This window comes from Thunnus thynnus, chromosome 7, assembly GCF_963924715.1.
Source record: "Thunnus thynnus chromosome 7, fThuThy2.1, whole genome shotgun sequence".
In the NCBI taxonomy this organism is placed as follows: Eukaryota; Metazoa; Chordata; class Actinopteri; order Scombriformes; family Scombridae; genus Thunnus; species Thunnus thynnus.
Genome location: NC_089523.1, coordinates 24308641 through 24421099, shown reverse-complemented (window position 1 = coordinate 24421099; position 112459 = coordinate 24308641). Strand labels below are relative to the sequence as shown.

The following is a 112459-nucleotide window of genomic DNA, read 5'->3' as shown; positions in this document are numbered from 1 at the left end:
TCAGGTTAATCCAGGTAAAATTTTCAGATACAAAACTTAAAATATTTATCATCCCACCCACCAAAAGTGCTATCTACTGTTCATCCTTTATTGATATTTAACTCCCAAAAGTTTCTAATGTAATTACCATTATATATACACACTCAATGAGCACTTTATTAGGAACACATGTGCAATGTAATGCAATCCAATACAAAAGCTTTGTCATAAATTCTACTTTTATGAACCTTATGCAAGTGTTCCTAATATTTTTCATACCCAATTACCATACATGAGGGTGACAAAATATTAGGAACACTTTTCAATAGGAAAACTTTGGCATTTTGCCAAGTGCTTCTGAGTTGGCACAAGGGTTGTCTATGGAAATTGGTGTTTCAGTGACTTTTCACTCCTGACTAACAGGACATTGCATGAAGTCAACTTCTATGGACGACGTCAAAGAAGAGAACCATAGCTCACAAAATGGCACAAAACTGCAAGATTAAACTTTGCCAAAGAACATTACAAGAAGCCTGATGAACACTGGTGGCACATTCTTTGGTCAGATAAAAGCAAAATAAATTTGTTTGGAGCAGATGGGGCCCAGCATGTTTGGCGTAGACCTGGCCAGGACTACCACAGTAACGATGGTTACGATATTGTGACCCTAGTTCCATTAAGCACACACCCAGCCCTCTACTGGACTCTATGCGTAATATTCTCCTCCAATCAGACACACGCAATCACCCACTGAAGTTTGCATGTACGTAGCTGGCATATTAGGACATGCCTACCGATTCCATGTGTCCACACAGTATATAAGGCAGCGCCTCACTGCCTCTCTCATGCAGAAACCACCTCAGCGGATAGCATAGGAGTGGCAGGGTCCATAGGTAGAGGGCTCCGCCTCTGCTTACAGAACTAGGGTTACAATATCATAACCTTCATTCTATCTCTCACAGGCTCCACCCTCTACTGGACTCTATGGGTACAGTAGGCGGAACCCAATGAATGTTCGCCCTGCCGCGACATGTCATCAGACTGCCTCACTGAGCCCAACCAGCTCTAGGTCAGTTGCTGCAGCCCACCTAGTACTTTATAATCCCTGTCCTTTAAGCGGAGCAGTAGGGAGCCCAACCCAGCCCAGTAACATGAACATGAACTGGGTGAAAACATGGCCTAACCTTGCAGGGGTCACAGGTCAAACAAAAGATATTCTTCTTGAATCACAGGAGAATGGGGGGTGGAGGGGTCAGGTGCTTTGCCTGAAATGTCCCATCAACCACATCACAACGAAAGCTGTCTGTATGTAGCCTAACTGTTTATCTGAGTTTGCCACGTATCCTAACATTTGGCAAATTTAGTCATTGGCTGGGACAGTCTTAGCTGAGGCGTCTGGCAGTAGCAGTCGCGTCAATGGGGCACTGGATGAAGCGAATGATGGGAATGATGTCGCTCTCATCACAGCAGAGCAAGATGTCATACAGCCGAAAATGGTCCCACTGTTGCCGGCGTTGAAAAGGAAGTCCAGGGCAATAAATGCAGAGCGGTGGCTGCATCATGCCGTGAAGCAGAAGAGATGATGAAGCACGACAGGCAGGAACAAACTTGCTGGAGCTCCATCTGTGGACAGGTAAGATCATTGAGCAGATTCACCGTCGCTGAAGAGAGAAGGATGAGGGTGGCAGTGAGGCAATGACTTATATCAAAATAGATGGAATTGGCATGTCGTGATTGGCCAGCTACGTACATGCAAATTTCAGTGGGAGATTGTGTGCGTGTGATTGGAGGAGAGTATTACTTATAGAGTCCAGTAGAGGGCAAAGCCTGTGTGAGATAGAACTGCATAGTCCCGACCAAGAAACATGGAGGTTGGAGTGTGCTGCTTTAGAGCTGCATGTGTGCAAAAGGTGTTGGGGAGATGACATTCACAGATGAATGCAGGTTTGTATATCCAAATACTGATTGAAAAGATGACTCCCAGTCTCAAGAAGATTGGCAGGAGAGGAATTTTCCAATATGACAATGATCCCAAACACATTGCAAAAATCACACAAGAGTTTTTAAAGAAGAAAAAAGTGAAAACTCTGACCCGACTAAGTATGTCCCCTGACCTGAATCCAATAGAACACCTCTAGAGTACTTTAAAGAGGAAGGTAGAGCAACAAAATCCCTCTAGCAAAGAGCAGCTAAAAAGATCTGTGAAGAATAACAGAACATCTCTCCACAGATTTGTGCATGACTGGTATCATCCATGCCCAGGAGGATTGAATCTGTCATCAAATACAAAGATACAAAGGACATGCAAAATATTTAAAAAATTAAAGAATAGAGTCTCACTAATGAAGGATATGCCGACTATTATTGCAGTTCGTTGTTAAATATGTACCTTTCATTATAGTTTAATTGGTCAAACATACTGTTTTTCAAATGAATTGGCTTAGTACTTCTTGGGCATTGTCTAAGCACAAATAAAATCATATTAAATGGAAAGGATTTGTAATTACTTAACATTTTAGTGATATAACCAGGGTGTACTCAGTTTTGTTATATACTGTATATACGTGTCAGTTTGGATTAAAAAAAAGTGGAATAGATGCTCATAAATCCAAAGTTGCAGTTTATATTTTGCACAGAGTTGATGCTCTGTTTACAAGCAGGTATACTGTAGCACAATGCGCCTAATTCCAGGATAGCAAGCAAACAGTAGACAAGTACAAATATACAGTATTGACAGTCCTGATCTTTATGTTGACTGTCAACACGATTTAGCCCCATTCTCTCTCTCTGACCAGACTGGTAACATGTGTTCAACCAAATGGACTATAACTTCCATTTGAAGTGCAATGTCCATTACCCCCTCACTTTAACCCTGATCATGTTATGTGCCCATGTTGTTTATGTGTCTGAAGTTTATGTCAGATTTAACCAAAGTTGCTAAATCTTATTTTCAGCTTATTGGCTGCTGATATAAACTGATAGGTGGTTGAATATATCTTACTTACTGCACCTTTTGGAGAATCAATTGAAACAATACACTTTTAAATATCTACTGATGCTTTGTTAAGAGCCAACAATGAACTGCAGTGCAGTAATAAAGTGATAAACCTACATAATACCAATATACTGACACTTGAGTTTATTGACGGCATCATGTACAGCTCACAAACATAAACACTGACTTCTGCAATCACACCAGATTTGGACTAAACACCATTATAAACGCTGAGGGCCCCTGCCAAAACATTTTGCTCACAAACTGCACTGTACAAGATCTAGCCGGAACAAGTGAGGCAGCTCGCTTGTGGAAAATGACCACTCAGCAAAATCATCACAGTGCCAACAATCAATACGACAACTCGCCCTCCAAGCTGGAAAAGACTCAGTTCAGAGTCTGCAGTTGTTGGAAAATTTTTTTTTTTTTTTTTTCCAATTTCTACTTACTGCAAAGAGGTTTATCAAATGGTAACAGTTTTTTTTAACTAACATGTATTGTACAGTGTAACAGTTCATTTGATTGTTCACAGCTTGTAGCTTCAAGAATCCCCTGATCTGCTGCATTAAAGATTTTGAATTAATGAATAAATGAGTCAAAACAGTTGTCAAAATTCATCATACAAACTGATATTAATATACTGCGTAATAATTCACCATATTTACGCACCTGATATAAGTACTTAAAAGAAGAAAATTGTACATTAAATGTTAATTTCATTCTTTTGAAATAAAAACAACAGCCACCAAAAGGAACATGTGGCATTTAAACAAATTTACAAGTTAATAATTATTAACACAGTTTATATCACTGCTTAAAACAAGAAAATCATGTGGCATTACTTTGAGGATCCCTCTGTGTCAGTGTTGCAGGAGTTGGATCCGGCGCTCTCTCCTGGAGACAGCAAGGCCTGCAACAACCCCACTTAGTGGGTTTGCTCTGAAATATTAAAATACTCTTCCGTTACAATGGTATTTCACTCTCAAAGTCAATCACAAGTCTTGCGGATGAGCGGAAAATCATTTGCATGGTGAAGAAAAACCCTTTGATGACTGCACAGCAAGTCAAGAATGCTCCAGGATGTTGGTGTACATGTTTCCTTGTCAACAGTCAGGAGAGATCAGGACATTATGACCATAACCTCCAGTCCTCCACAGTAAGATTGGTTGATTTAGTGAAAGAGAGAAACATAAACAGATATTAATGCACAAATTGTGCATGGTGGAATACATAAATTAGGGAGTCTAAAACTAACCATGGACCAGAGTAAAGTTTTTTGTGATGGTGTCTTTGTTCTGTCTTGAAGCTAAATTTACAACCAAACAGGTGTATAACTGTAATACTACAAAGAGAGAGAGAATGCAGTTAGGATCATTTAAATGTATGCATCTCATGGGTCCTAATAACATTATAGAATAGAATTTGTGATTTCCTTTAACATTACAAATGTGTGTGTGTGTGTGTGTGTGTGTGTGCGTGTGTCTGTGTGTGCGCGTGTGGTCTTCTTTGGCACAAGCACAATGTACACAGAACTGACAGCCTACCACCAGCTTTAGCAACTGTCTACCCATAAACTGAAAACCATAAAGACAACCACATTTTGGTATAAGTTACTGGACAACTTCAAAGTGTTTGGCCAATTCTGTCTGAAACACTGTACCCATGTATTTTAGTTAGCTTGAGGTTTTAGGTTACATACTACTTGGATTACTGGCATTGACTTTACTCCAACCACTATTACTGAAATATGAAAAATTATGCTTTTGCCTGGGTTTTTGTTCCTGGTTCTTACTGTTTGCTGGTCAGTGGAACGTCACATGGAAGATTTTTTATTGTTGTACTCAGATGGAAAATGTTCTTTTTTCTATCATTCTTATGCTATACATCATTGACTTGACTGCCTGTTTGATTGTCTGGTAAACCACATCAATACTGTCTCTACATGTACTACACATTAGCTTCATTATTAACCCATTAGCCCCATCTCCCTACTGAAATGTGTTGCTAATGAGAAAAATAATGCTTCATGACGATAGCATGGAATTAATGTATCTCTGGAGGAATCATGCCTGAATCAAACATACTGGAACCAGACCAAACACATCAGATAAGGAGAGGATCATCCCAGAGATGTTTCTCGTTGAAGAAACATTGTATGATAAGTATAAAGCTCGGTCAGTTCATCTGACTGATGAAAACATTCTTAGGTGAGTGATCATTAATTCTGAATGTGGAAATGTATAAATTGTTAAAAGTGCAAATAGTCTCTTTAAAAGGGTTAATGAGGAAAGACAAGGTATTTTTTCTTGACAAAATTGGTGTTTGTCTCTCAATTGTTAAGCATTTATAGACAGTATGCTGCTCTTTAATCTGTATTTTAATCCTATTTAGATAATAACTGTGTATTTATTTTAAATTTCTCAGTATGTACAAAGGCCTCAAGTTATTTCTCTCTTTAACAGGTTTGCTCCAGTCCACGTGCACATGAAAAAATGCAGAATCTGACTGAATTTCCACTCAATGCAACATCCCACAAAAGCCTGTCTGTGATAATCAAAGTGTGTGTGGTTATCCCCTTCTTCTGCGTCTTCCTCTGCTGCATTGTCCTCATGCTTCACATCTTTGCATCTCACAGGCAGTTTCTGGACACCTCACGCTACATCCTGTTTGCCTACATGCTAGTCAATGACACCGTTCAGCTCCTGTCCTCTGTGTTGCTCTTCCTCTTTGTCATGGGCCAGGTAAAATTTGCCATTGTCTACTGTGTTCCTCTGCTGTTCATATCCACAGTCACTTTCCAGAACACACCCTTAATCCTGGCCACCATGTCACTGGAGCGATACGTTGCCATCATCTATCCTCTCCAGTGCCCGGCCACCTGGCGCTCAGACCGCATCTGGATCATTATACTGTCTCTGTGGCTCATCAGCTGTATCTCCCCTGTCATTGAGTACTCCATCGGGAAACGTTACCCTGCTGTGGATGCCTTCTCTACACCTGTGCTTTGTAAAAATGTCGTCATCAACTCATCTCCAATCCAGACATTAATCAGAGCAGCTGCGAGTGTGCTCTTCTTTGCAGTTGTGGCTGTCATCATCCTCTTCACATATGTGAGAATCCTGCTGGAAACCAGGAAGATGAGACAAGACCGAGTGTCTGTGAGCAAAGCCATGCACACTGTGCTGCTGCACGGCTTTCAGCTGTTGCTGTGCATGTTGGCTTACACTCTCCCCATCACTGAAAATCTCATAGTGCTGCATGCCAACTGGCTACCAGAAGACATCGCCTTTTTCAATTACTTCTGTTTCATCCTCATTCCACGCTTTCTCAGCCCGCTCATCTACGGTTTTCGGGATCAGAGTCTCAGGGTCTACATTGGGAAAACTTTCCTCTGCTGCACAAACAAGGTCAAATCACGTGTCAGAGGCAAACCGCAGGACTGCTTTTTAAACTGACTGATTTAGTTTTGACACAGCTCTTAAATAAAATATACAAATGACAAAAGATGTATTTGTCATGTTTAAAATATTTTCTTTATATACAAATACAACAAATGATTAAGTTTCATAATAATCTGAAGATTTACAAACTATAAAACATTTATAAATGCTGAAAAAAAAATCAAAAACTCTAAACAAGAATTTCTCATTAATTGAATAAAACTCTTTTAACCTCTGCTGCCCTCAGAGAGCAATCATAACCCCTTTCTTTTATTTACACATTGGCACCGTTTTTAGAGACAAGTTCAACAGTTTTATAGATCTACCTCAGTTAAATATAAACCAGGCCATGACCGTACATCTGACCCAGTATCATCAATAAGGAGAGAGTTAATTCAAGGTGCTCTACAGTAAACTACAGTAAAGTTTAGATTCAGTCTCCAATTCTGGCTGCAGTGCTGATCACACAAGATTTATGATGAACTGTGTGACTGAGTTGCAGGGAGGCTGACTCAAAATGCTTCTGGCCTCCTGCCACTTACCTTTATTAGGCTCTATATGTACAAATATTTAAAAGACAAAAACTCAGAAATCAGACAATCTGTGCTTTGTATTTCAAGCCCTACTTGCAGATAAGCATTGTAATATTTGGATGTAAATCATGTATGAATTGAATGTGTATACATATAGTTATCATATTTGATTTTTGTCAGACTGTGTTACAGGTCTCAATTAAAACAATCCTGTAAGGCGTTGTCACCCTTGGGGACCTGTAATGGGAAATTGCTGATCACTCAATAAACACACAAAGAGAGCATTGTCAGGTTATGAAATAATGTAATCAAATAATACAATCAGAAGTATAATGCATCATAGTTCTGGAGACAAAGATACATACCACCTAGCTATCTTTTCTTTGTCTGAAAGGTTTGCACTCAACCAGTCCCTTAAATACTCGTACAGAATTTAAGACATCTGTTTACTAACCTTATAGGTCAGCAACCAACCCTCAGATAGAAACATAAGTCAAAAGTTCAGCTAACCTAGGAACAGTCTTTCCTCACGACCATATATGACAGTACATAAGCATGCACCAAGTAGCATCACAAAACAACATTACTACTATATTAAATTAAGTACAAACCACACTATCCTCTAAAGCTTATCAGTTTTACACATAAACATCTACATAACTACAGTTTATCTTATCACTGGCTCAGGTAAGGGTATAACAGAATAAACTTAACTGTTAAACACACAACTGCCTCATCTTACACAGCAAAGAACTAAGTTTAGAATAGACATAGCACAGAGGAATTTAGATCATGTGTGAAACACGAACTAACACTAAACTGAACTTAAACACTATCTGAAACATGTATGATATATTCAAGATATCAAATGATAACGTATTATTCAGTTTTCTTTTACAGACCCAAATATTCAAATTATGTGTGAAAATGTGTACTTTCTTTGTCATAATTTAACTATGAATTTGAATAATACCATTTCTGTACAGTTTTTATATTTGCACATTCTATGACAGGGAAACTATACAGAACAGATATCAATATACTACATAATTATTCTTTTATTGTACTTTTTTATGCATGCATGTCATACACTTAGCTATAAAATGATGCATTTATTTGTTTTGGGGGAAAATAATAATTTTTAATAAGTTGTTCCCTATAAAGTCATTGTATACTGGTTTATTGTGTTATTTTCAAATCAAATTACTAATGCCACTATTTATTTTTATATTTAAGTAAGCTTATTTTGTGATGATAATAATTTAGCTTTTTTTTTTTTTTTTTTACTCAGCCCATCATTTTTGTTTTTTCTGATTTATATTAAGTGGCTGCTGTACCACTGTGTAATTTCCATTTGGGATTAATAAAGTACTCTATCTATCTTTTACTTTATCTATCTATCTACTACTGTTTAAATAGCACATATAATAGTATGAAATAACACTATATAGCGATAATTTACTGCTCTCTCTCTTTCTCAGTCAAATGCTGAAATATCTGAACTGTGCAGTTTTATTACTGCAGCTTGTTGTGCATAACATCAACCTGCAGGTGTCGCTACAACTCCAAACTCAATACCAATATGCACAAGTATTTGATTAAAGATTTAACATGAAATACACATAAGATTTAGCCTAATTTTTTTTTAAAAACTTTTTTTTTAAAGTAAATGAATGATGATACCGTGGTATAATCAATTTGCATGCAGCCAAGCACAAACTGAACGTGCAGCTGGTTTAATCACAAACTGGCGCTGGACACAAACTCAATAAACTTTTACGCAGCCTATTTTTGTGATTATTGAGCTAATAAAGCTGTCACGTGCGCGCAGTAATGTGAAAGTGCTGGTGCTTTGAATGCAGGCTGCAGGTCTGTCCCATGTCTCAGACCTGAAGGAGATCCCAGAGAGGACTGTAGAGGCACGTTTGTGAATCAGGGGAGAGCCAGGAGGCGCAAACCCTGAAGATCCTCAGTGCTGTTCAGTACACTGAGAGGAAACAGTCAGTAGCTGCTGGAGTAACGCCAGCTTTATTCTCTGTCTTGGAGATGAAGTGCATTGCATGTGTTTACATAAATTGGGGTCTCCTGGCTTCAGCTGTGATCCCCGTTTGTGTAGGTGAAATGTATACGTCGCTGCTGAACGTAAAGCAGGCGATCAGTGTTGAACGGAAGCTGATCAATTACTTGAGAACTTATATTGACCACGAGGTGGAGAGACTGGAGGACATCAAACGGTGAGTGACAGGCATGCAGAGATTTTGGATAAGAGATAGCATTCCTTGTCATTTGCATGCCAGAAGTGTAAATAATCAGTCTAGTAGTGAAAAAGCGCCAGAAACAGCTCTGTACCTCTCTGTAGGGAGACAGTCTATGGAGAAATAAAGGAAAAATCCACACTAATCCACAGCTTTGTTTTAGTTGGAGAAAAACTTGAATCTCTCCTAATAGCAGAGACACAAGACCGATCGGTGACAAATCCTGGAGTTGTTTCACAGACAGTGAATAATAATTGAACAAGCTTTTAGAAATGATGATGACAGCAGATGTGGAGGTTTTAACAGGATGTGGTCACATTTTCTGATTCACAGCTGGGAGTCCTGCATCCAAATCAAATAGTAAACCTCATTTGGATCTCATTTTTCTGACACAGAAATGACAAACATCATTAGCTCATATTTGACTTATACTGTCAAAACCTATTGGGATAATATTAACTAGAAGGAAAATGAAATGTTAGGTTTTACAGGCGGTACATTCCTCCGGTCAGAAACCCCCTTCATGACTGCACAGCAAGTCAAGAATGCTCTCCAGGATGTTGGTGTACATGTTTCCTTGTCAACAATCAGGAGAGATCAAGACATTATGACCATAACCTCCAGTCCTCCACAGTAAGATTGGTTGATTTAGTGAAAGAGAGAAACATGAACAGATATTAATGCACAAATTGCGCAAGGTGGAATACATAAATTAGGGAGTCTAAAACTAACCATGGACCAGAGTAAAGTTTTTTGTGATGGTGTCTTTGCTCTGTCTTGAAGCTAAATTTACAACCAAACAGGTGCATAACTGTAATACTACAAAGAGAGAGAGAATGCAGTCAGGATCATTTAAATGTATGCATCTCATGGGTCCTAATAACATTATAGAATAGAATTTGTGATTTCCTTTAACATTACAGATGTCTGTGTGTGTGTGTGTGTGTGTGTGTGTGTGTGTGTGTGTGTGTGTGTGTGCGCGTGTGGTCTTCTTTGGCACAAGCACAATGCACACAGAACTGACAGCCTACCACCAGCTTTAGTAACTGTCTACCCATAAACCACATTTTGGTATAAGTTACTGGACAACTTCAAAGTATTTGGCCAATTCTGTCTGAAAAACTGTACCCATGTATTTCAGTTAGCTTGAGGTTTTAGGTTACATACTACTTGGATTACTGGCATTGACTTTACTCCAACCACTATTACGGAAGTCTCACACTGAACAGTGAGTGAACTATGTAGTTTGCTTGATACCATTTTTATTTTGCCTCAACACTCTAACAATGAAATACGAATATAATGAAAATTTCTCACTTCCCACTTATAAAAGTGCAGGGGTCACACTAACTTGTAGGTTGTAGCTCCCGTCTTCACACAACTTGTACATGCCTAGATCCACACAGCTGAGCAGGACCATCAGTAACCACGTCAACCATGTGGAGGGAGAAGTTAAGGTCAAAACATACAGGATGCAATATGTTCATTCATTCATTGACATACCTACAGTAATATGACTAATAATGACAATAGTAGTAGTAGACATGGGACATGTGGATTGTCATTGATAATTTGATTATTGGATTATTGTAATCGATGCATCGTGTAAGCAGCATTTTAATGTTGCAGCTGGTCAAGCTGCAACTAGATTTAACTACTTCATACACTTTTCTTTGCTTTAATCGATAAAATGCATATATTATAACCACATAATTTTTTTGTGTGTATAATCTGAATATGCAAAGTAACTACCGGTAGCATCAAATAAAATTACTCAAGCCATGGTGCAAAGAATACACTGTGATTGTGCATGAATATGGGATTATTAGATGTTAGGAAAAAAATAAATATGAGAAATAAAGCTTTTGCCTGGGTTTTTGTTCCTGGTTCTTACTGTTTGCTGGTCAGTGGAACGTCACATGGAAGATTTTTCATTGTTGTACTCAGATGGAAAATGTTCTTTTTTGTATCATTCTTATGCTATACATCATTGACTTGACTGCCTGTTTGATTGTCTGGTAAACCACATCAATACTGTCTCTACATGTACTACACATTAGCTTCATTATTAACCCATTAGCCCCATCTCCCTACTGAAATGTGTTGCTAATGAGAAAAATAATGCTTCATGACGATAGCATGGAATTAATGTATCTCTGGAGGAATCATGCCTGAATCAAACATACTGGAACCAGACCAAACACATCAGATAAGGGGAGGATCATCCCAGAGATGTTTCTTGTTGAAACATTGTATGATAAGTATAAAGCTCGGTCAGTTCATCTGACTGATGAAAATATTCTTAGGTGAGTGATCATTAATTCTGAATGTGGAAATGTATAAATTGTTAAAAGTGCAAATAGTCTCTTTAAAAGGGTTAATGAGGAAAGACAAGGTATTTTTTCTTGACAAAATTGGTGTTTGTCTCTCAATTGTTAAGCATTTATAGACAGTATGCTGCTCTTTAATCTTTATTTTAATCCTATTTAGATAATAACTGTGTATTTATTTTAAATTTCTCAGTATGTACAAAGGCCTTTAAGTGATTTATCTCTTTAACAGGTTTGCTCCAGTCCACGTGCACATGAAAAAATGCAGAATCTGACTGAATTTCCACTCAATGCAGCATCCCACAAAAGCCTGTCTGTGATAATCAAAGTGTGTGTGGTTATCCCCTTCTTCTGCGTCTTCCTCTTCTTCATTGTCCTCATGCTTCACATCTTTGCATCTCACAGGCAGTTTCTGGACACCTCACGCTACATCCTGTTTGCCTACATGCTAGTCAATGACACCCTTCAGCTCCTGTCCTCTGTCTTGCTCTTCCTCTTTGTCATGGGCCAGGTAAAATTTGCCATTGTCTACTGTGTTCCTCTGCTGTTCATATCTACAGTCACTTTCCAGAACACACCCTTAATCCTGGCCACCATGTCACTGGAGCGATACGTTGCCATCATCTATCCTCTGCAGTGCCCGGCCACCTGGCACTCAGACCGCATCTGGATCATTATACTGTCTCTGTGGCTCATCAGCTGTATCTCCCCTGTCATTGACCACTCCATCGGGAAACATTACCCTGCTGTGGATGTCTTCTCTACCCCTGTGCTTTGTAAACCTGTCGTCATCAACTTATCTCCAATCCAGACATTAATCAAAGTTGCTGTGAGTGTGCTCTTCTTTGCAGTTGTGGCTGTCATCATCCTCTTCACATACATGAGAATCCTGTTGGAAACCAGGAAGATGAGACAAGACCGAGTGTCTGTGAGCAAAGCCATGCACACTGTGCTGCTGCATGGCTTTCAGCTGTTGCTGTGCATGTTGGCCTACACTCTCCCCATCACTGAAACTCTCATAGTGCTGCATGCCAACTGGCTACCAGAAGACATCGCCTTTTTCAATTACTTCTGTTTCATCCTCATTCCACGCTTTCTCAGCCCGCTCATCTACGGTTTTCGGGATCAGAGTCTCAGGGTCTACATTGGGAAAACTTTCCTCTGCTGCACAAACAAGGTCAAACCACGTGTCAGAGGCAAACCGCAGGACTGCTTTTTAAACTGACTGATTTAGTTTTGACACAGCTCTTAAATAAAATATACAAATGACAAAAGATGTATTTGTCATGTTTAAAATATTTTCTTTATATAGAAATACAACAAATGATTAAGTTTCATAATAATCTGAAGATTTACAAACTATAAAACATTTATAAATAAATATCTCAACCATAAGAAATAATTAAAACAATCCTGTAAGGCGTTGTCACCCTTGGGGACCCAAATATTCAAATTATGTGTGAAAATGTGTACTTTCTTTGTCATAATTTAACTATGAATTTGAATAATACCATTTCTGTGCAGTTTTTATATTTGCACTTTCTATGACAGGGAAACTATACAGAACAGATATCAATATACTACATAATTATTCTTTGATTGTACATTTTTATGCATGCATGTCATACACTTAGTTATAAAATGATGCATTTATTTGTTTTGGGGGAAAATAATAATTTTTAATAAGTTGTTCCCTATAATTTCATTGTATGCTGGTTTCTTGTGTTATTTTCCAACAAATCAAATTACTAATGCCACTATTTATTTTTATATTTAAGTTAGCTTATTTTGTGATAATAATTTAGCATCTTTTTTTTTTTTTTTTTTTACTCAGCCCATTTTTGTTCTTTCTGATTTATATTAAGTGGCTGCTGTACCACTGTGTAATTTCCATTTGGGATTAATAAAGTCTTTTACTTTATCTATCTATCTGTAAATACCATGTATTTTAGTTAGCTTGGGGTTTTAGGTTACATACTACTTGGATTACTGGCATTGACTTTACTCCAATCACTATTACTGAAGTCTCACACTGAACAGTGAGTGAACTATGTAGTTTGCTTGATACCATTTTTATTTTGTAACAACAAATAAATGTTTTTATAGAGATTGTCAGCATATAGCTGGTGCATGTTCTTTTTCCTTTACCTCAACACTCTAACAATGAAATACGAATATAATGAAAATTTCTCACTTCCCACTTATAAAAGTGCAGGGGTCACACTAAGTTGTAGGTTGTAGCTCCCGTCTTCACACAGCTTGTACACGCCTAGATCCACACAGCTGAGCAGGACCATCAATAACCACAGCAACCATGTGGAGGAAGAAGTTAAGGTCAAAATATACAGGATGAAATATTCAAGATTCAAGATTCAAGATTTTTATTTGTCAATTCTCTACATGTGCCAAACATACAGAAGAATCGAGAAAACGTTTCTCAGTATCCCATGGTGGCAACATTAAAGTAAGACAAGTAAGACAAAAAAGTGCACAACAAATAGACTTATACTAAAATAAAGACTATGCTATAATAATAAATAAAATAAAAAAATAAAATATATATTGTCCTGTAGTGCAAATAGTGCAGCAGCATGATATTGTGCAGTGGTAGTGCAAAAGACAGTCCGTTTCTGAAGGTCAGGGTTCAGAGTCCAGGGTGTCCAGGAGGGAGTGGGAGGGTGGGGAGAGAGTTCAGCTTCCCGACAGCCTGGTGTATGAAGCAGTTAGTGAGTCTGGTGGAGCGGGCACGGAGGCTTTGGTACCTTCTCCCTGATGGCAGGAGGCTGAACAGACTGTGTGCAGGGTGGCTGGCGTCGCACACAATCATGGTCGCTTTGCGGGTGAGATGGGTGTTATAAATGTCTTGCAGGAAGGGGAGTGGGGCACCAATGATCCTTCCAGCTGTGTTCACGATGCGCTGCAGGGTTTTCCAGTTCTGGATGGTGCAGCTCCCACCCCACACAGCGATACAGCTGGACAATATGCTCTCAATGGTGCCCCGGTAGAAAGTGCACATGATGGGAGGGGGAGCTCCCGCTTGCTTAAGTTTGTGGAGGAAGTAGAGGCGCCGCTGTGCTGTCTTCGCCAGTGATGCAGTGTTGGTGGTCCAGGATAGGTCCTCACTGATGTGCACCCCCAGGAATTTGGTGCTGCTCACTCTCTCACTCTCTCCACCATTGATGGTCAGTGGAGGGTGTTGAGTGTGGCCTCTCCGGAAGTCAACAACTATCTCTTTGTCTTGCTGACGTTTAGCAGGAGGTTGTTGTCTTTGCACCACGTGGTCAGAAGTTTGACCTCCTTCCTGTAGTGGGTCTCATCATCCTTGGTAATGAGACCCACCAGAGTTGTATCGTCCGCGAACTTCACCATGTGATTTGAGCTGCAGGTTGGTGTGCAGTCATGAGTCAGCAGGGTGAAGAGCAGGGGACTGAGCACACAGCCTTGGGGGGGCCCTGTGCTGAGTGTGATGCTGCTCGAGGTGTTGTTGCCGACTCGTACTGCTTGTGGCCTTTCACTAAGGAAGTCCAGCAACCAGTTGCAGAGGGAGGTGTTGAGCCCCAGCTGGTCCAGTTTACTGATTAGCTGTTGTGGGATTATGGTGTTTAATGCTGAACTGAAGTCTACGAACAGCATTCTCACATATGAGTCTTTTGTGTCCAGGTGGGTGAGGACTGGGTGGAGAGCAGAACAGATTGCATCCTCTGTGGACCGTTTGGCCCGGTATGCAAACTGGAAGGGGTCCAGGGTGGGGGTAGGATGGATTTAATATGTGACATGACTAACCGTTCAAAGCACTTCGTGATGATGGGGGTCAGTGCCACAGGGCGGTAGTCATTGAAGCTGGATGGAGCGGGTGTCTTTGGCACAGGTATGATGATGGTGGACTTCAAACATGATGGAACGGTAGCCTGCCTCAGCGAGGTATTAAATATATCTTTGAAGACATCTTTAAGCTCCTCTGCGCAGTCCTTCAGCACACGACCAGGGATGTTGTCTGGACCTGTTGACTTGCGTGTGTTGATGGCGAAGAGTGTCCTCTTCACGCTGGCAGCTGACAGGCACAGAGTCTGATCGTGGGAGGGGGGTGGAGTCTTCTGTGGGCGTGTGTTGTTTTGTGCTTCAAAACGTGCAAAGAAGCTGTTGAGGTTGTTGAGCAGAGAGATGTTGCTGTCGCAGAGCTGTGGTGCGGGTTTACAGTCTGTGATGGTCTGAATGCCCTGCCACAGGCTCTGTGTGTCTCTGCAGTCTTTAAATTGGCTGGTTATCTTGTTTGTGTATTCCTGTGTTGTTTTCCTGATGCCGCGGGACAGGTTGGCTCTTGCTGTTCTCAGGCCAGTTTCATCCCCAGCTCTGTAGGCGTTGTCTCTGGCCCTCAGCAGACGATGGACATCCCCTGTCAGCCATGGCCTCTGGTTAGCCCGAGTGATGATGGTTTTTGTGTGGGTCACATCATCGATGCACTTGCTGATATAAGAAGTAACAGTGTCTGTGTACTCCTCAATGTCTGTGAGGTTGTTGTGTGTGGCTGCCTGCTTAAACATTTCCCAGTCTGTTGTGTCAAAGCAGTCTTGGAGGGCAGAGGAGGCCCCCTCTGGCCACACCCGTACCTGCTTCTGAACCGGTTTGGTGACTTTCACTCTTGGACTGTATGCTGGTATTAGCATAACAGTGATGTGATCAGAGAGTCCGATGTGGGGCAGGGGTGAGGCCTTGTATGCCCCTTTGTGGGTAGTGTAGACCAGGTCCAAAATGTTGTCTCCTCTTGTTAGGAAATCAACATGCTGGTGAAGTTTTGGGAGGAAAGTCATGTTCATTCATTCATTGACATACCTACAGTAATATGACTAATAATGACAATAGTAGTAGTAGACATGGGACATGTGGATTGTCAGTGATAATTTGATTATTGGATTATTGTAATCGATGCATCGTGTAAGCAGCATTTTAATGTTGCAGCTGGTCAAGCTGCAACTAGATTTAACTACTTCATACACTTTTCTTTGCTTTAATCGATAAAATGCATATTTTATAACCACATCATTTTTTTGTGTGTATAATCTGAATATGCAAAGTAACTACCGGTAGCATCAAATAAAATTGCTCAAGCCATGGTGCAAAGAATACACTGTGATTGTGCATGAATATGGGATTATTAGATGTAAGAAAAAAAATAAATGTGAGAAATAAAGCTTTTGCCTGGGTTTTTGTTCCTGGTTCTTACTGTTTGCTGGTCAGTGGAAAAATTTTCATTTTTGTACTCAGATGGAAAATGTTCTTTTTTGTATCATTCTTATGCTATACATCATTGACTTGACTGCCTGTTTGATTGTCTGGTAAACCACATAAATAATGTCTCTACATGTACTACACATTAGCTTCATTATTAACCCATTAGCCCCATCTCCCTACTGAAATGTGTTGCTAATGAGAAAAATAATGCTTCATGACGATAGCATGGAATTAATGTATCTCTGGAGGAATCATGCCTGAATCAAACATACTGGAACCAGACCAAACACATCAGATAAGGGGAGGATCATCCCAGAGATGTTTCTCGTTGAAGAAACATTGTATGATAAGTATAAAGCTCGGTCAGTTCATCTGACTGATGAAAACATTCTTAGGTGAGTGATCATTAATTCTGAATGTGGAAATGTATAAATTGTTAAAAGTGCAAATAGTCTCTTTAAAAGGGTTAATGAGGAAAGACAAGGTATTTTTTCTTGACGAAATTGATGTTTGTCTCTCAATTGTTAAGCATTTATAGACAGTATGCTGCTCTTTAATCTTTATTTTAATCCTATTTAGATAATAACTGTGTATTTATTTTAAATTTCTCAGTATGTACAAAGGCCTTAAGTTATTTATCTCTTTAACAGGTTTGCTCCAGTCCACATGCACATGAAAAAATGCAGAATCTGACTGAATTTCCACTCAATGCAACATCCCACAAAAGCCTGTCTGTGATAATCAAAGTGTGCGTGGTTATCCCCTTCTTCTGCGTCTTCCTCTGCTGCATTGTCCTCATGCTTCACATCTTTGCATCTCACAGGCAGTTTCTGGACACCTCACGCTACATCCTGTTTGCCTACATGCTAGTCAATGACACCCTTCAGCTCCTGTCCTCTGTCTTGCTCTTCCTCTTTGTCATGGGCAAGGTAAAATTTGCCATTGTCTACTGTGTTCCTCTGCTGTTCATATCCACAGTCACTTTCCAGAACACATCCTTAATCCTGGCCACCATGTCACTGGAGCGATACGTTGCCATCTTCTATCCTCTCCAGTGCCCGGCCACCTGGCGCTCAGACCGCATCTGGATCATTATACTGTCTCTGTGGCTCATCAGCTGTATCTCCCCTGTCATTGATTACTCCATAGAGAAATGTGACCCTGCTGTGGATGCCTTCTCTACCCCTGTGCTTTGTAAACCTTTCGTCATCAACTCATGTCCAATCCAGACATTAATCAGAGCAGCTGCGAGTGTGCTCTTCTTTGCAGTTGTGGCTGTCATCATCCTCTTCACATACATGAGAATCCTGCTGGAAACCAGGAAGATGAGACAAGACCGAGTGTCTGTGAGCAAAGCCATGCACACTGTGCTGCTGCATGGCTTTCAGCTGTTGCTGTGCATGTTGGCCTACACTCTCCCCATCACTGAAACTCTTATAGTGCTGCATGCCAACTGGCTACCAGAAGACATCGCCTTTTTCAATTACTTCTGTTTCGTCCTCATTCCACGCTTTCTCAGCCCGCTCATCTACGGTTTTCGGGATCAGAGTCTCAGGGTCTACATTGGGAAAACTTTCCTCTGCTGCACAAACAAGGTCAAACCACGTGTCAGAGGCAAACCGCAGGACTGCTTTTTAAACTGACTGATTTAGTTTTGACACAGCTCTTAAATAAAATATACAAATGAAAAAAGACATATTTGTCATGTTTAAAATATTTTCTTTATATAGAAATACAACAAATGATTAAGTTTCATTGTAATCTGAAGATTTACAAACTATAAAACATTTATAAATGCTGAAAAAAAATCAAAACTCTAAACAAGAATTTCTCATTAATAGAATAAAACTCTTTTAACCTCTGCTGCCCTCAGAGAGCAATCATAACCCCTTTCTTTTATTTACACATTGGCACCGTTTTTAGAGACAAGTTCAACAGTTTTATAGATCTACCTCAGTTAAATATAAACCAGGCCATGACTGTACATCTGACCCAGTATCATCAATAAGGAGAGAGTTAATTCAAGGTGCTCTACAGTAAAGTTTAGATTCAGTCTCCAATTCTGGCTGCAGTGCTGATCACACAAGATTTATGATGAACTGTGTGACTGAGTTGCAGGGAGGCTGACTCAAAATGCTTCTGGCCTTCTGCCACTTACCTTTATTAGAGTCTATATGCACAAATATTTAAAAGACAAAAACTCAGAAATCAGACAATCTGTGCTTTGTATTTCAAGCCCTACTTGCAGATAAGCATTGTAATATTTGGATGTAAATCATGTATGAATTGAATGTGTATACATAAAGTTATCATATTTGATTTTTGTCAGACTGTGTTACAGGTCTCATAGGTTAAATATCTCAACCATAAGAAATAATTAAAACAATCCTGTAAGGCGTTGTCACCCTTGGGGACCCAAATATTCAAATTATGTGTGAAAATGTGTACTTTCTTTGTCATAATTTAACTATGAATTTGAATAATACCATTTCTGTACAGTTTTTATATTTGTACTTTCTATGACGGAAACTATACAGAACAGATACTCTATCTATCTTTTACTTTATCTATCTATCTACTACTGTTTAAATAGCACATATAATAATATGAAATAACACTGTATAGCGATAATTTACTGCTCTCTCTCTTTCTCAGTCAAATGCTGAAATATCTGAACTGTGCAGTTTTATTACTGCAGCTTGTTGTGCAGAGCATCAACCTGCAGGTGTCGCTACAACTCCAAACTCAACACCAATATGCACAAGTATTTGATTAAAGATTTAATATGAAATACACATAAGATTCAGCCTAATTTTAAAAAACAAAACATTTTTTTAAAGTAAATGAATGATGATACCGTGGTATAATCAATTTGCATGCAGCCAAGCACAAACTGAACGTGCAGCTGGTTTAATCACAAACTGGCGCTGGACACAAACTCAATAAACTTTTACGCAGCCTATTTTTGTGATTATTGAGCTAATAAAGCTGTCACGTGCGCGCGGTAATGTGAAAGTGCTTGTGCTTTGAATGCAGGCTGCAGGTCTGTCCCATGAACAGAAAGCTGATCTCAGACCTGAAGGAGATCCCAGAGAGGACTGTAGAGGCACGTTTGTGAATCAGGGGAGAGCCAGGAGGCGCAAACCCTGAAGATCCTCAGTGCTGTTCAGTACACTGAGAGGAAACAGTCAGTAGCTGCTGGAGTAACGCCAGCTTTATTCTCTGCCTTGGAGATGAAGTGCATTGCATGTGTTTACATAAATTGGGGTCTCCTGGCTTCAGCTGTGATCCCCGTTTCTGTAGGTGAAATGTATACGTCGCTGCTGAACGTAAAGCAGGCGATCAGTGTTGAACGGAAGCTGATCAATTACTTGAGAACTTATATTGACCACGAGGTGGAGAGACTGGAGGACATCAAACGGTGAGTGACAGGCATGCAGAGATTTTTGATAAGAGATAGCATTCCTTGTCATTTGCATGCCAGAAGTGTAAATAATCAGTCTAGTAGTGAAAAAGCGCCAGACACAGCTCTGTACCTCTCTGTAGGGAAACAGTCTATGGAGAAATAAAGGAAAAATCCACACTAATCCACAGCTTTGTTTTAGTTGGAGAAAAACTTGAATCTCTCCTAATAGCAGAGACAAAAGACCGATCGGTGACAAATCCTGGAGTTGTTTCACAGACAGTGAATAATAATGGAACAAGCTTTTAGAAATGATGATGACAGCACATGTGGAGGTTTTAACAGGATGTGGTCACATTTTCTGATTCACAGCTGGGAGTCCTGCATCCAAATCAAATAGTAAACCTCATTTGGATCTCATTTTTCTGACACAGAAATGACAAACATCATTAGCTCATATTTGACTTATACTGTCAAAACCTATTGGGATAATATTAACTAGAAGGAAAATGAAATGTTAGGTTTTACAGGCGGTACATTCCTCCGGTCAGAAACCTCAATTAAACTAGAATCAAGATGACTGAAGGGGAACAAATCTTGAAACTTTAATATAAATTGGTGGGTCACTCCCTACCAATTTATATTTATATGAGCCCTTTTGATCATGCAAGTTAAAACAGTAATTGATCAGCTTTTATTCATCTGCCCCGATATAATGATGATGATGATGATAGCGGCTTCCTGCAGGTTAGTCACAGTCTCTGTTCTTTCCCTACAGTTTTTATGCCAAAGTGTCTGACCTGCACGCTCAAGTTTACAAAGGTCCTGCAGCTGCGATGGCGAACCCGCTGGTGGCATTCACTCTGATCAAGCGCCTGCACTCAGAGTGGCTGAACGTCGTCTACAGCAACGAAGCCATGGAGAACACACAAGGTTGGCTTCTTTACAGACACATCTGGTGGTGATAACTAAGCGCCTTCCACCCACTTCTCTGCTGTCACCACCCAACCCCCGCCCCCCGTTCACCTTTTGGCCTTTCTGCTGTCCAGCCCTCAGGTCCAGTTACGAGGAGGAAGAGGCCGGTCTGCCCAAACTGGAAGACCTCCAGGGGGCCGCTAAGGGGCTGATGAGACTACAGGATGTGTATGCTCTCCAAGTTGCGAGTCTGGCAAGAGGTCGATTCCAGAGGGTCACTAATGGCAAACCTATTGATATCTGCATACCTGCAGTGTCTGTCCCACTATCTGGTGATGACTGCTTTTTGGTTGGAAAGGTACAGCATGCATGACTGCATGACTCCATTATATGGCAAAGAAGTGTGATGAGAGTGTTGAAAGAAGTCTGTCATCTTTCTGTAAAATAAGCTATGAGTGCTCATGTGAGGTAATGAAATGGAGAGATTTTTGGAGGATGCGGTGAAAATTTCCATCCCTGATTAACGTCTCATTCCAAAGGTCTGCAAAATAGTTTTAGTCCAAACCTGTCAGTCATTGTGTGGTGGGACAGTCAGCCTGGAAAAAGTGGAATTCTTCCCATTACGTGCCTGGGAACAATTTTAATATGAAGATGAATATAATATTATACAAATATGAAAGAAAGAAAAATAAAGATTTCCCCACAATAAGTTCCACTGTTTATGTACAGTGGTGATGTGTAAGGGCAGGGCACTGTGTGGGAGAGACATCCTCCTGTATGGAAAAGACATTATCTCATGCAGCAGAAGTCTAGAAGTGTTTGGAGCAAAAGAGCAGAGCTTGCCTTCACTTGTTCAGAGGCTGAGATTATCTGAGGCATTCTGTAAACAGAGATGCTTAGTTTAAGGGTGCTGTCAGCCTACACATGCTTTTATATGGCTGTTAAACTGTCCTTCAAAACAAACAGAACGTTGTAGCTGGTCAGTTGCTTTAGGAGAAAGTTAAAAAGATGTTTGAATTGTTGGAGGGAACCATCCTCTTACCGCTGATGCTTCATTTAGGCAATAAAAAGCTCTGCAGACTATTTTGTCTTTTTTCCTATTAAACTATTTTTAAAAATTCATTGGCTCTTTAGCCCATTGCCGTAGCTCACAAATTATGGGGTGTAATGTTGTGAACTGGTTGTAAACTCATGGCAGGGAAGATAAGTCGAAGTCAGTGTGTCTGATTAGTTGAGTTGAGCTTGTGTGTGTTTGTGTGCTGTCTGGAGGGATTGTGGCTGTAATCTGTGATGGGAGGAGCCCAATGCCACCTTGTCTCTACAGTATGTGGGTGCTGTCAGTCCTTTTCTCAACACCTACTTAATCAAGTCCTGCATGTCAGTTCCAAGCTGGGTTTGAGACCACGTTTGCAAGTCTGAGACAGAACAGTGTTCATAACTTTTTAAATGTATAAATAATGCTTAAGGTGTTTCTTAAGGATCAACAGACATGTCGCTCCATTCACTGAGATGGCTTGATATCAAATCTCAACATTGTGATGTACTGAAAGCTTACATCAAATGTTTGGTCAGATTTATAATCATGTTGACTTCTATGATCAGAAAGTTCTTGTACAGCTGCTTGTGTTTAAACATGTATTTATGGAGTTTAACTCATTTTGTTGAATAGAAACTGGGTTTTGGAAAAAAAAAATTTCCCCTTTATCATTTCCGAATGATACTGGGCCATCTGGACAGTCTATGTTTCATCAACTTTAGGAAAAGGTCAAATATGAATGGAAATAGTACTTTAGGGTGTTTTCAAACCGCTTGTGCGTTTTCTCCAGTCTGAGTCAGTGGATGAGTTGTTAAACTTGGTTCATTTTATTCCAAGCAAACCAAAATGCATCAGTAAAAGCAAGATGAGAACATTCTTTCCTCTCATTGGTCAAATGTGTGTGGTGAAGGAGTGAGAACGTAAACACAGAGAAATTCCTGCAGAAGCTCCTATGAGCCCAAATTGTACTTTGTTGTTAGTCCAGGTGTAATCTCTAAATTTGAAAATGCATGAAGGTGGACTAGACTGAGAAACAAAGCCAGATGTCAAAACCCCTAAATGGATGAGACTAAAGCAGCCATGATAGTCAATTAATTGATTAGCTCATCAAAAGAAAATTCATCTGCAACTATTTAGATAATAGATAGATAGTTTGAAGACGTCACTTTAGGCTCTGGAGAAACTGTGAGCGTCCATCAAGACTGACATTGTTATAGACTAAACTATTATTCAAGAAAATAATTTGGCAGATTAATAAATAAATAAAATAACCATTGCAGCCTCTAGATAAGACCAAGAAAAGTCAAAACGGGCAGAAGATCAAGGTGGTACTCAACCATTATGGCAATCCAGCTCACATTTAATCCTCTAGTAACAGAACACACCAGTGCATGCCAACACTTCGCTGCCATCTGAATGGATGGGATGGCTATCAGGGACAAATACCATTTAAACTGCCAAATATCAGTAATTAAAAGTAACCCAAGTGTCACTCTTCACAGGTGGCCTATGAGCAGGAAGACTATTACCACTCAGTGCAGTGGATGGAGGAGTCGGTGCGTCTCTTCAGGGGAACAAGAGGAGAGTGGAGCCCTGAGAATGAGGGGACTTTAGAGGACGCTCTGGATCACCTGGCTTTCTCTCACTTTAAAGTCAGTGAAAGACCTCGAGAAAAACAAGCACTTGTAAAATGTTTGATGAATAGCACTGCTCTAAATTCCTCTCATTGTTTCAGACAGGAAACGTCTCCTATGCTCTTAGTCTGTCTCAGGAGTTACTGCATCACGGTAATTTTTTTTTTTGTCTCTTTCATATATATACAACTCTCTTCACTGCTGGTACCTCATTAAGAAACATGTCCTGTAATGTATTATTATTCTACTTATGTGTTTCTTCTCAGATCCAATGAATGGAAGAGTTTTGCAGAATGTTGAGAAATACGAGAAGCTGCTGGTTACGATTCCACCCAAATCAATCAGGAGTGATGGGTTGAGGAGACCCACTTCCAATTATTTAAGGACCAGGGACACTTATGAGAGACTCTGCCAGACCCAAGGCTCTCAGGTATTTTCCACCATTAATCATTCTGTGCACGCACTGTGTATCAAGAAAATATCCGGGCAGGTTAATACGACCACTAGAGTAATCTTAATTGTATAATACTAACCACATGTGAACAAGAATGCTGCTTTTTCAATGCAAGTTTATTCCACCAGGCACATATAAACATTTTCAATTGTTTTTCAGTTTGGAAAAAGTTGTTATTTACAGTTTAGCCAACGGTAAGTTAAATGTAGAAAGAGGATGTTACATAAGCAGTTTCAGAGCAGAGCAGGAGTATATTCTTTCATTTAAATCATATTCAGTTAGTTCTCTTGTTTCAACCTGTATCCAAGAATTTTCCCAGAAACAAGTTTGTGATTGAACTTTTCTCTGCCTTGTCAAGACTTGTAAAACAATTTCAAAGTTGCATTTTCCTTTAAAGGGGACTTATCATGCTTCTTGGGTTTTTCTGTCATTTATATTCTGTCTATGTTAAACTTAGTTAATGTTCTAAAACTTGAGGTGAATGTATGTAAAAATGCCACCTTCAAGTCAAAAGCCTAGGCTTCAACCTGATCTCAATGCTCCGTTTGCAAAGTTACCTCTACTTCCCCATTAAACTGACATCAGATTGTTTACACATGCCCATAAATGGCCGTCTGTTCAGCAGTCCTTGCTGCTAAGATTGTCCTATGGCCTATTTGTCCACTCGCATATTTCAGATCAGATTCAGGCTTGAACATCTACAGATGTATTTGAGAAGTTTATAGTTTCTCCTGTAAAGTAAAAGGAAAAAGAAGCAAAATCAGACTACTTCTGTTTGCTTATGTAGCCTCTGGAACTAGCGGAAATCTGCTGAGAGGCAGCTTCTGGGATCTGGCCAATCAGAACAGAGTAGGCTCATTGGGAGGGGAGCCTTAAAGAGAGAGGAGCTAAAATGGCCTGTTTCAGACAGAGGCTGAACTGAGGGGCTGTATAAAGGGCCATTATAAGACAAATAAGGAGTTTTTTGAACTGTAAATAATGCAAATATATTCCAGTAAAGCCCCACAATAAAAAGACCTGGAAATATGCATGATACGTCCCCTTTAAGCTTACGTGGTGAGAGAAAAATTGTTTGTTGATGAAAAAGAAAAACAATTCTTGATTTGACCTTGTTAATTGACTTCAGAATCATGTTTCTTTCTAACAGCCAATGCATTTTAAAAACCCCAGACTATTCTGCGACTATTTCAACAATGGCAGTCCTGGGCTGCTACTGCAGCCAGTAAGACGTGAAGTACTGAGCCTGCAGCCTTATGTGGTTCTGTATCACGATTTCATCACTGACAAAGAGGCTGAAGATGTCAAGAGAGTCGCTCAGCCAGGAGTAAGTGCCAGCAGTGTGCATGTTTCTCATCACTTGTGGATAAACTACAAAACATTTGTCTCCAATATATCAGCTTTTGAGGAATTAAGACATAGAGCCACATCTTTACAATTAACACCAAGCATTTTTTTAGTTTATCCAATTAGATCATCCAATGGCTGTGCTATTTTTTTCCACATGGGACTCACAAAAACAGGAAGAGTTTAAGAGAGTCTGTTAAAGTTTATTGAAATCAACAAATACATGAACTGTAATGTTTTGCCGTTGCCATGTGAAAATCTGGTACCTCAAAGAAGTTACACAGTGTTTTTGTGATTCTAAAATTTAAGACTTAAGTCAATTATTTTGTTATCGACTGATAGGAGGGATATATTAGAAATATATTGTCTCTATGGCTTTTTAAGCAGAAACTACCCTATGTTGGTGTTGCCACTGCTCTATCACTGTTATACGTTTTCCTACACATTTCTATTTCTCTTTCAGCCTCCTGGACATCTTCCAAGTTGTTAGTTTTCCATTAGAGATAGAGATCATATTAGCAGCCTGTGACCATGACTTTAAAATTGTCTTTTCACTTGTAATGCAATCTTTAATAGGCATATTTGCAATTGCCTTTATAAACTAGTTCATCCTAGACGGCCTTCAAGATGGCTTACAGTTTGAATGCAAATGCTTGCAAGAACTGTGCATTCATAGGAAAACAGCAACTTATTTTGTCTGACCAATACTCACATTTTCATCAGTGTCACTGTTTCTAAAGTTTTCTTGCTCTTGGACAATGAGCAGTGTAGAGCTTTTTCTTTCACTGCAGAAAAACAAGTTCGCTTAATGAGATTTTGTTGTCAGTGTCCAGTGCGGCATTTAAATGTTTGAGAAGTTGTGAACAATGTTTTCCTCTGGGTCATTTAGTCTCTCTTGTTGCAACAAGCACACTGAAAAGGAAACTGATCTTGAAGTCAGGAGGCAACATTTAACTACAAGTGCATGACTCAAGATTGAATTTATGTTTATTTCATTAAGAGGAAGAGTGTTCATGATAAAAACATTTCCTGTAAATATGCATTATTACTTAGTTATCCAGTCTTGCTGTGGGGCTCTCTGGCTGCTGGAGTCTAAGCCAACCGTGTACCTTTTCCTGCTGGAAAGATCCTGGAAAGACCCTGTGGAGGAAGAGTTGGTCCGTTTCCCAGCCTTTAGTAAGGCTTTAAGGAATGAGGGATATATCACTCTGAAAACTTGGCTGAGTGCCTCAAAGTGTCTACATGATCCTGCTGAGCTCTACAGGCACACTCTCATATTGCATCAGTATCTATCCAACAGTAACTATCAATATTCTGCTCATCTAAATGAAAGCTACAGAGCATTGTCCTCAGAGCTTCTTACAGTACGCTGACTCAGTTCCTTTAGGAAATATTTGGTGGGCTAGCTCAATTGGTGCCCTATAGTTTCTGTGAGGTTTTGGCATTATTCAATGAGTTTTCCATCCTTTGCTCAGATGGAAACCCTTGTGCTTATTTCATCATTATGTCAGCTTGTGGGTTGATTGAAAACAGGCCCAGAGTACGGTATTAGTTTGGAGCAGTGAGCAGCATTCGTTAACCATGACCACGGTTTACACTTTGTTCTCTCTGGATCGCAGTTCCTTATTTGGACCGCCTGGGATCCAGCAAGAACACAGATCCGTTTGAGCAGAGAATAGGTTTTCTTGGTGATGAATTGATGGGTGAAATGATAAGTTCACTTAGTTTTATAGTATTTTCCTTCTTTTGAAATGGTTTGTGCCTGTAATGACATCATTTTGTGTAGTTTGATCTGCAAAATCCATCAGAAATATCACTTTACCAGATTTCTGCTTTAGAGCATTGTGCCAGTTTTTGTACCCACTGCAAACTGAAAAACACGTTTAAATCAAATGAACAGAACGCAGTGTGACGAATCTGCAGTTTAAATAAATCACAGAGGCTCAGTTTTAAGGGCGGTCCGAAACATCTGGACTTCCCCAGACTGCTTTCCAAACTCAGACTTCGAGGTAAACTTTGACATGCCTGTGTGTTGGTGAAGTCAGTGAAGGCACTTACGCACATTTTTGCATCCTTATTGATTTTCAGTCAAGAATTAACCTTCATTCACACACTCGTACCTCCTCTCCCCAAGACTGGGCACACAAGATGAAAAATGAATGCAATTCCATCATTGTGGCAGCTTTTGAAACTGTGTTTTTGCCAATTTTTGAATCTGCATTCTTGATTTTGCTCTTATCTGGTCTCGGTTTTGCATTTTTGAAATGCCACTGGGTCAAGTGTTCATGCTGTTAATCACATTTTGTCAGGGCTTGCAGCTGGACATCAAAGCTTGGCTGCTCTAACAATCACAATCACGAAATGTTTTGTTTTCTGTCTTTGCTCACAAGTTGAGAAGATCTGTTGTAGCAGCTGGAGAGAAACAAGCAACAGCAGAATATCGCATCAGCAAGAGGTGCTAAAGTTTATGACATGTTGTTTATTATCAGTCATTTAAATTGTACATCTTTCTGCAGTCAATTAAAATACATTTGTTGGAGCAGTAGAACAATTTATGGCATGTATCGGCTGTAATTTGTAAATAATAAACCACAAATAATTGCCAGTTTCTGTCCATAAAATAGAGAATGCTTATACTCAATCCAAATCAAAAGAGGAAAGTTAAATGCCTAAATGATTACCAGGATTTTGATAGATATGATTAACAATATGTCTTACTTCTAGTGCATGGCTGAATGTCTCAGCTCACTCCATTGTTGAGAAGCTGGACCAGAGGATCTCCATGCTCACAGGTCTGAATGTGAAGCATCCATATGGCGAGTACCTCCAAGTGGTGAATTATGGGATTGGTGGCCATTATGAACCTCACTTTGACCACGCTACCGTAAGTTACAGACTTGTTTATAGGTTCTAATACTTGATTAATGTATATTTTACATTTTTTATCCGTATACCAACTTTTTAATGTCTGTTTACATTTTCATGCAACCAGTCACCTTCGAGTCCTGTGTACAAGCTGAAAACCGGGAACCGAGTGGCAACCTTCATGATATATGTGAGTGAAGTATTCATCTAACCCTCTTATGACTCTCTATGGTCCAGATAGCTGCCAGAGCTTCTTGGGCAGATTCCTGTTGGCTGTCCCAAGTCTAAATTAAAAAAGAGGTCAAGCTTTTGCCACGAGTACTGCAAGACTTTGGAACAACCTGCCGTAAGAGCTCAGACAAGATCTGACCTTACCTCAGAAATACGCTTTTAAAATTTTAAATTATACTTTTATAGATATTCTGTCATGCAATAAACTTAAATCAGATGTCTCCAACCTCCATTATACAATTTACTTAAGTATTCCTGCCCTATTTCTTTGCTTTGTAACTGTGTTTTAAAAACATTTTATTGTTATCAAAATTAATCCACAGCGAAAGTTTGAATGAAAGTGGTTATAAAGGTTTTCGTGAGACTCTGAAAACAGTGTGGCAGACAGAAAGTGGCTTTTCATAACATGAGCGCATAAACACAAGACACAATTCTGAAGGAATGTCCTTTTCCACAGCTCAGCTCTGTCGAGGCAGGTGGGTCCACAGCCTTTATCTACGCCAACTTCAGTGTTCCTGTCGTGGAGGTAAACACACTGCGAATGTCTCAGATGAGCTAAAAGTAGCCTCTTTTTATCTGTATGTCATTTTTGCCTGAAACTAGAGAATTTTCAACTCACTCTGCACCTCACCCGCATTCTCTGGCGCAGCTGTCAAAATGCTAAAAGGTCAGATCATAGCAACAACAGCCATGAGATTTCTTACCACAATACTGCTATTGTATGGTTGAGCCTCTGTGGAGGTTGAGGCTGTTTTTGGATTGATGAATGAGCTGCTGTGGAAGTTTTACAGTACCAGGCCATCCCTGTGGTTTAACCTTTCTCATTTCATTTTACTGAGATCTCATTTCCTGTCTGGGCAGCAAGAAAATAACTGAACCTCATAAACTGATAGGATGACCAATAAAATAATATAACTGCAAGAGTGCTTGTTCTTGGCTCCTATTTCCTAATATTTGTCACATATGTTTAGTTAGAACACAGCTTTAATTGAGAAGTTTAGACCAAAAAACATTCTAACTTTTTTTTTTTTATCACAGAAAGCTGCCATCTTCTGGTGGAATCTCCATAGAAATGGTGAAGGGGATGTAGACACCCTGCATGCTGGCTGCCCTGTGCTTATTGGGGACAAATGGGGTAAGAGTCAGTATATTCAGTGTATGATGTAATTATGCTGCCAACAGAGCCAAAAAGTGATGTGAATATGGAAATATAGCAAATTACAGGAATTAGTCAGACTCCTTGCTGTCTGTTTTAAAACGTTAATCTTCTTGCATCATTATCATGGTCTGTCTCTCATAACAGTTATCCAGTGTTCAGCATTCATATTGTACAGGAGCCCATCTATGAGAGCTAGGGCACATCTGTGCTGCATTATGCATTTAGAGATGTTACAGAGTGCAGTTCAGACACCGAGCACTGATCTTGGGAGCTAAATGTCTGCTGCCTGTTGGCAGCTGAAATGTGTGTTAGTTAAACTAACAGAAGGATATTAATCACAAATAAGCTGCAGAAGCATTTCCTGTTTCATTAAACTGATTGTTATCAGAAATTAGATATTAAGGCTATAACATAAAAAATGTAGTTCTCAAGCTGAATTATTCAAAGGCTTAAAAGAAGCTCAAACAAGAATAATTTTAATTTGTACTGTTGTTTTTAGGCATCCTAGCAGCATGGCTCTAGGGCTGGCAATGTCGGTCTGTCGGTCAATCGGTCCACCACTTTGATCCAGACTGAAATATCTCAAGCAGCTATCAGATGAATTTCCATGAAATTTTGTACAGACATTCCATGTGTTCAGAATATGTATCCTATTGACCTGGGTGACCATCTGACATTCCCTTCAGTGCTAACGTGAGGTTGACGTAGTTGTTTTTAGTGAAATATCTCGACCATTATTGGATGGATTTCCATGGCATTTGGTGCAGATTTTGATGGTGCCCCAACAGTGAATCTTAATGACTTTGGTGATCCCCTGACTTTTCCTCTAGCGCCACCAACAGGTCAAATATTTCACTTATCTAATGAAGTATCTCAGCACACAGACATTCATAGTTCTCAGTATCCAGTGAGTGGGGATCCCTTGACTTTTCCTCTAGAACCACCATGAGGTTGACGTTTTATGGTTCGGAGTGAAAAGTCTCAACAACTGTTGGATGGATTGCCATGAAATTTGGCACATTATGTCCCCATCAGATTGAATTGTAATAACTTGATAATCTGACTTTTCTAATGCCATCATAAGGTCAAAATTTCAATTTTTTCAATAAAGTTCTGACCAATCACTTGCAAAACTGACATTCTCATCAACCTCAATTTAACTATGTGTTTTGAGCTAATTATCAAATCAAAGCATGCTAACATGCTAAACTAAGATGGTGAAAATGGTAAACATTATACCATCAATCATTTCTGTTATTAGCATTTAGCTCAAAACACCTCTGTTCCTACGCACAGCCTCACAGAGTTGCTAGTGTGTCTGTAGACTCTTAGTCTTGTTATGAAGCATATTTGAACTGTTTCCAAATGTCTGTATGTTTCAGTGGCAAACAAATGGATCCATGAGTACGGCCAAGAGTTCCAACATCGTTGCAGCCTGAATCCTGAAGAGTGAGAGGGGTGGAGCGTTAGCTGGGCCCCTTGGAGTACAAGAGCCAACCTCTACAATTGCAAGGCACACTTGCAGGCGGAGAGAAGGAGGCAGCCAGAAAGTGAGCACACAGGCAGGGGAGGTGAGAGCTGTTGAGGGGCAGCCTGCATCTGTGATTGGAGACCCGGGCCCCAGGGAGCCTGGAGCATGGAGCATACAGCTGACAGTGCTGCAGTGGACATGGATAGTGCAAAGCTGAGCTGCGTTTTGGAAGGTGGGGTGGAGGAGGAGTGGGGCAGTTGGCAATCAGCCCCAAGAGGCCAAATGCTCTCTTGCTCTTACTGGCCAGTTCCTGTGGATGGAGAGAGGCCTCTGCCTTTGCACACTGTGCTGGTTTCAGTTAACTGTGCAGGGCTGTTTGCCTCCTGCCCACAGTTTGCTTACAAACTGGCATCTTATGCAGCAGTTTTTCTACACAGGCCCTCTCAGGGTCTGTCAATATAAATGTTCAACACAGCTGAACTTTGTTCAGACTCTCAGAACTTTATTTAAAATGTGTGGATGCCAAAGTTTACAGAGATACCTAATGTGCCTGGCTGAGCCACAGTGAAATGTATATAAAATGATGGTCTGGAAAATAAAAATAAATGCTGCTTTTGGATTTGAATACTGATCAACATATGTGTGATAATGCTTCGATGAAGTGCTGAAATAAGCAAAGAACATGTGACGTTGTTGTACAGAGTGGAAAAATTATTTTGTGACTTTAAGAGTAATATCTGTGTTCAAGGGGTTAAAGAAACAATGTTCAATGTACTATTTACATGTTTTCCTGTTTGGTTGGTACACTGCAGATTATCTAAAGAGATTTTAGTGCAAGTTCTTCTGTAATTGTTCATCTCAGACCTCAGGAGTGCAGTTCATACTGGTGCTATGAGTCAAAGGAACGAGTCATTGTGAGTGTGGCTGTTTATACCCGGCTGACTGAACAATGTGGTCATCACTGTGGGAGACTGTTTCAATTTGGTTTGATGTAACTGACTGACGTAATGGAATAGATGAACTAGATCTGTCAGACGCTTATTGAGCTTCAGAGGCTAGCCCTCATTAATCATGCTCTGCACGCTAACTGATCTGGAACCCGTCTGCTTCATCTGATTCATGTCTGAACTCACACAACAAACTCTGTCTGCATACCACTCAGATATCTCAGATATCAGTGTCTAAGTAGGTCATAACCCATCTAAAAACCAAGTGAGGTGGGGCATGCACAGTATTAAAATTCACTTTTCTTTTTTTTGGGAATCCCTGCTGCTTGAGCAGCAGGAATTGGTGAGAATGAAAAATAAGGGACAGAGGGATAACACCTCACCTTGCCAAGAGTGATACTGTATACTATAAGTTTTTCTTTCCAGCTCACCAGAGTGTACACAAACACTCTCCATGCACTCTTACTCACAGAAAATATAAGAACAGGCCATATACTGGATACATGCTGCACATTCCTGGGTACACAGCAGGACTTGATTATTTTCCCTCGGAGTTGATGGATAGAACGGCTCTGCTTTGGCTGAAGCTCTTTCTACTAAGTTTCACTACAATATGAGGTTCATGTTATTAAAAACAGTGTTAAGTGTCTAATCAATTTAGATTAAAAGATTGGATACAATATTGTTTAATAAAAGGTTAATAACTACTGTGGTCATATTGATAGAAACACAAATTGTAGTTATGTATGTGTATAGTTATGTTTTATTTCCAATGCAAATCATCTGCAAATGTGTGTTTTCAGTTTGACCTGTGCAGTCTAATAAAAAACAAAATAAACTTCCTGGAAGGAACAGAGCTTTAAATAAATCTTTGCACTCTTCCTATACACCCTCAGTGGCCCTCTCTGTTACCATGATCACCACAACAAACATGGCTGCAGAGGGCTTTGTTGCTATGCAGGAGAGAGATTTCACCACCAACATGTTTGACGACTACCTAAAGCATATATGAGTGTACCTTAGGTCTACCTCAGCACACTGTCAAGTACATATAATATTTCTGCACACTGAAAGACAGACTTTTCAACATTTTGGGAACCTTCCCAACATATTTACAGCTAGCTGATGACTTATAGAGTCAGTAAATGTACAGAACTGACACTGACACTTAACAAACTACACAGCAACAGTAAAAGAGTAAAACAGAAATGAAACACAGGCTTAAGAAAGAGCAAATTACTACATAGTCCTATGGCACAGACTCTCCCAGTGACACATGACACTGAGGAATTTCATGAATTAATTTATTTTCATTTTCATTGAGTTACTGCCAGAAATTGTGGTTAAAGGAAAAATACATAACTTACAATAATCATACTAAATTTCTGAGATCATTTCATTTCATCAAACATTTCATTTCATGTTTTTTTTTGTTACTGAATATCAGTTTTTGAATCGAAAGAGAAGAAGTATGCTGGCATCTAATGCAATAAAAAAAAGTATGATCTGCTGTGAAGGATTCAGTCTTTGCTCTCAAAAAGCTTTACAAAAAGCTCCTCCACAGGGACTCCCAGAGCTCTTTGTTTTGTCTCAGAGGTCAGCAAGTAGTTCCTTACAGGCCTGCCGGATGCATAGTCGTTTCATTTAAGTATGAATGTCACGTAAATAAACTACAAACATATATTGAATACATGTAGTTGCATACAGATCAGTTAAACAAATGCATGGCAGCACTTTCAGAGAGTAAATAAACTACTAACCTTGGAAATCTTTGCTTTTATATACTGTAAGTTCTTGATGGAATCTTTTCTGGAGTCAATATCTTCCTACAAACATGTTTCTTTTATGTTCTTGTATAGACAATAGGACAATATGTATAAAATACACCCTGCATCTTAAAAATATTTCAAAGAATATACATAAAAATATCAGAGATAAAGAGAAGAGGTTCATCAATGACTGTTGCTGATAGAGGAGGAAACAGAGAGGGCGTATACAACAGTAACTCAATTTTCTTTGTGACCTCATCAAGGGCAGTTCGGTTCATATTAGAGGCAGAAAGCACTGAGGAGAGCTGAGAGTGCATCTTCTCCAGTCTCTCTTTCAGTTTCAGCTTTCAGTTCATGATCTTCAAATCTGCATTATGCTGCACCTTCTGGACATTCATTCTGTTCCAGTACCACGTTGTCCCTTTTCTGATCAGCCAGCTCCTTTGCTTTGACCTTTTTCATTGGGATCCTGTCAAAAACACAAAAATTAACCTATCCCATACCATACTGTACAGTACTGTCCCATACCATACTGACACATACCATACTGTACAGTATGGTATGTGTCAGTTTCTAAGACAAATGTTATGCAAGGCACAGTTAGAAACAAATATAAATGCAAAAGCTACAACAGTAAATTATGAAATATCTACACAACGTGACAACCTTTTTCTGAATGGAGTATTTAATCTTTTCCTTGACTTCAGTTTCCTCCTCGACTTTTGAGAGAACATCATTGAAACACTTGTCATCCTGCAAATAACCTGGCAGGTTCTTTTCCTTATGTTTCACCTCTATGCCTTTAAATTGTTTCTAAGAAAAAGCAATAAAAACTTGCCATGTGAAACAAAACATAACTGCAACTAGTGCAACAGAAATTGTAGCGTCAACAATTTTGATTATTTGCTTAAGTCATTTATTAAGGAAAAATGCCAAACAGTCCCGAGTTTCTCATTTATGAGGTCCTCCTTTCCTAGGTTTCATATAATTTTGAATTGAACATCTCTGGGTTTTGTCTCATGGGTAAGCAAGCATAAATAAATAAATGTAGAAATACAGAAATAGCCTAAATAAAATATTATTTATGGAAATGTAGAAAATAAATCAACAATTATATATTAATTATGTCCTTTTTCATTACCATATGTGTTTATTTATTTATTTATTTATACTTAAGTCATTTTCGTCCTCCACAGTAGAGGGCGAGCTGTCAGCACAGACCACAGACTGTCCGTCAGTGAGCTGATGACAAGGTCAGTGCTTCCATCTGCTGGTGACATAAAAGAAAGCATGGATCTGTTATCAACCAATATGGATCACAATCTGTACTACCCTGACTTTTATAATTGTAATACATTTTAGGATGCAGTAGTGGAACTACACCAAGACTGCTGTCATATAAGTCCATTGGAAAAAATAAACAAATAAAGAGCCAACACACTTTTGAGTATTGCCTTCATGTTTGTTCAGACCTTAAAATTTAAATAAATGAATGATAATTGTAACTGACGGTTATTTCATTATATTATATTATATTATATTATATTATATTATATTATATTATATTATATTATATTATATTATATTATATTATATTATATTAACCATTTTGTACACCATGTATTGTAATCATTATATCTGTGTTTCCACGAGATTCGGGTCAATCAAAGTGATCACGGGCAACTATAGCCATTTCGAGTATTTTTAATCTCAGATATATTCACCTAAATATTGGTATCGTTGTTATCACCGATCAGCGTCCGTTCAATGTACAGAAATTTGTCAATTTCCCACAGAAACGTCACTTTTAACGACGCCAACATATGAAAACTCGATTTCCCAGAATGCCTCTGCGACAGGCAGCGGCAGCGGAGGCGGGACGAAAGTTATCGGTCGGACTTCGTTGCTCGGGAAACAGTTTTGCGCGCTGCGGTTTGTGTGTGTCGGTGTGTGTGTGTGTTTAGGCCGAGCAGCCCTGTTAAACGGATTATTAGTTTGCTGGAGTGTGATTGAAATAAAAAAAAATCATGCCTGCTCATAGTGCAGCCACTGCTTTGTCCAGGCTATCATCCACCATTTATATTTACTGAGTGGAGGGATGAAGAGCAGGAAACAGAGGACCGTCAACGCTGGAGGCAGCAAAAAGAGAGGTAAACTGTTGTTAGCTACCTGTTAGCAATGCAGCTAAGTAGTTAAGTAGCTGATAGCGTCAGCTGTCAGTTTCACAATAGGTAATGTTGCATTGAGGTAATTTATTCTCGCTTTCTATCGGTTTGTACTGCTGTTTTCGCATGTGTTGTCAATGTTGTTAACGTAGCTAATGTGCTCTATTAAGCATGTGTTTATGTTAACGCTGTAGTATGTTTTGGGGCAGTTTGTGAAGGGATGCTAAACATTGTTAAGCGTACAGCAACATCAGCTTTTATCCTAATTAAGTAAATGAATTGAAAAGATGTAGACGAACACCACTTATGAATTTGATTTAAATATTAACTCAGTTGTGTTGTGAAAATATGTCGCTTACAATGTTGTATTCCTGTATTTGTTGTTGATAAATGCTGCTGCACATGTTTGACAGATCAGGCACTTTGCTTGTTAGCTAAAGATTAAATACATTTTGCAGTACAGCTCCACTTTCACACTTGCAACTTTAAGTCATTGTGAAATCCTATTGATTTCCAACACTTGGTGGTCCAGGTGAAAGTGCTATGTCAATAAAATAATTGTCAGCACAATTTCAAAGAGTATCAAATCATATTGCTTACATAAAAGAAAAAACATCGTTAAGTTACTTCATCATTGTTGTCAATAATACCTGTTTTACTCATTTTGCTCTCAACTATTGCAATAGGGATTAGTACAGCAGCTCATAGGGATTTATTGTGGGTATTCCTTTTATGTAGTGTGATACATTTGTAAGCTTTCTGCACATTTGTGGATGTGAAGAGTAGGGCTGGGTGATATAGCTGAACTTATTATCACAATATTAATAGAAATATTTTCAGACATTGATATATCACAATATAGCAAATATTTGAAAAATCATATGCAAAAGAATCAAGTTGATCTTCAGACTTCTTTCACCTTTATGTATTACATAAAACATTTCATCTGTGTAAAACAAAAACTTTTAATTTCAGTTTGTTCAAAGTCATTAATTTGGACAACATGCTAAGATTGACATTGCGAAGATTATTCTGCAGAACATTAATAAACAATAATATTGAATAATTACACTATCTCGACAATACCTATATGAAGTCATATATTGATCATATGTTGACTGTTGATTTTAGATTTTAGTGTTTGAATTTATTTCTTGACTTTGCTGTAATCAAAAATAACTCTTTACAGTCCCCAGCGATGTGTCCCCCTCCACCAGCCTGCCTCCTCTGGTCGAGGGTCAGCTGAGATGCTTCCTGCGGGTAACGATAAGCCGGGTGTTATGGACGATTCACAAGCCTCCGTCTGCGACATTCGTCAGGTTGCGTTGGTGGGGAGAGTCGTCTAATGGTACACACTTCTTTCCAAGAGATGGATCGCAGCTGTCACAGAAGACCATCAAGACCACAGCGTGCTTCCCAATCCGCTGTGGCCCAAAGCAGTTCACCTCATATCTTACAGGTAACCAAGAAGGCTTTAATATGTTTGAGTCTGATATGTTTAAATCTATAGTTAATCTGTCATTCTTAAACAGATATGGGTTCTTTGGTGCTGGAAGTTCTGACAAAACCAGATCATTTGCCGATCGCACGGGCTCAGGTTGCTGGCATTTCCCGTCTCTCTCTGTCACATCCCATCAGTGGATTTTACACTCTCGTATCGCCAACATCTGAAAAGCTGGGAGAGTTACAGGTCAGTGGAAATTTGAATTAATTTACCTGTCAGCTGCAGAATAGCAACCTTAGAATAGCAACTCTGAGTGATGTTTGGTTTCCTACAACAGCTTCTTGAAAATCAGACAAACATTCAGCCACAGTAAGAATTGTTGCTGGTGTTACTTTCACAAATTGTATGTATTTAGAAAATTATCAGATAATATTGAAGTCATTGTAAACAGACTTCATCCTTCCGGATACATTAGGAGCTATATGGCGAATAGGGATACTCCTCTTAACCTTAAGAAAGCAGTTAAATTTGCTATTGAGGGAAGTAAATGTCCTGCTGAAGTGTTGAAAGGCAGGCCAAACAATCACTACCAACTGCTGGGATGCTGTTCAGCAGCTGACTCCAGCTGAGACCTTACTGTGTTACAGATTCATTAACAGAATTAATATAATTGCTGCTCAGCTCTGTGGCCACTGAGTCTGGATTTGATCTCATTGTCTTCTCAAATAATCTTGCCTTTGGTTTGACATGCTTGTATTGTTGATTTCTGGTTGACATTGTGGGTGTATGTGATGTGCTGTTGTGTGTGGCTTTGTGAAGTGTGTCCTGTGTTTTTTTTTGCTTTGTACTGTTTGTTATTGTGCTGTTATATGTTTTAATTGTAAGGGACTGCAGATGAGAATTAGCTTGAAGCTAAATCTGGTACAGTGCATCATTTATGTTAAAAACTTTACACTGTCCTGATAAATAAATACAATACAATAAGAGGCATCCTAATATGTTTATTGATATGTGTCTAAAGATGAATCTAGAGAGAGGAGAGAGGACCATTTATAAAGCAAATATCACAGCCTTTTCTGTTAACTCCACAGGTTTCCCTTAATTTGGAGCCTCTGACTGAAGCCTATGACAGCAGCAGCTCAGGTCCTGCCACAGATATCAGCATTGAAGGACCACAAGTCACCACACTGATTGTTCCCTCGCAGCCAAGGTCGCTTTCGGCTGGCAGCGGGAAAGGATCAGTGGGAGGCAGCGGTAGAAACACACCAAGGTTTGATATTTCTTGTGTTTTTTCTGTTTATCTGTAATGGAACGGTAATAGAACATCAAATACTAAGTTTAAAATTCTGCATTTGTTTTCAGAGGGAAAGATCACTTATATTTCCAAAATGCCCAGAAAGAAAAAAGCAAAGAGGAGTCACTGGAGAATCAGATGCCAACTACAAACAGATCTCAGAACAGTCAAACAGCTGGTAACCCTTCATCAGGTCAGGAACCTTGTGGCCAATCAACCAATGATATCCTCTCAGGTTTGTTGTAACAAGAGTATGCATCCGTTTTAAATAATCACACAGGCATAAATCTGACTGCTTCTTAAAAAATTCCCAACATTTTCTCTCATCTCAGTTATTCTAGAGCGTGGGAACAAACTCAGAAACGCTATGGTGGTATCAGCTTTGAAATGTGACATGGATTCTGCCCCAACTCTGAAAGACACTCCTCTTCCTCTCCCAAAAGATAACATCCTACCACCTTCCAAGTTAGTGTTTCTAAGGTTTTTAAAGAAGAAAAAAAACCAATGCTTTAAATCACTGTAATACAGTTTATAGTACTTTATTCTTGTGTCTGCAGGCCCTTTCCTTCTCCCTCTGGGAGGTTTCTTCAAAATATTCTGCATGCTGATTCAACTCTCAAGCACTCTGAGGATGTCGCTGTAGTCTCAGATTGCGGCCTGGACTGTCCTGCTGACATGGATAACAGAGCTGTTGATCTTCTCCTCGGCAGGTACCTATGTGCCTTTACTTAAATATAAGCAATGTATTCCTTAAAGACATTTGTAGGTTTTTTCCCTAAGATGTTTAGTTTCTCTTTTTGTTTAGCTTAAACACATCTCCTATACCTCCCTGGGATGGTGAAGGCTCCTCCCCTGTATCTCTCTCCGGGCATAGCAGTGTGTGTGGGGATAGTGAACTCAACGACCCACAATATGATCAGAGCTTACTGGAAAACTTGTTCTACAAAACTCCTGTAAGTACATGAATTTCACATGGGTTTCTTGTGTAATGCCATCGTCAGTTTACTTCTCGCTGAGGGTTATTTGAACGCATTTTTGTTTTGTCTTTCAGATGTCAGACAGCAGACCAGATGACACCGAGGTGGATGTTACAGCGACAGTGTCCTCGAGTAAAAGTCAGCCAAAACATGGCTCACCAAGAGCTGAGAAACAGCCAACACTGTCTGGACACAAGATTAGTGAAAAGTAAGGGCCTTTACTTACTTTTTAAGCCGTGCTGTTTGGAGAGTAAGCAGTAAAAGCTCCTTTCAGAAGCTAGAGGGAGATGGATTTTTATTTATCCTTTCATCTTTAAAAATACCAACTCTAAAAAAAGTTCTTAATAATGGTCTGATCTTGATCTGAAAGGGCAGATCTTCAGCTTAGTTACAGTTGAATTTGAGTACTTGAGAATAGACTAAACAAAAGCACGTCACTTACTTTACATCCAGAACACATATACATTTATCATGTTGTCACTTTGTCAAGCCCAAGTTCAGAGCCTCAGCGGTCTGCAGATGATGGTGGTTTTCCTTCTGGCCTGAGTTTGGAGCAGCTGAGTTTGATCCGACTGGCAAAAGTGACCATCGACTCCCTGACTGTACGTACAGGCAGCACAGCCACCACATCCAGAAAGACCTCTAGTACAGGGAAACCTCCTCAACCAGTAACCAGCAAGAAATGGTAGGCAAAATATTAAACACTGTTTTCATCTGATTTAAATTAACATTGGCACTATGAGTAAGAAATTTCTGTTATGTCTCCTATGTTTCTGTAGCACATTTTTTGTTGAGTATATGTTCCCGATGGCTTCCGCTTCTAGTCGACATGATCGCAGTAGGGCTGCAGATGGGGATGTGACCAGAGCCGTTTCCAATAAAGTCACAGGAGGAGGTATGACCAGCTACAACCTGCTTTAATTAAACCCTCCTGAGTGAAAAAACATTTTTGTCAGTCTTTGTTCAGGTTTGTGACTGTATCTGACACACACTATTTTGTGTTTTTAAGAGGTGAAGTTTCATCAGCAGTCAGTGTTTCCTGTCCACTTAAGTACAACAGCAGTTAAACAGTGGTGGGGAACTGACCTCCTCTTCAAGATTCACTCAAGAAAGAGCAACCAAAAGAAGGTACGTCTGTAACAATAACACATTAAAAGTAGCCAAACTCTTATTTGTTCAAATGTTGTAAAGATGAGTGACCATGACGCTTGAGTTTCTTGAGTTTGTTTTCACAAACATTTCTAAAGGTTTTAATATTGGTTCTAGCTTCCAAATTATTTCCTTTTTCTGTTAAATACTTAGAAACACATATTCACTTTCATCAAAACTCATCATTATAAACTCTTGTTACAGCCTGTTCTCATTGGTAAAGCAGTTCACCCACTGCGCTGTCTGCTGCAGAGCAAGCAGCTGAGTCAGTCTGTCATCTTACCTGTACAGAGCCTTGAAGGGAACAGTGAAATGAATGAAATCGGACCTCTCAAGGTAATAAATTGTTTTTTACGCAGGTGTTATTGTTTCCAAGTCCGACATCTGTTTTCCAAATGGCTGTAATATTCATGTAGAAGTAATATTAATGTCTTTTCCAGGTGTCACTAGAACTTGTTACAGACAACAAAGACTTCTCCTCTGAAAAAAGGAAAAGCAAGCTGGCCTGGAGAGACACACCACCCTCACACAACGTACCCAGTCCTGAGAGAGAGCCCAGCGCCAGATCTCAAAATGTTGACACTGGCACAGAGGACTTACCGGCTTGCTCTTTTGTAGACTCCAGATTGAATGTTTCCAGTCCGCAGAAACCCTTAAAAGTACCCTCTCCTCATCCCGACACATTTCCTCATAAATCATGGCAGCAGGTGGAAGAGGACCCCGAGGTACTGTTGCATACTTTACTCATGGTGCCAGATGGAAAGAATTTCAACTGTGGGCCCATGCAGGCTCCAAACGTGTACTTGAACTGTAAACTCTTTTGGTGCGATGAGACAGCGAGATCTGTCGTCAGCTGGGGTCAGGCAAAGCCTTCCTTTAACTTTGTTCAGGTTAGTGGCAAAGTTCATTTTTAATTTAACTTTGAGACTGCAAAGACGCAGATAGTTCAGCTATGTTGTTGCAAATGCTGAATTATACTGAGACAAATGAGTTTCTTTCCTTCTTTTGTGTCAGGTAACTCCTGTGGCCTTAACAACGAAACTTCTGGAGAGGATGAAGAATAATGTGATGGTGATCGAGGTGTGGCAGAAGATGGGGAGCTCAGGGCAGGATCGGCTTCTCGGCCTTGTTAAATTACCTCTCCACCAGTTCTACATGTCATTTAGGCAAGTCATGGCTAACTTATACGGGTTAATACGGGGGGAAAACACTTGTTGAAGTAGGAGGAAAGTGACAAAAACTGTGAATGACCATTAAATGTTCGAAGTTGTATGGTAACTGTTATGGTAAAATGACAAAAGCAGCTGTGATATTTGTGTTCAAAGCAGGCAAAATACTAAGAAAATGTAGGGTGTTTATTTAAAGCACATGCTTTTTTATCTAATCTCCCCACTGGGAGGCGCTGTGGTACACCACACAGAACATGTTTGTAAGGTCTTACATCCCACATAACAGAAACTTGAACTCTAAAACTTAACCTCAAGCAGTTTTCCACCACATATTCCTCTTTGTACAATTCTTGTATAAATATAATTGAAATAACCTGCAATGATGAGGCTGCATGTGACACCAGTAACTCCTCTCTCATCTCCTCTCTTTCTTCATCCTCTCCAGGGATCCAAAGATTGCTCACCTTCTTCTCCAGGCACAGTACCCAGTTTTAGGGGTGGACTGCTACATGCCAGTCATTGATGTCTTCTCAGGTAGTTGCAAAGGAAACCTCAGGGTTGTTTTGGCTATGGGCCAATCAGAGCAGATAATCGCCCTCCAGCGTACAAGGGACGAAGAATACGACTCTTTGTCTCATCTGGTGAGACCAGTTCATCTGCTTGATCACCAGCCACACGCACAAACAAAGGTCAGTGGCAGTTTTGGAAAAATTAAGTACATTTTCATGTCAGTGTTGTTGTGAGACAGATATTTACAGGTAATACACGCTCCCCAGGCCTGTTGATGGGAAGGTGCGGGAAAACACTTACTATTAATGACACCATTTTAAAATAATACCAATGATTTACTGAGCAAAGTAGTTTCAACACTGCTCTCATACTTGTATCTCAAAAAGTTAAGACTGAGTGGTTCACCTTCCTCTTTCTCTGCTTATCAGGAAAGAATGTCATTCCTTCCAACAAGCATGTTGCAATGTCTTGCTGGAAGACGTCCTTTCACCTCCTTTCACCTTTGTGTTTCTCTCTCAGGTGAGTGCAGCACAAGAGCAAATGAGAGAGCATCTGTTTGTGATAAGGGTGGAGAAGGTCAATGGGTTGACACCGCTGCAGTCTACAGTGTGGGGTGAGGCCGACTGCTACGTGCAGTACAGTTTCCCATGTCAGGAAGGTGACCCTGCTGCACAAGTGGACCAAAACCTCATAGAGAGCAGTAAGAGACATTTTATTGTATAAAACCCTCAAGTTTTTCTTTACTCTGCCTCACTCTAACCTGCATCTTATCTCCAACAGGCATGAACCTGAAGCCTTTTCGTACCACTACCACTCTCTGTGTGCCTGACCCACTGTTTGGCCATACTGAGACTCATGTGCTTTTGGCTCCTGAGGGAGTGCCTGTCCAGAGGCTGCTGCTCAGCTCTCTTTCAAGTCAAGGCCTGAGCAGTGGAGGGGGTGTCCAGTTTGAAGTGTGGTGCAGGTTTGTGGTTTTTACTGTCTGATCCAGCTGCAAAAAACTGAAATATCATAATAAAAATAGCCCTGACATACCCCAAAGCTTGACTTCCTTAGAAGCAGCCTAGAAGAAGACTGAGTTACACTTCTTTGTTGCATTCTTTGTGTTTCCTACACATTTCCTACTCGCAGAGGCTCTATGTATGTGTTCTACTGCAACTGATGATACTGATGATAAAAATGCTATGAATGTAACACAGTGCCTTATAATGCATGACATACACCTCAGTTTTAAACTTATATGTGGTTTAAAATGACATGTTTCATACTTAAGATATATTTCTTTCTGCAGATATTATTATCCAAATGTCCGAGATCAGCTTGTGGCCAAAGGGATGCTTCCATTGTCCAAGCTGTGTGCCATGGTCACCATGCAGATACAGCATCCGGATGAAGCCCAAATGTTCTCCTTGCCACTGATTCCCAGGACTGACAGTCCCACGGGGCATCAGCCTCAGCCCTCAGGTAAACACACATAGACATCAATGACAATAAAATACTGTGTGGACACACATTTAGCATCTTTAATGTTGTGACTATCGTGTGATGTCTCTCAGGCCTGCTAGATGTGTGCATTCGGTACAAGCATCGGCCTGTGAGACCTGAAGGACAGACTGGCAGAGGAGCTGCCTCTCGTATTGTGACACTCGTGGTTCAAGTGCACAGAGCGTCTGGTCTGCAGGCCGCAGCAAGGTACATCACTCCCACTGTTCTCTTGGGAGCTTTATGTGTTTTATATTTTTAAATCTGGTGTTTAAGTGGAATTCACACATACAAAGATAAAATTAGAGGCTTTTTGTTTGGTACATACAATATGTAGATGGATCATTTATCACAATCTATCACATGAAAAAAACAGAAATTCCTCTTAGCACTGTTATTAAGAGTAAAGCAAGCCACAGACCCCTAATGTGAATTCATATAATCATTACTGTAGTGCTTTTAAAATCTAAAGTTCGGGAAGAAAAAAAACAATGGATTATATTAGTTGAATCTCGTGTTTGTTTTTTTTTTACTAAGTTCTTCCTCATACATATGTTTACTCAAATTCTAAGAGTACAGTACTCTATAGCTTTTAAAACTTTTAAAACTGATGCCATATTTGCAGACACTGGCCCAAGGTCTTCAGTTTACTATTGTGCCTCTGTCTCTCTTTTGCAGGGTATTATCAGAACAAAATGAAAGGTTCAGCTACTTTGCTGCTGTGGGAGTGAACACATTTGTAACAGTCCAGCTCTCCTTCTTGCCTGAGAGTGAGAGGAGGTGCACCCGCATAGCTGCCAAGACCTTCTGCCCGGAGTTTGACCACCACATGGAGGTGTGCTGTGATCTGCTGATTCAGAGGAGCAGCGGAGAAACCTGCAGTCTGGCAGAACAGCTGGAGGAGGCTTCTGCTGTTTTCACTGTCTGGAACAGAGACAATCGCAAAGGTTTAAGAAATATTTTTTTATGCCTGTTACTAATTTATAAACATGTTGGATAATGTATGTTATTAGTTTGCCCCAGTAACACTTCCCATGCAAGTGATTTTTTTTTTTTTTTCATTTTATCTGGCAGTATTTCTTAATTTGTCCTGCTCATCCTTTTAAGAACAAATGTCTATAATGTGCAGGACAGGATAAATGAGACAGGATAAATGACAGTAAATCAGTACACATAGTTAGTTTGTTATTGATAACAGAGCCTCTGTAAGGTATGTAATGATGGCAAATTATCTCTTGTTTTTTTGTTCAAAATATTAGTTAATTGAAGCAGTAATTCATTTATTTATTCTGTGCTATTTTTTGCAGCAATGGATGCTTCCAAGCCTAAGGATGTGATGTTGGGCACAGTGAAAATACCGCTGGCTGATCTCATTCTTAAAAGAACAGGTATGCTGCACTCTTCATTGCCGCACAGTCAATAGATTTTCTGATGAACACACAGTCATTGTGTTTCCTTTTCCAAACATAAAGGTATTTCCGGCTGGTTTGGAGTCTATATACCTCAGGAAACAAGTCCTTCTCAGGTCCAGCACATCTTGGTCGGGGGCCTTGAGATCTCGGTCAGCTTCGCCCACCACTCAGACAGAGAGAGAGCCATTAAAGCTGCTCAGAGCGTAGGCTGGGAAATGGCCCAGAGTGACTGTGAAAGGCATGATGATGAAGGAGCCTGGGAAGAGAGCATGAGGAAAATGTGTCTGACCTTATCGATGCCTAGATTGTGGATACCGGTCCACTGCTTGCTTCTGCCAGGACACAGTGAGCTGCAGCGCTCCACCTACTGCTACTTCAGGTACAAATTCTATGACCAGGATGCCTTTTGCTCTCAGATGAAACACCCTTCTATCATGGAGGGTGGGGAGGAAGGCCAGGCCACAGTGAGTTTTGAAGGAAGTAGGACAGTTGAGCTGAGGAGCACCCAACCTTTGATGTGGTACCTTCGAGAGGAAAGGCTGGAGATTCAGGTGTGGGTTACCTTTAAGAAAGACAAAACTCAGAGGCCTCGTGACACAGACCGCCTGGTGGGATCAGCATTTGTCGAACTGTCCTCGCTGGCAAAGACACCCAAGCAGAAGCTGACTCTCAGTGGTATGAAATAATTAATTATGCAATAATTAAGCAAATCGTCAGTGCTTTTGTAAAGTTAGAGCTGTATTTATGGGTGTAATAACAGTTTTGTGGTTTTCTAGGAGTGTATCCGCTGTTCAGACGCTCAGCAACAGACCTGCAGGGGGCTGCTCTCAGGGTGCACATCACCCTGACCGCTGGTTGTGCCCCTAGCAAGACATCTGCAGTAGCTGACCAACAGGTGGACTCTGACAGCCAGGGGGAGCTCTTATCAGAAGAGATGGAGGCAGCAGATCAAGTCCCCTCGCCCACCACACCTAAACGCTCCCACGCACAAAGCAAACACCAGCATAAAACGTCAAGAGCAACTCCAGACATCACATCTTTGCAGCACACAGAAATGAGCGTGGATGAATCCTTCCCTGTGACGGTTGCAGTGGACAGAGCTATGCACCTGAATCTGAAAGGTAAGCATGTGACCTGGAATGATTATTCTCCTCCATTTGTTTTGTATGCAATAAAAATAATGTGTGTTATCTTTCCCTGGCAGGCTGTCCACTAGCTGAACGCAGTGAAGGGACACCATGCTGCTGTGTTTCATATGTTACTGCTGACTCTGATGAACCAGTGTCCACGGCTCTAGTACCCAACACTGACTCCCCTGTGTGGGACCATCAACATGAGTGCAGGTTAGTGCCATATAACACATAATTTACACTTAAATTACACTGAAACAATCAGTTTTTATCAGATATCAGTCTGATGTATTTTGTGAATTTTACAGGCTTTCAAAGCAGCTTCTGGTTGATCCACAACAACATCTGGTGTTCAAAGTCTGGCACAAAGGAGGTACAGGAGGTACTTTCACTTTATGATCCGTTTTACTTTGATCATTAAGATATATTAATTTGGGGTATTTTACTCCCATAGAAATGGAGAGGGTGCTTGGATTTGCCTCGGTAGACCTGTCCCCCTTACTATGTGGATTCCCATCAGTGTGTGGTTGGTACAACATCACAGACTTGAGTGGACAGTGTCACGGCCAACTCAAAGTGTCCGTCACTCCACTAAAGGGGGTCCAAGACCTCCGTGGGCAGAGAAAAACTGCGAATGAAGAAGCTGCCAAAAACTCACCGGTGAGAGAGAGTCAAAATCTGACTCCGCACGCCTTTCTTCATTTGGATTAAATCAAATGTCTAGACTAATAGCAGTGAATTTGTTTTATTAACAGGCTTTATTCCAGGTCTTCCCTCTCAGCTACCATACCACAGCCACATACAGCAGCTTCCCGTCTCACATCAGCCGATACCCCGAGCAGCAAATCTCATCACCTGACCACATAGATAGACTGTTCTCTGAAAGGTTTGTTTATTACTCTGCCATTGTTTAAAATGTGGCCCTTCATGCTGAAATAATCCCATACAGTCCATCACTAAATTTATTTGTCATCTTTACAGTTGTCCCAGGTCCAGTGAGAGTGACCGTCATCATGAGCACATGGACAAAGTGCGTCTTTACCATGAGAGTCTGCAAGAGCAAACAGCATCTCACTCTGTCTGCAGCAGCAGTGCTGTTGACATCAACCCCTCCAGCTCCTTCCTGTTTTCAGCACTCAGGTATCAGTACGCACATAGACGTTTAGATTGAGATTGTTTGCTCTAAGAGTGATATTTAACATGAGCTTGTTCTTGCAGGAAAAAGCTGAGTGAGCTCGACAACATCCAGAGATATTTCAGCCGTAAGATTTCAACTCCCACATTCCCGTCTGTGAGTGAGCAGGACTGTCACACCAAGCCAGAGGAACAGCGGGAGTCTGAGATAGACACATGTCAGCTTCTTCGCAAGTCCAATCTGTTAGTTGGAGAAGTCAACAATATCATTAATGGTGAGCTTCTCGCTTATGCTGAAGAATTGGTCTGAAATTACCAGCAACAAATGCCAAATGCAGGTAAATATTAGCATTAGAAACATGTAAGATGAATGGCACATTTCTATTTAAAATGTCCAGTCGTTGTTTAACCCTTTAAAAATCATTCTTGGCAGGTAAACTTTGTACTAGTTTACTAGTCACACTTTAACCATAAAAGGAGGTACCCCGGTGTCTTTTGACTTCTTCAGTGCTCTGTAGAAAGCTAAGTGGTGCTGAAATGTCAGCAAATGGAATAAAGTCAACACTGCATCACTGTCACTCTGAAAGTGCTCCTGTTATATGAAGTTATTGTACAGCAGTTGTTAGTTTATTTCTGCTCATTTTTGGACACAGATGACATTTAATAATCTGACTGTTAAGCTGTAAACAGGTCACAACCAACAGTGTCAAGTTTTAAGCAAAAAAGGTGGATAAGTGTGCACATCCAGGTGTTTTTTGCAGGACAAAAAGCAGCAACAAGGAGAAAGAGAGACTGTCTGCACTCTGAAATTTGCAGGCTCCAGACAGCCTCTCCTTTTCCTAAGTTTTGGTTTAAAATCATTACCTAATAACATAACTCTTAAAGTGAATGAATATAGAAGATAAAACATTTACATGATCTTCTGAAGAGCAGTAAAAAAAATATCTACACTGTCCTCTTCACGTAGGTATACAAAGTCAACACCTGGAAACGATTCCCTCCAAGCCCCAGAGCAGCTCAACAACTTCCCCTGTTGGACACAACGACCCTCACACTATCCCTGAGATTATCTCCAGTCCACGCAGAGCTTCAAATTCATCCCATGAAGACTTGTCTCCGCTGATGTCACCACTTCCAAAAATGTCTGAGGAGCATATGGACTCTGAGACCGAGGAAGAAAAAGACAACCAACGCTGCCCAGCCACTGTGTCGGAGGATGAAAATGGAGAAGGAATAGATGATGATGATGATGATGAAGATGGATCAAGCTGCAGAAGGGATGACGATGAGGAAGACGAAGATTACGAAGAGGTTGTGCTGAAGCCGAGGACTTTAAATGAGGTAACCTCTTTAACGGACAAAACCAGTCCTTGGACCAGCATTATGTCAGACCCTGACCTGGTTTCTCTGGAGAGCATGGAGGCACCAGAGGAGCCGGACCTGAGTCAAGATGAGGAGGACAAGAGTCAGTTAACATCGCAGAATGTAAATCTGCACGCTCAGCAATCCGGTGGGAAACACGGATGTTCAAGACAAGAGGAAAGAGAACACCATCAAACTGACAGTTTTAATGGATCAGCAGGTGACGCTTCAGACACAGAGAGAGACGGTGACAGGACACTACAAGCGCTAGACGAGGGACAAGTAGAAGAGTCCAACATGTGGTCAGGTGATACAGGTTCATCACCCACACCGGAGCATGGCACATTCACCCATGATGCTTCATGTTCCCTGGAAAATCAAGACACAAGACTCCAACTGTATCCTTAATCATTGTTTTTTTTATTGTCTTTCCTGGCTCTTACTGTATTTGATTTTGAAGGCCAAGTAAGATCAAAGATTCATGACAAAACTAGTTCAGTGGGAGAATTATCTTGTTTAAAACCAGTAGCTCAGGATGGCACACTGGGCTCCCTAAAACATGGGATGTAGATGATAGTAATATATTTGTTTCATGTATTTTAAATAAAGAACAACTGAACTTAGTTTGAAAAAAGATCTTATCTATACCTTCTTCAAAGAGTGACTGACTTGATGATTGCTTCATATCGCTTCAGGGACAGATTTGACAGAATGACATGCTGTGACAAAGGATGATACATTCCCAGTCTCCAGTTAATTGGATACATTTGCCTATGTCGCATCTCTTCCCTATTCAAACATTGGCTGCTCCAAAATTAACGTGGTATTTGACATGCTTCTATAATGGCATGAAAGGCTGCAGGTAGCCACATGCTGCACAAGGGGTGTAGTCATAAAAGTCATAAAAAACTAAGTTTTATTGACATTTTTGTGTTATTTTTTTTATAGTGGTTGCCAGTTTCAACCTGTCTCATGAATCTTTGATCAACTTGTCGGATCCCATCATCTGTTTTTTTTTTTAACATTCCACATTAAGCTCGGTCCCTGCGGAGGTTCCTAATTTCTTCCTTCCCTCTCACCAACTGGAGGCATCTATGAGAGCCATACGCTTAGCTCCGTCTTTCTCTCAGTCCTGCAGTGACCCTGTGAGTATTTGTCACCAACTCTCTACATCTGACATTCACACTCACTCACACTTCCTCCCCCTCTTTACTTTTCACTCCCCTCTCACTGGGTACCTGAATATCTTGGTCATAATAATATCCTTTTAGTTTTAGCTGTTTGTTAAATGGGATCCTATTGGATTAATTTGTCGCTTGAGATTTCAATGACAACTAAGACATTAAACAAAGAAGAATCTGTGTTCATCAGGACCCGGTTGACCCGGAGATGTGAGAGAACAAGAACATGATGTAACCAAAGGTCAGCTGTAGTCGTTTTAGTACAGGAACAAAACATTCCTCTTCTGCCCCGAGTATTAACCCCTTCCTTTACAGAAGGAGATCAGGTATCTGTGCTGACCAAAAATTATTTTCAAGTGTTTCTTTTTTTAGGAATGGTAACAGGTGGTTTTGTTTTTGAAATGTCACATCATTAGTTAAACTTCTTAAGTTACAACAGCGGCTTGGAAAGTATTCAGACCCCTTCACTTGTTGCACATTTGATTGTGTTATATATTTCATTAAAAATGGATGTAATCAACTTTTTTAGCACAATTCTATACACAATAACACATAACAACAGTGAAAACAACTTTTTAGATTATTTTGCAAATGTATTTATTTACCATTGGAGTCCACATGTGACAAATTCAGTTGATTTGATGTGATTTAAGACACACACCTGTGTATATAAGATCCCTTATGGACACGTTTGAGACAGCAGTTAGTTAACTTAGATTGTAGTTGGTGTGATTACGAACAAATCGCTGCATTCTTAAAATATTCTGGCATTATGTTAGTTGTCTGTAATTAATACTATGTTTTTGCACACAAAAGAAACTTTATAGTATCAAGGCATGTATTAAATTTGTGAGTTGTCAGTATCTTACAAAACTGAGGAAGCACATTAATACACACATACTGTATAGTAGTCCATAGTGTGTGTTGAACAGTACAGCTGGGTGACTCCCAGTCAGCTGTAGAGATGGAAAAGAATTTCTGCATCACACCAACGTTGATGGATCCGGTTTCAAGGAGGGTGTGGAGATAACATCATGTAGTTAGAGGTGAGAGTTGATGTGCTTGTGTTTGCAAGAGGGGCCATTTTTAAAGCCGGTTCAAACTAGTCACTTGTTGATCTCAAGATTGTACTCCATGTACTACAAACTGGCACGTGGCAAGCCTGTCTATTGTTCACATTCATACCCATTAACTATAGGAAGGCTTGCTCTGTTTGAGTGGTGACTCATGTTTCCACAAACCTCCAACATGCAATAAATGATCTGTTAGCTGAATGGCATGCTCGGGTTGTAAACATGTTGTCTCAGTACACAGTTCATTTTTTTCAAGTACTATATAAGAACAGTTGGAAATAGTATTCTGAAGGTCTTTATTTTTTTTTTAATCTCTCTAGGGGCTGAACGCTCCAGTTCACAGCATTCCTCGCAGAAGTCCTCGACAGCGTCCCGACATGTCGCCATCATCCATGAAGAAAGAGACTGAAAGAATAGCAAAAATATTTGCAGCTCACTTTGATGAGGATCATTAGTATGTAGTAGTTTTGGTTGGACAAACATTCATGGGTAACAATTCATTCTAAGTCCCCCTATTTAGCAATTATAAACAGTACATTAACATTTTAAAAAAATGGTTTATAACACTATAATGTAGTTATAAGCCAATATAAGGACATTTTAAGTGTGTATTAATGTATGGTATATGTCAACACATAATTTATACTATGAAGACATATTTATATTTACTGTTTTACATTGTCACTCAGTATTTTTTAATACACCAGCCTATAGTTGTTGACAAATACATTAATTAACACTTATATCTGCTAACAACTACATTATAGTGTTTTATAAACTATTAACTGTTTATATACTGTTTATTAATGATAAATAGGGGAACATGAAGTATATTGTTATTGTTTTACTGCTGTTTACTGTTTTCAGGCCATCATGTAATATAAGTGTAAGATTTTGTATTAAATATTTGGTATGTTTTTTAAATTTGGGTGTCATTTTTGTAACAAGAACAGACTGACTGTTGCACTTGAACAGCACATTAACCAATGAAGACAACAGACCAGACATTAATTAAATGTGGGCTGTGCATGTGCATCAGTACAGCAGATGAATCATGTTCTAAAAATAATTGCTGCAGGCTATTAGACTTTTGACACTCGTAGGTGCGGAGCAACGTATTTGCATCCGGTGTGTCAGGTTTTCACGAAGGGCGGTGCAACAGCTGCTTTGTTTAAAAGAGTGAGCAGAAGAGGCTGGATTCAGGAGAGTACTGTACAGTTACAGTCAGCTCTTTGTGCTGCCGTGCAGTTATTGAGGATACTGATTTTTTTTTTTAATTCATATTTTACACTGGAATGGTAGTTTGGAGCTTTTTTATGGCTGATGGCACAACTAAAAGACTCGGCTTTCAAAAGGCAAACTTTTCTTTACCTGAAACTTGATGTTGTCGTCTGGACTTGATCCCAGAGAAGGACGTCATTAGAGGACATCTGATTCTGCTACACAAATATGTGTAATCCTTTAGTGCGGACACGGGACAGAAGCTGCTTTGTCTCTTTTTAATTTATGGTGCTGCACCACGCAGGGTTTGTTTACACTGTTGATCCTCTGAGCTCAATCATTGATCATGGTTGTTGGAAGAACTGCTGATTTGGCCCCCACGGCTGCTGTCAAGATCTTTTCAGCTGGAACAGCTGGCTGTGTGGCCGACCTGGTCACTTTCCCCCTGGACACAGCCAAAGTCAGGCTGCAGGTGAGGATACACTGCTTGTTGCAGGGCTGTAGTCTGAATCTTTGAAACATTGAGGGCGGGAATCCCCCGACCTAATCTCCCCCATGCCTAACCAACTAAGACCTTTTTCTTTTCACATTTTATGTTCATTTAGCTGTTCTGATTCCCTAAATGATTTTGTCAAAGCAAACAATCAATAACAATGGCAGAATATAATTCTAGTGCAGAAATATAAATTCTCATGTATTTTTTGGCCTAAAAAACAAAAAATTTAAGAATATTGACTCTTAATACCAGAATCAGGCCCTGTTTTGCACTGTACAGGAGGAACATCTTAACACCAGTGCATGATGCTACGTGTCATGCAGGGATGTAATTATCACTTGTATGAAAAGCAAATTGATAATGGGTGTTTAATCTCGATAAGAGACTGATTTTGAAGCCCTCAGTGCCCACTTTTTCTTCCAAACATCAACAGTGAGCTGGGAGGGCATCTTCAATACAATTGTTGTGCATTTATGTTTACTTCAGATTCAAGGTGAATCCAGGCCCTCATTGGAAGGCCAGAGGGCGAAATACAGAGGTGTGTTTGGCACCATGTTCACCATGGTGAAGACTGAGGGGCCGAGGAGTCTGTACAGTGGACTGGTGGCAGGTCTGCAGAGACAGATGAGCTTCGCCTCAGTCCGCATCGGCCTTTATGACACCATGAAGCAGATCTACAGCAGGGGGTCAGAAAGTATGTGCATCAAGTGGAGTGACACTGCTGAGATCTGTTTATGTTCAGCAAAATGTTAAATTATTGATATATAATTTGGCTTATTCTACTCCAGATAGATAGAAACAGTCTTGTTGGATATTGTGCATGTCACAAAACATTTGCTCCATTTTTACTGGCTTCATTAAATCTGATCATTACTTATTCTCACCTGACATGGTAAACATATGGAGAGCCAAGAGTGCTTGAGATGCCTGAAAGCATTACCTAAAAATAAGTACTTAACATCAACTAGTGAGTTCAAAATTATTTACCACTGTGTTTATCTAAGAGCAGCTGCAAGACTGCTCAAAATACTTCTTACAAGAAGCCTTGTAACAAACAAGACAGGCATGTATTGTTTGCATTTTTTTGTGTGCATTGTGACAACGCACACAAAGTCTGACGTTTGTGTTCACAAATATACTTCTGCTCAAGTGCAATAATGGGATTACTTATTAACCATTTTGACTCTTCCTTTATTTATTTCATCCACTCCCTTAACTTAAATATGTTCTGTGCAATATATCTTCAAATGCAATAATCTGTTCTATGCAATATTTCTCCAATTTGATGCACTGCTAGCTCAACTTGCTCCCAGTACCAGACATTTTACATTTTTTATTCTCTGTATATATATATATATATATACGGTATTTCATTTTTATCTATTTGATATTTTTTGTATCTTATGCTGTATAGTGTCTGCATATATTTTTTATAGTTTTCATTCTTAATTAGGCAGCTATAAACTTGTTCCAAACAACATTTCCTTGTACAGTGAAGTACAGTAAAGTACAGTAAAGTGATCTTATCCTACAAGAGCTGCATTCTCTGAGCTCGCTTTACAGAAAAAAAACAGCTCCAAGATGTAGGGCACAGGGCAGATTCCTCTCTCAGGAAAGATCTGTGTTTATGCCGCAGGCGTGAGCCTCCTCCTCCTTCTTCTCTCTATACCTGTTCCACCTTCATCAAGGCAGCATCATTAACTTAAAGGTTGACAGACGTGGAAAGACCTCAAATTTTCTGTCCTCATCCATCACAAGTTTGCAGATAACTAGTTAAACCAGTTTGAGAGTCAACAAGCAGAGTGGTTTGCTTAAAGTTTTACTGTTTTTGTCTTCAAAGTAAATGTTTTTTTTGCAAATGTTTAAACTTCAAAATTTAAGGGGGGGGACTGCAATGTACAGTAGGAAGAAGCATGTTGTCATTTCTTATTGATTGCCAGTAAAACAACTTTAGGGTTTAGGGTCCTGGTGTTGTATGTCAATGACAAGTCAAAGTGTCTGCTTGTGTCACAGATGCTGGGATCGGGACTCGGCTGTTGGCCGGCTGCACTACTGGGGCGATGGCTGTGGCCTTCGCTCAGCCCACAGATGTGGTGAAAGTCAGGTTCCAGGCTCAGGGCCGGCTGCCCGAGAGCGGCTCTGTGAAGAGATACAGCAGCACTATTGATGCCTACAAGACCATTGCCAGGGATGAAGGGGTTAAAGGGCTCTGGAAAGGCAAGTTATATTAGGGGGATAAAGATATCTGTAACTGTAAAAGTCAGTAATGCTGTATTAACTTCTACAGAGCCAGAATTTTTGAATTTATGTAAACTGTAACTGAACAAAGACTTTACTTTTATCACATTTTTTATTTTGTCAATGATGTTTAACTTGTGAAATACCTCTTCTTCAGGTTGAATTTATTGTTCAATAGCTGTTCAAACTGTCTTTTCAGGTTGTCTGCCAAATATAACTCGCAATGCCATTGTAAACTGCTCCGAGCTGGTGACATATGACATCATCAAGGAGCTCATCCTGAAGTACAACCTGATGACAGGCAAGTTCAAACACTTCAAATAAATCCTCAGCATTGCTGGGGCCTCACTTCACCTCTTGACTGTTGTTCCTGTTTTGTGGCCCTTCATACCAACAGAAGGGAGCGTTGTATGTTATTTATCTCTACTGCCAAAAATGCCTCATGCAGATGGGACGGTTTGCAAAAAACTTTGAAATTAAAATCTCCTTTCACTTTTCTAAAAAGCTGTACTCAAGTATTTGCAATTCCACTTGTAATTGCTTTTCTTAATGTGAAACTTGAATGTCTAACTTGAATTCGCTGTCTGTCCACATTTAAACTGTATATGTTACTGTACACAGATCATGTTCTCAATGAGACTGTTTAAGTAAAGGATTAAATATCTGACACAAATGTTTTGTTTCCAACAGACAACATGCCGTGTCACTTCACAGCAGCTTTCGCAGCAGGTTTCTGCACCACTATTGTAGCGTCCCCGGTGGATGTGGTAAAAACACGCTTCATGAACTCGGTGCCTGGCCAGTACAGCGGTGCTATTAACTGTGCCTTAACCATGCTGATGAAAGAGGGACCCTCAGGTTTCTATAAGGGGTATGTGCTGTAGTTATCTAAAGCATGCATGTCAAAAAATTAAATGAAGCAGAAACTAAATGAGCTTTGCCATGTGATTCTTTTTTAGCTTCGTGCCCTCGTTTCTTCGTCTGGGCGCCTGGAACATAGTGATGTTTGTGAGCTTCGAGCAGATTAAGAGAGCCGTGATAAAATTTCAGCGAACCTGGGATTCTCCGCTCTGACCTGTCTGACAGCTGGATGGTTTGGCAAAGCCGAGATGGTTTAAATCGCATCAGTAGCAGCAGCACAGTCATCCTGAAGAGAGACAGTCTGGTTATGACTGCTGCTGGTCTGGACCTGCTCTTCCTCAGGCATAAAACTGCACGTGCATCTTATTAAAGAGGCCACAGTGCAAACAGACACTGCAGGGATGATTCATGTTTGAGGTTTGATGACTGGTTTACATAATTGAAGTTCATGTTGTCTGTTGTTCTCTCATTTATAGAGTGCAGTCTGGTGTAGATGGGGATGTCATTGACAGTGTTGTGTAAGCACAGTAACGGCTTTCTAGATTGTCTCGGTAGGGTTTTTGTATTTAATATCCAGTTTCAGGTGACAGTTTCCTGTTGGTGAACGTGTTACACAAGATGAGGGCTGCAATTAATGATAACCTGCTGATTATTTTTTAACAATTATCAAGTCATTTGGTCTATAAAAGGTCAGAAAATAGTGAACAATGCTCATCATTATTTCCTAAAGCCCAAGCTGGTGTCAACAAATTCATTTTATCATCAGATAAGAAGGAGAGAAGCAGCAAATCCTCACAACTGAAATGAAATGACATATTTGTCATATTTACTTGAAAAATTCTTATTAAGATTAATAGTTTCTAGTTGTTTTTTCTTTTCAAATCAGACTCTCAGCTCTAGTAGGAATGAGCCAAAACTATGTGGTCTATAGCAAATTTTAGTTTTGGGACAGAAATGATCTTTTTAACACCAAAAATACCAGAAATGTTTTTGATACTATGTATAATGTTGAAAAATGTCATTTGTACTTGTAGGTGAATCATACATTTAAAACAGAACACTGGAACCCACAAGACATTCAAAAATAAAATAAAGTATGAGTGGAATAAACCAAAAATATTCTCTTCTGCTTTGTATCTAAAGTCTGTCTGAAGGGACATTTAACAAAAGGTCAACCAACAATGACCCACATTCGTACACGATGAAAACCCCACCACGTGTCACTCCATACCTGCTCTGCTAGTGGATGCCGTTATAGATACTCTACTGTATAATCCCCTTCACACGTGACGTTTCAGAGGAACAATGTGTAGATAAAACACCCCTAACTGTGAGATACAAGTCAGTACTAACAGGCCTCTGATGTGTTTGCACTAAGAGTATAGTTTAATATGTGTAACCATATTTTTAGAACAGTAATTTAATGATATAGCATATCAGATATACTTTTCAGCCTGGAGTGGCTTTGTTTTTATGATTTGGGAACCATTTGAAATATAAATACTGTGTGTAAGAGCTCATTAAAACAATGTCCTCCATCAAAGAATGCAGAGATGTGCAGGTGAATGAGGCGAGAAGAACAAAACAATCAGCTGACAGACAAGAAAATTGCCCAATTTGAGTCTTATGGGACAAAAGGAGCTGTTGACATCGATGTAACAGAAGTCTGTGGTGTAACAAAAGCCTTTGAACATGCTCCACCTTGCTAATCATCTCCCGTAGTGCCAGGGAGGTTTCTTCATGGTTGAATTGGTATGGCAAGCTTTACCGGGGCCGTATGGCACTCTGGCTAACCCTCGCGAGTGGCAGGGCGAGTTCATGGTAAGCACACGAATGATGAATGAGTGAGTGAAACAGTGTTGTGACAAGCGTGCGCTTCGCCTTTTATCAAAATGGTTACAGTTAAGTATTAGTGAGGACAGGGTTAACTGTGCGTTTACAGAAAAGAAAGTGCTGTTCATGCTCCTTTGCTGACCTTGGCAGGAGTCTCTGCACACTAATGAGCGGAGGTATCTAGTGTCAGGTGAGCAGTTCAAGTTCACTCCAACTTCTGTTCACTGTTTTTCTCGCTCAGGAAACACGTTTTTTTTTTTAACCGCTTTTGACACACTGTACTGTATTTTTCCTTTCCTGTGCTACCAGCTGTATAAAATTGTTTTTTTTTGTAAAATGGGTGTGTTGTCACCACATTGTCACAGTCAGCTGGCGTAACTGGTTTTCTCAGTTTCAGATGTGTTTACAGCAATGGAACAAACTATTTTAAGTCAACAAACATCCAATATTGAGTTCAGTTGAGAAACCTTTCATGCAAACAGTGATCAACATCTGTGGCCTCTATATGCAGAAACAGCTATTTGTTGATGCACACAAACATTTCTGATTCTGTTTTGTTGTCTTGTGCACTATTTCCTACAGATAAGTGGCCAAATGTGCATCACAACATGTTTAGAAGTGCTGCTGCTAGTGTTACAGTAAACAACAGCTATTTATTTCTTAATGCAATGTTTGTAATGGACTGAAGGCAACTTCAGAACCAAGAACCAAGACTTTCTAGCAAATGTAGGAAAACATCAATCTCACGACAACACGGCAAGTTAAAAATATCAGCATTAAGTTATGGTATTGTCCTTCTGTAGTAGTGGACTTTTACAGTGCAGATTGAGTAAATATTCATCATTCATTCATGTCTCAGTTTTAAAGGGGCAACTCTGAAAGTTTTAAGAGTCTTATCTTTCCTGACTATTGGGTCAAAGATGCTACATTAAGCCTGAATCTGGATTGCTGTCCTCACAAGAAAAAAGTGCTCATTTATTTGGGAAATCCAAGTCAAAAGCCAGAGACTATATTACCAGAGTTGGCAAAAAACTGATTTATCTACATCTGAACTAAATCATTATGTACAGCTGTCTCAAATCAGTGTTTATTAATGTTGTCTGAACTCAAACAGACACTCAAGAACTAAATAAATTCTAAAATGAATAAAATACTCTAATTAGTTCAGTGACTTAAAGAATAAACCTATTAAGACTAAATCTGACCAAACATTTGATGGTTTTTGATACACAATACTATGTTCACACTTCAGTCACTACTTAGTGATATCCAGCTCTTTCTATGCCTTTTCAATTAATCAACATCAAAGTCTTAACTTGTATCCTGCGTCTGGAGCTTCATTGTGGTGCCTGTTGATGCCTCCTGTGCTCGACTTTCAGTGGCTGAAGACGGACGGGTCTCGTTGGCCATTTGGGGAACTTTCCTGGATGTGGGGACTCATCGCTATCAAAACAAAGCGATAAATGGTGTGGACATTGGGCAGTGTTTACATGGGGACCAAAGGGCAGCAGGAATGGAGGAGTGTGGACTTGGAGAGATGGGAGGGAATGGCAGCAGGCGGGCAGGACGAAAGCCGTGGTGAGGCTGCAGACTGGGAGGCAGGGATTGTGGATCTGCTGGTGAAACCCCATGGATAAATGCTGAGGGTGAATCTCACTGAGTCTTTCTGTTGGTTTAAGTTCAGTCCTCTCCTGGAGTTTTTTCACCAGAACCAATCTGATGTGGTGCCGCTTCCGCAGGCTGAGAAAAGAGCCCAAGAAATCTGCCAGTGGCGTTTCCCCCTCCACAAACCTCTGAAGCAGCAGCTGTTTGGGGAGATATTTTCAGACACACACAGTCAGTGGACAGTTTTTACTCCAGGTTAGACCTGTCCTTTGCAGCCACAAGTTTGCAGGGAACTGACTTTGTGAAAAAAATAAGCTAACATCAACTATTTGTCTCCTTATCTCCCCCAGCACTGATATTTCTTTTCTGTCACATTCTTTTCAGTCACCACTTCAATGCTGCACTGTCCTCAAGGCCTTTTTTATAATGGTTTGTTAGTGTGTTGCCAGAGGATGTAAGAGTGTATCTATTACCTGAAAGCAGACAGTTTATTCTTCTTATTAATAACCCAAAGTGTAGCTCGTCTTCAGTCAACAGTTTATCTGTTATTTATGATGTCTTAACTACAGTAATAACCACTAGCATCTTCTTTGCATCTGAATTAGTATTAGTATTATTTCTTATAGAAAATGCATTGACATGCATAAAAAAAGAATTTACTCCTCACCTCACACTCCTCCTCATCATGATTTATCTTCTTCAGGAGACACCGCTGAACGTAATGAACGCTGTATTTTTCTGCTACAAAACAAAGCAACATTTTCAGAGTTTCAGCAGAACAAAAACACCAACTACAGGGAAACGGCAAAGGAGTTAATGCAGCCAAGAATTAAAATAAATAAATATAATAATCAAAACTCACCAAGCTGTTCTTGTTTGGCCTGGATGATGCTTCTAAATTTTTCAAGTTCCCTGTACTTCATCGCAAGTAGCAACTTCGCATCTCTAAATTTAGGTTTTTGTGAAAGACTCGCTTTTGCTAGTTTTTGATTTGAAACCAGTATCTTCTGTGTAGCTCTCTGCAGTCCCTGAAACTGGAATTGTCAGAATTTAATATAATCCTCGCATTGCAAGTAGAGAGAAAATATAGGCAATGTGTTTTATTATTATTATGATGATCATAAAAGAGCATCTATTATCAGCGTGAAATCATCCGACTTTGAGACCAGTATTTTTATGCTCCTCTGTCACATGTTGCTCACCTTCTCGCTGCACTTGACTATGTGATTTATTTTGTCTTCGTCCTCCAGCAGCTCCCGCAGCTCTCTGGTCCTCAAAACCCCAAACTGTACCGACAGAGACATGATGACCCTCCACCCTGCATGCTCACTGCTTCGTCAAAGTTTGGTACCTGTCCGTTACTGATGCGTCCTGCTGGGGCGCAGTGAGCTTGTAGATGCTGCGTTCAGGCGTTGTAGGAAACCGCGGTTTTATACGACAACGGCGCACTCGACACAAATGACCTTAAAAAAATGACACTGTTTGGCGACATCTTATGAATTTGAGGTAAGATAAAGATGTGTTTTTAAGTTAATTGCTAGCTATTTGTTTTAGCTTTACACAATCACACAAGTAATAGGCTATCAAACAAAATTTTAACTATTATACCGCATGTTTTTGTGTGTGGCTTATTCTATCAGTTTTTTGAGCTTCAAGGCAGATTGAAACACTGATTTAATGGTTGTTTGTGTGAAGTGTCTGTTGCACAGCCTGGAAATAATTCATTAAAAGAATTGAATTTTCTCCCCAAAAAAATCAAAATGCTAACTGACATGAAATGCATCTTTAATTTAGGCAATTTTGGATAGCAGGTTCCAATATTGACAACAAAAATCAGCCTAGTAGAGCTGTTACCAATATTCAATCGTTAAGAAATAATCTTTACATTTTTCAAATCACTCTTACAGTCTGCATCGATTTTCTTTTAAATGCCTCAAATAAGAGTTTGAAACAACAAAAACGTGCAACAGCCTACACGTTTATAGCCTTGCAAGGTACTGTGGTTGCAATCTATTTAAATTTAGCCTGTGCAGATCGAGTGTATCAGGCCTGTTACCTTTGCATGTAGTCAAAGCATAATTCTCCTCATGTTTAAGGATGTTATTCCTACTCTGCAGATAAGAGGCTTAAACCAGCTCCCACAGGATACATGAGGGCTTATGAAAATATATAAGAAAATTACATGTGATAATGTGTACATAACATACATATTGCAGAATTAATGCTGCTCTGCCATTGATGAGAGTACAACCACCTATTTACTATATGTGCATATCAGAAAATGTTATATGCAGTGATTAAAGGAGAGTAAAATAAAAACATTATAAAACATTTTTCAGTCTATGTAAATACAGTATATGGTGATTGTCTCATACAAGCTAACAAAAGTATGTTGTTGACATCCTGTTACTACCACTGTGGGCTTTTCTCCTCCTTTACAGACTCCAGATCATCCTAATGTCCTGTGTGTGTGTGTGTGTGTGTGTGTGTGTGTGTGTGTGTGTGTGTGTGTGTGTGTCCTGTCCAGACCAGGATGACGCCTGTCAACACAGCCCACTATCCAGGTGACCACTGCAGGCCTCCCTCAGAATAACCCTGCCTCGGCTATATGTGGCCTCAGTTAATCCTTAAGACGGTCTCTCCCTGCTCATCAGTGAAAGTCCTGCACTGAGACACACACCAGTTTCTCCTCCTGAGAGCGGCGGGGCAACATGCAGATTAACCGCACCAGCCCTCAACACAGGACACCAGCGCTTTGTAAGTAAAGCAAATAATTTACCTCATAGTTCAGCTTACACAGAATTGTATTTGTTTCAGAAGGGTTCAGATGAGAGTCAGGCTAAGATATCTTAACTAAGAAATGTTTATCAGTTTCAAGAATCATGTTTTACAGGTTTACATGTTGCTTTTTTTCCTCATCTTGCACAAACTGTAGCAGCCTTAAAACATACATAACATGCACAACAAACATAGTGGTGTGAATCTGCTCTGAATGTTCAAGCTTTCTACTGTGTTGCATAAGAAGCTCTGTGTTGTATTTTAGGAAACAGTGAGTCCCGCTCATAAGGATCCTAGTGTCAGAGGGTGACATTGCTCATTTCCTGTGTTTGTTTTTATTTATGTTACCCACAATTCTTATCTGAGGCTTGTTCCAACTGTTAAAGGAAACTCAGGACAAGAGAACAGTAGTTGTTTTTTTCAAGCAGCAGTTTGGGGGCCAAGAGGCTCAAACGCAGAAGGAAATAAACAGATTGTTAATATGATGAATATTATTTTTAATTTGATTTGATCTTTATTTAATCTGGCAGTCTCATTGAGCTTAAGATCTCTTTTCCAAGAGAGACCTGAGGACAAGAAACACTCATAAGACAAGAACACAACCAGCAGACAGAAACAACACAACAAACAAGGAATAAATAAAAAACAATACATGAATCATAAAAAAACATCAGATAATCAAGCTTTAAACTCTCCAAAGCGAATGTAAGACTCAAGTTTTAGGGCAGTTTGCAGTTCATTCTTTTTAAAATTCAATTTAATGATGGTATTACAAGTGACCTCTAATACTATTAAAAAGAATAAGTAAGATTAAATCAATGTTGTTTATATAATCCGAAATCACAAATTTGCCTCAAAGAGACCTTTTTACAGCAGACGTTGACTTGGCTTCGCAGGAAAAGCAGAGATAATACTTATAACATGAAAGACGACTTTATTCTATTTATGTGAGCCAGTCCATGGATTCATGCTGACTCATCGGAATCATTTACTTGCTTAATGGAACGGAGCCATCGTTAATGTTATTAGTTACGCTTGGACCTTTCCTGCGATGAGTCAAAATGTCTGCTGTGAAAAAGGCCTGATCAGCATAAGTTTGCTAGTCATTCAAGAAGAGGTGCTACTGATAAATAAAACAAGAGTATCTGAATTAATCCACTGAATGTAAAGTTGAAAAATCAACAATGTATTGAATGTTAATGGTGTTATTAGAACATAAACGAGGAGGCTACTCCAAAAATAGGAATAAAAGATGATAAAAATCAATGCAGCAGAATTAGAGATATCTTTTTTATTCCACGCATTCTTCTTCCTTCGTCAAAACCTGTCACCTACATTACCCACAATGCAACTCAACTACATTCTCTCAACTATGCAGGTTCAGGTGTTTTATGCTAGAAGGGCTAGCTTCAAGCAGAGATGAGTAGCGGGCAACAGAGGTCTGGTAAACTCACTTCTTTCTGGTTCTTTACATCCTGATTTTTTTTTCCTTTTCAAATTTGAAGTCTTCAGCCTTTACTGACATTGGCCTAAGTGACATCAGTTGAAGCAATTTATGAGATTTTGCACAGCTCTCTCTGGAGTCCCAAAAGGCTTTATACAACTTTTTTATGCAGTAGCTTTTCCTAAGACAGACTTTGATGTGTAAAATTGGTGGAGTAACAGAACAGAAACTTGTAATTCTGTGACAAAGAGGAATTTCTCTTATTATGTAACAGACAAAGTTTCTTGAATCTTATAAAATATTAAAGGACTATACCACTTGTGTTTTTTAAGTTTTGACCCATTAACTACAAATTGTTTATACTTTTCCATACCATACATTTTTAGATTGACTTCTTATCTTCTACCCAGCCACTGATTTTCATTCATGCAGTATGGTATGAAGATCCGCTTGCAAGAGTTGACACCTGCTTGGGAGTGTTTTCTCTCAAATCAACTTGACATCCAAGATATGAGTCAGCTTCTAAGAAGCTATGCATCTGCAAGCTATAGTGTCAGAAAAACAAACAATAAGCATATTTGAATTTTGTTTCTTGAACAAAAAAGGTTGCTGTTCTGTTGGTGACTGTCAGGGTTTAAAGTCTGGATTTTGAAGCACTTCAACAGCAACACAGAAGAACAGTACAACATGATAAAAACATACATTTGACAAAAAGAAAGTCAGCTTAACTAACCAAGCCTCACATCTCTGCTTCCACACCTCTCAGCGCAGTGATGCATCCTCAGGTGCTTTCACCAAGCCAGCTCTGGGACGTTCAGCTGTGAGTGGACGAGAACAAACCACCATGAGCAGGGCAGAAATGGACTCGGAGCACCACGCCGAACTGGATGACTTGGTGGCAGCCATGAATGTGGCTGCCAACCGTGTGACCCCGCCTAATGGCTACAGGTCGGGTGCTCCGAGGGCCACCAGCTCTCACAGAGCTCGCCTCTCTGACAGGAAGATGTCGCTGCAGGAGCGAGGGAGCCGCATTTCTCGGCAGCCGACCATTGAGACCAAACGTGTGTCCATCACAGACGCTGATGTGAGGAGTCTTAAACTGACAGAGCTGGATTTTTGACGTAATTTGTTACTCATGAGATGCTTTACTGATTGAATTCCCCCTGTAATTTCTGCAGGACTGTGTCCAGCTCAACCAGTATAAGCTGAAGAATGAGATTGGAAAGGTGATTAATAAGCATCATCCAGTAATTGAGGTGACACAGAGAGGATGTCAAAGGAATTTAAAAAGCACCTTTCTTCTTTTTACACCCCAGGGTTCATACGGAGTGGTGAAATTAGCTTATAATGAAGATTCTGAACAGTATTATGTAAGTTGAATCTTATATTTTGTGCATTTAAGGCCAAAGTGTTAGTTTGTCGTCATAATTGTTCCCTTTATCTCATTTATTCAGGCAATGAAAGTTGTTTCAAAGAAGAAGCTGATGAGGCAGTGCGGATTTTTGCGTGAGTGAAATTTCCATGACTCAGATCTGTCCATTCCTGTGCTGTTGGTAGCGATATGTTTTCTGATTTCTTATCCGTCTGTGTGTGTTTGTTTGTGTAATTTCAGGCCGCCTGCCTCCTCAAGGATCAAACTCCCAGCAGGATCCGTTCCCTAAGGCCATGTTGCCCCTGGAGAGAGTCTACAAGGAGATCGCAATCCTGAAGAAACTGTACCATCATAATGTGGTGAAACTAGTGGAGGTCAGACATGTCCTGCATTACTACACACTAGTTAATTTCAGTGATTACAGTGGAATCAGACTGATTAATGGTGACAATGGAGGAGTTGAACTTAAAAAAACGATTACGCTGCAGTTTGCGGGTCCCATGAAAGGACTTTGAGTAAATTTCCACTGTAGTTTGGCATGTTTCTGTATGACATAAGATAGAGATTGGGATTAAACAAACTACACAAAGAAAAAAAGGTTTGTTTTGATATATTCATGTGCTAAAAAATATATTTTAGTCTGTATAACAAGGCGTGGGTGTAAAATTCAACCAAAGACATGTGAAAAGAAAATGAATTGTTTTGTTTTTGAAATGTTTTTATTTATTGTGGCTGATTAGACCTGGGTAGGAGGAGCACTAAATGTACTAATATGAATGATAAAGATGTTTCACACAAATCACAGGAGAGTGAAAAAGTGTCAGTCAGGCACAGTCTGAACACACCTACACAGTCCTGAGAATCAGCAAAAATAACTGATAACACCTGTGTGAGTTCATGAGCTATACAACCCACAGAAGCATCTCATGTTACAGTTACAATTACATCTACAATAAAATAATAAATAATTGGACTATAAATATTTTTGAGGCAAAAAAAATGAGGCAGAGTATGCGATTTCTAATGTTCTTCAGGTGCTTGATGATCCTGATGAAGATGGACTTCACATGGGTAGGGTTTCATTTATTCTTTTCACAGTAGTTGGATTTATCTCCTAACGTTTCAATACAGAGTCAATGTCATTCAATTCTGATTATTTGTCCTCAAGCCTTCGAATTGGTGCCGAAAGGGTACGTTTATTGTGCACATTAATGTCCTCTGTCAAGCTCCCAAGTAGAGACCGGTTGGACATGAATAAAATCGTTACTGGTTCTATGAAATTTAATATATCTATTTAATTTTTTTCTTTTTTTTCTCCACCTCTCCTATTGATCAGACCAGTGATGGAGGTGCCTACAGACAACCCTTTCACAGAGGAGCAGGCTCGCTTTTACTTTCGAGACATCGTCCTGGGAATAGAGTATTGTAAGTTTTACTGATAAGATATTTTATATAGAGTCAAAACATTTCATGTGCTCATAACCTTTGCTTTATTCAAAGTCATAAAGCTTGTGATTACAATCTGCTCACTGGTTTGTTAAAGCCATTACATGTAGAAAATCTCCCACTTTGGTGCCCCGAACAAGCTGAAAGCGGCATCTCTTTCCACACATACTGGTTTTTAAAAGTCAAAATAATATAGCTAGTTTTGCTTGCATATGTTGTTTAATTTAAAATCTGCAACTGAATTGAAAAATTACAACTCTTTCTCACTGGCTATTATCACAGTTATTATTATTTAAAACATCTTCAACCTTTTGCACTGTTAAAGACATAAAAAAGATCATTTCAGTATCATTGGTATGTTGATTTTTTTTCATAATATTGGTACAATTATACCAATTATACCAAATTATCATATTAGCTGATCAGCAGACATTCATCATGTTGGCATCTCTGCATTTCTGCCTTGTCCAGTGCACTACCACAAGATCATCCACAGAGACATTAAACCTTCCAACCTGCTGCTGGGGGACGACGGTCATGTCAAGATCGCAGACTTTGGAGTGAGCAACGAGTTTGAGGGGTCAGACGCCCTCCTGTCGAGCACGGCAGGGACGCCGGCCTTCATGGCCCCTGAGACAATGACTGAACACGAGCAGAGCTTCAGCGGAAAGGTGGGATGAAACTTGTTGTGTTGGTCAGCTGGAAAACAGACTGTGTTAATCACTGAATATGACTCATCATATCAGACTGTGTTTAATTGCAAGACATTATCAAGAAATTATGTCCTAACGCCTACTGTGAGCGTCTCAGTAATGACACAGTCCTGATAATTACTGTGTTTGTTTACCAGGCATTAGACGTGTGGGCGATGGGAGTCACACTATACTGTTTTGTCTTTGGGAAGGTAAGCAAGTTCTCAGCACAATTCACACTGAATAAAAAGACAGTCAAACACAACATTTTAATATTGAAATCATTTTCTTGTGATTGTCCCATTGCAGTGCCCTTTTTATGATGAATATATCGTTTCTCTGCACAACAAGATCAAGAACAAACCTGTGGAGTTTCCAGAAATGTAAGAGACATTTAGACAGCAGGCATGGTTTATAACAATTAGATTAACTTGCTTTGTTTGCATGTTTCCTCAGTATAGGTCCAAACTAAGGTCTCTTCATACAGTGTATGATGTTTTTCTCTAGACAGACAATTTTGGCAACAAGTGACCAATTTTTTACAGATATTTTTCTTGATTTGAGAGAAAAAAGTGATGAACTGAAGCAGAAGACATATAAACAACAGGTGTTCATTTGTTTGTTAGTGGGAAGACGTTAATACTGGGAAATATATCACATGTTTTTAGTCTGTTGACTGACTTGTGTGTTTCTTTCAGTCTCCTTTTTTGATACTCATGATGACACATTGCATCTGTCCATGCTGACATAAGTCTTTCTTTTTTAAAGAGGCAGACAAACTGTTTGTTACTTTATGTTTTTTTCTGTCTCACAGGCCATCGATAAGTACAGAACTGAAGGAGCTCATTGAAAGGATGTTGGATAAAAACTCTGAAACAAGAATCACCATCCCTGAAATTAAGGTGGCTGGTAGAGAAGAAATTAATAGAAACAACAGATTATGTGTCCACAATTCTTTCATGATGGAAGTGTTGTTTTATGTTTCGCTGTCACAGCTCCATCCGTGGGTGACAGAGAACGGCTCAAATCCTCTCCCTCTGGAGGAGGAGCACTGCACGGCGGTGGAGGTCACAGAGGAGGAGGTGCAGAACAGCGTAAAACTCATCCCCAGCCTCTCTACTGTGGTGAGTCGCAAGGACTGCTCCATGTGTTGACAACACTATAGAGGCCATGTTGCCTCCCACTGAAATATATATATATATATTTATTAAATATATATATCAGATTTACTCCTTTAGACCTTCTCTTAAAATCCATTTCCCTCTGAGATCCAATAATTTCCATTTCATACTTAAACAACTTGCTCAGAGACTAACTTTTATGTCACAACCATTAACATCTACCAAACTCTCAAGACATAGAGGTGCATTTAACAAAGAAAGGTGCACAATTATAAAGTCATAAGGAGTTGGTGTGGCAGGCAGGACAATAACAAACACAGGATGACACAGATGTGCTTCACAGATGACACAAAAATGCAATTTTTTCGATCATATTGCCTTTAAAGTTGTGAAATTGCAATAGTTATATATGACAGGATAGATGACTTATCTGTGATGTACTGGTATTCTCAGGACTACAAACTATGAAGTAACCGCTCAAAAAACAGCTTTCCAGAAAATTAAAGTGTGATTATTTAAAGGGATTTCATATAAAATTCTTTTTTAAGTGTACACTTTGTTGTGGAGAATTGGCTGATAGTATGATAATGTTGTTTGTTTGTTTATTTTATCGTGCTCTCTCTGATGTCCGCTGCAGATTGTGGTGAAGTCCATGCTGAGGAAGCGGTCTTTCAGTAATCCCTTTGAGTGTCAGGTCAGACGGGCAGAGAGGTCCATGTCTGCCCCTGGAGGTCTTCTTACGTAAGTAGCCTACTCTGCAAATCCTGCCTGCTCTGCTCTGCCAAACTGCCAGCTCTGCGATTAGGCCTCTAACAAAACAAAGCAGCAAGCAGATGCTTGGATAAAAATAGATTCAGTTGGTTACATATATGTGTGGAGAGTGTCTCTCATATTAACTATATTACATAGCATAAGACAAGTCTAATATACCACCATATCTGAACCACTAATCTTTGAATACTGACTGTAGTTCTTATGGTGTGTATTTGTTTTGTTTTAGTCCATAAATTAGCAGCCCGCGCAGGCAGATAAAAGTATTTCTCCTCTCCTGATAAGCTAAATGGAAGCCCCTGCGGCAGCAGTAATGGCTGCGCTGCTTTTGTTTTCCATTAACAAGCCAGTCCCCTCTGTGGGGGGCCGCTGGCACAGCTAATTACACCTCCATGGGAAGAGCTGTGGCACTGCAGCTACATCCTCCTCCACACTAACCCAGTCACCACCAGTACAGTGTACAACGCCGCAGTCTCCCACACAGTTAAATCTGTGGAGAGAGAGAGTTTGGATCAGGCTGTCTGTCTATCTGACACATGTGATGTGTAAATGGTGAAATCATGTCAAGGCTGATGGTGAGATTGAGGTGATAAATATATGTTGAAGGTCTATTAGAGTGGCGGAGAGAGGATTCTGTATATTTTACAGTTTGAAAGGTGTAGTTTGGCTCTTCAGTTTAATAAGAAGATCTAAATTGTTAAATTTGATCTTCTTGGAGGGATGATGTGGCAGTTTGTTCCAGTGTTTAAATATTACACTTATGTGTCTACTTTAATAGCAACAGTTTTATTAAAGTTTACACTTTCTATTCAGATTTGATCTCTGATCCGTTTTGGCAGAAGTTGGAGGTGGTAGTCATGAAATATTGTGAATAAAAATAAATGCAGACGAAATATAAAATATTACCATGAAATTGTAAAACAATCCAGTAAATAAATAAAACTCATCCTCATGAATCATTATTTAATCAGGCTTCTTTTCATGGTATGTTGTATTTAATTCCAGTATTCTTTATTTCAAAATGTCTTTTTTCCAAATAGTTATGTAATTGGTTTTCTGTAACAACCAATCACACAACTGTTTCAGTCCTGTTTGTCTTGTTTGACAAAGACTTTGTGACAAAAGTGTAAAAGTGTCATTTTAGAATAAAAACTATGGGAATTTTAAAAAAAAGCATTGTTGTGAAAAGAAGGAAGGGATGAAATAGTGTAGTTACAATAATTAGCTGAGCTTTAAAATGTATTGGATTGTTTCCCAATTTCATGTTAATATTACATATTTGTTCTGTATTCATTCATATGATTATCTATTTCATAAGATTTTATTTGTCAAGTTATTTTTAACACTTTGGGTCTCTATATGTTCTGGAATAATAAACCAATAACCAATAAACCAATAATAAACCAATTGGCCTGATGGAGGCACTGTAATAATATTTACAGATTACAGAAGTTTAAAATTTCAAACTTTGAAGCTCTAAGGAATATTTTGACATTTTCATAAATACACACATTTGCTTTGTTGGCGAGAGATGAGAAGATACCACTCTCAACTTTGTCCTTTAAATATGAAGCTACAGCCAGCAGTAGATTAGCTTAGCTTAGCATAAAGAGCAATTTACGGTTTTTAATCACCACTGAGATCACAAATTGTCATTTTCGTGTCAGTTTTGGTACGGATTGATCAAGACTCACTCATGGTCGGTTAGTCGCACAAAAATAGACAACAGCACTGTATGCCGTTTCACTGGCATCGCAGAAAACATGCAGTTTGATTGCCTGAGTTTGGTTGAATCTCAATTTAGTACCATCTCAGAACGGCCACCCGGTGGAGCTTCGACAGCTCTGCACACCACTGATCCCATCTGTCAGCCAGCAAGTTCATTAGTGGTATGATGTTATACTGTGTTAAAGTAAATTAAAATGTTCAGTCTCCTTGCTGGTTTTTCTGACACATTCAGAATCATTACCACTTTTGCAGTTAGCATTGACATTAACTGTGTGTGCTTGTAAAATTTATATTTTAAAGACTCGTTATTATGGATTTTGTATTTCTCTGTAATGTAGCACAGTGTTGACAATGTTACTTAAAAAATATTTCTAAACCCTGAAGCTCAAACCATTTCCTGATGCCCCACAAAATATATATTTAAATAATGAAATGAATATCATAAACATGTGACTAGTCGACTAATGGCTTGAACTAACAACTACTAGTTGACGAGGAAATTCTTTGGTTGGGGGTAACCCTAGGATTTTGTTATATTTGGATAGAACCAGGCTAGCTGTTTCCCCGTTTCCAGTCTGTATTCTAAGCTAAGCTAACCAACATATTTAACTGTCTATTGGATTGGTACCAATCTTCTCATCTAACTCTCAGCAAAAACGCAAAGAAGCGTATTTCCCTAAATGTCGGGCTATCCTTTTAAACCACCCCAGTCCTGCTATAATCAAATCAAATTTGGAGCAAAGTGACATCGTCACTGTCGAGCCCAACATTGTTTATTGTTTATTGTTTATCATTAATGGTGTTGCTAGCGGACAGCGCATAAAGTCTGGCCTTTTATACACAATCTCCTCTTTCTTGCAGTGACTCTTGGGGCTTAATAGGGTCTTCGCCTCATCTTCATCCTTCCTTGAGGTAAATATTTCAGGAGCGTTTAGGTTGAGCTTGTATGTTTCATACTCAGCTCAGCTCACCAGTTGTTTGTTAAACCTTAAGAGGATTTAAGAGGGACAAGACAACACAGAGCTCTCAACAACGAGCTGTACCCAAAATAAATGGACACACACAGCTGAGTGCTTTGTGCTCCTGTCTCTCATGTGTCCTCTTGAGGTTGATGTGTATGAAAAGTGATGAGCTGTGCTGTGGAGGACATGTATTCTATGACATTTTTAGTCTAGTGTTACCCGCACCCCGCTCCACCTCCTCCTCCTTCTCATCTGCAATCTCACTTAGTAGCTTCGACAACATGATCGAGCGTTTGTCGCCCACAGGAAAGTCAGCAACGAGGGGAGCAGAGACGGAGAGCTGGAGGACCTGTACGAAGATGATACATTTACAGAGTGTACGGATTAAACAGATGTATCATGAACACAGATTAATAGAAGAAGAGACCGTTCATTTTGTACCTTTCTTTACATCTCTTTCCTAATTTGTTGCTTTTGCTTCATACTTGCTACGCTTACATGCTTGCATATTTTCTCACTTTAGTGCAGAAGATTGTGATACAGTAATTTTGTGATATACTCAATATAGAAAAGACGGGTAGAAACGCACGTATGCATTCAATAAAAGACATGATTACACATAAGATAAGATTTTTGTCTGTTCACTCTGTTTGTCTGCTGTCGTGTGCATATTTAAATTCAGTAAGGCATGATTGATGAATGAATTCTTGAATGTAATGTAATTTACTAATATTGGATTGTGTTAAAAATGTAAATATGCTTTATAATGAAGATATTTTTACATTTTCCTACAGCTGTTGAAGATAATAAAAGATGACATTGAAACGTTGACTTTAATTGATTGTAAATAAAAAGCTGTGGAGTTCTTTTGTGTGTAATATATATATACATATATATATATTACATGATGGTTTTGTAGTGTTCAATGTGAAACACCAGATGGCAGTCTCAGTTACGTATCCAGAAACAGTACGTCTGCTTTTTCCAAAGTAACAGCATGTAAAAATGTACAAATTCACACTCCAACATCACCATGTATTGAAGACAAATCTTCAAAAACACCTTGCAGCCAGCTGCTGTAGCCTGAATTCATTTTTAGATCTGACTCATTTCAATATCAAGACTCATTTCAGTATCAAGGCACTTCATTCTCCATACCAGTAGAGGGCAGCATTGTTCTGTCAGTAAGGGGATCACCTTTAAACCAGCAGACCCATGTTTGAGCCCATGTGACAGCAATAATCCACCCTGTTGAGGTTCCATTGAACAAGCTGCAAAGACCCTGATCTTACAGATTTATCCTTTCAGGATCCATCTGAAATTTCACACAATTTACTTAGATTTTCCTACTGGATGAGGAAATATGAGTATAATTGTGCAGCTTATACTTGCCTACCTAGTTCAGTAAATATGCGGTGACAGCACTTTATCATATTAATAAACAGACACACTATTATGAGGGAATTTCTAGGTTCTTGTTCACTTAAATTTATTGTAGGTGGTGAATTACAAAAGCACAGTACAGCTCTCACGGGTGAAGTGGATAACCATGTTGGAAATCATTTATTTGCAGTATGTTTTCTACCTGAAGATTACTGATCTTTACTGTAAGATTTTAAAATTTTTTCTCATATATTTCCTGGAAAATATGAGAATTGTATTTTGAGGATTCTATTAAAAACCCCATCTGTATAGGGCACCTTTTATACATATTTCAGTAAATGCATACTGTATCCCAACACTGCTCTCTTCTCCTCTTTGATTGTGTTGCAAAAATAGAGCGTTCAGTTCCGATGATATAAGGAGGAGGCATGATGCTGCAGAATGTAAAATCCCTGAGCAGGAGTGCCACTGCCACTCACCATCTCAGCATTACTGTCCCCGAACAATCCTGATCAGAGCTAATTTCAGGTTCATCAGATTGAGCTGTGGACCCACCGTTGGATTTATTGAGGTAGAGTGGGCCTGAAGGTTTTTCTGGAGGTGTGTAGTAGGTGGAACAATATCTCTGATGGTCTAAGAACAGTTCAGTATGGAAAATGGCAAAACAATGGCAAGAAACAGAAAAGCTGCGGTATGGTTTTTAATTTTTTTTTTAATTTTATTTTAGTATTTAGCTGGAACAGGATAAAACTGTGTGACAGGTGGTGAAGAGAAACAGAACAAGTGGTAAAGGATACTTTAGTAAAGGAGAAGTTATTTTATAGAGGTTAAATTGTGCAGCTGGTAGAATACCAAAAAACTCCACATTCACCACATCCACCTGAAAGTATCAGAGGTAAGATTAAATTAAACTGGGGTGCAAAATATAAATTGGAATAGAGAATCGTGATCAAAGATACCATCCATAACATAAAATATTCACATTAAAGACCAAGTAAGTTAGAACAATTTAGTCATATGATGGATATGGATGATATTTGATAGCATGTGTTTAAGATTTGTTTACTAGTAGGCCTGCATGTATTGTCAACAATGTTAGCAGCTCTGTGAGGCTATACTTATGTACAGCAGTGCTTTGAGCTAAATGCTAACATGATCTAGCATGTTGATGTCTAGCAGGTATTATGTGCTCACCTTCTTAGTTTAGCATGTTAGCATGCTAACATCTACTAGTTAAAGACAAAGTGCAGCTGAGGCTGATGAGTATGTCATTAGTTTGTAGGTATTACTGGATAAATTGACATTTTGACCTGCTGGTAGTGCTAGAGTAGTAGTAGTTAATTGTAATTTTTGCCCAAATGAACATTGAAACAGGTTTTTCTTGCTGTAATCATTCCTCCTGTTCATACTGACCATTAGAAGATCCCTTCATAATGCACTTATATGTAAGTGATGGGGGCCCAAAATCCACAGTCCTCCTTCTGTGCAAAAATGTATTTCGAGTTTATTTAAAGCTGATATGAAGCTGCATCCAAATTGGTCAAATCAAGTCAATATCTTTCACAGTTACTAGACTCACAGGTCAGTTACAGTCATTTTAGTGCCAGATTCTCTCTCTTTTAGCTACTATCCCTCCACTGCAGCTGAACAGGGAAACGCTGTCCATTGAGACTCAAAGAGGGATTTTTTTTACTTAAAGAACTGTAACTGTGGGAGATATCCATGTTATTTGACTAACTCAGACTGCTGAAGCCTCATAATATCTTCAGATAAACTTTCAAGCTTTATATGAAAGCTCGGTATGTGCACATTCAATCATTATTACTGTCTGATCAGTTAAAGTCACATGTTTATCTCTATCACACATCCTGTATCCTTGAGCATCCTATAGCCTCCAATAAAATACAGTCTTTAAGATGGTTTAGATTATGAAATTCGTCAACACTCATGTCACATTCTCTGTGCCAGCTGCTCCTTAAATACATTAAAATACAGATAAAAACAACTCTTTAGCCCCTGCAAGCGTTCATGAGACCATTTGTATTCCTGCAGTCAGCCCATTTTCTGTCGCTGCAGTTATGTGAAGACCAAAGAGGAGTGTTTCAGAGCAAAGATTTCTGTGGAAACTGTTGCCATGCAACAGCACAATACTGCGCTCATACAGAGTAGTAACTTCACTGTATGACTGCTCTTTTTCTACAGCTCCCTGCCTGCACGAGTAATGTAATGCTCTATTCTATTCTATTTCTTTCTATTCTATTCTATGCTACTGTATGTCTAAATACATTGTAAGGTCTTTATTTTTGGGGCTGTAACTGTGGTGTCATTGTTCCATCAATGGGCAGGGGAAACTTTGCGTCTGGTTCCACACCCAAACTCAGTTTCCACACTCAGAGCCAGCTGTAGTTCAGCCTCAGCTATTTAGCTAAACACTGACCCTTGGCTCTTACTGTTAACCCTCTATTCTTGTCGCCACGCCGCGTTTCACCCCTCCAGCCTCAGCCGACTCCACGTCACCGGCCCTTCTCTTTCTCTCTCTCTCTCTCTCTCTCTCTCTCTCTCTCTCTGTGCCCGCGATCCACCACGAGTGACCCCACTGGCCTGCTGTCAACTCAATTGTACATCCCCCTGGGCTGCAAAGTGCAGAAAGGTTTTTCTTTTTTTTTTTTCTTCTCCTATCCTGTCCTGTTGGGAATCCCCTGTGCCCACATATATAATGAGTCACCAGCTCAGATATCAGGCAGACCCACAAACATGAAGGGTATAGCCTAATTTTTTCAACCAGTTGGCACCTGAGGAGCTAACTGTAAAACAAAGCATGAGTGGCTAGATGTTGTGTTAAGGTAGAAGAACACACAGACACCTCACATTGATGAACAGCAGCATAAACAACACTGGTTTCAAGAGTGAGCCTGCCAGAAAAAGCTGGATATACAGACCATGAAATGCAAGAAAAACAGCTTGATAATGATGAATCTTCTATCTAAATCCAGCGTTAACAGATAATCAACAATACCCAAAGTCTTCATGTCACATTTAAATCATTATCAGTTAATTATCACATTGTGAGCCTGTCTGGAGTGGGAGTTAAGACTTCCAAAATAGATATTACATATAATTTGCTGCCTCACACCGCTGCTTGTCAGACAGGTGATGTGATGTGATGTGATATCATTTCATTCTCACTTTCATTTTTTTTTTTTTTTTTTTTGTCCTCTGGTAGACTATGGTGACATCCATGACAAACATGACTCTGAACTAAAAACGGAGGATAACATGTCAGCTGAAATAAGAAATCACTCTCTAATACAGATGCAGCTAAATATAGCCCAACATTAGGCGTTAACTGTTTCACTGTGTGTGGCCTCCTCCGAACCCCTCACCCCCCCACCCCTACCCCACCCCCCTGGTCAGCTCACTGTCAGTCAGAGGGGGTCACACAGATAGGTGACCTCCTCTGACAGTGATCTGACTGCAGAGGATCTTCCGACTGTACGACTGTTAGACGCAGCGAAAAAGTTACTTTCCCATCATCACTGTTAATATTAGAACAACACAAGAACAGTCATGAAGTTATAAACTATTAAAGACGTTTAATGGTGTTGAATGATGCCATTTGAAGAAATTAAATGATCATCAATTTTTCATATCTGGGCCTGTATATCATGCTTCTTGGGCTACTTGGAAGAACAGACAAAAGGGAAAATGACAGAAAAATACCTGCAAACCTGAGCATTGAAACACATAAATCCTGCATGTTGTACTGTATATAGTCTAAATAAAACACAGAACTGATTACAAAAATCTGCATTCTTACTTTGCTCTTTATTAAAAAACAATCTCAGGTGATGTCCTATACATTATACCTTTGCTCTAACTGGTCTGAAGTCTTTGTGTCGCCTATTGAGATGTTATTGACTTTTGTTACCTAATGTACTGTTTACTGTATGTGCCCAGTGTAAGATTTGTATAAACTTATTTTGCCAACATCTTGGTTTGCAAGAAGAAAATCAGAAAATTAAAGTAATTTTTAAAGTGAAATTTAACTTCTTAATGGTCTTAACACATTAACATATTCGGTACATGTTGACACTTGGGGTTGGGGCCCAAATTAAAGAGCTACTGCAGCCAAATAATACCAGTAGGAATCTGAAGTCCTTGGATCAGTGTTTGCTGGCTGTCGCTCGTTTCAGGCTCAAGACAAAAGGAGACTGTGCTTTTGAAGTCGCAGCTCATAAACTTTGGAACTCTCTCCCATTGGACTTAAGATCTGTGGACACCTTTAAAAAGCAGCTCAAGACCCATTTATTTAGACTTGTTTTTATTTAATTAGTTGTGTTTATTTCTGCTTTTGCCTTGTCTTTTTAGTTGTATGTCTGTATGTAATGTTTGTTGCTCTGTCTCTAACATGCTTTTTTATTTGCTTTTTGCTTGTTTTTCTTGTGAAGTGCTTTGTGACGTCTGCTCTTGAAAGGTACTATATAAATGAACTTATTATTATTATTACCATTATTATTATTATTATTATTATTATTATTATTATATTATCATTGGGTTGTAAAGGGAACATTCAGGGTTGGCAACTGTAGTGATACAATAAGTCTGCATTGTCAACAGCAAACACATAGTGAAAACGCATGTACCTATGTGGTTTTAAAAATACACTGTCAGGTGTTACGCAATAACAACTACGAGTGTTGAAAATGTAACACAGTTAAAGTGTTAAAATCTTAACACTTTTGACTACTGACTAGTGTGGATCTATATAAACACTGGGCCAGTGCGGCTATAATGCTTTTTGTCTTCTCTCCATTAGTAAGGCTGTGGCTGCGATAAACTCTTAAACTGCAACTATATTTCTGACAGCTGAAATAAAGGAGAAAAAGAAATATATTATATTTGTGAGATTCAGATAAAAGTGCAGTCACTGTTGATTTTAGGAAAAGTATATGATTTTTGTTTGTATCTAACTGCTCAGTGTTCTTCATTATTATTCAGTCAGGGGGTATTTTTATTAGTTTGCGGTTGCTGTGACTTAAAGAGTTTACTCATCATGAGGAGTAACATTCATCCTGAAAACAGATGTATAATGTAATTTCTGGCTCTAGAAGGAGGCGTCTAAAGTCTGAGAAAATAACCCCGATGATGCAATCTTGGTGTTTGGGGTTTTGAGACTTCTGATTTTTAACAGACAGCCTTTGCTACTCTTAAATCTTATGTCAAAGAACAAGCTCTATTCTAGGTTTTACAACAATTTACAAAACACAAAATATTCTATGTGATTTGTTAAAAACATGAAGTTATCTGCTGCAGTGAAAGGCTTGTCTTTACTTACGGACTGGCTGGCCGGTTAAAAGATGGTACAGTGGAGCAAAAGATCCTCCAAAAACACTATTTCTGTTCTGACAAATTATATTTTTTAACAGAGGATTATTCACAATAAACTAAACATCTCCATGAATTCTAAGATGTGGAAAAACATATCAAGTGTCAATTATTTAAATAATGAAGTTTGAGCATACTTGTGTGTTGTTTTTTTTTTTAAATTAAGATGTTATTTTGTCAGGGAACGTGGTGTGACTGTGATTCTCCTGCAATGGGAGGCCTTGAAAGAACATGCAGAGTGACGTAGCTGAGAAAGAGGGAGGGATGGGGGGGATGACTTAAATTTAGAATCACCTTTTTTACAAACTTCTGTTCATCACACGAGCCTCTGTAGTTATGAATAATCACCTCCTGTATTATTCTGTGGAATCAGTTTGATCATCAGAAAAGGCAAAAAGCAAATTACGTAAAGACTGAAATGACAGCAGTGTTGTATGTTGTGTTTCAGGCCAGATGGAGAGCATTTGGGGGGATTGAAGCTCTCCCAAAATCATGTGATGACATTTTCCCACCGCCTATCAGATGCAATGTATCCTGGGATGTTTTGGGACAAGTGCTCCCTAAAATAGTCTCTTAAAACCTTCAGCTGAACGTTGTGGCACTTTTTGATAAATAATACAAAGTCTAAATGTTAGCTTGAATAATTCATTTTGCAGCAGTCATGCATACAGCTGTCTTTGTGCCCGAAAGAGTCAGCGGCACTCTTTGTCTTAGCATAACTTAATGCTGCGAAAAACTACGGCTGAGTAAACTTTAAGAAAACAGCAGACATCGGACTCGATTGTTCGTACTGTATCATGTGTGTAATTTCATGTCATGTCATGTGTTTGCTCAGCTGGGGGTGAAAGTGATGAATCAGACTCTCTTAACTGAAGACATGAACTCTCACCATCCACACAGAGTCTCTATATTGGAGAGGCTGTCACATTGATGTCTCTGGTCTACTCAATGTCTACTCACAGGCTGCAGGGAGGCCTATTTATAGATCTGTCTCTGTTCTCTGCTTCTACATCGGTCCCCTCTTTCCCTCCATCTCTCGTTTCTCTCCCCTTCCCTCCCTCTAATGGGTTGATATTTCTGGAGCTGCGCAGCTATTATCTTCTTTGCATCTTTGAGGTGCAGATCACGTTGAGTCAGATCATAAACTTTTCAAAATCAGACGTATCTGTCTGTTTTATCGGTATGCTGCGCCGAAATTTCATCTCATCATGTCACGAAGAATAGTGAAGCATTAATCCAAGGTTTTATTTCTAACATCTAATTGGTCATGAGCTGCCATGTTACACCTCCAGGCCTCATAAATCACAAAGATCAATCTTTATCCACCATGTTTTGAAATTATACTTTGAGGGACCATCTAAAGTTTTAGTCTGTCTGTTCTCCTGCTGCTGCCATCCAGTGTCCAGTCCAAAGAGCTGCCACTTTCACCCCACAGCCCACAAAACAAGCCACTCGACTTGCTGTTTGGTTGATGATTGTCTCAACAACGACTGAGAGAAGCCTACGCCACAGAGGGTAAATGCTTTTTAATGCAGAAATGTGTAGACAGCAAATAAATGCAGTACTCATTATGGAGTTAACAAATGAAAACAATGATCTGCAACAAAGCTCAGACCTTTTGACAAAAATTACTGACCTCATGTATTTTGGATGCAGCACAGCAAACTGTAAGGATCCTGAACATGAGAAAAAGGTAGTCTGATGATCCAATGTCTAAAATTACCAATTAACAAGGGGATAAAGGCTGTATTAAAACCTTTCATCGGGCATGTGACCAATATGATAAAGAACAAGGTTGAAATGTTGCCTTCAGTCCAATAAGGTTTTAGGATCTTAAAGGATGGGTTCACAATTGTTCAAGTCTGTCTTAAACCAACAGTCAGGTGCCATAATCCTTGCTGTGATCATTTCTCCTGTTCAAACAGTCATTATGTGCAAAAATAGAAAAGTATGTTTACAACAGTTGGATCACCATGAAATTTGGTTCAGACATTCATGGTCCACAGAAGATGAATTTTAACTAACTTAAATTCTCTGGTCAAAATTTCAGTTTGTCTAATACTTTGGTCTGTGACCAGATAGCCTCGTTGCAAAAGTGATGACATTCCCATCAGCCTCAGCTGTACGTTATGTTTAGTGATACTTATCACATTTGAGCATGGCCTTGATGAGATGGTGAACATGACAAACATTAACATCAGCACGTTGGCTCTGTAATTGTGAGCATGTTAGCATGTTGACATTAACATTTAGCTGAAAGTGTGTGAAGTGGCCTACAGCTTCACACAGCTGCTAGCATAGCTGTAGACTACCTCCGTCATTGAATCTGGTATCCTGCACCTGCTAAATAGAGGACAGGATGTGCACACAACTACCTCTCTACAAACTTGATAGTAAAATTCAGAGAGGTGCTTTGACAAAAAAATAACCTGTATCATCTTCAAGATACACCTGGCTTTTACTGTTTATTTTTAATCTATCATTAAAGATGTAGATTATTTTAGATGATCAGGACCTTTTCAATGAGACGCTGAGGAAAAGTGGCATCACAGTGTTCATCCACTGATGCTAACGAGGAATTTTATCCAGTGATTTAGAGGGCATTCGCCCATGAGTGACATAGTTATGGTTCGATGATCACTTAGGCCTTGTCTGGACTACATGCGTCCCCTTAGGGAAATAATGCTTCATCTGATGAAAGTGATCAGACAGAGCAGTTATTGTATAAGTGGAAGTGAACAATTTTCTGTTTTGTAGCTACATATCCTGTCGATGTGACCTTTAAAACATAATCTTCTCCAGGATGATTACATCAATTAAATAAATTGGCTTGATTAGATATTTATGTTTATTGTAAACAGCACGAATTACACCATACTTTACAAGAGATATCTGTTCATTTTTTACTTTAATTGATCAGAATTGCGTCATGAGAAGTGCTAAATTGAATTTCTAGCTGCTGGAGATTCAATTACATGTCCATCAGTGGGCCCCAGTGTGTTTTGGGAGGTGTAATGTCTCCAACATTTACCAATAAAGATGACACCAGTGTCCCTGAAAGTGTAACAGTGCATTAAAACACAGGCTGGAAGAGAGGTTGGTGCTGAATCCAAATGCCTCCTGTGTGCTTTGAGCTTTCATTTTTTACAGGATGCAATAGGTGTCTGAGCAGTGCAGCAAGGAGCTGGGCTAATAGTGGGATACTTATTATAGCCCTAGCAACAGGAATGGGATTGGTGGCTGCGGAGAGTGAGCCTATCAGCTATTGGCTGGCGAAGACGACCGTTCAAAGCACAGAATTTCATCTCATGAAAGCTTCAGTGCAGCAAGCTGCAGCAAGAGGCTGCAGTCTGAGGGTGGGCGATCCAACAGCTTGCCACTTCAGCTTATCAATCAGTGTGGGGGCTCAACTCCCAGTTTGAAATGCAAAGATATGCAGAATTACTCAGATAAGCTCAACCTTTGGGTCTTAAAAATACAACCTGCATGTGAGTTTAAAACCCTGAGAGATACAGATTCTCCATCTATTGTCCATCATGAGATGCAGGAGTTTTATTTCATTTTATTGCAGCGCTCCTGCTGCTGCAATCATAAAATCTCTTTTGAAGCCATATTCTTTGATCTATGCCCTAATTTAGTTAATGATTAGCAAAGCGGCCTTAAAAAGAGCCTCATTTAAGACATAGTTGTTCTGTGAGCTGGCAGCGTCTCTGCACTGCAGCTGAAACAGACTCCATCTCATACGTTCACCCACAGACACTCAACACATGCAATGGTGCAGGCGTGTACAATACACACACAATCCAGATTTGGATGCACACACACACACAGGCACACACATCACACACATCAGTTATGTGACCCACAAAGGGTTACATTAGGTTATACTGACTTCCTGTAAGTATGTGTGGGCAGGCGTTCTTTACTGTAAAAGTCGTTTCAGTAATGAACTTACAGAATGAAGAGGAATGAGCTGTGGTGTGTCTGGTATGACTGTAAATGGCTATGTTACAGAGAGAAATGAAAATATAGAATAATACCGATAAACAAATAACTTTAATGGGCAACAGATGGCAACCAAAAATTCCTCAGAGCATACAGTTTGTATCCCATTTTCTGCTATCACCCCCCTCCCCCCTCTTTACTAATTTCCAGGTCAGCTCTTCTTTAATCTAATATGTGATTCAATTGTTTTCTCCTCAGAGCTTGTATTTGTATGTTTTCATGTCACAGAAACAAGGATCAACATACAAAATAAAGAAACTTAAAAATAAAAACACAAACCACAGAAGAGAAAGAGACAAAAACACAATGCATGTATTCTTGGCAATGAGTGAAAGTCTCCTGACATGGTTTTTTTTTCTTCCAAAATATCAAAACAAAAAGTGAGAGAAAATTCAGCCTCCGCTCATTTTTAACACACATGACTTGAAAATTGAAGTGTAGGACTCGACTTCATCCGAATATTTATAAGCTGTGTGAGCAGTCACGCAGAATGGCATTAGGATTTCATGCTATTTGTCTGGCAAGCCTTCAAGACCATCAACTTTATACTACATTAAAAATAAATCAAAGCAGCTGTGACATACAGCGTGAGCTCATGGAGGCTGACTCATCATGGTGACATAATTGGCATTCGCGAACAAGGTTATTTGACTGACCTTAAGGCTTTTAGGTTTCTCTCATAAGCCATCACATCTGAAATAAAAATTAAAGTCTCAGAAACTGCCATCTGTGTTAATATATTAATGTAATAATCTATAGAACTAGCAGCATAATGAATCCGTTCAGCAGCTTCGTGTGCTCTTAAGCAGCTTCCTAGTGTCTAAAGTTTGTTCTGAAGAGGTGAATTTTCACAATCGCTAATCAATAACCAATTCTACCGTATTGCCTATGCTTTCCCTTTGACTCTATTTGTGCATTGGTGTTGAATATTCATATCTATGTGCTGTACAGAGAGCAGTACCGTCCGACACACATGTAAAAGTGAGGAACCATTTGTCAGTAAAATATTACATCTTGCACACATGCTTGCAGGAACTTAAAATACTGGCAGATAAATCCTTTTTCTGTAAAGGTTAACTTGCAAATGAGGCATATTAAATAATGATACAGGCACAAAAAGAAAGCATATACTGTACTCGGGGCACAAAACAAAGTGTTAAAACATTTCTGTATGAAATGGTTTTTCCTTAAAAACAAATTTACTTATGGGTGACGATACAACAATACACTAGACCACCACGGAAATGGTGCATTTATAATTTAGTCATATTCTTTTTTATTATCATAGCTATTATTTCGGTTCTTGTGCAACTGCTACATAATGACTCACATTCAAGATATTTTGTCACTCAGGAACAGCTAAAAGGTATAAAAACAAACAAAAAAAATGTATACTGTCAGAAATAAAATATGGTCCATGTTGTGAATTCATAACAGAAACATTGAGCCTGAAAACGTCACCATTGTTAAAACTGGATAGCATGACAGAAAAAGGTACTTAAATACTGTTCAAAGAACAAAATATAGCATAATCATACTTCAATGTGACAAACACCAGCTGGTAAGATTAAGTGATCACTGGTGGATTTTTATCTTCCATTTTTTTTTCTTTCATTAACAAATTAAATACACATATTGCATGTCACTATAGCAACGCCCATTACAGGTCAATTTTTACAATCACCATTTTGGTATAGCAAATCAAAAACCATAACAAAATGAAATAAATTAGAAATTAGAAATCAACATCAGACAAAGCCTGTTTTTCTCAATCATATGAATACTTAACACCCACAGTATAAGTTAATAAAGTCAAGCTACTGTATATAAATACATCACCAGCATGCACAATATTGAATAATCGATATTATTGTTGTCATCATCTTACACTGAAGAAACAGTATAGTAGGCAAGTGCATTTAATAAAACAAACACAGAAGTAAACCACAAACTCTGAAGCTGCTTTTACTTTATTTTTTTGTGTCATTTTTTTCGTTTTATATTGTTAAGTCTCTGCCTTTAGTAACCTTCACCTCCAAAAGAAACCATGGTTCCAGTGACATAGTTGGAGTAGACTATTCTGTTATATGCCAAATACACTTTAGACAAATGGAGGAGGGGAGGGAGGGGGGAGAGGGGTAATTTTTATTCTATCCAATCCTCATTTTCACACCCACATAATTTATCTTTCAAAATTTTAGAGAATTAATCGGGTTTTAAAACTTTTCTCTGTGGTAGAGTGAGATTAACATCAATGGCTTTCCAGGCCCGTTCTCATATATAGACTACGACTGGAACCAATGCAAACTAGTTTTGTGAGGCATTCCCATTCAAGCATTTTCTCTCTCAAGTGACTCAAATGCATCTCTATCACGCAAAAACCTAACTAAGCAGCTTATCTTGACAGAACAAGACCAGTTCCTATGCCAGTGTGAGGCTGCCATTTCAATCCAACAACAACCACTTCAGGCTGATTGACTGACATATCAGTGGTTTTGGCAAATGTCAAAGAGAAAATCAAGAAGACGGAGGCCCTTTCAACTGTATATATATTTCTATATATATTTAAACTAAGATTTAACCTCCACTCTCACCTCTCTTTTGATTCTTTTCTTTTAACACATGGAAAAATAAAGAACTGCTGCTGCGGTAGTATCATCGGCAAAAGCGGCTGCCAAAGTCCACCGGCCCTTCATATTTTTTCGAAGTGTGGTTTCTCTTTAATTGTTGCCCTCCCCTCCCTCGTCATCCTGCTGGTCACTTGTCCACAGTGTCAAGTTGTCTCGGAGCAGCTGCATGATGAGAGTGGAGTCTTTGTAGGAGTCCTCGTTGAGGGTGTCGAGCTCGGCGATGGCGTCGTCGAAGGCGGTCTTGGCCAGATGACAGGCCTGCTCTGGGGCGTTCTGGATCTCGTAGTAAAACACAGAGTAGTTGAGAGCTAAGCCCAGGCGGATGGGGTGGGTGGGCTGCATGTGCTCTTTGCTGATCTCGTGGGCCTCGTTGTAGGCCTTCTCCGATGACTCCACCACTGTGGCCCTCTTCTCCCCCGTGGCCACCTCGGCCAGATACCGGTAGTAGTCGCCCTTCATCTTCAGGTAGAACACTTTGCTCTCGTGCTGTGTGTCGCTGCAGTTCTTGATCAGGAAGTTGTCCAGGAGGTTGAGCACATCCTGGCACACGGCCTCCAGCTCCTTCTCAATCTTCTCCCGGTAAGCCCGGACCATCTCAATCTTCTTCTCATTTCCGTCGGCTGAGGTCTTCTGCTCAATGCTGGAGATGACCCTCCAGGAGGAGCGACGTGCACCCACCACATTCTTGTAGGCCACAGACAAGAGGTTCCTCTCCTCGTTGGACAAGGCTTCGTTCAGCTCTGTTACCTGAAAGAGGAAGAGGAGGGACCATTTAATCACCACCACAACCCTTGATACAACTTACAAACAAAAATGTCGTCCAAGCACATCTCGTTCGAGCCTTTTTACATGAAAGAATCCTAACTAGCAGCACAGTCCATAGCACAGGAGATGAGCAATATTTCATGTGTCATGTGCAATTCCCTGTTTCCATGGCAATCCATTCACTTAGTGCACCAGCAGCTCCAGCTGCCACGTGGACAGTTAATGCTAGTTAGTGAGAAGCGATATTCAAAATAGTCAGCGGCAGTGGGGGTTGGGAAAGGGGAAGGTGAAAGGAGGGTTGGAGATGGCTAAAATGTTCCCACGAGCACTGTGGGGCAGCTGCACTGTAAGTGAAAACCATCACTGCACAGGCGGTTCACGTGTCCCAGTGACCTTCTCTCTGGCTGAAGCTGACCTTTTTACCTTATCTAAAACGCCATGCCGTGACATCACTCTGAGTTAGATTGTTAAATTTAGATGGATCAGGGTGATGGTTGAGCAGTGATCAAAGAGACTGTGTTGCTATAAAAAGGACATTTGTAAAAGCAACCTTGTGTTGGAACATGGCTTCTGTCAGATCAATAACTGCACATGGACTGAAATATATATATATATATATATATATATGTATGTATATACATATATATAAAATAAAGAATAAATGGCTTAGGTTTAACAAATCCTTTCACCTTGTGAGAAAATACAGTTTATGATTGGCTTTTTTGTGAAAGGCTTCTACTTGATGTGCTAATATTTCTTTTTTCTCATGAGCTGTTTTGGCATTCTCAGCTCAGGCAGAAGAGCACAAAGATGGCGCAGGATCGCCGACGTCACACACACACACACAGACACACACACACACACACACTCTGAGTGGATGGAGAGGAGGGCTCAACCTATAGAGATGGCGAGGCTTCATTCTGCCTGTTCAAAACCCTTACTGATCCATTTCAAATGCAAATTACAAATGTGTGTGACGTACAGTCAAATGAAGCAGATTTCTATTGATCAAATAACTTATCTGTTGTATTTTTAAAAGGAATCAATTAGGTCACCACTCTAAATATAATGCATTGATGTTTGGGAAGCTTACTACCATGCCAACTGGATTACAGTTACACTCATAAAAATGAGCAGAAATGCATCACGTCATATATTTTATGGGCTTGTTTGGCTAATCCGCACTGACATGACAACTACCTATGCCATCATTTATAGCTAAAAAAATAACAAGCATATCCATAAAAAATCAGCCCGAGAAGCTGCCAGAAACCTGTTACGATGAGAATAGTGCTTTTTTTTAAAATGAGGAACACAAAGGTGAACAGTAGTCATTTCGGGCTGCAATGGCAAGGGATTCCCTTAGATTAGAGAGTGAGAGTACACACCCCTGCAAAAGGGCCTAGTTTGGATCGCACTGACATGGCAGATTGTTTAAAGGGGAAGGAATCCCTCCCTGCACACACATCATCCCACCTCCTGCAACCAGAAACCCTCGATGACAAATGATCCGCGGGGGCTCACTTCATCGCCTCTGAGGAACATAAGACAAAATGTTCCTTGTATGAAGCACGTATAATGGTTTTAATCTATAGGTGACTGAGCTCATACTGGACTACAAGGATGCTGTTAGTTCCAGTAAGAGCTGGTGTGACACAGCATTTTTTTTAACCCACTAGTGAATCCAGTTCCCAGAATTTCTTAAGGGAACAGAAAAAAAAAAGAAAGAAAGAAAAGAAAAGCGGACGCAGGCTCAGTCTTCAACCCTGACCAATAATAACTGAGAAAGATCCCGTGGGGCAGGCCACCCATGTCATCTTCTTTCCATCAGTGTCTACAGCAAATATTACACTACTTAGTCAGGGTCATTAACCCAAAATGACTTCAAATTGGTGCTGGATTGATATCATGCCCTGACACAGAGACAGCACATGCACTGACTGAGACACATGAGCATGTACGAGGAATAAAGTGAACAAGAGAGGAGAAAACAAAGCCTACTGTACAAATGTGATCATATTGACTCACTGCAATATGACAAAGAATATTCTAGAGAGATTATACTGCCTCCTACGTTTGTTTAGAGTAAAGAGCAGTTACTGGGATCTTTATTGACCAGTGGATGGCCAAAAAAAAAAAAGCCTCTCATCCAGTATGAAAAATGCACAGCTTCTCATAATTTATATCATTTTAATTAATGTGACAAAGAGAGGAAGAAGAGGAGGAGGAGGAGGACGAGGAGGAGGAGGAGGGGGCAACAGCAGCAATTGATAGGCTTTTTTCCCGAGCAACCTCACATGGTTCCCAGCAGCAGTAGCTATTAGAAATTCGGCATAATGAAGGGACGGGAGGTGGGGTAGAAAAGGGAAAAAAAAACGGCAAATGCAATAGAGCAAGGCCGTTATATGATATGAGCCTCTTATTACCGAGAGATCAAGCTAAGGCCTGTGTGAATTTTCATTGTAATATCCCTTCATTGAACGGAACGGCTGACAGAAAGGCACCGCCCAAGGAGCAGACGATTTGGAAGCGACTCAGGGGGAAAAAAAGCCAATGAGCAGTCGATGAATTGGTGACAAGACAATAAACACATGAAATATTATTTGTCTATGATGCCTAATTATAGTACAGAAATTTCACGCCAGTGTAACTCCAGATTTACAGCCAACAGTCTGAAAAAAAGTCGAGATTGCGCGCCGCGCTTTTACGCAAATTGACCTGTGATATTAACATCATTCACACACATCTAAGTCATTATTGTGATGTTTTTGAATGGACTTACCGATTTCATAGCAGCTGCCATATCATCATATCTCTCAGCCTGTTCAGCCAGCCTGGCTTTCTGCACCAGCTGCTCGCGATCAACCATTTTTTAAATGATATTTGGTTGCTTTAGTCGAGCTGCTCTACGTGGGTTTTGGGGATGAAATGACTGATATTTTAAATCGCAATGCAGTGAAATCCTACGCGAACCTAATGCTGCAGCTGTTCCCTGCTGTCTGTCTGTGCTCCGCGCAGACGGGACACCCTCTCCTCTCTCCTCTTTCCCCCCCTCCTCACACACTCTCCCCCGGCTGCGTCATCACTCAGAAAGGTGGGTGTCTATGGCAATGATGTAACACTCCATACATGGGAACCAGCGAGCCAGGCATACAGGGATGGGATGGGAGCAGCGCTGGGATAAAGGCCTTGTGGGAAATGAAGTCCCTGCTGGAGCCAGGGGCGTGTCCAGGCTCAGTTACCATGAGGGAGGCCAGGTGTGACACAGCATCCCACTGTGGAGGCTGCTGATGGGGCATGAGTTTAAAGGATAGATTCGCAATTTTTCAAGTCTGTCTTAAAACAACAGTCAGGTGCACATACAAACATCGAAATAGGTTTTGCTTAATGTAATCATTCTTCCTGTTTACACTGGCCATTAAAAGATCCTCTCCTAATGCACTTACAATGTAGGATGGGGGACAAAATGCACTGTCATGCACTGTTTTGAGCAAAAATATATTTAAAAGCTTATCTGAAGCTTTGGCCGTCTGAGTTGTGGGTCATTTTGGAAGTTATTTGTCCATTAACAAGATTGAATGTCTTTGATGTCTGCTGTGTGGGTGTTGATTGACAGCTGTGTCTGACAGTTCACTCACCTGCTGCTCTCCCTGGCTCTGGGACTCGCAATGAGTCAGGCTGTTGTCACAGTATTTTGGTAAGTTTAATTTTACTTGATAATGACACCTGTGCTGTTAGCGCAATTTAGCTTAAGTAGCTAACGTTAATCCAGGTGTGCACTGGTCCGTGTTTCCAGAGTGTGAAAAGCAGCACCCCGCACTCCTTATTTGAAAAAGCCTGGCTTCAAATGGAAAAGATGGCGCCGACTATAAGCGGCAACTCTGGGCTTCAAACTGGGTGATTGGTGATGGGTGCCAATGGACGATGTCACACCATATTTACATACAATCTATGGTCTTGATGGACAGTGTTTTCCTGTTCAGCAGCAGCAAAAGGAGAGTAAGACTGAAACTTTATAGTCTCATGATACCAGACATCAGAGATCTCCACCTACCAAAGTCCGGAGATTTCTAAATGCATGGTAGATGCTTGAACGGTGACGAGAATGGCCGGTAACAAACCTACGCCCCTTACATTTTGTCAAGGACACGCCTTGCCGAGAATGATACTCTCCCCTCATTCTCCTCCATAGTGAACTGGATGTCACTGCTGGGCCGACCAAAAGACTTTGAATTGGTTCTGCAATGCAGGGTTTTTTTAAACTCTAATTTTTTGCACCCAGTTTTAACAACGAAACGTAGGATATCGTCCTCAGTCTCTCTGAGTGAGAGTCTAGTAACTTTAAAAGATATTGACATGAATTGACTAATGTGGATGTTTAAGCTTCATATTAGCTTCAAATAAACTTTGAAACATATTTTTGCACAGAAGGAGGCTTGTGGCTTTTGGCCCCCATCACTTATATTGTAAGTACATTATGAAGGGATCTTCTAATGGACAGTACGAACAGGAGGAAAGATTACAGCAAGAAAAACCTCTTTCAATTTTCATTTGAACACCTGACTGTTGTTTTAGGACACGCTTGAAAAACTGTGAGCCCGTCCTTCAAAGTATCACCGTCAACTTTAAATTCCAGCAGACAAACTGGTCTTCAGACTGGGGTTAGCGTCAAATTTCTATTAGGGTTAAGATGTGAATCGAGTTTTAAGGTGAAAAATCTGATTCTGGTTTCCCAGTCTGACAATTGACCTTTGATTTTTTTTTACTTTTCCCCCCTGAATCAGTTATAAGGTGAAGCAAGGTTTGTTCTTAAGGCTGTATTGTTCAAATTTAAAGACTAAATGATTGTTTACTGTAACCCTAATGCCACGCAGATTCTGATACGTTAAATGTCACATCCTGGGTAGACTTTGTCTAATGTTCTCAGCATTTCTGCCCCACATCACCGAATCCAGCTTATAGCCTACTTTTGAATTTTCTGTATATTTTTAATCATGACCTAATCATTTTTTGGAGGGCAGTTCGCAGGGCGTCCCTGAACTGTAATCTGAGATCACAGCATTTCCTGTCCTCAAGGCCACATACTAGAGAGCGATGCAAAAGGGCAAACTCTGCTGGTGAGGTCAGATGTGTGCAGTCATATTTCATAAGTGGTGGCGAGCAAACTGAGGGTAAAACATGCTCATATCATTATCTTTAAATTCAGCACCACACACTGGCAGTCAGGAGAGTGTGTTACAGTGAGTGTGAATTATTGTGCTCTGGTTTATGTGTTGAATCTGTACCAATCTAGCTGAGCAACACAAGCTACTTAAGGCAGACTATTTAACGGTTTACAGCTCCCCCTTGTGGATGAAAATGGAAATATCTGAGGATGAGACATCATGTTTTACAGTGAGTCTTCTGGAAGTAAAGGATTTTGTTTTGTTTGTAGCTCTTGAAACCACAAGACTTCAGTTTGAAACCTGGAATAATAAAACTGTCTTTAGGTTGACAATACAAACACATATTACTGCTTTAAATAAAATTTAATTAAACTAATACCAAAGATAGGTAAACTAAGGTTTAACCAACTATCAATATCTCACATTTGATAAATGTTGTTGGCCAGCTGTATTTTCAAATGTATTCTCAAAAATGAGACTGTATGTGCATATCTGTTTACGTGGTGCCCTGTTGATTGCGTCCCACCAATTTCTCTAATGAGTTTAAAGATCATTCAATCAAAAACCCGAGCATGAATAAATGTTGGCAGATATGGCCACTCCTCATGCCTCCCTCTTTCTGCCTCTTTCTCTCTCTTACTCACACATAAACAAACACACACAGAATTGTTAAACCTTTCCCTTCCTCCACAGGAGGAGATTATCACCTGCTGACCTGGCCTGAGGTCAAAAGAGGAAGTGTTGACTTTCAGTGACATGTAAACTGGGTCAAGTCATGATAGGATGAGAAGGCGGGCCAAGTCATACAAAAAAAGCCAAAATGTTGCCTCTCAGTGAACCATTTTTAATGACTATTGGTACTAATATTGAATGAGCATGTTGTTGTTTTTTTTAATTTGGTTTAAAATGTGTTTTCCTCATTTTATCTCTTAACTAGTAGATGCAAAACTAAAGGCAACATTTTCAGGAAATACCTTTTCATCAAAACCTAAATTTCATCACTTCTCCCAGTCAACTAAATTGTTTCAAAATATGATGTTTTTTTCTAGGTAAAGCAATAGCAGTTTTTGAGAAAACCAAAAGTTTATAACTCTTGTGTGGAAATACAGTCTTACAAAATTGATTATTTTTTTGTCTCTGTAAGAGTTTTATTCAAGCGTGTATTTATTATGCACCTTTCAGTAATATTTGACAGACACTAGAAGATCTCAAGTTGCCAAATGTTGGATAGATGCAGCCTAAAATAGCCTAGATAACATATCTGTAGTTTATTTTTTAGTAAATTTAAATCCTTTTACTTTGCATTGCACAGTCTTACAGTGCAACAGGCTGTGCTGAAGCATTGAATGTATCCACTTGCTTCAAAGAGGATTACTGTACCTTGTGCTTAGCTTAGTTACCTCAAATTAGGATAAGGGTAAGGATTTCTGCTGAGGTCTGCCTTCTACAGTGGCCATCTGTCTGCCAAGTGGACAGTCGAGAGCTCCTGCTGCTGTAAATGGAGAGTCTGGAGTTAGATGTTTTGATATACCCAAATGAAGTGAGGATTGCTACTCCGGAAGACCTCAGAGAATGGGAACTTGAGACTGCGAGCCAGGTGTCCACACCCACCGTCCGGCTCTTTGTGGCACTTTATCCATACAATCCTGCTGCAATGTCTCCGAACTACGACACGGCTGCAGAGGAGCTGCCTTTTGTACCAGGCCAGATAATCAAGGTAAAAACCCCTTGTGACGTTTCTCCCTCTGTTGCAACTTCTTCTTATACTGTGAAACTGTTATAATCGTGTACAGATCTCTGTGGTGTTCTTTAGGTGCATGTTTGTGTGAGTTGTGTTTCCTCACTTTCGATCGGTTGAAAAGCTCCTTTGAAAGAACATGATGGTGTTTCCTGTGTGACCAGCTGAATGTGAACAAAGATGTGCACTTCCTTTCTATATACCCTGTCAAAATTTTCAACTGGTTGATGAGATTTGCCACCATTTGTCTGAAACCTGTCTGCTGCTACCAAGTGCAAATGTACACATGAATATATTTATTTCCTCCCAAACCTGCTAGACAGTAATATAACTAAATGTCTCTGCATCTGTTAGGTGTTTGGAGATAAAGACTCTGATGGTTTCTATCACGGTGAGTCTGGTGGCCTCTCTGGTTATGTGCCAAGCAACATGGTGGCTGAAATCCCAGTGGATGATGAATATCTGAAGCACCTACTCATGCAGCAGGGATTCCTCCCAGTGGACCACACAGGTATCAACCATCTGTCTGTGCAGGACACTGATAGTAAGTTAGGAGCAATATGCAGATATATTTTAATCTGGATGCATGAAAATAACTCCTTTACTTTCAACAATAAATGTGTTGTGACCTTTGAGCAAGGTACAGCCGTCTCCATCTGTATGAGGCTGCTTACATTGAGTGTGAATGTGCATAACTGTAGAAAGCTATAAAATGAAAGTAAAAAAACACAGTTCTTGAGTCTATTTTACAAAATGATTTCAGTTAACCGGCTCAAAGGTGTTTGTTTATTTATTATCTTAGCTTTTTCAACAGTTAATTTTTTGAAGTTTGATGCTCTTACTGGCCTGTGTGAAAACTGATTTTCCATTTAAAAGTTGTGCCATTTCAAATGAGTTTTTGTATTTTGGCCCACAGGCATGTCTTTAACGCCAGATCTGAGTGACGTAGCCAGTATTCCTGATGATGTGGTTGTTCGCAGAATGGTGGCCTTATTTGACTATGATCCGTGGGAAAATTCACCCAACGTGGACAGTGAAGTAAGAACTATAATGATACATAATAATCTGATACATAATCTGTTGCTATAAATTCAACAAAGTGGTTTATGATGTTTCAAACTTAAACATGTTTGTCTTTTCTTTAACAGGTTGAACTTGGCTTTCGTTCAGGAGACATCATATATGTTCTAGGTGACATAGATCAAGACGGATTCTACTATGTGAGCGTCATCTCTACATTTTTACATTTATTGCCACCTAGTTTTTAACCTCACTGTTTGCTCACAATTATTGTCTTTTTATTTCAATTTTAGGGGGATCTGCAAGGACGGCGAGGTTTGGTCCCATCAAACTTTCTGCAGGCACTACCGTGGAATTAGAATAAAACGCCACATTAGGTACCAATGCCAAGTCTTGGACACAACAGGATATCAGCAGTATTTTTATATATAAAAAAATATTTAAAAAATAGCTACATGGACATTTTATGTGTCAAAAAGATTTTTATATTTTTATATTGTAGTAAAGCACAGCACCTGCTTTAGATGGCAAATCAGTGAGAGTCTATCTAAATTAATCAGCTTGATCAGAATGCTGCAAAGTAAAAAGAGTTCTCGTCATACACTGGTCAGGTAAATCATTTATTGAAGAATTATAACAGTAATTACACATTTTTTTGGTAAGAAATACAGACAATTACAAATCATATTTTAAATACAAATCTATGTAATTGTTTTATTATATAACAATTCACCGTGGAAGAGTTTCAGTTTGCTTTTTATTTGTCTGGTAAATTCACTTTGCTTCTACTTTATGCACTTTCACAAAACAAAACAGTCATATATCCAAAATTACGTTTTTAAAATTTAAAATTAAATGGAATTTCAGTCATACCTGCTTGCAAAGGATAGATTATTTTAGCCTTAAGAATACACTTATAGTCTCAGTTTTTTGAAGACCACAGTGTATCACTATAGCATGTCCATATTTGCCTTACACCCTGTATATATATTTTCTATAATGGGCTCATAGTCTTTTCATATAGAGTCATTAGGGGATTTTTTTTTTTTTTTTTTTTTTTTTTTTTTAAGTTTTGCGGTATTTTTCATGTGAAACAAAAAACAGAAACTTTGTAAAAAAAAAAAAAAAAAGAAGAAGGAAATGATTAGTGTATCACTAACAAAAAGCAAAAATAAACTCTTGAATTTGTACACTGCTTTCCCGCTTTCTTTTAACTGTAGAGCGACTGTCTGTGCAGGTATCTGATTTTACTACATTAAGTAAAACAATTATGGTTGAATTTTGCATTTACCTTCATCACATCAATCTGTCAGAAATTAACAATTTCCAAAAAAAAACAAACAAAAAAAAAACAACGAAACAACAAAAGCAGCAGAGAAATTCAGCAGGTTTTCATGATGGGCCTAGAAGTTTTCAAACTTTTCACATAAAGTCCGTCGGTTTCTTTTTTCTGTTAGATTCCTCTGCAGCCAACAGTATACTCATCCATAAAGTAGGAAACACTACACTGTGTAGTGAAGTTTAGTAGTGCTTTCTACTTTATGGGTGACAACACTGTACATCAGTAGCCTCTTGTCGCTCCAACGCAAACACTGATGATATGATGGGTTGACTAAAGGCAAGTTTTTACACATTAAATATGACACAGTTTCATTGTCTAACATCATTTCATAATTGACAAATAATAAAACAGTTTACTCTAAGTTTCATATAGAGTTTCCGTAGCATTTTGACATTTTGGCATTTCCTTAAAAAGATGCTGATACAGTACATTGACAAGGCAGTAAAATCAATCTCACTTAGTGAAAATTCTGTAAATTTAAATACATTTTCATTGTAAAGATACAAAAAACAAAGAAAACAGAAATGATCGGATTTCAAAAATGTCACTTGCTGTCATGAGTCTTACCAGTGCTTGGGCTCCTCAGAAGAAAGGAAACCCAGAAGTGAACGTGATCTTTTTATTAACCGTGTCTGAGCCACGTGGTTAACACAGGAAAAGCTGTGGCTCTAGTCACACACACACACACACACACACACACACACACATACACACATACACACATGCACACACACAAAGACACACACACACACAATTTATACATGCAGGGAAGTGTATGCAGATGTGCACATGCTTATGCATGCATGCACACACACACATACACACACACATATACACACATAGTGGCGGAAAAACTATAAAACTACTACTGTAAGATATTTACAGAAAAAAATATAAAAAATGCTCTCATGTTTGTGAGAAATTATAATGTTAATTTGTTTAATTCAAACCTGTAGCTGCTCTATCTGGTCCAACTACTGTATGTGAGTGATTCTAACTACTCAGTACATTTTATTTAAAGTATCACATATCATATAGAGCATCATATATTTTCATTTACAATCTTACTCTTTAAATTACCTGTAGCCATCAAGTAAATGTAGTGGACTGAAAAAAGCTCACAACTTCACTCAAAAGTGGCCAGTATCTCAAAATTGTACTTACATTTTAGGGAGTGTACTTAGTTACTTTCCACTTCTATACACACACACATACACACACACAAACACACACAAACACACACACACATGCAAATTCAAAGCCTACGCCCATGAAACGCTGACAGACTGCACCACTGCTGCCAAGCGTGAGCTCATCCCTTTTATGGACATACAGTTACAAGGTGACACCTGTTTTTTTTTTTTTTAAAAAAAAAAGAAGTCAGATCCTGGATATTGATCCCATTAATAATTTATATGTGTATCCCAGTTATCTCAGGACTAAATGATGTTTTCTGATGCAACACTGAGGTGTGCCCTGACTGAAATAGCAACGTAATGATAAAAGATCAAAGTGAGATCCTTAGATGAAACATTACAGCAGACTTATTGATCATTTTAGAAATAATGTTAAATGATTACGTTAGCAAAGGGAGTATGGTGCGCCTAATTGCTGGCCTCAAATATGTCATATTTTACTGCCGTTCAACTCTTAAGTCGTCTGTATAGATTACAGGAAGAGCTAACACTTCATATCTCGTTTATATTTCTGAGAACTCACTCACGCCTGTGTGTTTGTGACAAGGTGTGGGTGGGGGATGGTGCAATGCCTCTTCCCTATCCCAGCAGCAAATGTGCAATATGCTTGCAACAACAGAAACTTCGCAAAATGGGCGATAGACAGGCCTGTGTCCTCCGTTGTCTTGACAACCCTAACCTCAGAGTCACACCAAGTGAAATAAGAGGAAGTGGGGGATGGGTGGCGTGCACAAACCGAGAAAAGATGTCCTTGTAAGAAAGAAAAAGAAGAAGAAAAGACAAGCAGCCAGTAATGTACAAGACTGAAAAAAATCAGGTTGCAAATTAAGAAGTTTAATTTGTTGCAGGGAATCACACAATATACTCCTTTTTTCTATTCAAATAACACCTGCACACACATAAAGGTTATAATAATGAGCCTGTATGTGTCTTGTCCAAGAAAACAAAGAAAGAACCACTGCAGCAGGCAAGCATGACTGTGCATCCTGCAGATTATCTCAGCACTGTTGCGCTAGAGGCTGTGCTTGCATCAGACATCTATTCCTGTGCAACATGGGATTACATCCAAAGTGATCTCCTCGACTACTTAAGGTGATATAGATAGCGTCAGGATGCCAAAAACAAGCGCAGCATCTAATGACACCAGTAGGTATTATCCTCTCAGGTCACTTCTTAGGACTGATTGAATTATGTTTTACCTATGATGATTGATCTCAAACTCCTCTTCTCTGTGACTGTGTAGCTGAGACACAGTAGCTGGGAATGTCTCTTTCCTTTGAGAAATAAATTTTAAGTGTTCTTCTTCAGTGTTTATTCAATCAGTGTCACCAAGAGCATAAAAATGAACCGTGTTGAAACACGTACTTATGTATGTTGAAACTCGTCTTATAGTGGACACCTGCTGGGACATGTGTGGTGTCTACAGTACACACACCACAAAAAGACATCATTCCTGTTTCAGAGTCTAACTTTCTCATTACATCATCCTGCTGTGGTTAGAATCACGGGTTATAAAATGAGAGATTAAACTTCCCCAAGACTCCTAAAGATAGAAAAAGAAACATTTGAGGATATTCATGCACTATATTAGAACTGTACGTACAGTGTACAACTACTACCCAGGGTTCACTGCAAGCACAGCAAGCTGAACCAAGTCATTCAGAGTTATTCAGTGCTGCCACTCTGTGGATGTTAGTGGAACTGGAACTGATATTGTCCAGTTAGTGTGGATTATAGAGAAGTCATAGGCTGTGTTCACATTACATGCTGAGTAGCCCAAATCCTTTTTTGTTTTTTGTTTTTTTGCCTCCAAATGACTAATCTGATCTCTGACTATGTGACCGCTGTCTGAATGGTCAGATCTGCTGCACTACTAGCTCCACTTGCTCCAAGTACTGGACATATTACTTTTTTCTGTGCATATACAGTATTTAATTCTTATCTATTTTATATTTTTGTATCTTATACTGTATAGTGTCTATATATTTTATAAAGTTTTTTTATTCTTAATTAGGCTATCTATAGGTTTGCTCCAAATGACATTTCATTGTACTTCTGCAGTGACAATAAAGTATCTATTCATGTGGTTTTTTTAACTTCTCACTTCTCATGGTAAAAATAAACATGGAGGAGAGCAATAACAGTACCAGGGGTCAATAGAGAGATGAGGAAGTTTAAAATTTGTTGGGCGAGCCAAACTGGAAGTAACTTATAGTAGCTGAGCAGTTTTTTATTTGTTTTTTGGTGTTTGTTGCAGTTTAGGACCTCGACTGTGTTTACAACGGTTACAAAGAATAACGTGAACCATCAACAGAAAATGATTGGATCTGTCTAAAAAATCAGAAATGAGCATTAAAGGTTCTGTATATACGTTTCAGAAATTCCTTCTCATTACACCTGTGGCCATTAAGCTGCAATCAGCATCTTATTGCTCGTGCTTGTGCTCGCACTCTGTCAGTGCAATCGAGCAGCGGCGCGAGACTATTGCAGTTGATATCTTCTTCCTCGCTTTCACTTCTCATAATTACATAAAAGATCTCTAACTTTGTGTTTTGCACCGTGCTTCAGCAAGGCATCTCACTCCCAGTCAGTCAGTTAGACACAAAATCACACATACTGTACGGTAGATTCACACATACATAATTTTATATACTTTTAAATATACAGTACAATATATTTTATGCATTTGACAATAATTAATGGAAATGGTCCTTTTGACCATCAGAACAGGACTTTGGCATTCATCCTGCGGTGTTCATGGAGAACGCACCAGCAGTGGATACCAGCACTGAACTGATGAGCAGTACAGTGCTAACCACAGCAACATGGCCTCCAGAGTAATAAATCTGCCTTCCATTCAAGGGTTGCACTGGTCTGTAGGTTTTTCTCATCTGGTTTCCATCAGAAAACTGAAGGTGGTTGAATGCAGCAAGCTGTAACAGAGATGAAACCACAGCAAACACGTGAGTATTTACTCTGCAGGGTAATAATATGCCTGAATAAGACAGGTGATGTTCTATAGTTTTGTTATTGTCAACAAATCCTTTGAAAATACCAAAATCAAGAATACATTGAGCATACTAATATTGCCTGTGTAGCCAAAGCCTGATACATCTTATTCCTCTGTGCCATAGACCTCAATTGTTGTTTAAAGGGGATGTATCATGCACATTTCCAGGTCTATATATTTATTCAAGGGCTCTATCTATCTATCTTTTCATGATTTACAGTTCAAAAAACTCCTTATTTATGTCATACTGGTCCTTTATATAGTCCCTCAGTTCAGCCTCTGTCTGAAACAGGCTGCTTTAGCTCCAGTCTCTTTAAGGCCACTCTGTTCTGATTGACCAGCTTCTGGTAGCTGCCCCTCAACAGACCTCCGGTGGTTCCAGAGGCTATGTAAACAAACAGTAATAGGAAGATTTCACTTCTTTTTCTAGTTCTTAGCTCAAAATATTAACTTCTCAAATGCATTTGTACATATTTGAACCAAAATCTGATCCAAAATATTTGAGTGGACAACTAGCAACAAAGACTACAGAGCAGGCCATTTGAGGGCATGTGTAATTAATCTGACATCAGGTCGATGAGGAAGTAGAGGTAACATTGCAAACAGGGTTTTACATACATTCACTTCAACTGTTTAACATCTGACCTTATAACAGTGCATAAATGACAGAAAATCACACAAGTATGTTTCGTCCCTTTAAAACTATCAAAACACATCTGTGAGTAACACTTAAGATTAAGATTTCTTTATTGTCATTTCTCAGTACAAATATACATTGAAATCAAATTGATCTGCATTTGACCTATCCTATACACACACACTAGGAGCAGTGGGCAGCCACAATACAGCACCCAGGGACCAACTCCAGTTCTTTTCGCCAGTGCCAGTGGTCAGGGGCACTGACAGGAGTATTAACTGTAATATACATGTTTTTGATGGTGGGAGGAAACTAGAGCACACAGCGGAAACCCATGCAAACATGGGGAGAAATACAAACTCCACATAGAAAGGACCTGGGATGGCAGGGGTTCTTTCTGTGAGGCAACAGTGCTAACCACTTAGCCACCATGCTTGCTGCACCTGCTGCTGTTAAAACTCACCAGAGCACCAAATGTTTATTCATCCGCCGCCTATCAAATGCACAATTTAAGAGTAACAATTTCTAGGAATGAATGGGCATAGTCCTGACAGACACACACAAGGTGGGAAAGTTGGAAAATATTGAGAGACGGACAAACACATTGTTGGTCTTCGTGTTTTCATTTGGTTTGTTGTCAATATAAAAAAATAAAGATTATTGCCAGCCTCATCCTTTAAATAAAAATTTGCAATGTCATCAAATTCTCCATTACAAGGTCCTGCCTATTTTTTACTTGATGAGAGTATTGTACTCAAATGTCAAAAGACAAAACTGTCTTTTTCATTAATCTGTACCATATACGTTAATGCATCAACAACAGAAATCTCCAAAATTGGAGATTTCTGTTGTTAATGAACAACATCATGAAAAATCTTGTATCTCCAGTTTGGGGAAATGCTGCATGAATTGAGATAAAGTGAAATAATGAAGTCTTACATAATATAACTGCTTAAGTGAAGTACCAGCACTTCAGTAATGAACCTAAAGGCAGTACTTCAGTAAATTAACCTCTTTCCTCCATTGAGTAAATGATAAAATATTGTCATAAAATTACCTGTTTCCTGCTGAGTGGAATAGTGCTTTCAAACAGGCTCCAGACAACAGCTTCAGAACAGTTGGGTGTAGTGAGGGAGCCTTTATAGCGAAAGTACTTGGTCATATTCTTCTGAGAAGGAATGAACATATCCAGGGACACACCTCTCAGTGTTGTGCTGTTGGCTGGTTTTATGAAATATTAAGAGGACAATGAAATACACTACAAAAGCTATTATTAATCAATAAATGTGTTCAAGGGAACAACTTCAAAGCTCTAATTGATTTATTGCTGGGGTGTAAGAAAAGGGTGTTTTATGACGTTGTGTTATCTCATGACATTTGCACTTTAGCCCAACGCTGGAACAATCTGCAACACATTTAGGACCCTACAAACAATGTGCCTGGAAGACAATAAAGCACAATTATGCTATTTTTCCATGTCAGCAGATATAACTTACTGGGTCGAGTGATACTCTTCAGGGCATTTATGAGGGGATCAAATTTCTTGTTTGCAGAACTTGATTCCTGAAATGAAAGAACATGTTTAAGTGCCTGAAATCATGAATGATTTGGATGAAGCAGACACTTAAATTGTTTGAATTAAATCATTAGACACTGAAGTCCCAGGAAACATGACATTGTACAGAAGGTTCTGGATGGTAATTTTATGCTTTGTATGTCCTGATGAAAGAGACGGTTCTCTGAAACGTGTGAGAACAATAACATTTATTGAAGGATTTCACAATTTCTGTGGTGTACCTCAAGGCTCAATTCTTGGACCATGTGTTTTCTTCTTTAAGGATGCCATTGTTAAAGGAATCTCTGGACAAATCCAATTAAATGTCTGTTACCTCCATTCATCAAAGCTGCATCTGAGAATCCAGGAGCTCTCTTTAAATTTTAGATTATGTTAATTTACTAGCCAGGCTACAATTATATCGATGTAATCCCTCCGTCCGACCTCTGCTATACTGTAACATCCTGTTCTTCTGTCTCAGTTGACAAGCAATGGTACAGTGTGAAAATATCATCAAAAATTTCAACCATCTTCTAAACCTAGGTGTGTATACTTATTAATAGGGATTTTTTTCACTTTTGATAATTCATATTACACTTATTTTATAGGAAAACATCCATGTTAAGCTTCTCTCTGCTGCTTTTGATAAAAGAAAAACAAATAAAATCACCTGAAAAAAAAATCCAAGAACAGCCACACCTTCAGGGTCTCTTATAGCCTGGGATAAAGAGTCGTATTCTTCTTTTATGTGGACAATATGCATCTGTAGAGGGCATACAAAGGTTATTAAAATGGATTTTCTAATATGTGGTGCTAATTTTAACACACAGTGACCAAATCTTATACCTCCATGGGAGCCTGCTCTCCATCAACCGTGTGTTCAGACCCTGGGCCTCCATCTTTGCCCCAGTGAAGGTGGAGTTCAGCTGCCTTGTATGTTGTGACCAGATTTCCCCCACTGATCCGTATACTGAATGGCAAATGAAGTTTAACTAGAAAAAAAAGTAATAACTGAAAAATTCAGGTAGAAAAATGATGCATTGAAACCCTTCCTGTGATGACCTTTCTGGACTTAACTACAGTGCAAATTTAAAAAGAACATCAGTGTTTTTTTGCATCTCAAGGGTCATGAATCTACTTTTGGGAGTCACTTTACATTAAACCGGGCTGCAGCACCTTTTTTTCCTTTCTCTTTTATTACACATTTTTCCCCTCTCTTATACCGTATACTGTAAAACCATTATCTCAGCAGTTTAGAACTGAGGCCTTATGACTATTTTACAACCAATCAAATTGATGTCATCCACTCTGAAGGCAAGGCAAGTTTATTTGTATAGCACATTTTAGCAACAAGGCAATTCAAAGTTCTTTACATAGAGCATAAAAGGCATCAAAAACAGAATATAAAAGCAACACAAGTAAAAAGACATATAAAAACAATTAAAAAGTGTTAATTTTGGAAATAAAAAGAAGCTAAAAGGGAATAAAACAGATAAAACAAGAGAATAAAAGTTACAGTGCAATGTAAAATATTAACCCTCAAATTTGGTCTACTAAAAGGCAGCGGCAAACAGAAAAGTCTTCAGCTGTGATTTAAAAGAAGCAGAGAACTACTGTCTTATTTGTTTGTTTTTCATTCAAAGCTGCAATTATTATTTTTTCCTAATGCAGGTTAAAGGGGTTACAAAGACATACCGGTGTGACCATTGTTTATAAGGCGACCGTGAAAAGTTTCTTGATAGCCAGTGAAGTGGAAAGGAGTGAGACGTTCATCTAGCAGCACTCTCCTTGTAACGATGTTAACTGGAGACTGGGATCTGCCACTGCAGGCCTGCGAAATCACTTTCCATACGTCTGGCCCTGTAAAGCAAGAAGATAAATAACAATGTTCACACGCTGCTGCATTCAACTCTACTGGGTTTTTTTCATTTTTATGGCGAGCAGTTTGTCTTGAGTTTTACCGGAGCAGGTGTGATTGCATGAAACTTGGGACTGGTAGCACCAATCTGGAACAAATGGTTTGAAATAAGTTTATTCAATATGAGATCAAAAACAGCTACAGAATTACTCCCGGCAAGGAAAATTATCAGAAAGAAAACTGTGTTCTTGTCACAGACGCATACACTTCTTCCATTAATTGAAGACTATTCTGCTACTGTTGGTGTCATACAGTAACTATTTTGGTTCCATATAACATGATGTAAAAGAACATCAGATACCAGACAACTTATTTACCACCAACCCATTACTGAAACTGAATATATTTAATAAAATCTGTCCAAATTTGCTGTATTTCCGTCAATTAAAATTATTTTAGTGAACTTACCTGCGCCTGTGACAATCTTCATGGAAGATGCAATGAAAACTAGAACACTTGTTAGCAGCATTGTAAATGTAGTGTATCTATCCCAGTCCGCCTGTATTAAACGTTTTGGAAGAAGATGTCAGAAACAGAGTTCAACCAGACTGTTATAAGACAGGTGGGCCTACCTATGAATCCTGCTCACACCCGCCCACATGCTTTGCTTTTATGACCCCTGATTTCTGTGACCACTGATGCACTGATATCTGAAGGCTCATATTCAGAAGATAATGAATAATGAGCCCTCGTTCAGAGGGTTTGGCCTGAAAAAACTCCCAGCTGGAATATGCAGTTTAGCTTTGTTTGTCTTATTAAACTTATTTAAGAACAAAAACATTTTTAAAAATGGTTTTCTTAATCATTTCTTGAAGGCAGACCTATCACTATATGACAGTAAGAGGATAATGATGGCTAGTACTGTACTGTATGTTGTTACTGCTGCTGGTTTAAATACTGCATGGATACTTGTATAACTATTTCTATTATTTATACCATCTCATGTACCTACACCAAATTTCTGGAACTCTATTCAGTATTTAAATGTATTCCTTATTTTATCCTTAGATTTTTCTTTTGTATGTCTCCGAGTCCATAATAATAATATGATGCCTTATAACTACTACCTCTTGCAACTTCAGCAACTGGTCTTACATTCAGTTCATCCACCAGCACAAGCAAAATACAGCTTTTCAATTATTGCATTCCAGTATTAAAAACTGACTTGCTTCACAACATTTTGATTAACATATTTTTAATGAATTCAACTGTCATAAGGAGGTGCAAAGTACAAATTGTGGTGAAAATCATGAATAGAAGTGAGAATATATGTTATTATGAAAAATGGAAATATAGAGTATGTAAAGTAATATATAGAGTAAAATTGCATGAACTCTGCACTATTGGATACTGGACCATGATTGGATCTAAATACAGTAGTTGTGATGTCACAAATCATGCTTGTAGTAGGTAATTGGCTTAAACTCATAGAAAGAAAAGAAGAGTTCAGAGAAACTTTCCACCTTGTGCAGATTAATTTGAAAACAGCCTTCTAGTGTTAAACTCTGTACATACATCATTCTGCACAGTGAAGGTTAAATATCACAGTCAACTAACAATAAGAAAAACGTTTTGTTTTTTTTTAGAAGAGGAGGACTTTAATAATAGGCCTTAATGTTTGAAGCCCCCCTCCACTCAAAAATGTGTTTTGCGCATTGTTCCTTCAGTTGAATGTTTGAGTTTCACTGTGCAGAATGATGTACGTGCAGAGTTTGAGATTTGAAGGATGTTCTCACATTCAGCTGCTGAAAGTGGAAAGTTTCTCTGTGCTCACCTCAAATCTGAGGTTAAGAGTTATACGCTTGTATGCATGATTTGTGGTGTGTGATGTGGAAACTTGAAGCATCCAGTTCACATACACTGAGAATTAACTTTACAGTGAAGAAGGAGACATCTCATGTCCAGCAGTTAAACTTTTGAAATAAAAAATATCTACACATTCATAGACTGTGGATTTTTAATGAGGTAGAAGGTGTAGATGTCATTTTAAGAATTTCTAACCATGTAATTGAACTTGTTTTACAGAGAAATGATATCAGACACAAATTATTATTCACAGCTGAGTACCTTCATATGTCTTGAAACATTTGAAACATGAATATTTATGTTCAAATTTAGTTGTTTTAATCTCTGGCCTAAGAGATTGGTAGTCCCATTATACAACAACATAGAGATGATTGACCTAGCCCTTGAAAATGCATTTTTGTGCGAAATCCTACACTTCGCTGTTGTCCTGAATGCAGCACAATGACGTATTGTACATGGGCGGAGCTGTGCGCCTTCCAGCGTGCTGCGTTCACGGGTACGCAGCTTCAGGGACAATATTCTTCAGTACTCTTTTAATTACTGTCAGGATTTTGTGTTGACACTATAGTAGGAACCGTGTGTCGGTGTGATGGACCGCTGGAAGGGCAGGGTGGCTCTGGTGACTGGAGCCTCGGTTGGGATCGGGGCGGCTGTTGCTAAAGAGTTAGTTCGGTATGGTATGAAAGTGGTAGGCTGCGCCAGGGACCTGGAGAAAATACAGGTTTGCCCTAAACTTTAAACTTAATTTCTGCACTTGGGGGGATTCAGGGAGTAACAGCCCACTATAGACAAGAAGTACAAACCAATGTTACACTGGTAGAGAAGCTAGAGCTACTTAGCTAGCTAAAAACTGAAAAACAAAGACTATAAATTAAAAATTGAAGGTGAGGTCAGGTGACTGATCAGCTGTACATGAAGCACTTTATATTCAAAATAAAAAATGAAAGCACATTAACCTTAAAGCTATTTTTGTTACAGTTAGATTGCCAAAATCACAAAGAAAGACTCAATCACACACAATATAAATTATTGTTCTACAGTAACTGTGTTAAACACTTTTAGCTGAGTCACTATTACGTAAGTCAGAGTTAGTTAATGTTTCTCCTGATCTCTGCCTAAACCAAGAGAAACCAAAACACAAAAAGTGACCTTTTCCTACCCTAGCTTAAATACTAGGCCTAATCATTTCAAACCTTGCTGTTAATCATATTAAGTCATAATGCACTGAAAGGTTGAAAGATATCTTCTTGATTTGACTAATTTGGGCAGCTGAAGCTTCATATTAGCTTGAAAAATTGTTAAATTCTCCTTTTAATGTTACTGAAAATGGAAAACCATTTCACAAAGTTGTCTCCAAAGCCGATATTCTGACTTTTTTTTTTCATTTGGATTTCAGAACCTGGCAGCTGAGTGTCAAAGTGAAGGCCACAGTGGTGTTTTGGTGCCCGTCAAGTGCGACCTGAACAATGAGGAGGAGATTCTGTCCATGTTCTCTGCCATCAAAGCCCAGCACAAGGGTGTGGATGTGTGCATCAACAACGCTGGCTTGGCTCATCCTGAATCACTGTTAGCTGGCAAAACCAGTAGCTGGAAGAACATGCTGGATGTAAGAGCTAAGTTTCTTTATTTTAGGAATTAAATATAATTCTGTGGGGAATTATGGCCGGAGGATAAAGGCCCCTGTTGTCATAAATACATATAATAGAATATATGTATTTATACGTGACCTCTAGTTTCACTGTATTTATGCTAAAATTTAGTCAATATACAACTATTGGATTGTAAAACTGGGTCAAGTATCATCTAAAAAATACGAAAATGTCTCCTACATCTGCATATTAGCTCATTTATAGACTAGAGGCCATTATCTGGAGGGTAATAATGCTGGGATATTTCTGCGATTTCATATATTCATGCAGGTGAACGTCCTTGCATTGGCGATATGCACACGTGAAGCTTATCAGTCAATGAAAGAAAGAAATATTGACGACGGACACATCATAAACATAAACAGGTGCAGTTATATTAACTGATGATTTATGATGTTGATGATCAAATACTGGCGCTGACCTGATTTAACCTTTTCTACAACTCACAATTCATCTTTTCTTGTCGCAGCATGAGCGGACATCGTGTGGTTCACAACACTGATGTGCATTTCTACAGCGCCACCAAGTTTGCTGTGACAGCCCTGACAGAGGGCCTGAGGCAGGAGCTGCGTGAGGCCAAGACCCACATAAGAGCCACAGTGAGACTTCATCACTCCCCGTCCTCACTTTAAATAAATATTTTCACTCGACACATTCAGTCAACTCTGATAATGTCTTCTTTCTGCAGTGTATATCCCCTGGTGTAGTGAAGACAGAATTTGCTCCAAGGCTCCACAGCCAGAACATTGATAAAGCTGCTGCTGCATACACAAAATTTAAGGTAAAAATATTATCTCAAGATGCCTAGAGTATTGCTGATATAATTACTAGAATATCAATATAATTTCTAAGACATTTTAGCCGCTCTAAATGATTAAACGTTTCACTTCTCTTTCAGCCTTTGGAAGCCATAGATGTAGCAAATGCTGTTACATACGTCCTCAGCGCCCCTCCCCATGTGCAGGTTTGTGGTTTCCTTTCTCATGTACATATTTTAGTGCAACGTATCACAAAGGGTTACAACCTTTGGTCTTTCACTGTCAAAATATCAGTGGTTTAACTCTAATGTGATAACCTCTACATCTTTTCTTTCAGATTGGAGACATTCAGATGCGACCTGTGGAGCAGGTGTTGTAGCAAAGGCAACATGTGACAGTTGAATTAATGTACTGACGCATTCATCATCTGACTCATTTCCTACAATAATTGTGAAACTCATTACTTTATCTGATCATATATGAACTTTTGCTCTTTTGTTCGCTCTGTAATCTTGCACCTAAAGAATAAATATCTCGATTTGGAAATGAAATTTGTTTCACAGAATTTTGATTTCCTGCCAGGCAGTAAACAAATACTGTAGTGATGACAAACACAACAACATACAGTCACAAAAATATATGAATATGAAGAATATAAAGACTATAAAAATATTCAAAAATTGCACACAACTTATTTGATTTTACAAAAGTTACAATTTGGGATCTGGTAATAGACTTGTTCTTCTGTCAGAGGTCAAAGGTCAAGAGCATGTTCAGCACAGTCACTCTGCAGCTGGTTACATGTGCAGGAAAACCATTATGTCAAAACAAGGCAAAAATAATAACAGTTTATGTGATATTTTTTTAAACCAGTTTCCTAATAATTTAATGATTTCACCAAAATAATCCCCCTTTATTATACAGTATATTTATCAGAAAGATAAAAAAACATTGCCTACAATGTTCCTGGTTTTCCATGATAGACTACATGTTGTTTTATCTTTCCTGGTTTGACTGTCTTAGAACAATGGTCAGGTGCCCAAATGAACATTAACACATTTTTCTTGCTGTAATCATTCCTCCTGTTCATACTGAACATTAGAAGATCCCTTCATAATGCCCTTACAATGTAATTGATTGGGAACAAAATCCACAGTCATCATTTTGAGCAAAAATGTATTTAAAGTTTATCTGAAAATAATATGAGGCTTCAACAGTCTGAGTTAGTCAAATAAAGTGGATATCTTCCACAGTTACAATCTTTTTAGTAAAAAAAATCCTTCTTTGAGTCTTGATTGACAGTGTTTCCTGTTGAGCTGCAGTGGAAGGATCATAGCACAAAGATGAAATTGGGCTCTAAAAAGACTTAAACTTTGAACAATATTGGTTTGACTCATTTCGACAATTGAAGCTGCATATTAGTTTCAAATAAACTTTTAAATACATTTTTGCATGGAAGGAAGACTGGATTTTGTCCCCCCTTCAATTACATTGGAAGTACATTATGAAGGGATCTCTTAATGGCCACTATGAACAGGAGGAATGATTACAGCAAGAAAAACATGTCATTTGTTCATTTGGATCTCTGACCATTGTTTTAGGACAGACTTGATGTCTTCTGCTTCACTGAAAACTATATCCTGGGAGTTTTTGGTTTCTATGTCACACTAGTGTCAAACTCTGCTCATAGTCAAACATTCAAGTGAAGCAGCAATAAACAAAACACTTTCTGGAGTGGAGGGTCACTTCAAAAAAAGGAAATTCACAGCAGCAGCTCTGATGCTGGCATGCTTGTGCCTCACCTCCATAGATATTTGTCAGGTTCATATCTGCAGTCATTCTCTGTCCTCAAATACTTGTCACAGTCCGATATCAAAACACACAGATATGGTCAGGGGTCATTGGATTATCTCTCCTGTAGATAAGAGATTTCCCTTGAGTAATATGGAGATATGAGGTTAGGTGTTACAACAGTGTTTGCCATCTATCAATGAAATGTGCTGCTTATGTAACACAACTACTATAGCCTGTCTGAATGAAAATCTGTTTTTACGAGACTTTGTCCATTTCCTTGTTTGTATAGATTAGATGCAGTGTTAGTATAGGGGGTGTGCGTGGGGCAGGGATCTCATTAGCAGTCAGATACTGTGCAGCAGAATTAGTCCTGTTTTGACCTGTGGACTTTTTACAGCATGGGTACACCTGACACAAAACTCCATAACATTTAAAACAACACATTAGTAACTAGGGGTGTGCCCGAAATCGAATACATTATTCAGCAAAGCACAAATAGTGGGTTTTTTTACGAATATTTGTTTCATACAAATATTTTTAAAAAAATTTCAGAAGAAAAAAAAAACATGTCAAATATCAGTACGCAAGTCGGTTACATTGCTATCTCAGTCTCTCTCCTCTGCTTCACTGTTACGTCTATCAGCAGGTCTCAACAAGGGGAGTCACATCCACCTGCTACATGATGCACATTTCCACACCCCTGGAGTTGAGAGTGTTCGCCAGGGATAAAGCTGAGCTACTGACGCACACGAAATGCTTACAAAGGACTGTCTATAACCTGTTGTTCCCCATCTCCTTTCCACAAGGTTAGGTTGTAAAAATCAGGCAATAAATGAAAATTGCAAAGCAATAATCGCCTTTGAAGTTCTTCCCTACATGTTACACTGTGTACTGTCTCGGTGTTATGGGTGTATAAATAGGTAGAAGTCTGTCTGCAATGTGGCGATGAGTTAAGTTTTAGCTCAGTAGTCAGCACAGTCGTCTATGATCTGGAAGACTTCAGTTCGAGTGTGGGGACCTCCTTCGTGAGGTGGTTTATTCATAAACGCTTGTAACACTTTAATTTTCTAAAATTAAAAGCATAATAAGAACAAAAACAGGACTTTTAGGCCTCTTTCCACTTTTATTCAAATACAAATAATTTTGCTGCCTCAACAAATATAGATACAAATACAAATATGGGCCTTCTGCACATCCCTATTAATAACACTAATATTAAGAATCATAATTAATGCAATATCTGGCCTAAAATAATTCAAATCTATTACGTGCATAAACACTGTGTTATATGTGTGTTATGTTTTGTAGTTTTTTATATCCTGGTCCACAGAGAAACAATATTTAATTCAGCTATACTTTCTTTATGGTTAAAATTTCAGATGAACTTCAACTTGTTTATGTTGGTACAGTGTTCTGAAAGTGTATTTCACAGTGGTTTGGTGCCTCAGTACAGCATAAGGATGTTGATAAATGTGTATTGGCGGTAGAATTGAATTTGAATAATATGTGGATTGATGTAGATTCTTTTTCTGTTTTTTCATGAAGGATGGCGAGGGTTAACTTTTGTAGAAAACCAAATGAGGAGAGAAGTTGCCAAGAAACACAGATGCAGCTGATTGTGAGCTAAAAATCAGTTCTTATTCATATAGAAATTGTCAGCCTCCTAATGTACAAATATGCCAATGAGAGACATCTAAACCTTCTTCACAGAGGTTTCCAGGATGCCCAGGAGATGTTGACATTGTGGCCAGTGTCTATGTGGAAGAAGAAGAGTTCTGGTGAGACAAGTGCAAGAAGAAAGAGGTCAGACATCACAAACTTTATGGTTTCTGACACAATGGTTTTAAAGTGGCATTAAAAATGTTGCAAATAATAGAAATATCGACATTTTGCAAGGATGTTTTATAGAAGTTAGAAGAATTAGGATATTAACAAGAGAAAATCAACCCAAGTGGTTTAGTAAAACTTTTAGTAAAATATTTATAGTCAGTTTTCAGGCACACAAAACTGTCCCACAGAAGAGAAACTTAGTCCTTTAATGTCCACTAGATGTCACTACAGAAGCTGCTTCAGATACATTTCAGAATGAGATGTGAATGTGTGTATCAGTGTCATAATCTAATTTATTTGCTGACTTATAAATGATGCTTTTGGTGCTGCACATCATCATCACACAGTTGTTATGTCTGATACAGCCTACAGGGGAAAAACAGAACAGGCTACAACTCCTCGCATTTGACACACTGATCACATTAAGATACATTTTAACTGTGATAAAAAATGTACCTTTATTTTTATTCAACAAAATCTAAATTATTTAAATCACAATTAGTGTGTTGTCATTGTTTGAAATGATCTCTTCACCGTTTATCTGCAGCACTGACACCCACATGGATGCTCGGGATGGTCTGCAGGCTCACCCACAGACCTACGAGTGGCTGCACAAGATGCTTGTTGATGGTTTGAAGTCAGCAGAAGATTCCAACTTGGAAAAACTTGGAGCTACACACAAACCTGGAGCTGGATGCCTTTGTGGAACAGCTGGAGAGGCACAGAGACAATGAGAAGGTAGCATCCTTAAGTTTTTGTGCCAACAAAGTGACATTTAATGTTAATGCATGTTAAGAGTGTTTTATTCTATAACTCTCAGGCCTCTATCACATT

General features: G+C 39.2%; 12 protein-coding genes across 16 annotated transcripts; 9 read left to right on the top strand and 3 right to left on the bottom strand.

Annotated features, from left to right (window-relative positions):
* Positions 1 to 5424: 5424 nt before the first annotated feature.
* Positions 5425 to 6429, top strand: LOC137186880 (odorant receptor 131-2-like). Its single transcript, XM_067595911.1, has one exon. The coding sequence runs from the start codon at positions 5467 to 5469 to the stop codon at positions 6427 to 6429; it is 963 nt and encodes a 320-aa protein (XP_067452012.1). The 5' UTR covers positions 5425 to 5466.
* A 5147-nt stretch (positions 6430 to 11576) lies between these two features.
* Positions 11577 to 13607, top strand: LOC137186758 (odorant receptor 131-2-like). The gene has a single exon (XM_067595808.1). It carries the CDS (start codon positions 11795 to 11797, stop codon positions 12755 to 12757), a length of 963 nt encoding a protein of 320 aa, XP_067451909.1. The 5' UTR covers positions 11577 to 11794; the 3' UTR covers positions 12758 to 13607.
* A 3796-nt stretch (positions 13608 to 17403) lies between these two features.
* LOC137186757 (odorant receptor 131-2-like) lies at positions 17404 to 18436 on the top strand. The gene has a single exon (XM_067595807.1). The coding sequence runs from the start codon at positions 17442 to 17444 to the stop codon at positions 18402 to 18404; it is 963 nt and encodes a 320-aa protein (XP_067451908.1). The 5' UTR covers positions 17404 to 17441; the 3' UTR covers positions 18405 to 18436.
* A 1207-nt stretch (positions 18437 to 19643) lies between these two features.
* p4ha3 (prolyl 4-hydroxylase, alpha polypeptide III) lies at positions 19644 to 33062 on the top strand. The gene is made up of 13 exons (XM_067595122.1): positions 19644 to 20182; positions 20943 to 21097; positions 21214 to 21437; positions 23618 to 23767; positions 23851 to 23902; positions 24016 to 24179; positions 25351 to 25527; positions 27938 to 28002; positions 28272 to 28431; positions 28540 to 28602; positions 29101 to 29169; positions 29682 to 29778; positions 31185 to 33062. The coding sequence occupies exons 1-13, from the start codon at positions 19995 to 19997 to the stop codon at positions 31253 to 31255; spliced, it is 1635 nt and encodes a 544-aa protein (XP_067451223.1). The 5' UTR covers positions 19644 to 19994; the 3' UTR covers positions 31256 to 33062.
* A 2823-nt stretch (positions 33063 to 35885) lies between these two features.
* Positions 35886 to 52395, top strand: c2cd3 (C2 domain containing 3 centriole elongation regulator). Of its 2 annotated transcripts, XM_067595115.1 has the most exons (33): positions 35888 to 36139; positions 37344 to 37613; positions 37687 to 37844; positions 38690 to 38868; positions 38961 to 39127; positions 39225 to 39357; positions 39450 to 39602; positions 39698 to 39845; positions 39944 to 40077; positions 40360 to 40554; positions 40649 to 40764; positions 40879 to 40997; positions 41223 to 41354; positions 41459 to 41908; positions 42033 to 42184; positions 42633 to 42876; positions 43217 to 43397; positions 43478 to 43661; positions 43989 to 44161; positions 44254 to 44389; positions 44858 to 45126; positions 45487 to 45567; positions 45652 to 46266; positions 46368 to 46712; positions 46796 to 46934; positions 47030 to 47094; positions 47176 to 47381; positions 47477 to 47607; positions 47703 to 47861; positions 47940 to 48130; positions 48823 to 49615; positions 50254 to 50362; positions 51792 to 52395. In XM_067595115.1, exons 1-33 carry the CDS (start codon positions 36088 to 36090, stop codon positions 51924 to 51926), a joined length of 6714 nt encoding a protein of 2237 aa, XP_067451216.1. In that variant the 5' UTR covers positions 35888 to 36087; the 3' UTR covers positions 51927 to 52395. The 2 variants fall into 2 exon arrangements, with proteins under 2 accessions (XP_067451217.1, XP_067451216.1); XM_067595116.1 differs by lacking the exons at positions 50254 to 50362; positions 51792 to 52395 and having other exon boundaries at positions 35886 to 36139; positions 47940 to 48193; positions 48823 to 48950.
* A 275-nt stretch (positions 52396 to 52670) lies between these two features.
* On the top strand, positions 52671 to 57394 carry LOC137186299 (dicarboxylate carrier SLC25A8-like). Its single transcript, XM_067595119.1, has 6 exons — positions 52671 to 53164; positions 53675 to 53882; positions 55202 to 55405; positions 55626 to 55727; positions 56117 to 56297; positions 56386 to 57394. The coding sequence occupies exons 1-6, from the start codon at positions 53039 to 53041 to the stop codon at positions 56498 to 56500; spliced, it is 936 nt and encodes a 311-aa protein (XP_067451220.1). The 5' UTR covers positions 52671 to 53038; the 3' UTR covers positions 56501 to 57394.
* Positions 57395 to 58146: 752 nt separating this feature from the next.
* Positions 58147 to 61130, bottom strand: LOC137186300 (vacuolar protein sorting-associated protein 37D-like). 2 transcript variants are annotated; one of them, XM_067595120.1, is made up of 4 exons: positions 60928 to 61130; positions 60588 to 60759; positions 60393 to 60466; positions 58147 to 59925 (listed from the first exon to the last, which is right to left on the bottom strand). In XM_067595120.1, the coding sequence occupies exons 1-4, from the start codon at positions 61027 to 61029 to the stop codon at positions 59458 to 59460; spliced, it is 816 nt and encodes a 271-aa protein (XP_067451221.1). In that variant the 5' UTR covers positions 61030 to 61130; the 3' UTR covers positions 58147 to 59457. The 2 variants fall into 2 exon arrangements, with proteins under 2 accessions (XP_067451221.1, XP_067451222.1); XM_067595121.1 differs by having other exon boundaries at positions 60393 to 60463.
* Positions 61131 to 61138: 8 nt separating this feature from the next.
* Positions 61139 to 72864, top strand: camkk1b (calcium/calmodulin-dependent protein kinase kinase 1, alpha b). 2 transcript variants are annotated; one of them, XM_067595117.1, is made up of 18 exons: positions 61139 to 61231; positions 62253 to 62482; positions 64714 to 65031; positions 65126 to 65173; positions 65264 to 65317; positions 65402 to 65453; positions 65560 to 65693; positions 66354 to 66390; positions 66488 to 66509; positions 66656 to 66744; positions 67237 to 67436; positions 67616 to 67669; positions 67767 to 67840; positions 68272 to 68359; positions 68453 to 68581; positions 69216 to 69319; positions 71939 to 71989; positions 72346 to 72864. In XM_067595117.1, exons 3-18 carry the CDS (start codon positions 64792 to 64794, stop codon positions 72425 to 72427), a joined length of 1458 nt encoding a protein of 485 aa, XP_067451218.1. In that variant the 5' UTR covers positions 61139 to 61231; positions 62253 to 62482; positions 64714 to 64791; the 3' UTR covers positions 72428 to 72864. The 2 variants fall into 2 exon arrangements, with proteins under 2 accessions (XP_067451218.1, XP_067451219.1); XM_067595118.1 differs by lacking the exon at positions 61139 to 61231 and having other exon boundaries at positions 62217 to 62482.
* A 9980-nt stretch (positions 72865 to 82844) lies between these two features.
* Positions 82845 to 89254, bottom strand: ywhag2 (3-monooxygenase/tryptophan 5-monooxygenase activation protein, gamma polypeptide 2). The gene is made up of 2 exons (XM_067595114.1): positions 88990 to 89254; positions 82845 to 86189 (listed from the first exon to the last, which is right to left on the bottom strand). Exons 1-2 carry the CDS (start codon positions 89074 to 89076, stop codon positions 85533 to 85535), a joined length of 744 nt encoding a protein of 247 aa, XP_067451215.1. The 5' UTR covers positions 89077 to 89254; the 3' UTR covers positions 82845 to 85532.
* A 3099-nt stretch (positions 89255 to 92353) lies between these two features.
* si:ch211-105f12.2 (RIMS-binding protein 2-like) lies at positions 92354 to 95203 on the top strand. 2 transcript variants are annotated; one of them, XM_067595112.1, is made up of 5 exons: positions 92354 to 93089; positions 93465 to 93654; positions 94027 to 94148; positions 94259 to 94330; positions 94424 to 95203. In XM_067595112.1, exons 1-5 carry the CDS (start codon positions 92871 to 92873, stop codon positions 94487 to 94489), a joined length of 669 nt encoding a protein of 222 aa, XP_067451213.1. In that variant the 5' UTR covers positions 92354 to 92870; the 3' UTR covers positions 94490 to 95203. The 2 variants fall into 2 exon arrangements, with proteins under 2 accessions (XP_067451213.1, XP_067451214.1); XM_067595113.1 differs by having other exon boundaries at positions 92357 to 93089; positions 93465 to 93621.
* Positions 95204 to 99356: 4153 nt separating this feature from the next.
* On the bottom strand, positions 99357 to 104308 carry ca4b (carbonic anhydrase IV b; the record flags this gene model as incomplete). Its single annotated transcript, XM_067595909.1, has 8 exons — positions 99357 to 99601; positions 101373 to 101536; positions 101812 to 101878; positions 102541 to 102633; positions 102717 to 102862; positions 103566 to 103730; positions 103832 to 103876; positions 104197 to 104308. Coding segments are annotated over 8 exons (984 nt in total), but the record flags the coding sequence as incomplete, so codon positions are not given.
* A 1747-nt stretch (positions 104309 to 106055) lies between these two features.
* LOC137186293 (dehydrogenase/reductase SDR family member 11-like) lies at positions 106056 to 108552 on the top strand. The gene is made up of 7 exons (XM_067595111.1): positions 106056 to 106315; positions 106991 to 107200; positions 107514 to 107608; positions 107713 to 107842; positions 107932 to 108024; positions 108142 to 108207; positions 108339 to 108552. Exons 1-7 carry the CDS (start codon positions 106184 to 106186, stop codon positions 108378 to 108380), a joined length of 768 nt encoding a protein of 255 aa, XP_067451212.1. The 5' UTR covers positions 106056 to 106183; the 3' UTR covers positions 108381 to 108552.
* The last annotated feature ends 3907 nt before the right edge of the window (positions 108553 to 112459 follow it).

Bases quoted from the DNA above. Each gene is read 5' to 3' on its own strand.
- c2cd3 (XM_067595115.1), top strand. From the start codon at position 36,088: ATGAAGAGCAGGAAACAGAGGACCGTCAACGCTGGAGGCAGCAAAAAG. The intron at 36,140-37,343 runs GTAAACTGTTGT...AACTCTTTACAG, and splicing joins TGGAGGCAGCAAAAAGAGAG to TCCCCAGCGATGTGTCCCCC. The intron at 48,131-48,822 runs GTGAGCTTCTCG...CTCTTCACGTAG, and splicing joins AGTCAACAATATCATTAATG to GTATACAAAGTCAACACCTG.
- p4ha3 (XM_067595122.1), top strand. From the start codon at position 19,995: ATGAAGTGCATTGCATGTGTTTACATAAATTGGGGTCTCCTGGCTTCA. The intron at 21,438-23,617 runs GTACAGCATGCA...CACTCTTCACAG, and splicing joins ACTGCTTTTTGGTTGGAAAG to GTGGCCTATGAGCAGGAAGA. The intron at 24,180-25,350 runs GTATTTTCCACC...TCTTTCTAACAG, and splicing joins GCCAGACCCAAGGCTCTCAG to CCAATGCATTTTAAAAACCC.
- LOC137186299 (XM_067595119.1), top strand. From the start codon at position 53,039: ATGGTTGTTGGAAGAACTGCTGATTTGGCCCCCACGGCTGCTGTCAAG. The intron at 53,165-53,674 runs GTGAGGATACAC...TGTTTACTTCAG, and splicing joins CAGCCAAAGTCAGGCTGCAG to ATTCAAGGTGAATCCAGGCC. The intron at 53,883-55,201 runs GTATGTGCATCA...CTTGTGTCACAG, and splicing joins CTACAGCAGGGGGTCAGAAA to ATGCTGGGATCGGGACTCGG.
- ywhag2 (XM_067595114.1), bottom strand. From the start codon at position 89,076: ATGGTTGATCGCGAGCAGCTGGTGCAGAAAGCCAGGCTGGCTGAACAG. The intron at 86,190-88,989 runs GTAAGTCCATTC...TTCCTCTTTCAG, and splicing joins TGGCAGCTGCTATGAAATCG to GTAACAGAGCTGAACGAAGC.
- si:ch211-105f12.2 (XM_067595112.1), top strand. From the start codon at position 92,871: ATGGAGAGTCTGGAGTTAGATGTTTTGATATACCCAAATGAAGTGAGG. The intron at 93,090-93,464 runs GTAAAAACCCCT...TGCATCTGTTAG, and splicing joins TACCAGGCCAGATAATCAAG to GTGTTTGGAGATAAAGACTC. The intron at 94,331-94,423 runs GTGAGCGTCATC...TTTCAATTTTAG, and splicing joins ATCAAGACGGATTCTACTAT to GGGGATCTGCAAGGACGGCG.
- LOC137186758 (XM_067595808.1), top strand. From the start codon at position 11,795: ATGCAGAATCTGACTGAATTTCCACTCAATGCAGCATCCCACAAAAGC.
- LOC137186293 (XM_067595111.1), top strand. From the start codon at position 106,184: ATGGACCGCTGGAAGGGCAGGGTGGCTCTGGTGACTGGAGCCTCGGTT. The intron at 106,316-106,990 runs GTTTGCCCTAAA...TTTGGATTTCAG, and splicing joins GGGACCTGGAGAAAATACAG to AACCTGGCAGCTGAGTGTCA. The intron at 107,843-107,931 runs GTGAGACTTCAT...TTCTTTCTGCAG, and splicing joins AGACCCACATAAGAGCCACA to TGTATATCCCCTGGTGTAGT.
- camkk1b (XM_067595117.1), top strand. From the start codon at position 64,792: ATGAGCAGGGCAGAAATGGACTCGGAGCACCACGCCGAACTGGATGAC. The intron at 66,510-66,655 runs GTACGTTTATTG...CCTATTGATCAG, and splicing joins TTCGAATTGGTGCCGAAAGG to ACCAGTGATGGAGGTGCCTA. The intron at 69,320-71,938 runs GTAAGTAGCCTA...TCTTTCTTGCAG, and splicing joins GCCCCTGGAGGTCTTCTTAC to TGACTCTTGGGGCTTAATAG.
- LOC137186300 (XM_067595120.1), bottom strand. From the start codon at position 61,029: ATGTCTCTGTCGGTACAGTTTGGGGTTTTGAGGACCAGAGAGCTGCGG. The intron at 60,760-60,927 runs GTGAGCAACATG...TGACAATTCCAG, and splicing joins TAGTCAAGTGCAGCGAGAAG to TTTCAGGGACTGCAGAGAGC. The intron at 60,467-60,587 runs GTGAGTTTTGAT...TTTGTTTTGTAG, and splicing joins GGCCAAACAAGAACAGCTTG to CAGAAAAATACAGCGTTCAT.
- LOC137186757 (XM_067595807.1), top strand. From the start codon at position 17,442: ATGCAGAATCTGACTGAATTTCCACTCAATGCAACATCCCACAAAAGC.
- LOC137186880 (XM_067595911.1), top strand. From the start codon at position 5,467: ATGCAGAATCTGACTGAATTTCCACTCAATGCAACATCCCACAAAAGC.